Source organism: Opisthocomus hoazin, chromosome 7 (genome assembly GCF_030867145.1).
Source record: "Opisthocomus hoazin isolate bOpiHoa1 chromosome 7, bOpiHoa1.hap1, whole genome shotgun sequence".
Classification (NCBI taxonomy): domain Eukaryota; kingdom Metazoa; phylum Chordata; class Aves; order Opisthocomiformes; family Opisthocomidae; genus Opisthocomus; species Opisthocomus hoazin.
The window spans coordinates 47,873,966-47,994,320 of NC_134420.1; the positions used below are offsets into that span (position 1 = coordinate 47,873,966).

The 120,355-nt window shown below is 45.7% G+C and overlaps 5 protein-coding genes across 13 annotated transcripts in view; 3 read left to right on the forward strand and 2 right to left on the reverse strand.

Moving 5' to 3' along the window:
- Window positions 1–707: 707 nt before the first annotated feature.
- On the reverse strand, window positions 708–22,538 carry AREL1 (apoptosis resistant E3 ubiquitin protein ligase 1). 2 transcript variants are annotated; one of them, XM_075425565.1, is made up of 20 exons: window positions 22,456–22,538; window positions 18,070–18,330; window positions 16,833–16,892; window positions 15,978–16,174; window positions 14,365–14,602; window positions 13,402–13,571; window positions 13,146–13,323; window positions 12,151–12,398; window positions 10,351–10,428; window positions 9,702–9,843; window positions 9,173–9,294; window positions 7,352–7,427; window positions 6,927–7,036; window positions 6,226–6,405; window positions 5,943–6,068; window positions 5,617–5,746; window positions 5,472–5,530; window positions 5,192–5,281; window positions 4,046–4,221; window positions 708–3,857 (listed from the first exon to the last, which is right to left on the reverse strand). In XM_075425565.1, exons 3-20 carry the CDS (start codon window positions 16,846–16,848, stop codon window positions 3,755–3,757), a joined length of 2,439 nt encoding a protein of 812 aa, XP_075281680.1. In that variant the 5' UTR covers window positions 16,849–16,892; window positions 18,070–18,330; window positions 22,456–22,538; the 3' UTR covers window positions 708–3,754. The 2 variants fall into 2 exon arrangements, with proteins under 2 accessions (XP_075281680.1, XP_075281679.1); XM_075425564.1 differs by having other exon boundaries at window positions 15,948–16,174.
- On the forward strand, window positions 22,526–27,268 carry FCF1 (FCF1 rRNA-processing protein). The gene is made up of 8 exons (XM_075425566.1): window positions 22,526–22,630; window positions 22,726–22,793; window positions 22,905–22,976; window positions 23,183–23,331; window positions 23,770–23,842; window positions 24,666–24,753; window positions 25,186–25,280; window positions 26,633–27,268. Exons 1-8 carry the CDS (start codon window positions 22,628–22,630, stop codon window positions 26,679–26,681), a joined length of 597 nt encoding a protein of 198 aa, XP_075281681.1. The 5' UTR covers window positions 22,526–22,627; the 3' UTR covers window positions 26,682–27,268.
- A 4,289-nt stretch (window positions 27,269–31,557) lies between these two features.
- YLPM1 (YLP motif containing 1) lies at window positions 31,558–89,819 on the forward strand. 6 transcript variants are annotated; one of them, XM_075425567.1, is made up of 21 exons: window positions 31,558–32,643; window positions 38,201–38,443; window positions 39,329–39,523; window positions 40,811–41,553; window positions 47,225–49,618; window positions 55,977–56,082; window positions 57,929–58,409; window positions 59,580–59,672; window positions 60,076–60,250; window positions 60,399–60,544; window positions 60,900–61,087; window positions 61,740–61,802; window positions 62,090–62,209; window positions 62,494–62,670; window positions 62,882–62,965; window positions 63,231–63,314; window positions 64,799–64,885; window positions 67,909–67,960; window positions 73,161–73,291; window positions 76,594–76,773; window positions 77,110–77,610. In XM_075425567.1, the coding sequence occupies exons 1-20, from the start codon at window positions 31,603–31,605 to the stop codon at window positions 76,738–76,740; spliced, it is 6,750 nt and encodes a 2,249-aa protein (XP_075281682.1). In that variant the 5' UTR covers window positions 31,558–31,602; the 3' UTR covers window positions 76,741–76,773; window positions 77,110–77,610. The 6 variants fall into 6 exon arrangements, with proteins under 6 accessions (XP_075281682.1, XP_075281683.1, XP_075281684.1 ...); XM_075425568.1 differs by having other exon boundaries at window positions 58,166–58,409; window positions 77,110–77,538; XM_075425569.1 differs by having other exon boundaries at window positions 58,166–58,409; window positions 60,933–61,087; window positions 77,110–77,537.
- A 4,351-nt stretch (window positions 89,820–94,170) lies between these two features.
- Window positions 94,171–101,388, reverse strand: PROX2 (prospero homeobox 2). Of its 3 annotated transcripts, XM_075425575.1 has the most exons (4): window positions 97,268–99,120; window positions 96,657–96,764; window positions 96,011–96,205; window positions 94,171–95,901 (listed from the first exon to the last, which is right to left on the reverse strand). In XM_075425575.1, exons 1-4 carry the CDS (start codon window positions 98,987–98,989, stop codon window positions 95,716–95,718), a joined length of 2,211 nt encoding a protein of 736 aa, XP_075281690.1. In that variant the 5' UTR covers window positions 98,990–99,120; the 3' UTR covers window positions 94,171–95,715. The 3 variants fall into 3 exon arrangements, with proteins under 3 accessions (XP_075281690.1, XP_075281689.1, XP_075281688.1); XM_075425574.1 differs by lacking the exons at window positions 94,171–95,901; window positions 96,011–96,205; window positions 96,657–96,764 and adding exons at window positions 100,547–100,681; window positions 100,926–101,388 and having other exon boundaries at window positions 96,773–98,897; XM_075425573.1 differs by lacking the exons at window positions 94,171–95,901; window positions 96,011–96,205; window positions 96,657–96,764 and adding exons at window positions 100,547–100,681; window positions 100,926–101,388 and having other exon boundaries at window positions 96,773–100,464.
- Window positions 101,389–103,340: 1,952 nt separating this feature from the next.
- DLST (dihydrolipoamide S-succinyltransferase) overlaps window positions 103,341–120,355 on the forward strand; it is a 17,540-nt gene continuing 525 nt past the window's right edge. The window contains exons 1-15 of the mRNA XM_075425577.1: window positions 103,341–103,467; window positions 107,814–107,847; window positions 109,167–109,215; window positions 110,272–110,327; window positions 110,681–110,755; window positions 111,130–111,185; window positions 111,896–112,007; window positions 112,508–112,660; window positions 112,777–112,862; window positions 113,450–113,547; window positions 115,364–115,494; window positions 116,062–116,135; window positions 117,323–117,406; window positions 119,159–119,326; window positions 119,817–120,355. The exon at window positions 119,817–120,355 is cut by the window's right edge and continues 525 nt beyond it. Coding sequence (XP_075281692.1) covers window positions 103,399–103,467; window positions 107,814–107,847; window positions 109,167–109,215; window positions 110,272–110,327; window positions 110,681–110,755; window positions 111,130–111,185; window positions 111,896–112,007; window positions 112,508–112,660; window positions 112,777–112,862; window positions 113,450–113,547; window positions 115,364–115,494; window positions 116,062–116,135; window positions 117,323–117,406; window positions 119,159–119,326; window positions 119,817–119,951 — 1,380 coding nt within the window. The 5' untranslated portion in view covers window positions 103,341–103,398 and the 3' untranslated portion in view covers window positions 119,952–120,355. The remainder of the gene's footprint in view (window positions 103,468–107,813; window positions 107,848–109,166; window positions 109,216–110,271; window positions 110,328–110,680; window positions 110,756–111,129; window positions 111,186–111,895; window positions 112,008–112,507; window positions 112,661–112,776; window positions 112,863–113,449; window positions 113,548–115,363; window positions 115,495–116,061; window positions 116,136–117,322; window positions 117,407–119,158; window positions 119,327–119,816) is intronic.

Below are 120,355 nucleotides of genomic sequence, written 5' to 3' on the forward strand. Positions count from 1 at the left end.
GAGCCTTGTTGCAAAATCTTCTCAAGCGTTAAAGTTATTACTTTAATCCTTAAGCCACAAAAAAAAAAGTCCAAGGAAAACCAGTGATAATGTTTTTTGTCAGAGCTGTGAACAGCTCAAGCTCAGAGAATCACAGGAATTCGATGTTGCCCCTGGGGCAACAAGCTGTCAATTTACTAATTCCTCCTGGGTTTGTTAGCAGACACTTGCAGGTACATTGTTTCCTAACTGCAATCTGACAGTATTTTGTACAACTTAAAAAGATGCAAAGGAGTGAAACGACGACTCCAGGCTCCATCTAACCCTCCTGACAGTACAGTGAAGAACAACAAGTACAAACATCTGTAGCTCAGACTCAGGCAATACAGTTAGCTAACAAATAATTCCACCAAGTGCATTATTAATTTACATAAAAGATTCCTTAAAATACTTTCTGGCATTACCAGCTGCCTCAGCCCATTTCTCAGCCCACTGCAGAGAGGCCTCAGGGTAGCCTGTGAGCCCCATCTCGGAGTCCTGCCTGTTCCCAGCAGCTCACAGCTCCTGGGTTCAGCCGGGCATCCTGAAAGGCACAGAACCATCCTCTCCCCGCTGCAGCAGACCTCTGAGACACCCGGAGACCTGGAGAGACCCCTCCCCCACGGACAGCACTAACCAGTTCTATTCCCTCTGCACAGCCCCAAAAGAACGCTGAGCTGAGAAGGCAGCATTTTTAAAATATTTTATTTATTATACAAACTATTTACAAAATCAGCTACTACAACCACAGGCTTCCAAATGTTGGCTGAACTCTGCCAGAAATTCACCAGAGGGAACTAGGTTTTCACCTGCATCATCCACAGCTCCTGGTTTCTAAAAACATGCAACACAGCCTGCATGTGCAGGCTTAAGCCAGGCCCTCTGCACCTCAAAGCAGCTTCAGGAAACACAGAATCCATCTGAGATGATAGCAGGATCCTAAAGATTTCTACAGAAGGGCCTCTAAGGGGGAATAAATAAAGGGTGAAAAGAAAAGTAACGAGCCTCTGCCAAAAGTAACATACAGTATAGGTGGCCAAAGCACATCCCCATTGCCATTGTTAAGGGCAGCATAAAAAGTGACTGTACTGGGAAAGGGTATAAAGCTAGAGACAAGTTGAGAAACATTGCAATGGATCCCAAGAACATGCAACTGGCTAGGGGCCTGTGGAAACAATGGGGATGGGTCTAGCTGCCTGCAAGCACCCATCACAGTTCTGACTGCACTTGTGTTAAGAAGAAAGTCCTTGGCATCTGCACAGCTGTTGGGAAGCATGGCGTGCTGGCTGCAATGCAATGAGAAGCATTTAGGAGCTCCTTCCAGCAGAGCAAGACTACCCAATGTCCACCTACCTCATCCTCACAATAAAAAAGTCCAGCTCAAGAGAAGAAGGGAGAAGATACCTGAGGAAGATGTCATTGGCAGAGTTGGCCCACAGCTACAAGGCTGGAAACATCCTCACCAGGTGAGACTGCAAGACAAGGCTGCAGCGTGGGAACAGCACCAAGCTACACCTCCCAACAAACAGGAGTTAAGCCGAGCACCACCACCTCCTCTCGGTCCCCGGAGAAAGCAGTGAAGTGGTGACATGGAGAACACAGGAGCTGTAACTCTACTGACCAGGTAAGCCACCTGCAGTGTAAATAAAATGGTTCCGTACTCTCCACCCCCAGGAGGTCAGGACCTCGCAGGATGGAGACTGCACTAAAAAAGGCAGAACAGCCATGACTAAAGTGATCTGTCAGAGCGCAACGGTGGCAACTCTCAAGCTGGCAGCCTCCCAGCACCTTGGTGCCAGTGAGGGAATGAATTCACAAGGCAAAGAAATCCCCCTGAGTAGTCTCAATGCTCAGCTGACTGCATTTTGGCACCAAAATGGCTTTTTCTTTTCTGTACAGAAGTAACACACTGGGCCCAAGGTAGGCTAAGATGCTGTCTTAAAAACAGTTTCTAGATGTAGAATATTTCTCCCAGATTCCCAGTCAATTAATCTAAGCTATATTAGAAAAGCACACACAATTATCTTAAAATACCCACACTGTGCAGAAGTCTGCCCGGATCAGCTTGAGGACAGCAGAAAGCGACTGAAGAGGATGATGAGACTTTTCATCTAATACGGTGTTCTAAAATTAACTCAGGGATGCCAATCTGAGACTCCATTCTGGAAGAAATCCAGCAATTCCATAATCCAGTGAAAGCTTACATTGCAGATAGTAGCAACGCAGGTTTCTCACACTGACTCCTGCATGCCTTTGATCCTGACCTGAACTGTCTAAGGGACTGCTGAGAACTTAAAAGATCTTGAATTTTTCTTCACTGAAGAACTTGTCAAGGGTCCCCGATTCCCCTTCCCTTTAATTCCCTGGCAAGGGCTGAATGGACTGCCAGCAGCAACACACCCCAGTTGTGAGCTTACTCCTCACGCTGGTCTGCCCACTCCTCTCCCCACAAGCCAGACAACGGTGTGCAGTTTTAGTGAACATTTCGTGCTGGAAAGCCAGCAGCACTGAATGGTACGACACGAAAGCAGAGCTGAAGAAAGAAGGTAGGAAGATTGGGAGGACAAAGCCAGCTGCTCTCCAGATACTAGCACCCTCCTGGAAACCCTGCCTGAAATACAGTAGACAAAGAGAAGCCCCAGGCTGCTGCATGATAGAGGTAGAAGCCAAGACCCTGTGGGATGCTGGGGTGCAGGTACCACATTCTGCCCAGTACCAACACCCCAACACCAAACGCAAGCCCAGTGCACACTGTAGCTGCTTACTGATCTGTCGCTGTTACTACATAACATAAATACCCTGAAGGTGAATGTGGGACAGGCATTGGTGCTCAGCATTGAGGGATCCACTCATGCCCATACGCTCCCTCCTGAGGAGGCAAAAAGAGGGCAAGGGCATGGGACAGCTTCCCGTGCAACATCAACTGTCAGAAACATTCAGTGGAGGAGAAACTCCTCTTCCAGTTCATTTGCAAAGGCTCATTACCAGCCACTGCTGGAGAAGGACGCTTCTGCTGCTGGACCCTGGCGGAGGTAGCGCAGGATCACTGTCAGGGCCAGCACTTGTGCTCCCATGGGACTGTCCTCCCCTTTGGGTTACTCCCTCCAGTGGATGCTGCCCATTTTCTTCTGTGGCACAGGCGACAGCAGCATCCAGAGCAAGATGGAGGAGAACCAGAAACCCTTCTGGGTCAGGTGCTGAAAGGATGGACAACCCTACACTCTCCAGGAGTCACAGAGTTAGATGAGCTGTTGGGGAGCATCACTGGGGGAGTTGAGCCAAGACGTGGAAAGTTACTAAGGCTTCTCGTGAGCCAGGTTTCCAGCAGAGCTCCATGCTGGTCTTCCCTCTTCCTCCCAGACAGCTACGGTAAAGGCAGCTCAGCAGATCTCCTCACTGTAACTTCTGCTTACAAACTTCATCTTCTCACAAAAGGATGGGTGCACAGGGTGCAGGGAAATCAAGTGCGGTATCTCCTTGATGAACGCACCACAGTCCTTCTGCTGTTTCACATTGAACCAAAGGGAAAATGAGGGAAAGGGAAAAGATGAGCTCTTGATGACATATTTGGGATATGGAAAGGCCACATGACATCTTCTGGATGACAAATTCCTTTCCATGGAGTCCTTGTTCTGCCTCCATTGCCCATGTGAAGGGAAGGAGAACAAGCAGAGGACTGAACCTGGGTCTTGCCACGAAGAGCCAGGAGGCTACATGGTCTCCTGGAAAGAGGAAATCACAGCATGCCAAAGCCCTCACAACCCTCGCTGATAGCTAGCTGCAGCATCTTGTGCACTTCTTCATAGGAGTCATAAGTGGGGAGGCACAGCTGGTTAAAACTGTAAAACAAAAGAAAAAAATCCATTCAGACTAGATCTGAGAGGAGACCACCCCCATGAGCTGCTTTTAGATGGGTTGACACGCGTGTCACACACATTACACATTATACACTGCTTGCCCACCACAAATAGCTGGTGTCATTCCCAGAAGCACAATGCAGAAAGTCCTGTCACCCCAGGATACTTGCCAAGTGTGGGCTGTTGGCAAAGTACTGTGAGTTGGAGCCGCAATGATCTGGAAAGATGGACAGAGTGCAGCAAACCCTCCTGGGGGCAGCTGGGAGGAACCAGTTGTGAACTGCAAGAGCCTGGCCAGCTCTTCCTGTGTGAAACTGGAGACCACAGTCCAAAACCACCTCATGACCTGATTGAAAAGGTAAAGCCAAGTCAGCCAAGCATATCAAATAATCACATAAGCAAGTTGCAAGATCAGTCAACTGCCCTTGCAAGCAAGCACTCTAATAGATTTTTTTTGTTTTACCAGGGTGACACACAGAGGCAAGTATTATACAGATTCTTCTTATCAGTTAAAAGACGTCCCACACTACTACCTCCCACCACTCCTTCCCCTTAAAGCAGAAAGGCTTCTGCTCTCCTCACAGAGATTTTATTTTCAGAAATACCTGCATAGGCAATGAGGTAGACTGACAATGCAGAAGCTAATTTGCTTCTTGCACTATGCTAATCTTTTGCTTTTTCACATCTTCTGGTACTTTTGCAGAAAGGTGGAACCATCCCAGTGTTTACAGCTAGAAACTTGTCCTCCCAATCTCTTTTCATCTTGGGTGTTTTGGCAGCTTCCATTATTTTTCTAAATGAGGCTGCTACCATTCCCACACCCTCCCACTGGGAAAGACAGGGATGGATGGGAACGATTAGAGGTACAAGTTTAGGCGACCACATCAGTAGTCTTTACCACAGCACTGAATCCAAAACACTCGACATAGGCTGCAGTCACAATCTTCAAGCATCCCTTAGAGATAAGTATATCACCATGAACATCTTTCAGTAGCAATAATTCCCACCAATTCCTTCTCATTCGCTGCTGAACTGTTCTTAATTAGTGCTTTGTTGGATTTTCTTAAAGTGACCACTGCTGCTGATTCTTCCCTGCTGGCAACTCATTAAGCATCATCTCTAGTCAGGCAGGCTGAAGGATCTCTCTAGGAGGAAACATTATTTCCTGATGTGTGCAGTCCTACTCCTGAACCCCCAGTTTGTCCTTCCGGAAGCCTAATTTCCAACCAAGAAATCTGTTCCCAGTTTAAGTTGTCTTCTGCTGTAGTTGGTATAACCGGTTTCAGCTAGCAGGAGGGAGAAACCCTTTCACTTACCTTCTCACGGAAGTGCCAAGATCCTCCTACCACCACAGCATGTGCCTTGAAGTCACAGACACTGATATCTCCAGTACCACACATAAGCAACTGAAAGGCAAGAGATTGCAGTCAGAAAGTCAGGAGCCCAGGAAACAAGGCAACAGCCACTGTGCAAATTACAAAGGTTTAAAATGCTTAGAAAAGAAACATTCTGGCCTTATTCCAGATCCAGAAAGGGCTTCATTTGTCAGAGAGGAGGGGAAGTGAGAGTAGAGGTGCTTAGGGAGGCAGCAATTACCTCGAGCTCATTCTCATCAAAAATAGCCAGGAGGTTCTCGGGAACCAACTCGTTAAGACCTGGAAGAGAAGACGAAAGAAGAGCAGCGAGTGCTATCCCCTGGGACACAGAGGCAGAAAGGAGCAGGGAGCAGACAGTGTGTCACCTTTCAGGAAGTGATCCACCTCCTCTCTAACCTGACTGGCCAGCCTGTACTGTGCAAGCAGATTTAGATACAAGATTTTGTTTTCATTTGTCACTGGTACTTGAGCCCCTCCTGTCAGCAGTTCCACCACCTGAAAACAGAATACTTGACATGAGTGTGACCAGCAGCATTCCCAAAATGTGAACTCCCAACCAGAATAAACCCAAGCAAGGTGATACTGGCCAGAGTAAGCTCAATTTTCTGGGGCACACAGCAGAGTTCTTGGCCTCCCCTGCTACAGGCAGAAGGGGTTAAACTGTCCCACCTTCAGGAACTTCTTCCCCCACCTTCTCCAGCTGTCCTGTTTTGCTATACTTTTCTTCAGCAAAGACGAGATCCATCTCACTCACATCATTGTTCAGTATGAAACAAACTTTGGATTTATAGAATTCTGGGTCATCTGTTTCAAAATACTGTGTGAAAGAGAAAGAAGGTGGGGACACAGAGGAAAGAAAAAAAAAAACCAAAACTATACATTGTTAACCAGGACTCTGTATCTGCTTCTACTACACCAACATTCAGCCTCTTCCTAGACCAATTCAGGCTTCAGACAAGGCTGGGAAGCATTACCTTATAATGCATACGAAGTCCTATGATCTGAGCCAGGAAGGATCGGGTGAAGCGAGCTCGAACCAGTTGTCTGTAAGCACCTCCCAGAGATGACTCATAAAGACACTTTCCTACTAGGCGGCCTGCAAATTCATAGACTTTGAGTCGTAAGTACGTGGGACGCCCTGGATTTGGGTGCACCTGCAAAGAGGAAGCAAAATGAAATATCCAAGTACCAGACAAGACTAGCTCAAAAAGCAAGTATGAGACCAGTTCAAGTCACTGCGTCTCTCAGGCTGCCCCAGGAGCTTTAGTGTAACATCCTCAAAGCCAAGGAATAGAAATAAAATGCCTGAGCCTGCCTATGAAGAATACAAAATGTTTCACATATGCAGGCCAGAAGCTGTATGACAGCAGAAACAGATTCTGAAACATTCAGACCCAACGAAACCTGTATACACTCTGATGCCACCTCCTCTTGTGGAGCAATCCAGCCTTCCCTGCTGACTGGCCACCCTCTGCTGTTCATTCAGTCAGTTCTTTGACACCTCAATGGGTAAAGATCACTAAGCAAAGCCTTGAGAAGGGCGCTGGAAGTGACTGTCCAGGCAAGCTAAAGAATGGGTAAGGTTGCACACCACTTAGCAGCAGCAGCACTATTTAACCATCTGCATGTCAATGCACACATTCCTGTGCATTCAGCACAGGAACTGCAGACTCACCAAGGCCTGGTTGTTATCACTAAAGCGGGTAAAGAGTTGATTTGTAGTATCAAATAACGCCTTACAGATGAGCTCAAACCACTCTCTGCGTGGACCTCCCCAGTCCAGAGCTACAAGATAAAACAAGCTTGGTCATCCATGCGTCATCAATTCAAGAGTTTCATGCATGCTGCTCCGTTATTACCTGACACGAGAGCTCGTCGCAGCAAACAGCTCCATAGCAAAAATGCAGTAGACAGGGACTCCAGAACTCTTAGGTACTGCTCCCAAATCTAGTCCTAATATTTGTCATATTTGTGAGAAAGCAAAAGGGCTGGAAAGCCACAAAGGCTAGACATGCTACAAGAAACCAGAATTTCAGACTAAAACTACTCCATCATCATTCCTTTCACTTCCTCCTCAAATATATTCACAGCATAACTCACCTTCTTCATCCTGAAAAATCACTTCAAAGTTTTTGCTCCAGTCAGAAACAGAAAAATTTCGCGTTGCTTTAAAAGACTGAAAAAAAAATAAATAAAAAAAATAGTAGCAGCTGTTACTGCTGGGCACCCTGTAACCAATATGCACTCCTACACATGTGGATTGTCCATTTAAGCAACACAAAAACCAAGAAACAGTTTAGTACTCTGAAGTATAAAAGCGAGAATTAGGAACTCCTAAGGTCTAATTCTTATTTGTTTGAAGCCAATTCCTCATTTTCTATTATGAGACACATTACCCATATAAATGCAGCTCATCTTAAAACCAGCGTGAGGTCTTAGCACAGCACAGATGTATCCCGCTCAAGCTGCAGTACAGTATTGTTTGAAGTATTAAATGCCTGTGGGAAGGAGCCATTTCTGTAAAGCACTGTCAGCCCACGAGTTAGATTTAAAAAAGGAACATGCTTGGAGAGCATTAGAAAATAGCTTGAACGGTTCACCGAGTTCATACATAAAGCATGTCACGATGCAAAAAAAGTAACAAGATATTTCAAGTGTCTAGAACTTCCTGTGTCCCGATTCTGGATTTGAATTAAAGAAAATTTTCAAAGCTACACAGCAGTCCTCAGTCATACACGTAGCTTTGGCTTAGCTTATCTTCAAATAGGTTAATACATCACGCTAGTCACACCTCTGGGCTAAACACACTGGTCCCATTCATTGTGCCTGTCAGTCCTGGATACTAAAGCTTACATTTATTATCATGGCACTTAATTTACTATGTCTTACTAGGCTGTAACACCAGTGGCTCATGACAGTGCAGTACTTTCCAAAATAGCCGGAAAAAAATAGTCATGGAAATACTGTTTAGAAGTTAAGTCATTTTGTAGTACACTATTAAATGAAGCAATCTCACAAACACTGCAAGCTTGTACTCGCAGAAAATATTCCAAAACATAGATTATCTGAGCATAAATCAAGGGAAATCCCAGCCACTCCTGTTTTCTCCAGAAATGTTCTTTTCCGTCTTTATAACACTACTCTTGTGAGATACATGTGGAAACAAGAAGTCAGGATAGCTGCCTGCCGTGTGTACACAGTATTTAGACTGTCAGTTAAGAACTGTATTATACAAATGACTCTTCCTTAAGTTTGATTTAACAAACACATCAGCTCAGGTCACCATGGGTGAAGACTTAACTCAAGAACTCCACAGAATATTTCATATCACACTGAACCACTACTAGCAGCCTGTCGATGCAAGGCTTTCATGCATGCAGCGCAGTAACACCTGACTTGACAGCTTTTCTCACTGAACGACTCTGCACCAGAAAAACAGTAGATCAAAGACTCAGGAGCTCCAGGTTCTGCTCCCAAATCTGGGCCAGGTAAACAGTCTCTGGGCCTCAGGTTCCAATATAAAGTGGGCACAGAACAGCACTAGCAGATTCCCTGCTTTTACAGGCTATGCATGCATTTGCCCTAGACATCCCTCAGGGCTTGATTTACTCTGCAATAAGTTCCTTAAAAATTCAGAGCTGAAGTTTCCTAATTACTTAGAAACTGATCTGATCTTAGCAGCTGTAGAGAAGGAACACAGCCGTCTCACGCAGTACTAAACCTGAACACAGAGGAGCTACCTTGAGATTTTTTTTCTTTTTCCCATCTCAAGCTGCCTGCTGGCATCTGCCTTGAAACAGAATCATGAACCATTTTTAGCGTGGTTGCTCTAGCACATCAGTTTGTATTTCTTTGGGCACTGAGCAGAAGAAAAAGGATGGAGGAAGCATTGGGCTTTAGCAAAGTGACCTATACACTCACCGACTCCAGCAGACAGTGACGGCTGACCTTCAGCGTGACCTTCGAATGAGGTCTTTTCATATGCACCTGACGTAGCTCTCGCTGGAAGAAGTTCACTTTGTCCTGGAAGGTCTCCGAGCCTCCTGAGAATAGTGACAATTTTGGTCAGGCCTGAGCTGTCAACACCTCAAACATGCAGAAGGCATTCCTAAGACTAACTGCACAGGTCAGCCTTGCAGCCCAAGGATGAGTTTATTGCAGCAAGGTTTGGAGACAGAACTCCAGAGGCAGTTTGCAGTTAGTCTTGCTGACATTCAGATACTCACAGGTGCACTTTCAAAGTGCCTGACAGAAAAGCCAAACTGAAAAGGAACAGCTGGCATGATGAAATACATTCACTGGAAGCACCAACAGGAACAGAAGATGAGACTCCAGGAATCAGAGTTCTCATCAGAGGTCATTCAGTGCTGGCAATCTCCATTCCCCAGGGAAACTAGCAGACTCAAGTGCCAACTTCCTGACTACTGCACCCACCTCACCGCACCTTTACCTATGTTTTTATGCAGAGAGCGAATGAAAGTGGCTGCCAAGATGTTCCTCTCCTTGCAGCTGAGCTCCACAGGGGGTTGGATCCCATCATCCACCACCAGTGTCAGTAATTTGTGCACAGGATCAGGGCCAAGGTATGAAAACTAGCAGCAAAAAGATGCAAGAAAGCATAAACCCATCATGCAGAAGGTGCAGTATGTTCAGCAGACAGAGCAACACCACCTGTGCTCTAAGACTTTCTGCACTCACCCATGCAGATGCCGTTAACATGAACACTATTTCAAGCATCCAGACTCCAGTTCGGAGGCTGCTTCAAACTTCGCACCCTAGCCTAAGGGTTTCAGTGGACACAATCACAGCATTTTAGGAAAGTTATGAGGAAAATACACAAGAGAAATGCAGAAGGAATCAAGATTTTTGCCTGGCATTGGGACAAAAGGCAGGAAGGAGTGATACAACTGGCTCCTATTCATAAATACTAGCAGAATTTAGGCACCGAGAGGGAATTCCAGAGTTGAATTTTATGCAACAATATGTTGCTCTGTGGGTGGAAGCCCTTCTCTCCAACAGGAAAAATCAGACTGTCATTTACAAGGATCACAAGCTAACAACATGGAGGTGCAGTGACAGCTACTTGGAAAGAGGCTCACCTTTGTGCCAGGACATACTCTGAAGGTGAAAAGGCGCCATGGAATGATCTTCAGGTAAAATTCTTTCACCGAGAATTGCTGAGTAACCACAAGGAAAAGAAAATGTTAAATGTCACACATCTGTTCAGGGTTCTCCCCAAAACACAACTCACAGGACAGATCCATAAGGCCAGACCTCCCTCCAACCCTAGGGACAGGTTTCTGCAACATTTGGCGACATCTTCTTCTGGCACAATACATAAAAACCTTTAAAGCAGTACAGAGCAAAGTAAGCAACTTGTCAGCAAGACTTTACTGCGTGCATTTACGATGCATGTGGAATCCCAGCATGACAGATTTTACAGCCATAAGCCATTGTCTTCAGTTGAACATCACCAGTCTAATTGGAAGATAATGTTCAGTACACTTGAGAGGCTGCATTCAGGACAAGATTGTAATGCACTGACGAAAAGTTTTGGAAAAAGTCACAGTAACAGAACCATTGCTACTACTCCCTAATTTTTACAACTATTTCAAACAACTTTTAGAAAGTACTTGCAACTGCTAAATCCAGGAGATTTGTAGAAATTTCTTCTCAGCGTATTTCTGCCAGAACAAATAACTACTAACTGTGGAACTGTCACCTTCTGGAGAGCAAGCTAAGACAAAATTTTAGCATCTTCAGACAAAACACAAAACCATTTCCTGCACAAGCATGTTCTAGCTGCAACGACTGGAAAAAATGACAAGTAGCATTTCTCCAGAAACAAGGCAGATATGAACAGCAACCCCTTAACGAAATAACAGCATAGTAACACTTATCTACGGTACTGGACAGACGCTCTGGGGTATATTGAGAGATATCCAGGGATACAATTATGCAAGTATCAGAATTGCATTAACAACTTTGGCACATAAAGGGAACCAGCAACAGTACCCACTTCTGGTGATCTCCTTTACCAGGTAATGCAACAGAAAAAGAGTACAAAAGACCGGAACAACATCCCAAGGATAAAAGGATGCTGAGCTCACGAGGACCCAGCACTCATTCCCAAAGTCAGCTCTCAGAGCTACAAGCAGCAGAGATTTAGAAATCTCTAGCAACATCCTCTGACCTCTAAGTGTTTCACAGCCCTCTTTCTCTCTTTGTCAGGAAAGCAGTTCCTGGATTAGTCTTTCACTTTGATATTTATCCCTGCACTCAGATCGGTAGATTAACAAAGGAAATTTACATTTATTAGTAGGTTAGTGGAATTTTCTTTCTAGTTTCCCTGAATGTTCATAAGCAATAATAAGGGGTAATAGTCTCTGTTAACATATTCTTGCTATAAAAGAATCCTCAGTTTCTCTTGACTTGCTTGAATCCTGTTTCTTGTACTTCTACATTTACCGTTTGTCCTCTGACCATTTTCTTCCCTTTTCCCTGAAACATTGAAGAAACAGGACAAAGATGTAAAATCTGATAAGTGTCTTCCTCTAAGTTGCAATCTACAGGTATCAAACTGAGAAAGGGAATTGCAAGTCTGACCCGACCAGAGCAAAGGAAAGGCAAACAGAATATCTGTTGAACAATCAGTGAGAAAACTCCCAGTAGGCTTTGGATCAGACCTAGAAAGACACATGGAGTCCTAAAACTTCAAGGAGCATTTTAGCATTATTCTTGGTCATGAGCTCCACGTTTGCTGTTTAGCCTTAGGCAAATCCTTTTTAACCAAATCCGAGCCACCTAAATCTGGAGCGAAGATATAGGGCACAAGCAAACTCTTCAGTTGCAGTGTACTTTAAACATGCACTCAGGAGTGGTAACTTTGCAATATCTACCTTAGGTGACACATAGCAGTACACTTTTTTAGGTTTCTTCACTTTCTCGGGGGTTTGGCTGTCAGAGGGAGAATCTTCATCTTCATCCTCAGTTGCAGTAGAAGGACGGCGCTGGGAGGAGCTCAGGTGCGTTGGTGGAAGTTGCCACTGAGTGTTGGTATAACTAGGAGCATCGTAGAGGTATGCTTCAAAGTAAATACTGACACCTGAGGTGGACACATTGCGTTCTACAATGTTCTTTTCATTCTCTGAGGGAAATAAATACAGAAGAGTTGTGTAATTCTTTACGGAGACCAGAATCAAAAAGCAAAGAATCCACAGATCACCATCAAATTAGTTACAATGATTTCAAAGAAAAGGCTGCACATCCAAAGGAAAACCTGGTCAAGTGAAACTCTATCAAAGAGAACCCATGAGTGGGATGAAAAGATTTCAATACAGCAGTTTGTCTGTCCTGGCTTCAGACAGCTACTGGTTAAAAAAAAAAAAAAAAAAAGAGAGAAAAAGACATAGAGAGTCTCTGTCTCAGAGCGCCAGCCTGAAGGCATAGCCACATGACAGCCACATTGCAGACTGGTTCACTCCTGAAGAAACCAGGAATTATAAAATTGTGAAAAAAAAACACAGGTTACATGCAGCGTTCTTCATCCGTACAGCTTAACATACAATACATGACTGGGTCACTTACGGTTTGGCTCAGATGCCAAGTACTAGCAAGCCACAAAAATTGCCTAATTTCAGAGGTAAACCTCCTGAGACAGGTGAAAACACACATGCTTTTATCTGTTGATGGAACAGAGAGTATCAGCCTTGAGAGATCTCCCTTGTCAGCAGCAAATTCATTTACCTTAGCATTGTTAAACGAATAGGCATTTCTTGAGCAATTAAGCCCGACTAGCCTGCAGGGAAGCCACATTTAGCTCTGCTACACGAGTGTGCAAAGCATTTTGTAAGAGGACACCTGAAGAGTGAATACTGAGTAGCTCTCGACTCACCGCTCAGAACAATGATATCAAAATCTCCATTGCTTATGGGCTGGTTCTGGTAGGAGATGCAGGCATGGAAACACCCCCTACAGTGCAAGGTGAGTCGGAAGAACACTTCACAGGTCTGCCGGTTGGACACCACAGACTTCTCAAACACAACGTCAGAGGTCTCTTCTTGAGGACCCAGCTAAACAGAAAACAAATTAATAAAGGGGGATCTCTAGTTCACCTGAAGTCAAGCAACAGGGGATGAGGCTGCACTCACCTCATGTATGGAGAGGCTGTAATTGTGCTCATCTATCAGTGACACAGAATTGCTGGTGGGATTGTCATACTCATCCCTGGGAACTATCTGCAGAGTGTGCTGCTGCCCACAGGTCAGCACCAGAGTGGAAAAATGGCAGACAATTTTGGTTTTGGAGGGAACCACCATCCCTGAAGCAGACAACAACAGTTTAGAGTCAAACAAATTCCAGAGTGAAGCTATAAAGAGCAAAGGAAAAGCAGCTAGGGGCACAACACCCTTGAAAATTAATCGAATCTAACCACATTCTATGCCCCTGCATTCAAAAAACAAAGTATCTGAGCACTGAAATACATGATGTGGCGCACAGGGCTTGCGTTGGGTCAGAAACTTGATAAAGTAAACCCTGTTACTAGCCTTCTGAAAAATGTTTTTTTTCCACTATTCTAACCTTCAGCTCAAGAACTTGCTCCCACTGCACATACAAAGTACAAGTCAGCTGACATCCAAGGAAACCTGCAAATTCAGCTCACCAAACAAACTTTAGCCTGGAGGGTATCTTGAGTTAAATCTGAGCTTCCTCTTTCTGAAGGGGTATCTTAGTGAGCTTTGTGTCTGTTCACAATGCAGTGGAATAGAGGTACATTCAATGAAGATAACTTAATACTTTTACAAAAGGCATTCTCTGACTGCTAGATGGGTCATGAAGAAGTTACTACAAAACAGAGAACGTGATATAAGTAGTTAGGGAGTATGAGCAGCACTAATGACTTATTCTGTAAGGCAGTTTCTATTTTGCTATGTACTGCTAGTCACAAGTATGGTTTAGTCATGGGTCTGTTGCTGGGATCATGGCAGGAGGAAAATGGTGAAGGGTAACCCTTTCCCTGTCACCTACCTATTTTAGCTGGGAACACATTTACCTAACTGCCTCAAATAGCTCCAGATCTACTTTGAATTATTAGAGGGCCACTTAGACCTTACCTGGCTGGAACACCTTGTAGTAGGGGCTGTAAGCCACATTCAGGCCACCGAGTTTTACAGTGATCTCGTATCTCCCAGCCCTGCGCACAGTGAAGGCCACTTTCACCACATTGGAATTAGGCTCCTGAAGAACTTCCTGGGTTACAGGAATATCAATTGCTAGCTCCACATGGCAGATGTGAACTCGCAGCCCCACAGGCCGGTGAGCAGGGAAGGGTTGCCCATTTTTATAGAACAACTGCATGGGAAACGGAGAAGTCCAGGTCAGCAAAAATATGCAGTGCAAAGACAAAGAGAAAGCAAGTTGCCCTGGGAAAACAAGGGCAAGAACCCCAGCTCAGCAAAGAAAAAAAGATTAACAGCCAGCTCTGTCACACAGGCTGTGTTCTCCCAAGCGAACAGGGCACAAGTGGGCATTGAACAGCCTCATTCTCTTTTGTGCAGGGGTTCAAGTGAGTGCCCTGAAAAGAACATGCCTCTAGGTATTTATTCTCTGTTAGTGCAATATCAGAGCGGAAACCAAGAGAACCCACTACCAAAAGGAAAAAGGCAAAGACACATCCTCTCAGAGAAACAAGCAGTCAGCAAAACGTTACTATTATTTCCTGTTTCTAAATAAGGGAGGGCATAGGGCCTGCAGTAGTATGTATCTTGACTGTCAGTGAGAGAAACTAGTGCATGCAACAGCTATAGTTGATGAATAAAGGGCTAAGCAAATGGGAGACAAGCATGAAGTGGAAGGGCTTATTGTTGGAGCTGCCATGAGTGAGGGTCAGTAAGATGAAGTGAGTAATTTGAACAGCAGGAATATAACAAGTCCCTTTCCCTTCCGCCCTTTTTGACTGCCTGCCCTGGAGTCAGAACTCCTCACTCACCCTCAAACAGAAGGGTTTTCCTTGCCTTCCTGAGAGGGATGGGTGGCAACTAGCTGAACCTTTCTTTTTATTTTGATATCTGCATGGCAAATGTGGGGCAGAAGGGTGCGCACAAGCCCAGCAAAACCTGTTCAAACTTTCTCCACATAGCTCCAAATTCTCAGTGTTCAGGCCCCTCACCCGTCTTATTTGTATACTTGTCCCATTCCCCTAGACTGGGCCTTTTGGGATTGGAGGGAAACAAGAGTCTTTGGCAGGCTTTTCCAGGTCTGACAGAATAACACTCAATTTTGGAGGAACAGGGAGAGGCCATGAAGCTTTACAGCTCCTGGGTTGGTAAAATGCCTGCTCCCACGCTCCCAGTTTCAGCTGCACAACCAAAAGATAGCACCAAGTCTGCTGAAGGCAAAGCTCAGCCCACTCACTTCCCAGTAAAGGAAGCAGTAGATAGGACAAGCCTGGTCTCCTCAGGCTCTTCAGAGGATTCTAAAGAGAGGGAGATAAGATTTTAAAGAGTGCAAACCTTAGATATGCACTTAGAGAGCTCTGCAACACAGTTACAGGGGACAGAAGACATAAACAGACAGCTTTCCTACTCCTAAGTTACATCTAGCTTGGCCCCAACAAAAAACATCTGAAGAGCCCATCCCTAACTCAGACCTCTGTTCCTGTCCCCAAAGCTGCATGGAAACAGAAATATTCCCTTACATGCACTCGGAAGGCCATGCTATGGCCCACCTCATAGGGGTCCTTCCAATCCCAGGAGATTTTGCAGGACCGGGGATCCAGGTAGTTGCCTCGCACGTAGTCATAAATAGTTCGCTCCCCTCGGCGTTCCCGGTCCTCATGTTGAAGGAAGCTGACTATACGTGCGGCAAGCTCAAAGAGGAACTTAATGGTGAAGAAGAAAGCTACCACAGATACCGTAATCCCACCTGCAGCAAGAAGAGAACAGAGGATGGTTGCAGCAGCATGGCTGAGTCAGGCACCAAAATCCCCTCTGCAGCAGCCCAGGATGCCTTTTATTAATGACATTCTACTCAACTGCAAATTAGGTGTTTAAGGCAGAAGCTATTGTGTGAACATTTACGGTTTGCATTATGCTACAAGTAAGGTTAGAGAATAACAAGTCCCTTAAAACTCTGCAAACGACTGCAAACAGAGGAAATAAGTAAAGGTGGTACAGTCTAAGGTATGGCTAAGCAGACATCCCAACATAAGCATGGAATTCCCTTCGCGTTGCAAATTAGAACTACAGAGATTCCTTTAAGGGAAACATTCATACAACCACACAACCCCTGCACATCACATTAAGGCTGGATTAAGAAGTATCACGGAGGCAACAACCCTGCACTAGTTCTTGAAAGAAAAAGTAAGGGGATGGCTTAGGAATGAGGTCAATGGAAGGACTTTAGGAACAAGAAGAATGGTGGAGAGGCAAGTCTGCCAGGTGGAGGGCACAGTGCTGGGTGACAGTAACTTCATGTTTGTTAGGTAGACTCTGAGCTAACATGAAAGCAGAGGCTTTCAAGAAACCCTTCTAAAGCCTATGGACAGGTCAACAAATACAGTGGCAGCCTTTCCTTCACTTACCAATAATGTAAAACATCAGGTCCCTTCGGTGAGACACACAGCCGAGGATCACAGCTGCATCTAGAATACAAAATAGGCCAAGTCCAGTCCAATGACTCTTCCTCACACACACTGGCCTAAATTTAATCTATGATTCCTCAGACAAATACCTATTGAGCATCTGTCTTCCTCTCCAAGGACATCCCTAAAGCATTATTCCCTAAGACTGTGAAATACGCAAACAGCACAGCATGCTACAAGGAATATTTATTCCTCCATCACAGATTCCCATTCAGATTCAGAGATCTATAAGAAGGACCCTCAGTAAGCAGTGAGAGCAGGCTCCGGGTACTGCAAGAAGGAGCTACATTTGGCAGGATCACGAACTTTGACAGCAACGGCCAAAAGCCACTCATCCAAACTCTCACACCTCCTTGCTTCTGCAAGCCACAAAGTTAACTTCTAGTCTGCCACGAAAGCACATCACAGAGCCACCACCAAAATGGACAGAAGCTGTCCCTCAACCAGCAACCTCAGAATAAAAAGCTATGGAATAAAAGGGTTACAGACAAGACCATCCCCATTTGTTCAGAACAAACAAAACCCTTCTAGGGCAGAGCTGAAACCATTTTTTGCCCTGTAACTCTACTATGGAAAGCATGAATACAACTGGAAAACAGTCCATCTGTATTTTCCTACTCGCTTCTGCAAAATAGAGCCTCTCTGCTGAAACTCTCGCTGATCAATACACAAGCTAAAACCTTGGCTTTGTACACTATTAAGATTACAGCAATTTTTAGAGACACCAATCTAGAATCAAGTGCTCACTGAGGGGACTGCTAAACAAACATGTAGTAAAAAGACCACACCCAGAAGAACAACATGCTGTTTGGTTGGTAAGACATAGCCGACAGATGGAATAAGAGCAGCAACAAGGAACGTGTGCGACAATTAGACAAACAATTAGGCATACACTAATGCATACAATATAGCTCGCCATGTCACCATTCAGTTAGTGAGAAGCTACATTGTGATTCAAGCTGCTTTTTCTTTTTTTTTTTTTTCTTTTTTAAACAAACACAAAAGGGGAGTTATTCATCAGTCATCCCAACAGCAGCAGCGGGCATCAGCATGCAGAAAGCTTAAATGAAAATGAGGTATTTTCCCCAAACAATAGCCATGACTTTCCAGCCCAGCAAATCCCCTTTGCTGGCCTCCACAGATATTCCACCCCTCCAACCAAAGAGCAGTCACGTACCTTTACACAAGTGCCCATGTTCTAAAAGCCAGAAGAGGGGTACACATTCTTCAGCACCCTTTCTCTTTGTGCCCAACACTAGGGCAAATGTCAGCAAGAAGAGGCCATAGAGAAAATTATCACAGAAGGAGAAACTCCTGGAGCTTGCATCACAGAATCACTGCTGAAAAGTGAGGATTTGAGCACAGCAATTTCTTCCGTTTTGTGCAAAAGGGTTGTCCTGCAACGCTGCTCCCTGTAGCCTGTTCCTTGCTAGCTTCCCTGGAAAAAGGAAAGAAAGGAGAGAGAAAAGTTAGGTATCATTGTTGTGGACAAATCTAGCAAGTAGAAACACATGAGAGGTGTAAGATGCAAAAGTATCACTAGATGTCAAATCCATAGGAGAGGTGCTATAAAGGTATTGGTGTTGATGAGGTGCTAGGCTTCACCATACCCTCAGCCTCTACTTGTCACAATCTCATTCCATTCTATGACCCCCTGAAATTAGCAGATTCAAGATGAAACAAAACACATTCTGCCTCCACAGGTTTCACCGGGCTCTTGGGTTTCACAGAGCAGCTAAGAACCTGCATGCTAGTCATGAGGAGTGCTAAGAATCAGGTACCACTTCAAGACTTCACACCCCACAAAATGCCATGTACTATTCTCAGATTGATTTTGCCCAGATATAGACGGCTATTTCTAGTCAAGCCCAAAAAAACCACCAAAAAACCCAACAACTTTGAAAGTTCTTGGACCTCAAAGCAAACTAGATAAATGTTTTTGTCTGCTATTGTTTTAAGTATTCAGGAAACTGGTATCCTTATAAGGCATTTCAGTTTCAGCAGCACAATCCACTAAATAACAGTTTACTGTCAGGATTAAGATTAAAAAAAATAAAAATCTAACAGCAAGGACTGGCGCAGCCCACAAAAAGCAGGACATATGCCAGAAGAAAAGCCACAGAGCCTACACAGTCAGTATCTAGTCAGAACACAGATTACTAAAGGACTGAGAATGAAACGAACAGACCCAGGCTCACCACAGCAGCTGTCTGTGAAGACAGTCACCTCTTCTGGGGATGTAAGTGATGTGGCTCCTCCCGCCTGCCACACCATCGCCTCAGCTGCCACTTCCCTCCTACTCCCCCCTCATCTACCTTCCTCTTCGGATGTCTCTTATCTCCCTCCACCCCAGCAATCATACAGATCTGGCTGCCTTTGCACACTTTCACTAAGCTTTCGAACGCATCTGAAAACCAACAGGTAAGTCTGTGCAGAGCTCTTTGATTGTGCTGCAGAAGCAGCCAGACTCTTACAGTTTTATCCTCCCCCACCTCTCAGGGAAAATCCCACCCACTCAGCTACTTTCTTCTTTCCTCTGCTTGAGCAAACAGTGCTACAGTCCCCAGGGCATAAGCTCTCTTTCTCCTCCTAGATGAAGCTCCAGGTTTCTAAACTCACATCTCTGTGTATTAAGAATCACAGACCTAGCAATTTCCTTGATATTTTAGTTCTTTCACAGTACATATCCAAGATGAGCTACAAATGCCTGGTTGAAACTCTACTCCAGCTTGGCCTGGCTGTGGAAGGTGTGTGTGGCTCCTCACCACACAGATGAGGAATTTCACAGAAACTTATCAAGGTTTGGGAATCCATGACATCTCCCTCCAGCATCTTACAGAACCAGTCTCTTCATGCCACCAAATAAACATCAACACAGAACTGGCCCTGTGGGTTCATCTACCCAAGCTATTTCTGCCTCAGCCCACAACTCTCCCTCCTGTAAAGCTTACCACAAGTCACCCTGCCTCTCTCTCAAAAACATGAAAAGAAAGACCAATCATTTCAACCACATGGGTTTTTAAGTCAACTGAAGCCTGAGTCTCTCGATTTGGGTTGCAGAATTTCAGGTCTCTGGACATAGGAAATTAGTTATTTCCCTCAATCAGTACAGCAGCTTCCATTTTATCTCTACAAGAAGTGGTAAACAAGACACCCAAGTCAGGTTGCCACCAGAGATGCAGTGGCTATCACATAGTCAACTTCCCTCTAGCATACACACTGCCAGCACTGGGGTAAAGAATCCAGTTACAGTAGCTGGTATCCAAGATATGTTGCTACTCACTGATCAGAATGCATATCTAAATTAAAATAGTATCTGTGCTAAGAACTGCCAGCTAATGATCTGGGAAACGAATTCTGAAAATCAGCAATACAATATGCCATCGTAGCTAGGCTGGAAAAAAAATTGCTGAACTGTCCGACAGGTCGTAGTGATCTTGATCCAAGGACAGAGCAAGCAATGGTCTCCCGCCATCTGCAGGGAAAACGGGGATTTGGAAAGCTTCACCTTGGTTTGACTCAAGGAGAAGTACTGGCATAATCAAGACAGATAGCATAGAATCATGAAATAAACTATATTAGCACCATTGCTTCTCTCAAGTCAGCAAGGAAAGGAAGGCCAGTAACGGGAGTATGTTTTGTTCATATTACTGCTGCTGTGAAGCCAGAGGAACACAGTGCAAAGCTCCAGAAGGAAGCACAAGTGTAGCTGCACCTACAAACGGAACTCTAACACAGCAATGGCATATTCACGTGGCTACAGCTACAAAGCCAGCTGGGGGCATGCTGTACAGAACTGGTTTACTGAGGTCCTAGGAAATCTGTTGTGCCTTTGGGGTTGTTTTCGTGCACTGATAAATTTAACTTCCTTTCTTCTCTCCCTTGAAAAGTTCCAAAGCTAAGAAGAAAGATGGGTTTAAAACCTTTCTGCAGGTTGATACTATCTCATCCAGCCAAGATGGGAGAACCCTTCATCTGTGTGCAGAATGTACCCTTGATCCATGTGCACAAACGTCCGCCACCAATGGCATGTGCGTCTCACGCCATGCACAAAATGACAATTCTCTTTTGAGTGAAGAGGCACAGTATTTTCTCACAGTAAGTAAAGCATGCACAAACCAACAAACAGGAATGACCGTGGGAACCTCATTTTAAAATATACCCACAGAAGACTGAAGGGTCAGTGCAAAAGCCACTAAGCAGGCTCCAGTATCAACTGTCAAGGACAAAAGCCACATTAATGGCCAATGACAAAGCAGTCATTCTCTCATCAGGGCTGGAATTTGCCATACGCATTTACAGACAAGCCAAATAAAATAGTGGCAACAGGAAAAAAAAAAAAAGAATATGGAAGACTTTTGCCAGCTGTCTAAGTCCAATGATTTTTCATTCCAACTGAACCACAACCAGGGCCATCAGCTCCTCCCGTCCTCCTCTAACACAGCAAGCCAGCCAGACAGCAACTTCCAGGCCAGTCTCGTCTTGACACCAGATCTGCTTCCCAAGCCACAACATTCAGCCACCTGCCACCCTACGTGCCCGTGGGGAAGCAGGTCACCCCCTTCCTCCTCGATTACCTCCTTCACCCAAACTGCTTGGGTCGCTTATGCAGCATCGAGGGAGCTCCACCAACTGCGTTTCCTCAACCAACAATTAAGCCTGGTACGATCACCAAAGTGGAAAGCTCAGCTGCGGTTTCCCTAACGAACCCAGGTCTCCTTTCAGTTTAATTTTCTTCCGTGTTGTTGGAGCCTCAGTCACCGTTCACCTGAGGCCAGCACTTCAAGAAAACACTCCTGCATAGTACCTCACCGGCTGCACAGCTGCTTCTTCTGACCAGCACGCCAGACAAAACCGGTTGCGCCTGGAAGATACCAACAGCTACAAGTTCTCACTAATCCCAGGCGCTTGTGTGAGAAAGGTAACAGGGAGACCTCTCTCCCCCTCTTCCCGGCACACGGCACTGGAACCGAAGTGCCTGGGACGAGTCTGAGAACTGGGAGAGCGTTCCCTTATGTGTGCAGAAGAGATACGTCGGGCCAGACTACACCATCACGGCTGCAGAAAGCACAGCTGAAATTCTGCTCCTTTACTCGGGCTGCAGGCCACGACCATCGGCAGGACGCACGGTGCCGACACCCCATCGCCGTTCACGGAGCAGCCGGTGAGCCGGGGCGCGGCGACCCCCTGGAAGGGGCTGAAGACCCCGCAACCACCCGGCTCCGCAAACCAGAGGAGCAGGGGCCAAGGCGGGCGACCGGGGTGCTGCTCCCCGCCCCCCAACCCGCACCAGCCGTGCCTCGGCGGGGCCGCCGAACCCCGCGGCCTTCCCGCCGGCGCCACCGGCAGGCCGACAGCCCCGAGCGAAGGGCGCGGCTGAACCAGAGAAGGCCGGGGGCCGCCGCTCGTCCGGCCCCGCCCGCCCCGCCGCGGCAGCCGGCCAGGGGCCGCCCGCGCCCCTCCCGCTGCCGGCACCGCGGAGGGACACCCGAGCGCTGCGGAGCTGCGGGGGTGGCCCCCTCGCCCCGGAGGCCCCGCCACAGAGGGCGGGGAGCGCCGTTACCGAGGGCTCCGGCGGCGGCCGCGACGTCGGGCCCACTCCTGAGCGCGACCAGCGCGGATTCCCGCTACCCCGTGCCGGCGGCCGGAAATGACGCCACTCCCGCACCTCGCCGGCGGGGCGGGGCGCGGCGACGCGTCATGGCGGCACCGGAAGGAGCGGCGGCGGCAGGATCATGGTGAGGCGGGAGCGGGCCGAGGGTGCTGGGGTCGGGTCGGGGTCTCCCCCCGGGGTCTCTCCCCCCCGGCTGACCGCGTGCGCGTCTCCCGGCAGGGGAAGCAGAAGAAGGCGCGGAAGTACGCGGTGATGAAGCGCATGATCAGCCTCCGCGACCAGCGCATGTGAGTGTGGCCGCGGCTGGGCCCGGCCGTCCCCGGCCCCGCTGGGAGGGGGTCCCGGCCCAGGCCTGCCGCCCCCCCCCCCCCCCCCAGGAGTGCCGTGTTTCCTTGCAGTAACGAGAAGCAGCGGGCGAAGGCCGTCGTGAAGAAGAAGGAGGACCCGAGTGCCATCAAGGAGCGGGAGGTGTAAGTGCTGCCGGCCCTTCGACTTATGAACGGCGCCCCAAACCGAGGGTTGGGCTTGGGAGGCGGCGGGGGGCCTGAGAGCCCGCCATCCTACACTGCCTTGCTGTGTTCCTGCTCGTCACCCTTTCCCCATTCTGTGCAAGCTGTGGGGTTGGATCTGTTGTTAATTGCTATTAACTGATTTGAATTCTTTGTCTTCCCGGCAGCCCCCAGCATCCCTCTTGCTTGTTCTTCCAGTATAACACCCAGCTGGGCCCCCCTTATCACATCCTGGTTGACACTAACTTCATCAACTTCTCCATCAAGGCCAAGCTGGACCTAGTACAGTCGATGATGGACTGTCTCTATGCCAAGTGTGAGTTTCTGCATCACCCGCAGCGTCTCCTGGGCCACAGAGTGCCACGGTGTGCTCGTGGTGTGCTTCGACAGCCTCATACCACTAGCTGAGAGTAATAGAAATCTTGGAAAAAGGATACATGCTCTAGTCATTGAGTTCATTGTTCATAGCTATGGTAACCCTGGAACTGTCTCTGGTTTCAGTCAACCAACAGTCTTAAATGCTAATTGCAACAAAGGTAAAGCGTTAGTAACTTAAAAATCTAAAATTACCATGGTGTGGTCAAACTTAGTGGCTCTACATTTCATCACTTTGCAACCTTATCAGTTCTCATAAGTTCAAAACTGTAAGTAATATGTTATAGAGTTCCATGATAGTTCCTGGGTGTGTGGGCAATACGTAGGGGTCTGTGAAGACATACTGCTTGGTTTTAATATAGGCTTTTTTTGCACGTAGGTATTCCATGTATCACAGATTGTGTAATGGGCGAAATTGAGAAGTTGGGGCAGAAGTACCGTGTGGCGTTAAGGTAGGTTCAGGGTGTTCTTCTCCGTTTCTAGAACTGAATGTTTTAGTATAAATAAATGAAAAGCACTTTCCATGACGGTGCTCTTGCACCAGAGGGTAGTTAGGTTGTTGCAGAATCCCGAGCTTGGTTTTAGTTCTGCGGCTGTATGAGGTTGGTACAGTGGCTTGAGTTTTAGATTATTTCTTTAAAAACTAAATGCTAGCTATGAGTATAAAGAAAGAAGTGACCCAAGTCTTATGGAACCTTTCACTCATGCCTCATGTTATTTCTGTAGGAGTAGGTAGCATGCACTGCTAATTTAGAGCCAGGTTATTGTGTGATCTGTACAAAACTAGTCGGGTGTAGTTTGTGCTCTCTGGGTGTACCAGTCAGATATATTGTTCTTTACTTTTTATTTTGGCCTCTTGTGTTGTACAGTATCCGAGTGCATCCCCTAAACAGCTTTGATGTTCCACATCAGAGAGGAGGTGAAGTGTTCCTATACATGTGGTATAAACAATCAGATACCAGAAGTTCTAGTTCTTCCCACAGATAACTTGTTTCAAATGACTTTGTTAGGCAAGAGCCTAACATTGGAGGGAACTTGAATCCAACTAACAAATACTAAGAAACACTTAACCTATAATAATGAGACAGACAAACTGCATTCTGCTTTTGCTCCTCATTTCAGTGCACTGATGTGTACCATTTGCTCCATCCCTTCAGCCCTAGTTTTGAGAATAACGTGCTGCGTTCCACAGAAAAGGACGCTCCTGTTCCTCCATACCATGTTACTGTACGCTCTGGTCTGATTGCTGTGATGCTGCCTTACATGTCCCCACAGAATTGCCAAGGACCCTCGGTTTGAACGCTTGCCATGTATGCACAAAGGAACCTACGCAGATGACTGCTTGGTACAGAGGGTCACTCAGGTATTTCTGTTTGTGTAATGGGGGAAATTCCTGAACCCTCCTAGTTACTGATGACTTAAATTTCCCACAAAATCTCCAGTAAATCCCCAGTAAAATCTCACTAAGCTGCAGTTTCAGTCCCTAGCACAACTTTATTTGAAGTGAGGTATAGTCTTCCCTGAGCGTTCTTGTTGTATAGGACAGCATCTAGTATGGGAAAGCTGTCAGCTGAGAAGGCTGGACAGCCTTTGGATGTTTTTGCAAGTCCATTTTGATGAGCAGTAGGATGTTATTAGTCTGCTGTGGAATTCTGCGCAAGTCCTAGTAATGCGTCGGTGTGGACCCGTAGCCCTCCTGTGTTAAACGAGCTCACGGAACAGAAGCTGCTGCTTAGCTTTGTCTCCTTCCTGCGATTTTGCTGGTGTTGAACCTGACTGGCCTCTTTTTTTGCAGCACAAGTGTTACATTGTGGCCACAGTGGATAAAGAGCTCAAGCGGAGAATAAGAAAAATCCCAGGAGTGCCTATAATGTATATTTCCAGGCACAGGTAAGGGACTCCTGACAGGGAGATTCCTGCAGAATCCTCGTCTGACAGGGACTCTGTCACCACGTACTTCCCACCTGCATTGTCTCTAGTGCAGGTTGCAGTAAAGGGCCTAGTGTCTGCACAAAAACAGAACTACAGCTGCTGCTGCTGGGAAGAGGCTGGTTGCACAGTCACTTTTATTGCAGTCTGCGTGTTCACTTGCCTTTACCTGGAAAACTAGTTTCCTTGAGGCCAGTGTTTCCATAGATCAGTTTTGCTTACCAGCAGCAGCAACAGGACTACCAGGCAAACACCTGGCAAATTCAGTCTCTTAGCTGAGGGTACACAAAGCTACCAAATAGAACACGGAACCAGAATGATTCTTCTCCTCGAGGAAAAGAACCATTCTTGTAACATACTCTCTCTGGTAGCTTTGTGTACCCTCAGCTAAAAGACTGAATTTGCTTCTTAGCTAAAAAACAAACCAAGTTGGAAGGATGCTAGTACAGCAATTTCAATGCAACAGATTTTCCCAGTATGTGCAAGTACTTGCTCACTTTATGTATTTAAATTTTTATATGCAATAGGACCAGTGATCTGCTATAAAAACATTTGCTTAAATTCATTTCCTGTTCCTTCCAAAGCACTTATAAAGCCTAGATAAAGAAGACTTTACTCGCCTTTGTTTGTCACATCCAGTGTTTTAATATTTCTTCTACATAATGTACAGCCCAGAAGATTTATCTTGCTTAGAACCTATGCCAAATTGTTTCACAGTATAGTAGATAAGTTTGGTAGCAGGGTAAGGAGGGAGGTCAGGATGTGGAGAGAAAAGTTTTCAGATGGGAGAGATACTGGAAAGGAAGCAGTTGTGCTACCAGTGGAGACAAGGAGTCTAGTAATATGCAGATAGAGCAGTATGTCAGAAATGAGGAGGCTGATTGCTATAAATATGTAAAGTCTTAGCTGCTCTTTACTTCGAACGTGGATCAGAAGATTTTTATCTCAAAACATTTTTGTCCTTTATTCACTGTGGCCGTGAATCGTAAGTTGAATGGCCAAAGTTTTATTCTCCGTGGTGGTCTGCTCTTAAATCTTAAGTCAGATCTTAGAAAACCACCATCCTTTTCGTTCTCTGGAGATGGTAAGTTTTTGAGATGCCCTATTTCTGAATTTGAGTTGAAGGATAACAGCAACCTTATGAAGGCTTTTCACTTTCGGAAGTAATATTTTTCTTCTTGGGGATCTGAGCTGCAGATAGAAATGTAACAAAGCTTCTTGCTGTTAAGTCTGCCTGTAAGCCTGTTGCTGCATGGGGAGGGGAGCAATGTGGATTAGGTTGTCTTCATAAGTTTTTCCTCTTTCTTTCTCAGATACAATATTGAGAGGATGCCAGATGATTACGGAGCTCCTCGATTCTAACCTGTCCAGCCAAGCCATCCGTGCCAGGGCTGTAAGCCGGGATCAGGGTCCTTCTGGTTCCAACTCTCCTGCTTTCTTTTCTTGCTGGGACTCTGTGCGTAGGACTGTGGGTGACATCGGACTGACTTCATAGCCTTGATCTTCTAAGAAAAAGCTACTTGGAAGAACCTGTTTTTATTCATCCTTGTTCTGACTTGGCTTGATTACCTATAGCTGGGAGACATGGGAAAGAGAGGATGGCAGTGCCCAAAACATGCCTAACTCCCTCTTCACTGGGATCACTGGAAAAAGTGATTTTGGAATTCCAGATTAAATATTGATGGTGCAAGTCTGGCTGAGAATGAAACTACAGAAATTTTAGAAGTTTGTTATCGCTGTACCTGCAGCAGGATAAGTATTCCTCTGGGAAACTCCCTCACACCTGTCCCGTGAGCAAATCGGAATCTGTGTTGTAGACAAAAGCTGTCAAATCTGCACCAGTTGGTGTGCTTTCTCTGGACCAGTGGTCTCAAAGATTTTAACTTGGAATTGATGGGCTTTTATTCAACTGTACAATGAATGAAGTTGGGTTAAGCGTCCTGCTCAGATTCCTGTGTCTGTGCTGGGTTGGCTGGCAGCTCAGTCCTTTTGCTTCTGTGCAGTGATGGCGGGAGGGCAGGGTTGGGTGGGGACAGACCTTTGCTTCTTGTTTCTTGGCACCTATGCACCTCAACGTCTGATCTCCTGATCTCTTCCATTAGGTGTCAGGGAAGAGGAGGAAGGTATCGGACTTTTACAGGAAGGTGTCGAACTGTGAAAGGTATTAACATGGGCTGGGAGCTGAGTAGGTGAGGGGAATCAGAGCAGTGGCTGCAGTCTCACAGAGACCTGCAGCATTTACTGCAGGGAAGGAAGTGGTCAGAGGAGGGAGGAAAGAGAGATGGCTAAGCCACATGGAGAAGTGCAGTGGAAAAATATTTCAAAGCTGTAACTCTGCATTCTCCTATCTTCGTTACTCTTTAATTTTTAGCAATATAATTTGTTCTTCTGATCTCTGCTCTGCAATGAGAATTGTTTTAAGGTCTTAAGACTGCGAGGCAAGAGACAATATGAGGGTCACCAGGGGTCAATGTGTCATGGCATGCTTCCTGGCCAAAATGCTAGAGTTGGGGTATAGTAAAGGAGGAGACTGAAAATTTTTATTCTTGGTATAATTAAGAAAATTTCCAAACTTTAATAGAGATTTTATCCTGTGGTGCCTTACACTGGTCCAGGCTGCAGAGAAGAGCTGAACTCAGATGTCACTGGGCAGCATACAGTGAAGATAATACCTCTCCTCTGCTAATCATTTCCTGTCCTTGGGAAGTGCCCTGACGTGCTAATAACTTTCTTGCTAGCACCCTGCCTCTACAGATATTCCAGGAAACTTCAGGAACACATCAGTCTTACCCATCATACTATCTCTTTGCTTGCTGCACACTCACCTACTAAACTCATCCCTGAAATAACAGCAGACTGGCACTTTCAAAACATGGCCCCTTCCAAGCCATCACAATTGATCTTCTCCACCTCCATCCAGGAAGAGGGTAGCCAGCAACCCTGAGATTGACACTTGGTGTATAATTGTACGTTTCAAAAATAATATCCTTAGTTTTCTTCTCTCAATCCAAGTCACATTTCTTTAAGCTAAATGTTGAAGTAGTGTCATGAACACTTGAAGACCATGTTTAAACAAATGAGGACTGAGTTGCAGGATTAGATCTGTATAACTTAGTTTTCAGAATAATTCCAGTTTTGAAAGACTTCCAAGTACAGTGTTAACTAGAATCATTGCTGTGCAAATAACTTCACTTGAATTAACCTAAGTTGAAGGAGACTGGAGAACAAAGAAATGGATGCTCATGGTAGTGTTTAATAGAAGTCTTTCTGGTGCTGGAGAAGAGGTCAAAGGCACAGCAGCATTATGAATTTGGGGACTGTCTGCCTGCCAGCATGAACTGTGGGTAGCAATCAAAGCAAATGTGCCCATTTACCCAAGTCTTTTACTCCTTAATGTTCCTTGTAATCTGCCTTGCTTGTGTTAGTAACAGGAGGAGGAACCTTGGACAGGCATAAGGCAATTCCTAAAGAAGTATTAAGAGAGTTTGAGGATCAGCAGAAGTATTGGCAGTGAGCGAGCCCATCAGGAAATTTTCATAATTTGAGTATAATTTGCAAGACAGAAAAACTTGGTATTAATTCAAAGAGCCTGGTCAGAAGAAAAACACAGGACAGGAAAGGACCAGCTGAGTTATCCACTGCTTCCCTGCAGTCCCAGGGAACCTGTGTACCAGACACTTAGTTCACAGGGAAGTATTTACTCCATGTGCACCATGGCATCCCAGCCTCAGATCCAACTTACAGTATGTCAAAGGGGGAAAGATCGTTATCTGTATAACAGGAAAGAGTTTGGTAAGTGAGAATGCTTTGATGTTCCTACGAATGCAGAACTCTGCCAGTCCAAACCAGCAGAGAAATTCCTTCCTGACGCAACTCTGGCAATTGGCTTAAACCTGCACATGAGTTAGATATCAAACAGATGCCTGCAATGTTTCTCAGCAACTCTAGGGAATACAGCCTCCCCCCTAGCATTCTGTCTCTAGCTGTAGCTAGTTTCCATAGCCTCAGAAGACAGAGAAAACAATCAGAAAAGCCGCAGAAAGAAGGTCTGAAGTTATGTGAAGAACAGGAGAAAATAATTTCTGCTCCTTTCTGGGGGCCACCAGAAGGCCCAAGATCGCTGCAGCATTACCACCAGATGAAGTGAACAAACTTAAGCTGCTGATCCAAGATGTCACACTGGTTAATTGAGGGATAACTGAAATGTGGTAGGATAGCATTTAGAAGCAGGAAGAGCATGAGCTATTTAAAAAATTAACTAAAACCAGCATACATTAATGTTACAGGCCGTAAAAAAATAAGAGGCCATAATGTGGACTTAACAGGGTTGCTTTAGGACAAGGTAACGTTGGGTAAAACCAATGTATCTTGGCTGGCAGGAGTCAACTCTGCTGCTGCCCAAACCAGATTTGGGCATTGACAAAAGCATCTGTCATGTTGTTTGGAAGTTACTCTTTGGCCTTCTCGATGTAAGCTGGAAAACAACTGCTACTGAAAATGGTTGAGGACATTTATTTCTTCATACAGGAAGTAACAGGGTTTTTTACGATATTGAGTAACCACAACAAACAGCAACAATACTGGGAGAGATCTGCCTGAAGGAAATAGCCTTGAGTGAACTGATTACAAGAGAACTCACTTGGAGTGAATCAATCAGGAGGACAAATCAAAGTATGTTTGCCACAGGAATTCCCTATTTTGAAAGGACAGACTTTTCAAAGTTTACCCAGTGAGTAAACCAGCCCAAAGAGCTTGGGGATAGAAATGTTAAGTACCTCTACAAAGTGGAGCAGGTGGGAGCTAAAAGTGCAAATGCTATCTGGAAATCATACTCTCTGCCAGAGGAATCTTGCAGGAGCACCACCCTAGACAGAAAAGGATCAATAATCACCTCTAGATTAAAAGCAAGGGTACTAAATAAAAGACAGTTCTATGTGTATTAAATTAAGGTAGTTTTCTTAAAGATTTGCATCTCATAACTTGCATTCACACTCTACTTGAAGCTTTTCTTGTAGAGTCATGGTGTGTCACCTCTTGGACTCCTTGGAATTTAACAAGAAATGAACACAAAGTCCAGCTTTTCCAACAGAGAGGAAAAAGCCTTTTTTTTTTTTTTTCCACCTAACAATCTGGTTTTCCTGATTTTTGTCCTGATTGAAAAGACTCTCAACTTTTCCTCCAGCACCTGCCTTTCTCCACTGGCCAGGCATCCTTGATTCACCAGCCATGAACTGGAGATCGAACATGAGAAAAATTGCTCGGGTTTTCTGTATTTGGGAAGGCGGGCCAGCAGTGAGCCACCACGATGCTGGGGCACCGCTGACCGACACAGTAGCCGCTCGGCTTCGCTGTCCAGCCGCTAGAATTCACACCCACAAGCCCTCGTCGTCTTTTCTCTACAGTGGGGGTTCAGCACTTTGCACAAATCTTTGCTAACTGGCTACACAGCGTGTTCGTATGTTTAACTTCAGTGTGGGAAAAGAGAAACGCAGGAATAAAATCCTTTCCTGCTCCTCAGCGCGGTTCCTTCTGCCGTCGATGAGGCAGCTTTGCGCACCCGCCGCTCCAGCCCCGTTTTCGCCTCGCCCGCATCTTCACCGGGAACGACACAGCGGCCTTCGACACGGATCACCCAGCATGGCCCCCGCGGCCCAGCCTGGCTGGCTCTGCCGCCGCGCCTCGGGCCGCCGCCACGGTTAACGACCGCTGCCGCCGCACCTCGGGCCGCCGACACCGGGTGTGCCGCAGCCGCGTCGGGCTGAAGCGGCACGGCGACTCCCGCCGTGGGCCGAGCCGCCGCCAGCGGGAGGCAGCGGCGAGCGGCCGCGGAAACATGGCCGCCGCCGGCGGCCCGGGGTGAGCGCGGCCACCAGCGCCCCGCCCCGGCAGCACCGCGGCCTGCGGGATGCCGCCGGGGGCCGGGCCAGCCCTACGGTGGCTCTTGCTGGCCCGCGGCAGCGCCGGGCGGCACCTGCCCGCTCGCCGCCCCCCTACGCAAAATGGAGCCCCCGCCGCCCCTCTCCCGCCCGAGCGGAGCGGCGCTCCGGCCTCGCCCCGCCCCTCTCTGTGCGCCCCGCCGCGCGGTTCGCGTTCTCCCGCCCGCTAGGCGGCGCTCTGCCGGCGAGCACCACCCGTCGAGGGCCGCCGCTCGACGCTCTGTCGTCCCGCTCGCGCTCTACTGCCTGCGAGGGCGGCGCGCCTCCCCGCGCAGGCGCCGTGGGCTCCACGCGCAGCCGCCTCCGCGGCCTGTGGAAGCGCTCCGGTCCGCTGCCGCGGCCCCGCCATGTACCCGGCCTGGGGCTTGTACGGGGCGGCGGGGCACTACCCGCCGCCCCCCACCTCCATCCCGCCCCCGCCGCTGCCCATCCCTCCCCCCAGCGTGCCGCCTCCCACCGTCCCGCCGATGCCGCTGCCCAGCTACCCGCCGCCGGGCCCCGCGCCCGCCGCCCCGCCGCCGCCGCCGCCCGCCGGTACCTCGGGGTTCCTGAGCCTGCAAGAGCAGCACCTGGCACAGCTGCAGCAGCTCCAGCAGATGCACCAGAAGCAGCTCCAGTCCGTGCTGCTGGGGCCGCCGCCGCCGCCGGGGCCGCCCCCTCCGGGGCTGCCGCCGCCGCCGCTGCCCGGCTCCTTCACCGACTGGCAGCAGCAGCAGCCGCCGCCGCCCGTGCCGCCGCCGGTCCGCAGCTACCAGAAGCAGTTCGCCCACCGCGACCAGCCGACCCGCAAGCCACCCCTCGCCGCCCGGGAGCGCGACGGCCAGGAGCCGCTGGGCGGGCACGGCGACTGGGGCGAGCCGGTGCCCTCCTCGCCCGTGCCCATGGACATGGAGCTGTCCTCGCCGCCGCAGTCCCCGCAGCCCGCCGCCCAGGCCTACCCGCCCCCCGCCCAGGCCTTCCTGCCGCCCCCCCAGGCAGAGCCGTACCTGCCCCCGGCCCAGCCGCCCCCGGCCCAGTCCCCGCCGCTCCAGCCCTACCTGTCCCGGGCGCAGGCCTCCCAGCCGCCCCCCTCCTTCACCGAGCCCCCGCCCTCCTACCTGGAGCCCCCGCCGGCCACAGCCTCCCAGCCCTACCTGCCGCCTCCCGCCCAGGGCTACATGGCTCACCCCCAGCCCTACCTGCTCCCCTCCCAGGCCTCCCCTTCCCAGCCGGCTCAGCCCGGCCTGGCCCCCTCCGGCCCTCCCCCGGCCAAGCCGTCGCAGCCCCATTTCTCCCAGCCCCAGCCGTCCTTGCCCCTGCCCGCTGGTGCTCCGCCGGAGGCCGGGCAGGGTGCTGCCAAGGAGGCCGGGGCCACCGAGCAGCCGGACCCCTCCACCATGACTCCCCAGGTAAGGCAACAACACCTCCGTGGTCGCCCCTGCGGCCGGGGCGGCAATGGCAAGGAACTGCTGGCAGGTGCCGGGCGTCGCCGAGGTCGGCGGGTTAATGACCGCGCCGTATTCGTGTGTTACTTAAAGGGTTTGGACGCAACCCGTGGAAGTCCAGGAATGGCATGGCTCTGGCGAGGGTCCGTAAATGCTTCTTGATACAGTAGTGGTTGATGGGATGTAACAAACCGTCATTTTTCAAGAACACAGGAGTTGTTTAGGGATAAGTCTAACTCCCGACTGAGTTTAATTTTCTTGGGGGGGTTTGTTGGACTCTGGAAAATTGTCTTCCAAAGAACATCACGTGGGCAACCTGCACCAAACCTCTGTTGACTTCATCCGGCCTGTTGTGAGGTGCAACAGTCTGTTGGCTTATTGCACGTTGCAGGATGAGTGCCTCTTGTCTTCAGTGATTTCTTCGTTTAGTTTTCTCATGGGGTCGTGTTTCAGTTCTCTGTCTGATCGGTGTGGAAATGTGACTATTTTAATCTTACCACGCATAGTTAAAACTGCTAAAGTGTTCCTGTCATAGTACATAGGTGCCCTTTACTTAGACTTACATGTTTTGTGCTACGCTGTGATCTTCCAGTATAAAATTATATGGGCCATTGGAGGGAAGTGTTCTGAAATGTTTTTGAGGTGAAAAATATTCTTATTATTAATGCTGTGTGTATTTTATGTGTACACTACGGCCAAAATGCCTGCAAAGTATTTGCATGCTTCGCCTCCTAAACGTGAGCAGTTCCAGTGAACTTGATGTGACCACCATTCATATGCGTTAAGTTAGGGACAATCCAGTTGCTTAAGGTAAAGCATGCACAAAGAGACACGGGTGTTGAGGTCCTCAGCTGCGTATACAGGTCAGTCAGAGTCACCGAGGCTTTTGCTTGGTTTTAGGGTCAGCTTGTAGAGATCCAGCTGCAAGACCAAAGCTGAAGTGCACACTTTAAATTGACTTTATTTAAGTTTAAAAGACATCTGTTTTTGGCAAATTGATCTTAGGATTCTGATTTGAAGTGAAGTTTGCAAAAATCCTGTTGCATTGTATTGAAGTCACTGACACTTTAAATTTGTTAATCTTTGGAACACCTTTTTAATTGTATCCATTAAAATTTCATACCAATACCTGAATATGTTTGGGAATGTGTCATTTTTAAGTTTTCACCGTATAACTAATCACTGCCTAGATAAGTGATGCTTTCAGTTCATGAATTTAATTTTACAAAGGTCTTGGAGAGTACTAGTGGATCTCTTACAGTGATAGCAATGGGACTCATTAATTTTTTTATGACAGGACCAAAACCTTGAAAAATCAGGTGTAGAAAGTGATGTTAATTCGGTATTGAGGCTGCTGGCTGAGGACTTAAATTATTGAACTCGAGATCAAACAGTAAACTGTAATTCCTCCCCCCTTATATAGCCTGATATTTTATTAGTGTTATTTAATTGTTCCTCAACCACTCTCAGCTTTCCAGGAGAGTCGCAAGTAACGCATTGTTGTGGTGCACACATTGAAGAAGCGAAATAGTGCTGAAGTTTACGTTGTCTGTTTCACGAGTGTTTATACAAACAACTTCTGTCTTGAGTAGTTTGTTTATTCTCATGCACAATTCAGTGTTAATTCAAAAGGAATATGGTACTTTGCTAGTTATAAATTTGTTACAACAGGTTGATACGATTTTGGCTATCTTAGGCTGTAAAATGAGACTGGGTTTGAAGCAACAAGTCCTTACACAATAGGAATAGGAAAAACAAAGTGTAGTGATGCGTTCTTGCTAGTTATCTTAAAAGCCGACTAGAGAAATACTGTAATTTGTCATTTATAAGACCCTATTAAGCTTTTGTTTAAACTGGTAATTGAAAACAATTCTTTTCATTTCTCATCCCACAGCAACAGTGGCTGTAGCCAAATAGATCAGTGTTTTCTCTTAACATAGAAAATATTATGCAATTTGCCATGAGCTGGTGTTTTATTATTTCCCTTTCCTGTGTAAAAATAAGATACCGCCCTTGGCCTTGATGATATTGTGAGTTTAGCCTGGTTTCTTACATCAGTGTACAATTGGATTAAATTGCTGGACTCTTGTGTTTCTCTGTCATCGGATGCATCTTTTGTCAAGTGCTGTTAAAATACCTGTGGTATTTCATTAATGCTCAGTCTGATATTTGGCTAATGAACACTGCTATTTATTTACAGTAGTAAACAGATATGTATGGGTGCATCTGTACCCATAAATACGCATCTATCTACATCTGTTAAAGCTATCTTAGCTTTACCATGTCACCTTTCAGCAGACTCCTGCACTCTTTAAAGTCCCCCTTTGTTTTATATAGGGTGCTAAACCATTCCTTTTTTATCTTTACCAGAAAAAGACCGAGTGTCCCCAAAAATAGGCATTATGCTTCCGCCTGGGGTCACCTAAATTCATTTTGAAATAGTGTTTTGTGGTGCGGGCTCTGCGTTAAGATGTTGTTGGTGATATGTCCTGTGGTCAGGAGCTGATAGTGCTGGTTTCAGTGTTCCCTGTACAATGCAACAGGCGTAGTCTCTTGGTCAGCCGAAGATGGGAAAAGGCATATGTTGATGCTGGTGTGTTCACTGGGCTTAAGGATTGTAACTGGACTTGAAGAATGACAGTCGTCATGAGGAGATAAGCACTCGAGTAACTGAACTTTTTGCCATCAGGTATTTTCTACACTCGCACTTCTGTTTTGCTCAGACTAAGCTGTAGAAATCTACCTTTCCACTTTTCTCGTGCTTTTCAGATAAATCCTGCAATACATGTGTCAGTGACTTGAGCTACTGCAAAAAATAGGTGACAGGGTATTATAGCTCTTTGTATGAACCCCTGTTCATATTATGAGTTTTAGCCCTTTGTCCAACTGGTAGAATGTGGAGGAAATAAAATGGATCCGTGGAGACAACAATTTTGTGGCAATAGAACCAGGTGCTCACCAAGAACAGCATCCAGCGCTGTCATGGTAAATCACCGTATAATGCCTTTTGAGGGGGATAATTGAATCAGCTTTTGTATAGCTTAGGATGAAAAGCTGGACATGATCCGACAATGTGCAGTCACAGCTCAGAAAGCCAGCTGTATCTTGGGGTGCATCAAAAGCAGCATGGCCAGCAGGGCAACGGAGGTGATTCTGCCCCTCTACTCCACTCTGGTGAGACCCCACCTGGAGGCCTGCATCCAGCTCTGGAGCCCCCAGCACAGGAAAGACATGGACCTGTTGGAGCAGGTCCAGAGGAGGGCCACAAAAGTGATCCGAGGGCTGGAACACCTCTCCAACAAGGAAAGGCTGAGAGAGTTGGGGTTGTTCAGCCTGGAGAAGAGAAGGCTCTGGGGAGACCTTGTAGCTGCCTTCCAGTACTTAAAGGAGGCTTACAAGGAAGATGGGGACAAAGTTTTTATCAGGGCCTGTTGTGATAGGACAAGGGGTAATGGTTTTAAACTAAATGAGGGTAGGGTTAGACCAAATATGAGGAAGAGATCTTTTACAGTGAGGGTGGTAAAACACTGGCACAAATTTCCTGGAGAGGTGGTAGATGCCCCATCCCTGAAAACATTCAAGGTGAGGTTGGACGGGACTCCAAGCAACCTGATCTAGAAGATGATGTCCCTGCTCATTGCAGGGCTGTTGGACTAGATGACTTTTAAAGGTCCCTTCCAACCCAAACTGTTCGATGTGTGCTCTTCCCTGGTGTTGAAAGTTGCATTTATTACAGCATGTTATTGAAGGTTTCTGATAGAGTCCATGCTGGAGCGTGAATGTGCATCTTCCACCCAAAGCCATGACAGCTCTTCTGAGTCATATTCTTGTTAAAAAATTCTTGGCAGGAGTTATTGCAGGATCAACATAAAGTTCAAGAAGCATAGCCTGTCATTTCATTGACATCATCCCCAAGTTATTTTCACAGAACTATTTTTTTAAAAATACAGCTCCGTGTTTAATTGTGTCTGCTAGAATGCTACAAATAGCAAACATCATTCCTGATTTATTTGAGCACGAGGAAGGCTTTTGGATGAAGCTTGCACTTCTTTTAAACCTGTTTTAAGATAGGCAGAGTGGTTCAGTTTTGAGAAATCTCATCAGACAGCACCTACTACTTTGTTGTTGTCACACTTACATTTTAAAATACATGCATCATTTGGATTGTTTTCTGTATCCGAGTGGGATTCTTACAGGTGTCTTGTCTTAACTGTGCATGCTTGGATGGAAGAGAAGAACAGTTATGAGAGTTATGTAGAGGAGTGACAGATTCTCAGAGGTGGTGGAGTTGGCATGAAAGCACAAGAACGGTTGCACTAGGTCAGACCAAAAGTCAAGTATTTTATCATTCTGTCTTTGACAGTGAGTAAAAGCAGATGATAAAAAGAATAACTTAAAAATCAAGTGTATAGCAATATTTCTCTAAAATACAGGAGCTGCCTTAGCTGCAGCTGATGTCTTTATTTTTAAAATCTGTTTGTTGTTTTTTTTTTCTATGAGCTTATGGAGCTGTGTCTTGAATCCACAAAATCTTAGCCCTTGCAGTGGTCTCTGGCAGGGTCTTTGGTAGCACAAGGCCACATCAGGTGAAGAGCTACCTCTCACCTATTTTGAATGTGTCCTGTTAATCTGATTTGATGCCTGATACTTTTTGTGTCGGAAGAGATACCGAACTGTTGGTTCCTATTCAGGTCTCTTTAAGATGCACCACTACTGAAGTGTTGATATACTTATCTTTAGTCATTTGTTCTTTATGTTGGTGGCAGCTTACAGTGCTTTGAAGCTACTGTTATCTGCCCGGAGTACTCTGATTCTAGCCTGAAATACGTAAAACTGAAAGCTTGATCACTTCTTAAATGGAAAATTTTTGGGGTGCAACCATATCTGTTTACCTCTTCACCTGCTGAATGAGTCAGAATTAATGAGAATTCAGATCATAGATAATCCTCACTATATGCTGGTTCTGATCATTGTTTTTACTTTCCACAGCCTTTATTTGAACGTCTCCACCACAATTTCTCAGCTGTCATTTTCACTGTACTTGATGTCTGTGTTCTCTTGTTTGTCCTCTTCATCTTTTTTGTACGTTTCCTCCTTTTTCTTTTTACTGCTCCCTTACTCGTACTTGTTCTCCATTTTCCCTACATTTTAGCTGAGTCTCACAAGAAGTACCTATAGCTGTTAGGAATAAAAAGCACTAAAAATAATAAGTAATGGTACTTACCACATGTCTGTAGTAATTTGGCTTATTGACCATCTTTCTGCTTTTTGTTATTGTTCTCTTTAGTTGTAAGCTCTTTGAGGTAGGAAATAAATTCTGCTCTGGGTACTATGCCTCACAGTGGTTTCTGAATTTTGATTTGATCTTCTGACATCCATTGCAATACTGTTGATGAGGAAGTGAGTTTTCCCTCAAAACAGATTTTAAACTTTTCTAGAGTATGATTCTAGTGACTATCCTGAATTAATTTTCATGGTTTTTCCCATGAAAACTGTCTTAGAAAATTTCTGTCTATTGTAGGAACAGCAGCAATACTGGTACCAGCAGCACTTGCTTAGCCTGCAGCAAAGGGCAAAAGCCCATGCTCAGGGACAGCAGCAAATAAAAGGTCCAGTAGTGAAGGATGCATCTGAGCAGAGAGCAAAGTCTGAAGAAGGGAAAATGAGTGCTTCAGCTCAGCAGTCTGAACCTCCTCCACTTAATGAATCCCTGCCTCCAACTTCCAAAGAAGACGAGTCTTCTCTTACATCCACTGAAACTCAGGTAGGCTTTGTAAAGTGGTGCTACTCCGTTTGTTGTGCTAGATGGGACAAAGAAACAGGAAAATAATGCAGTTGAATGCTTGTGTGTACAGTGTAACAATAACTAAATATGGTAAAGCAATCTTAAAAGAAATTTGCTAAGGCTGCACCAATTGAATAAAAATACACTCCTTGTATATAGACTTACATAGTCACTCACACATGCACCAGGCGAGTCCAACCTTGACTGACTCACACCTTCCCCAATATTGTCATCTTTGACTACAAGAAATGCTTTGTGATACCTAAGTGCAAAATCAAGTACTTGGTAGATAAGGAATGCTGTCTTTAAGACACTGTTTCTTAATTCCTCTCTGGCAGTTTGTCAGTTCTGGCTCCCCTTATCTCTGCGTGTTATAGTTTGTCTGAAAGCCAGGAACTTTGCACAGAATATTTTTGTCAGCACGCTTAGTAACAGTTACTAGATAATGGACGGAGGTCATGATTGATGTTTGGACAGATAACTGTAGGGTAGTAGATTACTCTGCAGTGTGTGCTCCACTTTAACTTACATTGTGTGGGTTCCTACCAAGTGGCAAAAATAATGCACTTGGAGTTACTTTACCTCATTGTGAAAAAGCACTGTTGTCTCATTATGTTTGCTGTGAGCAACAGATAGCAGATCTGCATTAATCTCTCTCCTGTAGGTAGTTTCTGTGGATATGAATACCCTAATTGCTATCAGCCTAACCTTTAGATCAGACTACTCACGTTAAGAATAAATGAAATAAAAATCAGCCTTCCAGAAGCTGTGATACAGACTGAAATAGTCCAGATGTGACCAAGTGTGTTTTTCTTCGAACAGAAGGAGCTTTCTGTTATTGATAGTATTTGCCTTTTTCTCTAGCTCAATATTGAACCTCCCGATGACCCCGAGGAGGATTTGAGATTGCAGCAATTGCAAGCGGCGGCAGCTCAGTGGCAGCAGCATCCCCATCACCGGGTTGGATTTCAATATCAGAGAATAATGCAAAAGCATGCCCAGCTGCAGCAGATAGTACAGCAGTATCAACAGATCATGCAACAGCCTCCACACTTACAGGTGAAACTCTAAGGAGATGGTGTTTGATATACTTCCTGGGTGACCTAGCACTCATGGTCTGCTGAAAAACAAGTAGTTGAATAATTTGTCATGGTTGGCTCATTTGTCTAGCTACTTTTTCTGCTTGGGTAGAAGTCTATATCCCCTTTTCCTACTGTCGCTTGACTTCAGAATGAAAAAAGAATTGACAGATGGTGATGAAGCTTCAGCAGGATGAGAAATACAAGACTTTACACTCGTCATAAGATTTTTCAGACATACCTGGCTGATACAGGAGCAAAGCTGAATGCAGTATTGAATTTTCTAAGCTTTAACTGTTTAACTGTTTTTTCTAAGCTTTAACTGTTTTACTGCTGGAGAAACAGTTCAGAAGAAAGGTCAGGTAAACAGACGATTGCATGGAGTAATTTGGTAGCTGCTCATTTTTACAACATTGTGTAGTACAAAAATAAATATAAACAATGATGAAGTAAACATACATGCCAAAAATATGCAGTTAAAATAATTAAGAAATTCACTGTCACATTATTTTTGACAAAAATAACCAGTGAAATAAAATTAAAAGTTTTAATAACAAATTTGGATAATTATATCAGTGTTTCAACCTTTAAGCTTTTAAGTAGAAGTTGATTGCTGTGTTAGAGAGTTGAGTCAGCTTTTTCTGAGTTGGTGGAGTTTGTACGTTAAACGGTTCTTTGTAGCTTGGGCTGTGTACTGGTTTGAAAAAAAAATCTCTTAAGCCTGAACCCTAAAAATCTCGGACAAGATAAAGCCATGGATATTAGTACCTATATCTACACGTACTGAAAGACAATATCTCCTTGGAAGAAGCTTCATTGTGCAAATAAGAAGATCTGGCAAAGGCTTAGAGAAAAATAATTGCTTGACAGCTCAAGCAACTCTGTGCGAGTTAATAGCAGAAACCGAAACCTTCAGAAATAGCCATGTACTCTATATATTAAAAAAAGTGAAGATTGATTTGGGCTTTAGCCATTGTTAGCATCCAGTAATAGTACAGCTTGGAGCCCTGTAGCTTTCTTCATCTGTCCTGTTTAAAAAAAAAAAAAAAAGCCCCTCAAAAAAGCCTATTATACATTAATGTCCTCTAGTCATAAAACATGTAAATTGTCACAATGACATTAGACATCACTGTTGGTGTTTCAGTGTAGTTCTTCCTCAAGCTTCTGCCCAAGTCAGATATTGTGATATTACAAGTGATACTGAAGTATGTGGCACTGGAAATAATTAAGATGGTATTTGGAAGCTATTCTTGTGTTCTCATTGCAGACAATGTCGGTGGACATGCAGCTGCGACATTATGAGGCACAGCAGAAACAGTTCCAGCAGCTTCACAAAGATTGGGAGCGATCAATGAACCAACAGTGGCAGCATCAGCTTCAAACCTACCCTCACAAAGACCAGCTTCAAGAGTATGAGAAACAGTGGAAAGCGTGGGATGAACAGATGAAGGTCACTCAGTCTCATCTGCAGGAGAAAGTGAGCTCACTCCAAAATCTGAAGAACCAGTATCCTGCAAATGTTTCACTGCCACCTCCATTTGTTCCATATTCTCAAACCACTCAAAGTGGCATTCCTGTTATGCCTCCAACTTTACCTTCAACTACACCTCCACTGGTCCCTCCACCTCTCTCTTCTGTTTCTCAGTTATCTAATTCCTCTGTCCCTTCAGGATCCAGTTCTCAAAGCAGTCAATCTACTGAGACGCCAAGGCCAGCCCTGCTTCCCACCCCTGGTACCTATGCATCAAAAATAGCTAGTTCGACTGTCTATTCACCTTACCATTCTCAAGTAAGTTCATCCTTCGGCTCTTCAGACCACGGAAAGTCTCAAGTTCATCTTGGTAAACAAACTGTCTCTGTTTCATCTGAGCAAGGATGTGGGGAACTGAAAACCACTTCTGCAATGTCTTCAACACATGCACCTATCACACAGGATAAACCAGTGAGGTCAGGTGGATTGCTTCCAGATCCTCCCAGATCAGCACGTTTTGAAGGCCCCAGAGGCCCTAGGTAAGGATGTTTTTGTTGATTTATACATAGAATCATAGGATTGTAGAATCATTCAGGTTGGAAAAGACCTCTAAGATCCTCTAGTCCAACTGTCAAACCAACACCACCATGCCTGCTAAACCATGTCCTGAAATGCCATATTTACATGTTTTTTGAACACCTCCAGGGATGGTGAATCCACCTCTTCCCTGGGCAGCCTGTTCCACTGCTTGACCACTCTTTGCAGTAAAGAAATTTTTCCTGATATCCAGTCTTGAACCTCCCCTGGCACAACTTGAGGCCATTTCCTCTCATCCTATTGCTAGTTGCTTGGGAGAAGAGACCAACACCTGCCTCACTACAACCTCCTTTCAAGTAGTTGCAGAGAGCAAGAAGGTCTTCACTCAGCCTTCTCTTCTCCAGACTAAATAAGCCCGGTTCCCTCAGCCTCTCCTCATGTGACTTGTTCTCTAGACCCCTCACCAGCCTCGTTGCCCTTCTATGGACATGCTCCTGCAACTCAATGTCCTTCTTGTAGTGAGGGGCCCAAAACTGAACACAGTACTCCAGGTGCAGCCTCACCAGTGCCGAGTACAGGGGGTGATCACTTCCCTACTCCTGCTGGCCACACTATTCCTGACACAAGCCAGGATGCCGTTGGCCGCCTTGGCCACCTGGGCACACTGCTGGCTCGTGTTCAGTCGGCTGTCGACCAGTACCCCCAGGTCCTTTTCTGCTGGGCAGCTTTCCAGCCACTCCTCCCCAAGCCTGTAGCGTTGCGTGGGGTTGTTGTGACTCAAGTGCAGGACCCGGTACTTGGCGTTATCGAACCTCATACAATTGACCTCATACATGTTCCAGGCTACAAGACTTTCCGTGATATATTAAAATATGAAACCTACATCTTATGCTCAAATCTTCCTGAGGTCGTGTGAAGTGTGCTTCTTTGGTGAAGGTTTTGTTTTTAAAGTATGTACACCATGCTCTCTAATTATCTTATTAAAGCAAGAATAGGTAGATGCCTTTCACCTGAACGTTACCTAGAGTAGAATGCTTTTTTTCTAGTAAAATGCTTGGGCACACTGCACCCTTTTCATTCCCAGAGACGACATATCTCTTTTGTGAAAATAAGAAAGCTGTTTGTAAATATTTGATATGTCTTTGCTGTTCTTAGTTTCAAGATGATAACTCACACTTAAGTTGTCCTATATGAAAAAGGATCTAACTTCCCAGCATTTTGTCTGTGGTACTTGGAACACAGTTTAGGAAAATCTAAAGCAAAAATGTTGAAGGATTGTTTTTAAGGTGTTTCTATATATGGTAGCACTTTAATGTAGGCATTCTGAAAGGGGTTCAGGAAAGTATTCGGATAAATATTCAGTTGAATATACTAATGTAGCTAATTATGGGCAACTTAGATGCTATTTATTTTTTTAGAAACAATAAAAAGTACTCTCTGTAATCCAATATTTATTGCAGAAAGAAATGAAAATCCAAAGCTGTTCACCAGTACTTTTAACTTCCAGTGTGAGACAGCTTCTGCAGCATTATGGTTGTCCTATTCAGTGTACTTTTCAAAATGACTGTTTGTAAGAGAAGTAGTGCTTGTTTTAAGTACAGATCAATGGTTTTCTACACAAGTAGCATTACTTAGCATTCAAACAATTATAAACAAGAGAGAGAAGGAAAGAAATGAAGATTAGAGCCTTAGGATCCTAGCATTAGGATTCTTTGCCACTTCTTCTTTTGCATTACATCATGATGATGTTGGTTTAAAAGGTTGGTGTCTTTATCTTTTACCAAGATACAGTTTTGTTCAAATTTAATCTTCATTTTATCAGGTGGATGGTGTAAAGCTACTCTAAAAGGCAGTGTTCTGTGTCTTTTATGTGGTTTTATACCTGTTATATGGTTTAATCCAAGATCTTGTTTTTGGAATGCTTTTCTTTCATACTTGACGTGATATCAGATTGCAAAAACAACATATGTTCTTTCTGGTCATTAGTTCAAGGTTGATGTGATGCTTACTGAGACAAAGAACAGTGTTGTTCTGTTCAATTATTTCTATCCTTGTATACCCTGCTAGACTTTACAATCATGTCTTCATGTTTATTTCCCTTCTCTTTGCTTCCAAAGTGATAATTCATGAATAATAATTCATCCTAGCAATGTAAATGAATTTTTTATAACTTTGAATTTTTTTCTACCTCCTGATGGTTTTTAAAAGGTGTTCTTTCTGGTCCTAGGGATTTGTTGAATGTACAGTTCTGAACAGATGGTTTTCATGATTTGCTAGTGCATATCTTTTATGTGTGTTGGTTTAGAGCTTGGTGATGTGCGATGATAGGCTATGGATAAACAGAAATTTCCAGAATACAGATACAGGAGGTCTGGTTCTGAGCATACTTACAGCATATAATTAACATTGTAACCTTTGTGCATTCCTATATTGTGATTGCATGACCATTCTAGGGTGTTGTCAAAGCTTTCACAAAATTCTGTTTACTGTTCCTTCTCAATATAGTTATTAGGAAAGACAGTCCTAATAAATTTTTTAAATGAACTTGGAATAAATTAAAAATCTTTTGTGTTACCTGCTGCTATCCCAGCTAAAATGTCCTAGATAATGACTAGGCATGTAAAAAGACGCACACACCCTTCACATCTTTTCAGTAGTTAACTTTTCTCAAGAAACTCTAAAGAATGGACTTAAACTAATTTTCAGAATTTTGGGGATGAAGTGTGTCCTACAGTATCCAAACTTCAAGCTATACCTTCCATGTAAGAGTTGGTCCTTCAAATCTAAGTTATCTTGCCACTGCACTTTGTAATGTCTTCTTTTTTCTCTTCCTGTTCATCTTGACCTGCCCTACCCCAAAAAAAGGCAGTTTACTGTGTGAACTTACCAGGATTATTAAAATTCTTTCAGGTTGTATAAATGATCTTGTTGGGTAAATTGCTCACTGAAACAGTAAATTCTGCAACAAATCAACCGCTGTTGATAACTAGGAGGTAATGAATTAATATCCGTAGAATCATAGAATAGTTGGAGTTGGAAGGGACCTTTAAAAGTCATCTAGTACAACACCCCTGCAATGAATAGGGACGCCTTCAACTAGATCAGGTTGCTTGGAGTCCCGTCCAACCTCACCTTGAATGTTTCCAGGGATGGGGCATCTACCACTCCTCCGGGCAACCTGTTCCAGTGTTTTCACTACCCTCATTGTAAAAAATATCTTCTTTGTATCTAGTCTAAACCTACCCTTTTTTAGTTTAAAACCATTACCTCTTGTCCTGTTGCTACAGGCCTTACTAAAAAGTTTGTCCCCGTCTTTCTTCTGAGTCCTCTTTAAGTACTGGAAGCCCACAGTCAGGTCTCCCTTCTCTTCTCCAGGCTGAACAACCCCAACTCTCTCAGCCTGTCCTCACAGGGTAGGTGTTCCATCCCTTGGATCATTTTTGTGGCCCTCCTCTGGACCTGCTCCATCAGGTCCATGTCTTTCCTGTGCTGGGGGCTCCAGAGCTGGATGCAGGCCTCCAGATGGGGTCTCACCAGAGTGGAGTAGAGGGGCAGAATCACCTCCGTTGCCCTGCTGGCCATGCTGCTTTTGATGCACCCCAGGATACGGCTGGCTTTCTGAGCTGTGACCGCACATTGCCGGATCATATCCAGCTTTTCATCCACCAGAACCCCTAAGTCCTTCTCTGCAGGGCTGCTCTCAATCGCTTCATTCCCCAGCCTGTATTCATACCAGGAGGTGTTCCAGCCCGGGTGCGGGACCTTGCACTTGGCCTTGTTGAACCTCATGAGATTCACACAGGCCCACTTCTTGAGCTCTTCTGGTTCCCTCTGGATGGTATCCTGTCCTTCTGGCACGTCAACTGCACCGCTCGACTTGGTGTTGTCTGCAAAATTCCCGGGGGTGGACTCGATCCCACTGTCGGTGTCACTGATGAAGGTATTAAACAGTTCTGGTCCCAGTATGGACCCCTCAGGGACACCACTTGTCACCGATTTCCATCTGGACATTGAGCCATTGACCACTACCCTCTAGATGTGACCATCCAACCAATTCCTCATACCCTGAACAGTCATCCATCAAATCCATAGCTCTTTAAATTGGAGAGAAGGATGTTGTGGGGGGTCATGTGAAAGGGCTTACAGAAGTCCAGATAGGTGACATCTGTAACTCTTCGCTTGTCCACTGATCTAGTCACTCCATCGTACAATGCCACTAGATTGGTCAGGCAAGACTTCCCCTTGGTGAAGCCATGCTGACTGTCTCAAATCACCTCCCTGTCCTCCATGTGATTTAGCACAGCTTCTAGGAGGATCTGTTCCATGATCTTCCCAGGCACAGGTCAGGCTGACAAGTCAGTAGTTCCCAGGGTCCTCCTTTCTACCCTTTTTAAAAATGGGTGTAAGGTTTCCCTTCTTTCCAGTCACCAAGAACTTAACCTGACTGCCATGACTTTTAAAATATCATGGAGAGTGGCTTGGCAGCTACACCAGCCAGTTCCCTGAGGACTCTGGGATACATCTCGTCAGGTCCCATAGTCTTATGGATGTTCAGGTTCCTCAGGTGGTCATGAATTCTGATCTTCTCCTATAATGGGAGGGACTTTGCTTCCCCAGTCCCTGTTTTGTGGTCTGTGCACTTGAGAGGTATGGGCAGAGAGGTTGCTGGTGAAGACTGAGGCAAAAATGTTGAGTACTTCAGCCTTGTTAACAATCTATTGTTAACAATTTGCCAGTTGTGTTCATCGGAGGGGTACGCTTTCTTTGACCTTCCTTTTCTGGCTGGTGTACCTGTAGAAGCCCAAGCCCTTCTTAATGTTCTTTGTGTCACTTGCGAAGTTCAGCTCTAGCCATGTTTTGGCCTTCCTGACTCCATCCAGTGAGACACAAATGTGAATCCCAAACATCCAAGCAACTTGACTTCAGACATGAGTTCTCTATTTTGTGTAAAAAGAATTTGATTTGTTCTAGTATGTTATGTAAATCAATATTTGAGCATATGCTTAAGGATTGGAGTTTTTACTAGATCAGCATTGTTAAATATGATTGCATTAATTATTCTTCAATAGTTTGCCTTACCTGTCTCCTCATAGTGAAGCAATAGCAGTTGTAGGTGCTCTCAAAATGAATTTAAAAAATGATGCAATAAAAATGTATTTCTTTTAGACTTATTATCTTCCATAGAACTGGGTGATATCACAGTTTGTTGCACTTTCTGAAAAGATCTGTATTTCAGGATTTTTCTAGATGGCATTCATCACCATAGTTAAGTAGACTTGTTGCATACTATCAAAACTGAAGTTCAACAACAGTTGTTGGCTGCAACAAAACTTCTGTTAAACAAAAGTTGAAAGTTTTTTTCCAAATGCATTTGCCAGCTTACTTTGTCAGTCAGGTTTCAGTCCTGAGATATTTAAGGCATTTAAAATTTGAAGATATTTTAAATTTCCTTTTAGGGTTACATAATCTGCAGATGGCTTAAACTGGTCTTCAGTGGACAATATTGAATTGAAGAATATGTCTCTGCTTCTGCACTGGTTCAGTGGGGATTGATCCTAAGGCACACTAGGGTTCATCAGTTAGAAGTGACTATTGTGGTGAATGAAATTGTCTTTTAGAGGATTTTAATTTGACGTGTTCATTTGAATAAAATTATCATTATGTCATCTATAGATTTGATGGACCTCGAGGAAGAGGATATGACAAATTTGAAGGCTCAAGACAGAGAGGACCTCGGTTTGACTTCCAGCGCTCAGAAGGATACAGGTCACGTTTTGACCGACAGAACACAGATGGTCAGTCTTCAAGTAGATGGGGTACTATCCCACGAGGACCAGCAGCACAATTTTATACTTCGACAAGTGCATCACATGGACATGGTTCCCGACCTAGTGGTCCACGGTGGAGGGGGCCCAGGCCTCATCTGGGGCAGCAGCAGCAGCATTCACAGATAGACTCACAGTCAGAAAACAAAGAAGCTTTCACAGATATAGCTGGCAATCAGCAGACTGTAAGCAGAACACAGCCTACTCCTGATGCACAGAGTGCAGATCCCATTGAGCCAGATGAGGACCTGACAGACACTCAGCAGGAACCATCCAAACCTGAAGTCAAAGAAACTATTTCAGACCCTCCTAAAAAGTGGACATGGAGTTCACATGATCCTAACCAGCAAGTAGAAGAGTCCAAAGCACCTACTCCGCCTGTTCAGAACCAGAAATCAACATCCCTTTCTAGCAGCCCTGTAGCTTTGCAGTCAGGTATTGCAAGGACAGGCGGTGCAGTAACCCCTGTAACAGGCAATGAGGAGTTGGATTCCCCAGATAGCCAGTTGATCGCTTCAGATAGCACCCAGGGCCTACCTGGACCAGAAAGCAGAGGGAAAGGGCAATTTATGCATGAAGATAGAGGCAAGGGACCAGTAAGCAGAGGAAGGGGCCAGGGCAGACTGGATGATGGCCGCGGCAGAGGGCAGGGGGGTGGCCGTGGCTGGGGAATGGGCCGTGGCAGGGGGATGGGAAGGATGGATGGTGGCCGGGGAATGGGAAGGATGGATGGTGGTTGGGGAATGGGCAGGATGGACGATGGCCATGGCCGGGGAATGGGCAGGATGGACGACGGCCGTGGCCGTGGCATGGGCAGAATGGATGAAGGCCGTGGCCGAGGATATGTATACAGAGGCAGAGGGCAGGCTAGGCAGGCATCCATCCGTGGCAGGGGGATGTTCAGGAGAGCAGGTAGCAGGGAGAGGATGCCAGATAGGCGGTCAGGCAGCAGGGAGAGGATACCAGACGGACCGTCTGGCAGCCGAGAGAGGGGACTGGGCGGACGGTCAGATAGCCATGAGAGGATATTCTCTAGCCGAGACAGAGAGCTAGCTGGGCGGACAGGCAGCCGGGACAGGGGACGGGCAGGTAGCCGGGAGAGAGGCCCAGTCAGGCAGGCAGGTAGCCGGGAGAGGGAGCCCATGCGGCAGGCGGATAGCCGGGAGAGGGTCCCCATGAGGCAGGCAGGTAGCCGAGAGAGGGTCCCCATGAGGCGGGCAGGTAGCTGTGAGAGGGGCCCAGTCAGGCAGGCAGGTAGCCGCGAGAGGGGTCCTATCAGGAGGGCAGGTAGCCGCGAGAGGGAAGCAGGAAGATCTGAAACAGGCAATGTGGATAAATCCATTCACCTAGGAGATGACTCTGACAAATTGCCTCCATACCATCGAGATGAGACACTCGGGGGTTCTTGGGGTCGTGAAGATGATAGAATGCAGGAGGAATTTCCTTTAGATAGTCAAGATGACCCTTCTTTGGAGCATGAGCGATTGGATGACTGGGAAAGAGAACGATACTGGAGAGATCACAACTCTGATTATCAGGATGATTCTGTAGATGCGTATGACAGAGATGACAGGTTGCAATCCCACCATTCATTGCCTCCATTGTCTCCCCTACCACCACTACCTCCTTTGTCATCTGATCATGACAGGCGAGATTCATGGTGGGATGACTGGAAAAGGCCAAGAGAGAGGGAACTAGAGAGAGATCTAGATAGGACTGGAAGATCCTCGGATATTTATGATCAAGATTTAGACAGAGAATGGGATAGAGACTGGGACATGAGACCTATGGATGATAGAGAAATGGGGAATCGTGACCTGGACATTCCCCCTCTACCACCATTACCACCTCTTCCACCTCTGGACAGATACCGTGAAGACAGGTGGAGGGAGGATAGGAGCAGAGATCATTATGACAGAGACCTCCGAGACAGAGGGGAGCTGAGGATTCGAGAGTATCCAGAGAGATATGACACATGGCGTGAGAAGCAAGACTACCTTCCTGAAAGGACTGATTGGGAGAGGGAACGGTTGTCAGATAGATGGTATCCAGATGATGGAGACAGACTGCGGTCTTTGGATGATCATCCAGATTCATCCCTTCCTCCACCTTCACATTCCTCTGATATGCTGGGAGCAGATTCAAACCTGGACTCTGACCAGTCCTTGGGAGGAGTGATGGTCCTTAGTCAAAGGCAGCATGAGATAATTCTGAAGGCTGCCCAGGAGCTCAAAATGCTTCGGTGAGTTGCCTGGTTCTGTCACTTTTGGATGGGAGAGAAATTACTAGGTAGGCTTATTGGATTTTTTTCTTTATCCATTGCGGTAGTTACTGCATTTTTTTTTTCCTAGAATGATGAACTTCTGAGCTGGTGCACTTCACTGGTGCAGAAGACATCAATTTCCTTTCAGACATATTTGTGATAAATGTTTGTTATGATGCATTAGTATGTTGTGATGTGTTGACTCTTGTATTTCTGACCTGTCTTCCCCTTTCCTTCCAACACAGATTAAATATTCTGGGTTTGACCAGGAGTAGCTAAATTTTGACATCCCAAGCTTTCCTTGCGATTATGAATCACCCTTCAGTTTCAGCTGTTAAAGTGACAAGTCAGTTGTATTATATCTTTAAACAGCCATATGGGCAATTTGGATGTGAATGAAGTTTTCAAAACTTTGATCAAGAATGGGTTGAGATTCAGAGCATTTCTTCTGGATTATTGACTCCCTCCTCTCTGCATGCCTTTCTCATAGCACAAAGTATACATTTAGAAGTATTCTGTCACTTTATTATATTTCACATATAAGTAGTAGTGATTTTAAAAGTAATTTGCTATAAGGTATTTTGATTTTATATCAAAAGTTTTTGTTGAGACTATGACTTTTGATATGACACTAGGATCACACTTTATTAGTAGAATGAAGGACTGGAGTCAAACAAGTCACTTGTATTTGTGGTGGAAGGCTGCTTAGTCTGTTTCAAGTTCCAGGAGTTCGTTGTATCTCACTTACTCAGATACTTTTTCAAGCCTGAAAATAATGTTCACAGTCTTTTTGGAGGGAAAAATTGTTCTGATGTACTTTTGCAAAAGTACAGACCTTAGCAAGCTTTTGGAACCTCCTTTTTGGAGATGTATTCAGTAATGGAGTTGCAAGACAGGTGCCATAAGATTTTTTTTTTTCATGGTGGTGCTTATGCTTTTGCTCCTGAAGTATGTTCTGTTTCCCCCTGAGACTGTGCCACAGAATATTTAAAGTATAGCTATCAGAATAGTGCGGTGCTTCTGTGGAGATAGTGCTCCTTTCCTAATTCATTCCTTGATTTATGCAGTAATGGCTTTGTTACTTTTCGCCACAGCATGAGAGTAGGAGCTCATGTGGAACAACTTATTTGGAGTACCTCGATCACAGCTTTTGTAGATGGACTTTTTTTCTTAAATACATGGTTGTCCCTTTCCCCATGAATATGACATTCCTTGTTTGTTACTTTCCAGGAAGAGATCTGTCCACGTCACCTGGACAATCTTTTTGTTATCCTCAGATGAGGTTGTTGATGATTGCTTTTCAATCTTTTAGTGTCGGATGAGTTTGTTGATAGTTGCTTCTTAATACTTACCTGTCAAGTTCTACATTAATGTGGTTCTTAATTCACACAATGGGACCTATTTAATGGGACTTACTTTTTCATTAAAGCATATGTGGTTTTTTTTCTTTTTACAATGCTCCCACAGTTGAAATCCATCATCGTCAGTGAATAATTTTGTCAAGTTTGGCTGATCTTAGTTCTGACAATCAGCATAACAGCAGTGATAACAATCAGGAGGATAAGAATGGAAGAGTTCATCAAGACCACATTTTAGAAAGCAGCTATGAAACTCCCTAAGGCTTTAATAGGTGTTTGTTTCAAAATAGGTAAAAGAAACTCCTCTTAAACATCAGAAATGTCCTAAGGCTCAGTAAATTTAGTAATGTAAGAATGAATAGAGCACATACCATCTATCCAAATGTTTTTCTTATGAGTTGGTGTGTGGGTTTAGGTGCATTGAATGTATTTAAAAAAAACAACAACAACAACAACAAAAAACCCAGAAATATTAGTTTCTTTTACAGTTTTCAGAGAGTGAGATCTTTCTGTAAAGAGGAGGCATCTTAGAGACAGAGGTTCATGTGGTTCGTCCTATTGACAAATTACTGAGAGACAGCTGAGAATTGGTACCTAGTAAAGACGGGGTTTGAATTTCATAAACAAGATATTATGCTAAAATAATGGGCAATTGAAATTAATGTTTGGTTATCGTTATTACATTTATGTTAAATAGTGTTGAAAGATACAGAGACATTTTACACTTTTCTTGCAGCTGTCTTGTATTCAGATTCGTAAGATTACTAAGCATGTGTCCCATATGGAAGGCCTTAGTTGCACGCCAAAATGCAAGAAAAATAATTTTTAAAAGGGAAGGGAGTACTTTTATTCTGAAGAAGTTAATTTTTCACTGCAATTAGATGAATTCAACAGGTGTTAGTAACTGTGAAATCTGTGTTATAAAGCAAGACTTTCCAGAAGTTTTGGAGCAACAGATCCTTTTCAGCTTCATGACTTTCTTGTTGCCTCAGGTTGCCAGGCATATGCTTTGCTATTTACTCTGACCAGCTGCAAGCTGGGGGACTTAATCTAAGGAACATAGTTTGGGAATTGCTGACTAAGTGAATAATTTATTAGGGCTGAAATATTTAGACATAGAAACTAACATGTTTTATGTGAGAAAGTACGTACATATATCTCTTTTGAAGCCAGTAAAAAGGGGAAATGAAAACATGATACTGCTGATACTGATTTTTAATTTAATGTGAGGTTATTCTTAAAATCAATTACACTAGTACTTCTCATCAGGTTCTTATAAGCATGTGACTCCAATCTGAACACTAGGAACAACTTTAAGGAGACTGCTTATGATTTTTTTGGAGCCAAGAGTTATGCTAGTAGTGTAGTGTGTAACTGCTTTCATCTCCAAAGGTAAAGCCTACATCTGACTTTGCTTTTATTGTGTATAAAACAGCATACTCTGAGCTGTGTGCTGTTCTGTATTTGTCATCTGGTGTATTTTTCCTAAGCCAGGTGTAAAGACGACATTTTAAGTGCTAGTAGTTGCTCAATTTACTCCTTGTACCAAAGATCCCTTTCTGTGAGCAAAGTTCCCCTTGCACTGGACACTGAACAGAGTTGTTCTTTGGGCACTACTTTAATACACGTAATTAATATGAACAAAGAGTTATTAGTATATACTAGTTTCAGCTGGGATGGAGTTAATTTTTTTCTCAGTAGCTGCTGCGTCTTGGACTTCGTGCGAGAAGAATGTTGATAACACTGATAGTTGTTGCTGTGAAACTAAGGACTTTGTCCAGTTTCTCACATTCAGCTAATGAGTAGGCACGCAGGAGCTGGGAGGGAGCACAGCCAGACAGATAGCCAAGCTGGCCAATGGAAATATTGCATACCATAGACATCATGCTGAGTTTATGAAAGGTGGTTGGCTGGGGGGCAGGGATCTTCCTTTCTCGTTTCCGTGAGTTCGGATCCTCTCTTGTCCATGAGTTCGAACTTCTTTGGGAAGTTAGGGAAATTCACAGTTTCTGGGTTTCCACAATTGCTGCTCAGGAACTGGCGGTGAATCAGTTGTCAGGTGGTGGGAAGAATTATATTGTATATAGTTTGCTTGCCATATTCATTAATAGTAGTAGTATTAGTATTTACTTCGTTGTCTTATTAAACTGTCTTTATCTCAACCCAGAAGTTTCCCCTTTTGTCCATTTCTCCTCCCCATCCCACTGTGGGGGAAGGCGAGGGGGCGAGTGAGTGGCTGTATAGGGCATAGTTGCCAGCTTCCAGGTTAAACTAGTCCTGTTTGGCACCCAACATGGGGCTTTGAGGGTTGAAGTAATGGCAGATCTGACCAGAGCATATTAAAGGATTTATATCTGATAACAGTTTCAGGTCACAATATTGATTCATTGTGCTCTCATTTTTGCTGTGCGTGTCAAAGATTGGTTTTGGCTTTTGCAAGTTGCTGTGCTCTGCAATGACTAGTAATGTGGTGTCTGCAGGATTTGTTACCAGAGCACTGACCTTGGCCATAATCTGGTATTTGTGCTTTGCACTGAATCTGTTACCGATACTCAGGTACCACCTGGTGGAGATAATTAGCAGTTATACTTTTTCTTCTGAGAGGTTTTTTATGGAGGAAGTGCAGAATGGCACCTTCACTACCCTCTTCCATGATATTTTGTCCCCCATTAGAATAACTGTTTTAGTACCTTGAACATCCTTGGCTAGTTAAAATACTTCTGTTGGTATTTCTTGCAAATAGTGTTTTTGTTTTGTCTTTGAGTACCAAGGATGGGGTAACCCATGCATGCAACACGAACCCGTTCCTTGATAATGGCTACTATGGCCAGAGCTGGAGGAGCCCTGTCTCCAGCCAGGTGAAGGAAAAGGGCAACCAGGTTTACTGGACTGTGTGGATTTGATGGCCTGGCACATCAGACCCCCAGGAGTATAAAGCTCTGGTAGACACTGATACACAGTGTACCCTAATGTCATCAAGCTATAAAGGGGCAGAACCCATTTCTATTTCTGGAGTGACAAGGAGATCCCAACAGCTAACTGTGTTCGAGGCTAAAATAAGACTAAGTGGGAATGACCATTGTGACTGGCCCTGAGGCTCCGTGCATCCTTGGCATAGACTATCTCAGGAGAGGGTATTTCAAGGACCCAGAAGGGTACCGGTGGGCATTTGGTATAGCTGCTGTGCAGACAGAGGAAATTGAACAGCTGTCCACCTTGCCTGGTCTCATGGAGGACCCTTCTGTTGTGAGGTTGCTGAGGATCAAAGAACAACAGGTGCCAGTCGCTACCACAGCAGTGCACGGGCAGCAGTATCGCACCAACCAGGACTTCCTGATCCCTACTCATAAGCTGACTCGTCAACTGGAGAGCCAAGGAGTGATCAGCAGGGCTCGCTCACCCTTTAACGGTCCCATGTGACCAGTGCGAAAGTCCAATGGAGAGTGGAGACTGACAGTAGACTATTGTAGCCTGAATAACGTCACCACACCACGGAGCATTGCCGTGCTGGCCATGCTAGAACTTCATGAACTGGAGTCTAAGGCAGCTAAGTGGTATGCCACCATTGATATCGCTGATGCGTTCTTCTCAATCCCTTTGGCAGCAGAGTGCAGGCCACAGTTTGCTTTCACCTGGAGGGGCGTCCAGTACACCTGGAATCGACTGCCCCAGGGGTGGAAACACAGTCCCACCATTTGCCATGGACTGATCCAGACTGCACTGGAACAGGATGCAGCTCCAGAACATTCACAGGCTAATGTCCTGATTTCGACTGGGATGGAGTTAATTTTCTTCTCAGTAGCTGCTGTGTTTTGGATTTTGTAGAAGAAGAATGTTGATAACACTGATGGTTTTAGTTGTTGCTATGAAATCAAGGACTTTGTCCAGTTTCTCACATTCAGCTAATGAGCAGGAGCTGGGAGGGAGCACAGCCAGATAGATAGCCCAAGCTAGCTGATGGAAATATTCCATACCATAGACATCATGCTGAGTTTATGAAAGGGAGTTGGCTGGGGGGCAGGGATCTTTCTTTCTCTTTTCCGGGAGTTTGGTCTTTTTCAGGAGTTTTGTGAAATTCACAAAAATCTGTGAATTCGGGGTTGCGCAGTCGCTGCTTGGGGAACTGACTATGAATCAGTCATTGAGTGGTGAGAGATTTGTATTGTGTATAGTCTGGTTTGCATATTCATTGTTAGTAGTAGTAGTAGTATTTCCTTTGTTGTCTTACTAAACTGTTTTTATCTCAGCCCGTGAGTTTCCCCTTTTGTCCATTTCTCCTCCCCATCCCACTGGGGGGAAAGAGAGTGGTGAGCAAGCGGCTATCAGACCCTAGTTGTCAGCTGCTGGGTTAAACCTCAACATAGCAGTAAAAGAAAATAACTAGATAAAAAGATGCAAACGAAAACTGAAGGGAAATCATATTGAGTAGATAGATCTTCGTAATCCAGTGGCTGTAGTATTCACTGCTGGTCCTGGTCTCTACTCCATATAGTAAAACAAGAAAACAGAAGCTAACATTGCCGCTTTGTTTTTAAATGTGGGAGTCTCTGTTGTGCTTTGTGTTGGCCTCAGTCCTGCCAGTGTGCAACCCAGAGCAAGTCACTGAGAGCGCCTAGGCACGCATCTCCACTGGGCTTCTGGTTTACAGAAGGAGTTGTCAGAAGCTGAAGTCTAGCTTTGCTCTTTACTGTCAAAGTGGAGTGGTTCTGCCCAAGCACAAAAGCATAACTGCATGTTGCAGAGGAAATTTGTCATCAGAAAAGGAGGCAGCTAATATATTAAATACCTCTGTGGGTAGGTGGATGTGAAACAGGGATTTCTGAGTCGGCACTGACTGTGTAAAGCCTGCTGTGTCCTTTTCTTCTTTGGACTTGGCCTCTGGTGCTAGTGTAATACATGGTTTTCACTGTAAGCGCTGATTTCTTTAATTTTTCATTTAAGCTACAGACTGATAACATTTTCTTGTGATTCATGTGCAGAGAGCAAAAAGAACAGCTACAGAAGCTGAAAGAGTTTAAACCTGACCTTTCCACACAGGACTCTCCTAGATCACAGAACACAAGCACAAGGCCGGGTGCCTTCCAGGTAAAGTCATCTTGTGTTAATAACGTGCTGGTAGCAATTACTATTAATGTGTATGTCAGATCAGTTCTGCGGTGTGATGCTCAAACTTCTCTGTGGAATGCCTCCCCAGCAGCCCTTACAACCTCATCAATCTTCTGTTGAGGCAACGCAACATCTTAGTTTCTTTAGATTTTACAAAGCCTTTTCTACTCATTCAGTCTGCTGTGTCTTCTGAGCATAACCCACTGGTGACAATAGCACAAGAGGATCAACAGCCTAGACTGCTGTGGGATGATGTGCAGGAAGAGGTGAGCTCTTCCAAAACAGGTGCATAAGGCCCATGAGAAGCCTCTCCTGTTCCTTGCCTAAGTTCTGACATCTTGCTCTGCTTTTCTTACTTTAAGAGCTCTGTCCTCTTTGAAGTTAGAGAATCTTGAGGGTAGGTCCATCAGAAACTGAGAAATTTTGGTGCAGAATGGGCATTAGCTTTCTGTTTGCTGTCTTTGTTAGGAATTCTCATTACTCCCTGGAATATCATAAAGTTCATGGAAGCTCACATTTGTGTACCTCCATGACTTCATCTCCCGTTGTGATGCAGGTTGTTCCTCTGCTGCTTAATCTCCTGATTGGTTCTGGGAATTCTTCTCAGCTGCTTATATTTGTTTTTTTTAAAATTCATACCTGGTCAGAAACCAACTAACTTCTTCAGTCATGTTAACTCCAGTTTATAAATCCTTCCTAGAATGAATAAACAATTTTATTGAATGTATATTGGAGGAGATACGTGAGTTGATGCACAGTCTTTATTCTTCATCACATCTGAACCCCAAAGTTACTGGTAGCAATAAATTTAGCTGTTCTGGCCTGTGGGTCTGACATTAGCCAGACCAAGCTTTGTTTGTCCCTCTCTCCAGAGAAGTGTTATGCAGTGAATGAGGCGCTGCAAGTTTTCTTTTTGCCTAGTTGACGTCTTCCTTATTTACAGTGTCTATAAAATCGAATAACAGAACAGATTTGCTACCAAGAACTGCAGGTATGTTGATGCCTTTAGGAGGTTAGTTTACTCAGCTTTGATATTTTCTATCTCGGACTACTTCACCTATCTGTCTAGAGGTATTCAGACAACTGTTGTCTTTCTTAGGGTTTCTGCCTTCAGACTTCCGCTGTGACTTTGAACTGTTATTACAAAGTTCAGCTTTGTATTTACAACCATTCTGCAAATTTTGTTGCATGTTGCTACTGAGGCTGCCTGAAACTTGACATCTGCTGTGATGCTGAAAAGACTCTCGTGACATAGCACGTGGGGTTCCATGGGGATGTCTAGTTCATGAAGGGGTGTTGTTTTGATGGTTTTTTTTTCCACTGGGCAAGACCTCCCCATTTCTTATGATGATCTGATATTGATTTCATTAAGGGGTTTCCAGGTGATTCTGCTCTCTGGGAATGTTTCCAATGACTTCCAGAAAGAAGCTGGCCTTATCAATCATTTTGTGCGTCATCAAACTGCCCTACTTTCAGACTTTTTCATCTTCCTCACAGACAGCAGGAATCTTTACAGACAGCAGGAGTCTTTGGGAATAAAACCGTAGACACTTTTGAACTGAGATAGGCCTACTGGAGCTTAAATTGGTAAGGTTATTTTGAAGGAGAAAATAAATAGTATTTAAACATCCAAGTAGTGAACAAACACCAAATTAATTCAGGCCACCAGTTCTTGAAATACTGTCCTCCTACATGTAGCACCTTGATGGAGGGTACTAGAAAGTGCTTATGATTTGGTTACCAGTTGCCACTGTGCTTACTGACTTACAGAGGATGAGAGAGGGTTAGTTTACAGTTCTACATTAAAAGTGCTTTCTGCATCTAGGTCTCTTCTCAGCTATCTTCAGTGGCACCAGTAGAAGCCCAAGCTATTAAAGCTTCTCCTGCTGTTATTATAAAGCCTCCCGTGTTGTTCAGACAGCCTACCCCTGTGACAAGACCAAGTGCCCCACTGACAAGGCCTACTACACCTATGACAAGGCCACATGCTCCAGTTTCTACTCCAACTACAACCCCAAGTCATGGTCAGTCTTTAAAACCATCACCTTCTGCTGTGGAACAGGAACGCTGGGATGAGGATTCTTTCCACGGACTCTGGGACACAAATGAGGATAAAGGAGCAAATATGGAGTACGAGTTGTGTAAATCGGAGTCAATGATGCCTCCACCCATCTCCTCGCCTGTGAAAGTACCTGCCATTCACACCTCTGTTCCATCAGCTGTACCAGTGTCCCTCCCTCCAGTTATTCCACCAGTTCCTAAAGCACCTGTAATTCAGCAAACTGTGGATTATGGCCATGGGCGAGGTAGGTATCACAGTGTATTTGTTTGATCTGTAACAGATTGCTAATTAGTCCTCCTAGCTTCTTTCTAAAGGAGTGTGCCACACAGCATGCCGTAGATGTTCTGCAGCTGACCTGTAGGCTGCATACATTGCAATCTAATTCTAAGCAATGTAGTTTTAAGGAGTCTGTAACCTCCAGCCTTGGCTTTAATGTTTTCCGCAGTGCTGTGATAATGAGCTATTTCATGTGAACTGAATGGTGTATAGCCACGTCTGTTTCTAATAAACACGAAATGATGTGGTCACATCGATGTGTTATATTTAGATTGATATTGATACTTTCCCTTAATCCCTTTGTAGCTGAGTGTGAAAATAACTGTGCTAGAAAGTACTTGGGATTGTTAGAGTACTTAGGTGTCGCTCAGTAACTTAAAGCAGAATGTGACTGGTGTTTGCGTTATTTATATACTGCTTATTGAGTGTGAGAGACCCTCTAGACAGAGAGAGAGACAGAGTCCTAGTTCTGAAGGACATATGCCGTAAACAGGCATTTAACACAAACAGTGAAGGGCTCTGATTTTTAGTATTGAGCTTATCAAAGATAAAATAAGCACTGTTTTTTTAATAAGATTCATTTCCCTCATTCTTAGTTTTTGACAGGAGTGAAATCATGTCATAAAGAAGTTTTTTAATTGTGCATTGTTGTTTAAAGAGCATTTTTTTCCTCTCTAAGGTGCCATAATGTGAATTGAAGCCATATCAATTCCATTAAGTAGATGTTTTACTGAAAGCTGAAAAAGTGTCACTGTTAGGCATCTAAAGTGAGAGTTTCAGTTAATATTCTTGACATTATGGTAGTTCCATGAGTAACTGAAACTTTCAGAGCGTTTTAAATATTTATAATCTTCTGACCATGCATGCTACCTGAACTCATCTGAAAAGGCAGAAGTCCCATGCTTAAGATAAAGTGGTACGCATACTTACACATACATGCAAACGCACTTCAGACTTTCAAAACCATGGTGTTGTGTATTTATGCATAGCTTTTTTTGCATTATCCGTAAAAAGAAATTTTGGTAAGTTATTCCAGTCACTGTTAATGGCATTGACTAATTGCTTTTCATGACAGAGGAAAGGAAATGGAGGAGACATATTTTAAGACCTTAATTATTTTTTTATTATTTTCAACCAGACATAACCACCAGTAAAGTGGAACAGATTCCATATGGAGAGAGGGTAACCCTGCGTCCGGAACCTCTACCAGAGAGGCAAACATTTCAAAAAGGTAGGGAGGGCTTGGCTAGCTCTCAGACAGTTAGTTAGCTCTTAAGAATAAGTTGTAAGGCACTAAAAGTGTATTTAAAACTAAGTAACTCTTGTTTAAGCTAGAACCATTTAATTCAGAGGCCTGTAAGATTAACAGTTTGTATTGTCAAGAAGAGTAATGCAGTCAATGACCTAGCCACTTCAAAAATTCGCTTTTGTAGCTTTAAGTAGGATTTCATGATATGATTGTCTGTTACAGTTTGGAAAAGAGATTCAGTGGCTGCTTAAATCCATTCTAGCCCTGACATCATATGTTTCCATCTACTTTTCTTGCATTCTTGTGTGTTGGTTTTCCTTCAGAAATAATAAAAACTTCAGAGTGTGTTTTAGTAGTTTGGATTTCCATTGGTTTCTCTTTTCAGAACACCCTGGTCGTTACAACAGAGAAAGAGATCGTGAGCCTTATTTTGAGCGTCAAGGTAATTCCAACACAGATCATCGGGATTTCAAGAGAGAGCGGGAATTACACAGAGACCGTAGTTCTGTGGACTATGAACGAGAGAGATTTGAAAAAGAGCGGCATCCCCGAGATGATAGGTACGTGGTTTCAGAACGCTATTGAAATCAATACAATTCAGGCTGTATTGGGTATCAGGCTGTCCATTTTACCTGTGAGGTACATGTTCATTTCTCTCTGGAATACCTAGTAGAAATTCTAGAAATACGCTAAATACTCTTTTGGCAGGGTTCTTCCTACTACACCTTCAAGGACTCAGTCTTACCGTGATAAGAAAGACCATCCCTCCTCCAGGCGGGGTGGTTTTGAAAGATCACCATATGAGCGAAAGACAGATCGTCCAGCATATGATCATGGGCCTTCCATGTTTGGAGGTACAGTTTCTCAATCCTGAAGCCATGCTAGAATATTATGAAAAATATGGACGCGCAGAGGTGAAGATTAATTGGAAGAAGATTCATTGATTTGCAGTGTTTCTTTGTTCAGAATATGCATTTCAGGAAAGTTTATTTGGATGGTGTCATGTAGTTTTGTTTCTCAGTGGTAATAAGATCAGGAACGCAACAGTTATGCTCTGCTAAAAATGTCTTTGATTGCAATAGGTTCAAGATTAGAAATTTTAATTATTTTGGGGTCAAATCTGTGAATTTATCCTAAAATAATGAAGGTCTGTTTAAATCAGCTCAGCTAAGTGTGAACGTCTTAATTTTTTTATTTTACTGAACTAAGAAAATTCTTCTGTCCAAACACTGGAATTTGAAGGTGATCGTAGAAATTACTCTGAGGAAAGGATTCCTATTTCTGCTCCATCAATGCCCCGTCAGCCACCACCTGCTCCACGAGTGGAACGGAAGCCAGAATCTAAAAATGTAGATGATATTTTGAAGCCACCAGGACGGGATAGCAGGCCGGAGAGGGTGAGTATGCACTCTGAAAGCAACAGTTGGTTTCTGCAAGGTCTGTATTCAGATAAAATGCTCGTGAGTGTAGTATGTTGGGAACAAGCCTACATCTGAGGAAGCTCTGGAAATCCTCATGATTCCTTTGCAAATGCCTAGAGTGTTGTAACATGGCTATTAGGAGCCCACAGGAGATGTAAACTTCCTGGCAATGCTAAGATGAAATTCCTATTAGTAGGTAGTGTTAATGTATTTTAGACTCTTCTGAGATCTTCACTTGGGTTTTTGATGTATCAGAGGAAAGACTTGGCTATACACAGACTCAGAGATGTGTCAATGCACCACGTAAAATAAGAAAGAACAAGATTCAGGCTATAAAACATTTAGACAAATTTCATTTGGTTAATTTTATCTGAACCAGATCTATAATATCTTATGCAGTATAAGCTGCTAAGATGATTAATGTCCTAATACTCTTATTCTGTGGAACTACTACCATTCATCACAACTTGGTTTGTAAAATAGGCAGTGAGGCATGGTACTGGCTTTGCTTGATGATATGCAAAAGTGTGAGCCCAGAGCATGTAATTCTCTAGAAGAAAATTTTTGCCACAGAGATTCTCTTAAATGTAGTACTGTGTCTTATCTTCTTACACAATCTTTGTTTCAGATTGTAATTATAATGAGAGGGTTGCCTGGCAGTGGAAAGACACATGTAGCAAAACTCATCAGGGTACGTAAACAATTGCTCACTGTGTAGTGCTGCTTGTCTTTTACGTGTGCTTCCTCTCATGTTTTCTTTCTGTTTGTCTGGGATTTCAGCCTGTTATTTCATGTTCCGTGTCTTCATATGGCATGTGAATCCCCTCCACTATTAGCAAGCATGAGGGATAGTGCTCTCTTCTCATTTTGAATATAGAGCAGGGAACTGCTGTTTGCCAAAAGAGTTTTGAAGAGCCTCTGTAGCAAAATAGAATTTTTGCAGCAGAAGTATATGTTTTGTTTTTGCTTTCTTGCCAGGATAAGGAAGTAGAGTGTGGAGGACCTGCACCAAGAGTGCTCAGCCTGGATGACTATTTTATCACAGAAGTGGAAAAAGAAGAGAGAGACCCAGATACAGGGAAAAAAGTGAAAAAGAAGGTACTTTTAACTCAGTTGCTTGTCTTGACAAAGAACAAGACATTCTGGAACAGCACAGTGTCAATCAGAATTTCAGTCTGTGGCTTTGGAAGAGTGCAGAGGTCTGTGGGCTGTTTTTCCACACAAGTCAATATGACTTAAGGGCAGAATGGACAAATTGTTAAAAATTGACCTGGAAGATGTTTTTCTCATGCCAGTTTACTTCATGGTCATGACATGCAGCAGTTGAATATTAGAAGTTTAATAGGTGCCGTCTTGCTTAAATGCTTTTGTCCTTGATAAAGGTGATGGAGTATGAATATGAAGCTGAGATGGAAGAGACCTACCGTACCAGCATGTTTAAAACTTTCAAAAAGACCTTGGATGATGGCTTCTTCCCCTTCATTATCCTTGATGCTATCAATGATAGAGTGCGACATTTTGAACAGTTTTGGAGTGCTGCAAAAACCAAAGGTTTTGAGGTAATGGAGCCTAAAAAGCATCTGAACTTAGTAGCACCTGTATGCTGGTATTTCTGAACTTTTGAATGCAAACTCCCTCTCACATTCAGGAAAAATGCTGTGGTCTGCAGTTACAAATTTACCTTTCTTATAATGTATGACTGCAGAGTGTATCACTAACTAGAAAAAGAGCTCTATAAATGGATCAACAATATTGTCTTTCTCTTTCTAGGTGTACTTAGCTGAAATGAGTGCAGATAACCAGACATGTTCCAAGAGGAATATTCATGGACGCAAGCTAAAGGAAATCAGCAGGGTAACTGTATACATCTGGAGTCATAGGATTAATTATGGGTTTCATTGTGCTTTCAACCCTGCTGTTGTTGGAAAACTATTGACCTCTTTTAGACTACTTAATGCTTACACTTTTCCTCGAAAAAGAGCTAGTAGTTATTTCATGGGATTGATTGAAATTGCTTAAGTACAGATACATCTTGTTCATGGTCAGAAACCCAATTTTCCATCGAATCTGTTGAATCCATTTTTAGAGGTGCTTCATTTTTGTTTGATTTTTTTGTTAGATGTCTGATCACTGGGAGGCAGCACCACGTCACATGATGCGCCTGGACATTCGTTCTCTATTGCAGGATGCTGCTATCGAAGAGGTGAGAATCTCTGTGCTTGTTAAAATTACACATTACATAGATGTCACTATACTGAAAATACAAAGCAGAGAAAGCTATGATCACAACAGGGCAGTTGTACTTGGTACTGTAGAAAGCCAGAATCGCGGTGTCAGACAAGTATATTCCATTATTCTTATCTCACCCAAACATGAAGGTACGTGTTAATTTTTATCACCTTTTTGGAGCCCAGACTTATGCATCTTTGAGGAAGAGTTGAAGCCACTTTGCCTCTAGCAACTGTGGAGTACCAGTTGAAGAGGATCTTTGCTCTCTCTGATGAAACTCAGCACCTTTTCAGGTTACTGGATTAGCTGGATTCTAATTTGAGAAAGTAGTTTGATAAAATAAGCAAATAAACAAATTTGAAGTCCTCTCAGTGTCTGCTTTGAGAAATACAGACCTGTAGCAGAGAATTAAGAAATAAATAACATGTAGCAGAAGATTACACTTGCTGTAGAAGTATGCTACCTTTTTATTCCATCTGCAGTCTGCTGTGACGTGCATCTTTGGTGTGTCAGCTTTCTGTATGGTTGCATTCCTCTTTGGCAGATGTTTCAGGAGGTCTGGGAATAAATTAGTATGTTAATTGTGTGTGTGGTTATCGTGAATGTACCATAGCTGCATGTTGCTGTCAGAACAGTTCTTGCCATGGCCATAGAAACTGGTGAACTGCTGAAGTAGAAAGAGTTTATTCTTTGCAGTTTGTCATGAGGTCAGCAGGTAATTTTTGAATCTACAAGTTCTTTGTATCGGACAATAGTAATCTTCAAGAGGACAGCAAAGGCTCAGCTATCAAGTAGACTCAGGCAAGGGCAGATTTGGGATTTACTCTGTGTGCATCAAGGTTTTATTAATGGTATGATGAACTGTACCTACTTGGAGAGTTTTAGGTATTCCACAGTATACACATGAATCCCCATTAGAGCTGTGGACCCCAGAAAGTATTCCATTAGATGGGCAGGATTAGGTGATGTCTTAAAGCATCCATTTTCTTTATTATGTTAATTTCTGTGGTTATTATTCTCACTGTGATATTTAAATATATAAAAGATAAAGGCTTGATAGAGATGTTCTGTGCAGAGGGACCCATTGCAGTGATGTGTAAAAGGCAAATTTAAGATCTTTTTCTGAGATTTCAAGTTTTGAAATGTGATTGTGTGGGAAGTAAGGGAAGTGTCTAACTGTTACAGATACTGGTAGCACAAAGAATGCATGTGAAGGAAGAGAATAAACGATTGCTGCTTTCCCACACAGTTTATCACTCAGTAGCTAGGAGGGAACCTCCTTCTGAGGGAAGCCAAAATGGAGGCAGTATTCATATATATTGCATCATCATACTCTCCAAGATTAATCCTTTCTTTCCCGTTCTATTTGTACTTGGAATCTTCTACTTACTCTGCTAAAAAGATAATACTTAGAAGTCAGGCAGTGCCTTGTAAGTCTGTGCTTGTGCTTTGGAACAGGTGGAGATGGAAGATTTTGATGCAAATATTGAAGACCAGAAAGAAGAAGTCAAGAAGGATACGACAGAGGAGGAAGAAAGTGAACTGGTAGGAGACACATCAGCCATCTCTAACAAAATGTTTTTTCATGTGTCTGAGGGAGAATCTCAGTCTTATAAATGCCAACCCATTGCCATTCTTAGCAGCGCGATCTTAATACACATATTTCTAGTTGGTTGTTCCTTAAACATTTCTAGGAGAACTTTAATATTAAAGCATACTATTCCTAACTGAATTTTTTTAAGGGTCTGTGAGTATATGCCACAAGCAGCAGTATCAGTGAAGCATGGCAACATGCCTCTTACAGACATTTATGAATTGCAGTACACTGTAGCACTGTCTTCCAGATTATCTAAGAATTACGCAAAGTGGAGGGATGGGAGAATGAGCAAAGTTGATTTTAGCTTATTTCCTTTCACATGTCTAAAGAACTCTTCTTGACTGTCACAGTATATGACAACAGTTATGAAGAAGAATGCTTTCTCTGCCAAGGCTCACTGACTTTGTCAGTAGGTATTTCCAAGGTGAGGGATTAGGTCTCTTGGATAAATGAAGGTTAGAGGGGTTGGTGGTTTTAGGTATGTATTTAAAAGGCTACGGAAGGCTTCCTAATGTAACTTCTTGGTGTGTGTTGGAGCTACAGCTGATCAGTGCTTGATGAGTTGAATGTGTCAAACCCTGGTTCCCACAACCAAGCAGTTAAAGTCCAATAAACAGGAAGTTACCAAAAATGTCTGAGATGAGCAAAGTCCTTTTTCTTGATGGAAATTTATTCTTCCTCAAGAGTGGCAGTTTAGAAGGCAGTTGAAATACAGAATAAAGAGATACAAAGCTTAGGAAGGGTGGATTTTAATAAACATCTGTTTTTTGCAACATGACTCATTTATTCTCTTTACTAAATTACTCTTTGGCACAGAGTATGGGGCTGAATAAAGTGTGGTTAGAACATTTCAAAGATGCATCCATGTTTACAAGAATATGGCTGCTAGTCTCATTTCTTGGAAATAAGCTATATCTAGAAGAGAAAGTTGTCTTTAGTTTTTGAGACGTCTGTGGATACGTGTGTGTGTATGTGTGTTTGTGGTCTCTGGGGAGTATCTTAATGTACAAGCACATATAACAATAAGCCTTTTCTTTATGAGACAAGAAGAAAGCTTGGTGGTGAAAACTGCAAATTATTAATAACTAAAAGTAATCCACATGCAAGAATGTTTTCTGTTCAGATTCACAAGAGATGAAAAATAGCAAAGAATTATCTGCTGTATGTAATCTCTGCTATTCAGTCACATGGCTAATCTCAGAGAGAGGTATGTCAGACAGAAGGGTGGAACAGTACACTGTATTTGGTATCTGTTGCCTTCTTGAGAGCAGTTGGTAAGGGTTCTTTCATTCATTTTCCTGCATTTATCCTGAGGAAAAAGAGAAGTCTGAAGCTTCTGCCATCTGGCAGATGTCCTTGAAATATCCAACTGTCTTGTACCAAAGGATGAAGTCTGAATCTTTTCTTATCCTATCTGAGAATGGGGATATTGTACAGATTCAGCACACAATAGGCCATTTCAAACCATCAAAGTCACTCTTTTGTTGATATTATCAACTCCCGTTGTAGCATTCAGACAATTCTTGCTTTTCTGTGCTTGATGGTATGAATTATTGATGCATTTAACTTAGTGTTCTCACCAGTGTATCACACATCACTTTGTTCAATACAGGCTTCTAGCTGTGGTGTAAGCTTTCTGAGCAAATTTTAATGTGCAACTTGGTTTAAAAGTATAAATATACATATATACATGACGTTTATTGCTACAAGGACATATTGCAGCACAAACTGTCTTAGTTTGTATTAATTACAGACTTGATTAAAAACAATAAAATACAGAGATCTAATAATCTCAAGTCACTGATACATGCTTGATAGAAAAAAAGGTCTTTCAAGGATTTTGGAAGAGCAATGCTGCTAATCAAATGCAGTGTAGCTTTCTGGACTAGTGCGCTCTGATTTAGTAACCTTAGCATTAACCAATACAAGGATATGTTTACCACAGTGGAGGCGACCTATAAATAGAGCAGGAAAGAAGTTAGTGTAATAAAACAGGTCTGTGGATTGTTTGCTTTCTTGTTGAAATATTCTAGATTAGTTCCTTTCCCTCTCTATTAAAAATCATTCTTAAAATAATTAAATTCTCACAGAGGTTCCATTTTGCTACATTGAGCTTTTTATGTGTGCAGAGAAACAGAAGTAGTTTTGTACCAAATCTGAACAGCTGAAATGAGTTGTAAGGGGTTGCTTAGTAAGGATTTGTTTGTCTAAGAGTATAAAATGAAAAGATAACAAGAAGATACCTAAAATAACTTATCTTTTTTGTGAAATTTAATATTATTATGCTCATTTACAAGCAATAAACTGGCTGAAGATCTTTACATGTAAAATGTGTGATGACATTATTTGTAAGGAAAAAGCTTTTTAAAAGAATCATTGAACTAGGAGGGTTATTTTAAAATGAAAAATAATGCTTAAATCTTAGTGATTCCACAGATACTATTATTTAAACTAAAGAAAGAATTTTGTTTAGTTGTGGACTAACCACTCATACAAGAATTTAGTATGTCCCTTCAAAAGGATTATGAAGTGAAGCTTGTGTGTAGTAAATCTGGGAATATATTCTTATAAGTTTATGACTGCGGTACCTTTTTCATTTGTATTTGTCAAGTTTTGAATATTCTTTATGCCTGATAAGTTGTGTTGCAGTAACTTTGCCACCTGGGATAATATAATACAGTAACTGTGCACACAGCACCATCGCTATCTGTTAGACTTATTCTGGAGTTCTGTGTTTGCAGAGAGCAGCACTCTTGTAATGATTTGCAAGGGCTGCTAAAATCACTGAAGGGGAAGTGGATGCAGAAGTTCTGAAATACTGAGTAATTTGTTTCCTTCATCTGATAACAAGAATTGTGCCTTACAAAAAGAAATACCTTAAGCTCCCATTATAATGCTGTTTCCAGTTCAAAAGTGATATGCATGTGTGTCTCTCTCTAATCCTCCGAGCTTCTCTCTGTGTATGATTTAGGGTTACATTCCGAAAAGCAAATGGGAGATGGACACTTCTGAGGCAAAGCTAGGTGGGTATTTATTTTTTCCTGTTTCTTATAGTTGGTATCTGATGATGTTTGCAAAGCCTGAATTTTCATTTTTACTGTCTCCTTACCAAAGACAAATAAATGTATTGATCTCATACACGTGTCTGAAACTGCAAAAGCGTCTATACAGAAAAGGAATTTGTCTTCTGCCAGAGGCAAGGGACTTACGACTTTCTAACCATCGCTGTTTTAAATATTCATTAGTTGTTATTCCATCTGTTCAAGGAAAGTACTTTGTCTTAAAACTTTAAAAAAGCAGTATTTCTATTCTTTATTACTCTCCTCTGTATTATGAAAAGCAAAGAGTCAACTTACATTGCACTGCATTCTTGTTCGTACTGCATACCTGTTTTCCAACCCCAAATGTCGTCAGTAACTTCTTACTTTATTGGAGACATGCCTGTTAGCAAACTGTCAAAGATCTTTCTCACTCTCCAAAATTGACGTGTGTGAGGACAAAGTAGAGCCGTCTTTTGAAGCTGGTTCTGAATGATTACGCCTCGGTGTATCTTTTCAACAGCTTAAGTAATGAAAAGTTAAAGTTTGTTAAGCCTTTCTATTCCAGGAGAGTACTAGAATTGTTGATAGTAGGGTGCAAAATGGACTTTCCAGGAGCACAAGGGCACTATTTTTGCTGCACTTTTTGTTCTGATTAGCGCTGCTGGTTGCATTAGATGTAAGTGCTAATATTAGGATTCTGTCAAAGTCAAAAGCAACTTTTAGCCTGAAATGCATGCACCACGGCTGTGATGAAAGTTGTACTTGTGGAAAGGGGTTTCTACCTGTTCTGATCAGTTTTGTGGGCTTTTTACTGAACAGTAATGGTTCTAAGTGAATATTTTATCAATGCAGTCAGCATAAAACTGCTATTTTCTGTCAAGTCTGAGAAGTAACAAATATCTGAATGGGACATAGGATGTCTTAACATTTTGAGGTTTGCTTCTGCGTGTGTGGTACAGCCCTGTGTATCATTACTTTCCAGTAACCAAAATCACCATTGCACCATAGAAATAGCATTAGAGGTTCTGGCTTACGTAAAGCAGCCTTTCATCTTTTGCTCTTAACTGCTTAGCTGCACCATCTCTTCTGGTGCTGTGCTATATTTTAAGTCATTTAAATATTTGTGAAATATATAGATTTTGTGGCACCTGCAGTACAACTCTACTTGTACTCAATGATTCTGGCATATCAAACAGCTAGGCAGTTAGACAGAATTACTTTGGGATTGCTCAGCATTTTTCTTGTAAGAGTTGATTGATTTAATAGCTAAAGTTCATTTCTTAAGTTTATAATTATTTTTTTTCCCCAGTTATGTATGAAATCATAGTACTGAAAAACTGCATTGTTGAAGAATGTTCTGGTACACTGTGTTGTATTTCAAATAATATCGACTTTTAAATACAGAGTAGTAGGAACAGATGCGTTGCGCTGCATACGGTTAATCATAAGTTATCCCATGCGTTTTACAAATGTCACAGGAGTCCAAAGTGTGTTCTAAAAATATTTAAGTCTCATGTGTAGTTTCTAGCAATGTGGAGACTCTGACTGCAGCAGAAATTTATGAATAGCTTGCAAAAGTTACCTCGCTTGTGATCAAATACTGCTAACAAACAGAAACAAAGAACTGTGGTGCATTCCTTTGCATATGAAAACTCCATAATATAAAACACAGGATTTTTTTTATGGTCTCCCCTTAAATGAAAAATGGGGAGCAAGCAACAGAGTCAATTTTATACTAAAGTAAGTTAGTTGCAAAGCTGTTGCAATAATCCTGTAACAATCAAACTCCATTGACAAACTGGATGTTAGCATGCTGTAACACATAGACAGAGGTGCTGAGGTCATCTTTCTATTAAATCTGCCTTCATGATATTACTTCTGTAACTACCCTCTAGATTCATTTTTATAAATGTAAAGAACTATAGATTAAAAGTAAATTCTGACAGAACATACATTTTTAAGAAATGCCAGGCATTCCTATATAAGTGAATGCTGTTTCTTTGAAAAATCGCTCTGCAAGGGCGGACAACTTTTAGCTCAGGGTATGCATTATAAGCACTTGCAGTCTGTGAGTAAGAATTACTGTATTTAATTCACAGTAAGACTTTGTTGTAGGTGACCAACTAAAATTATTTTCTGAAAAGCATGTAAACTGTGGTATGCATTTGTTATTCCAAAGTTGAGTTATTTCCTGGGAGCTGGCCTGCCCATTAGGTTTATTGCGTTAGTCCCAGAGGGCACACATTTGCAGAAGTGATAGAAGTGCAGACTCCAAAAACAACGTTGTAGGTCTTGTTTTGCTTTTTTCTGTTCTTTCTGAGTAGATGGTGTTACAGGACAGCACATTAAGATCTTGCGGATTGTAATAAGCCTCAGAAGAGGTCTGAAAGGTTTGAGTTCTTTAGCTGCAACCCTGACTTGTGACAGTAGCCATACTGTATGCACCAGAGCTCTTGCTGTAGTTGAGATTTATTTTGGCAAGAGTAATGCATTCCCAAGTATGTGTGTGGTATATCATTTCCTTATGTGTTGTGAGTGCACAGCCATATTTTTATTCTAAAGTCTAATCACTGGTCTGTCTCCGCGCATAATGCACACAGGTTCTTGTATTTAATTTAACAGAAATGGGCTTGCATTTTTCAAATTTTACTATATTACTATATTACTATATTATCGCAATGCTTTGTTTCAAAGTGCGGCTTAGTGGTGAGTTCTACAAACTTTCAGGAAAGGAGAAATGAGCTCTGGCATAGCTGAACTTTTGATACCGTTGTAAAATTTGGTCTAGAACGCAGATAACATTTCAGATAAAACTTTGGAGCTTTTATATAAGAAGAGCAAAAATTTAGCTGATTGATTCATTTAGTTTTTGAAGAAGCTAATTAAGTCAGGTATTTTCAGATGCTTCATTATTAAAATTCTAAAGGTGAGTTTTCAAGTTCTGCGGGTTTTCCGAAATGCTGCTGCTTCATTGTTTTTAAAATTGAAATGGTAAAATGATGTTTGATAGTTTAACACTAAATAATCATCTGCCATAAGTATTCACGAGCACCATTGTTACAGAATGACACCTTGTCTCATTTTCAGAAAAGAATGTTCTGAAATAATGCCTTGTGGTAGGCTTTTGAAGTTTCTGTACTGTGTGTCTACTGCATGGCACATGCACCTTGAACCACGATAGTATGGATGGAAGCAGATCCCTCTGGAAAAGCAATCGAACTTCAAACATGGAAGGAGATAACACGTTTTAAAATAAATTCTGTGTAGCAGTAACAAAAAGATACAGAGGGGAACCTCATACTCCGAATGCCTCCTGAACTTCTCTGTTGATGTTTGAGAGTTACACGTTTCTTGGCGATGTTTTCAATTGGTCTGTGTGCAGCAGGGAGTGGGAGATGGAACTCTTTCTTTCACACTGGTAATTAGATGAGCTCGCATGGTAGCATGTTGCCTTCCAGCAGGAATATGTCTGTGTACAGAAACTTGCCAACAGAGAGCTCCTGAATTTTTAGTTCTTCATATTCCGAAACACTCCTCAATGCATTTGTTGCACTCGTTTTCAATGTCATTTTTTTCTGGAAACACTTATGCTACAAATGATCTGCATTGATTAATCTGAGAGTAACACTGAGGAATAGTGCAAGTACATTATGTGCCAGAGTAACAGAGGAATATTGTATAAATCAGTTTTGTCTTCTCGAGGGGGTGCCGCCTTTCTGTGGAGATTGGGCTTCAAATATGGCAGATTTAACTTAGAGCAAAAGAAGAAACTTAACTGAATTGTGTAACAAGATATCATGTAACAAATACCAATATTCTGTACAGTTTTCTTACATGATGGCTTTTTGAAAGGCAGAGGGGGATTAAAATGTTTTCTTAGAAGAAATTCTGTATCTGTTCCAGGGAAATGCGGCAAAGGTGGAGTCTTAGAGTTCTACTTCATTAAGTTATGGCATTTGAATTACACTAGCATGTCTACGTAACCATTGCCTCACATTATCTCCATTGCTGCTCTTTTCTCTCCCATATTAAGTAAAAAACCTCATCTCTAAACAGAGCTTTTAATGCACACCTTTAAACATTCTCTTCTGCTATCCAGAAAATAAGTGGCCTTGTATTTGGCTTGTTTCTGAGGCCTTTTGTGGGTGAATTATATCAGTGACTTCTGAAACAATGTTACTGACATAAGTGGAAATGGCTTACAGAATATAACTGCCAAGCTTCATTCTTTCTGCATATACTTGGATTGTTGGCTTATAAAATGGTAGCATACATCGACAGAAGTACTAGGATTTCCTTTGACTTGTAAAGCTGTTTTTCATTTTTATGCTTTGTTGTTCGTAATCGTACAATGAATACTTCATCTCCTTTCCAAAAGCAGTTTGCCACATATATTTGAGAAGGTGGTGTTTTTTCACTGAAAATAAGTGTCCAAAGAGGAACAAAATTTTAAGACCTAGGAATGGAATTGTTTCTCCTCATGCCTTTTCAGTTCAATAAGAAAAAGAAGAAAATTATGACTGTTGGACAAACGTACTGCTCAAAAATTCATGACTGACCTCCTACAACATGAAACAAAAGATTCTGAGAATTTTTTTTTCCAATCCTGGAGGATTTTTTGAGTGTGTTTTCCTTGTGGGGAGAGAAAAAGAAAGGGGGGATCAGGGTTTCCACGGAGCTTTTTGTTTAGCAGAAATAGTATCTCAAAAACTTGTCTTTGATGCATTAAATTATATGATCATCACTTGTTCCCTGATATTGCGTGTGTGCCATGTTTGACACATATTAAACACCAAATTTGGGATAAATGCTACAGCTTTGGTATTGTGTTCAGATACAGAACAGGTGGGTCTGTGGTTCCTAGCTATTGGTGGCTATATTGTACCTGTAAGGACAGACTCCATATAGTATGAATATCCAGAAGAGCAAGCTTTGCTCCCTCGTGCAAATAACAAGACTGAGTGTTATTGCCACACAGTTAATGTGAAACATCAATAAAACTTGAAAATTATGTTGAGTCTTCTCTAGTTTATTTCGACTCTCATCATTCCGCCTGCCAAGACAAACTGGATGTACAAGTTCTGCTGCTCATTCTTTTGAAAATTTTTCCACTCTCATCTTATTTGTGTGAACAATAGAAAAAAAATCTCCTTTAACTCTGAGGCTCTGTGTTTGTTCTCAGACAAGCTGGATGGTTTGCGGACTGGCACTAAAAGGAAGCGTGACTGGGAGGCAATTGCCAGCAGAATGGAAGATTATCTGCAGCTTCCAGATGACTATGATACACGTGCTTCTGAACCTGGAAAGAAAAGGGTAATAAATTTTCAAATGACTTACTGTCTGTATATGACCATTTAACGGTCTCTGTGAAACAGTTTGTATCAAGTTGTTCAGGATCTATGGGTATGGCAATTTCACTGACTCACTTTTCATTTTGCTATTCCGTTAGATTCTGTACGAGAATATTCTTGAGAGTAAGGTCTTCCAGAGGTAAACGGATTAATTATAAGGAAGTGAGGAATTGTAGATTAACTATGCATGGCGTGGCTTTTGAGGTTGAGAAGAGAATCATGTCCCATTTTTTACTGGGGGAGATGATGCACTTTGCTTCAGAGATATCTGTAGAGTCCTTTTCTTATGCTGTATGTTTTGTGATGAGATAGTGTGATATACAGTGCAAGTTCTAAGACAAGATGATGATTTTATTAAGCTATTTTATTGTTAGGTTTTATAAGAAGTAGGCAGAAAAACAGTACACTGTTCTTATGTTCAAAAAGATTCAGCTGAGGAAAGTATCAGCTATGTAGGTTTTATATCAATCAAGTCTTGTAGACATTACATCCTGCATAAAGCTTGGGAGATGGTGTATAAGTTGGCTTCAACCACTTTATATGTAATTTTGTTCTGAACATAAAATGGTACATCTTCAAATACCATTGTGGAAAAAGGCAAAAAATCATAAAGGAAGATGAAAGAGAGGTAATAGGAAGAGGTAATAAAGAGGTAATACTCTTTTTTTCCCCCTCTCCAAAATAGAAAGACTAGATTTTGCCACTAAAAGTAATTGGAGTTAACGGTCAGTGTTTGGACTTTGTTTTGTTCTGTAATGTCAAACAGAAAACGTGTAGTACTGGACAGCGTGTGTGTCAGAGAAATGCCAATACTAAGGCATTGACAGAGGAAGTGATGGTGGAAGAAAGCAGGCGTTACTTATCAGCAGGAATGACCCACTTGCTGAGCCACTCTCCATCATCTTTGAAAGGTCCTGGAGGACAGGAGAGGTGCCCGAGGACTGGAGGAAAGCCAATGTCACTCCAGTCTTCAAAAAGGGCAAGAAGGAGGACCCAAGGAACTACAGGCTGGTCAGCCTCACTTCCATCCCAGGAAAGGTGATGGAGCAACTCATTTTGGAGATCATCATCAAGCAAGTGGAGGAAAAGAAGGTTATCAGGGATAGTCAGCATGGATTCACCAAGGGGAGATCATGCTTGACCGATCTGATAGCTTTCTACGATGGCATGACTGGCTGGGTAGATGAGGGGAGAGCCGTGGATGTTGTCTGCCTAGACTTCAGCAAGGCTTTTGACACTGTCTCCCATAACATCCTCATTGGGAAGCTCAGGAAGTGTGGGCTGGATGAGTGGTCGGTGAGGTGGATTGAGAACTGGCTGAATGGCAGAACTCAAGAGGCTTGTCATCAGCGGCGCTGAGTGTAGTTGGAGGCTTGTAAGTAGTGGTGTCCCTCAGGGGTCAGTACTGGGCCCAGTCTCATTCAACTTCTTCATCAATGACCTGGATGAAGGGACAGAGTGTACCCTCAGCAAGTTTGCTGATGACACCAAACTGGGAGGAGTGGTAGATACACCAGAAGGCTGTGCTGCCATTCAGCGAGACCTGGACAGGCTGGAGAGCTGAGAGCAGAGGAATCTGATGAAGTTCAACAAGAGCAAGTGCAGGGTGCTGCACCTGGGGAGGAACAACCCCATGCACCAGAACATGCCAGGAGCTGACCTGCTGGAAAGCAGCTCTGTGGAGAGGGACCTGGGAGTGCTGGTGGATGACAAGTTGACCATGAGCCAGCAGTGTGCCCTGGTTGCCAGGAAGGCCAATGGCATTCTGGGGTGCATTAGGAGGAGTGTGGCCAGCAGGTCGAGGGAGGTTCTCCTTCCCCTCTACACTGCCCTAGTGAGGCCCCATCTGGAGTACTGTGTCCAGTTCTGGGCTCCCCAGTTCAAGAAAGATGAGGAGCTACTGGAGAGAGTCCAGCGGAGGGTTGCGAGGATGGTGAGGGGACTGGAGCATCTCTCCTATGAAGAAAGGCTGAGGGAGCTGGGCTTGTTCAGCCTGAAGAAGAGAAGGCTGAGAGGGGACCTTATAAATGCTTATAAATATCTGAAGGGTGGGTGTCAGGAGGATGGGGCCAGACTCTTTTCAGTGGTGCCCAGCAACAGGACAAGGGGCAATGGGCACAAACTGAAGCAGAGGAGGTTCCAGCTGAACATGAGGAAGAACTTCTTCCTTCTGAGGGTGACGGAGCACTGGAACAGGCTGCCCAGGGAGGTTGTGGAGTCTCCTTCTCTGGAGATATTCAAGACCCGCCTGTATGAGGTCCTGTGTAGCCTGCTGTAGGTGACCCTGCTTCGGCAGGGGGGTTGGACTAGATGACCCACAGAGGTCCCTTCCAACCCCTACCGTTCTGTGATTCTGTGAATGTCTGGGGAAGTCCAGGCAGAATGTGGAATAGGGAGGTGCTGGCAGAAAGGTGGTAAGGCTACATCCCCAGGTAAGAAGTCAGCCAGAATGTGACTAGTCAGTTAGGATGTCAAGGAAGAGCTCCTTCAGTTACTGTTTTTTCTTGTCCTGCAACATTGTGTTCCAGCTGCCTTTCTGGACTGTAGACCTTCATCATCACTTCCCTCACTCCCTCCTCCCTGTTGCGCTCCCTCCCACTGGTGTCTGGGTTTGTGGGCGAGGGAGTGACTGTATATGTTTGAGCAGGATGAATGCAGATGATCTGCATGACCATGAAGAGCCACAGAGAAGATGACTACAGCTGTAGAGATGGGAGATAACATGCATGAGGGAGTTATTTAGTGTAAAGAAATAGTTGAAAGATTTAAATAGAAAGGTATCACAGAAGGTAGAGAAGAAAACTGTCCCTCATCCATTGCTGAGCTGCTCTTTAACAGTGTCTTTCTGGAGTTTCATAGTCACCTTCTAGATTTTTCCATTGTGCAATTGAAAGACAGGTTGTACAGAAAATGAAGGCACTAAATGAATGAATCTTTGGTAATTCTTCCTGCAGAAAGCGTGGCTTTGAACAGAGAAATAATTGTAGTAATTACACTTCAGCTCTCAGAATTATAGCATTGAAACTGATAAGGCTAATCATCTGTACCTTTCTTCTACTCCATGGAACACCTGGGATATTCAATTAAAAATAACATAGCTGGTGTAATTTCCATCTTTACCCATCGGAAAACAAATTAGTACTTACCTGTTTGAATGAAAATGAGTACAAATTAGAATTCTTGTACTTTTATCTGCAGTGGAAATCGTAGACTTGTCTCAGGATTTCTGAAGAGATTGTCCTACTGATAGTATGTTCTCCATAGGTGCGGTGGGCAGATCTAGAAGAAAAAAAAGATGCAGACAGGAAAAGGGCCATTGGGTTTGTTGTTGGACAAACAGATTGGGAGAAGATAACAGATGAAAGCGGCCATCTTGCTGAGAGAGCCCTAAACCGCACCAAGTATATATGAAAAAGTGGTTAAATGGAATTTTATGCCTCTAAGGTAAGTGTTTGGACTTCCTGCATGCTTTTAGCCTTGATGGTTTTTTAGGTTGAGTTGGGCTTGCAGTTCATGTCGTTGTTAGTGTTCTTCCAGACATTTGATTTGGAGCCTTGTGTAATAGGTATCAGTACCTGTACAGCATCTAAAAATAAAAGAAGAAGGATTGTCAGCTATGAATCTCCAAACCTTATTAACAGGAAGATTATGTTTTCATTAAAAGAGTAGTTCAGCTGTGTGTCTAGTCCTGTCTAGTTCAGATTTTGCGTACCATACCTTAACTCTTACCATGTTAATTGCAGTTTTACTTGGTGTAACAAACTTTTCCTTTCTTTACAGGCCATTTGCTCTGAGGAGAAGTGAACCAAGGTGTCATGAGCATCTTGCATGGGTCATGTCACTCCCACCTTCACAGTTTTTTTGTTACTTTAGTTTCAGCAATTTTCTTGAGAAACTGACAGATAACCAGTGTCCTCAAAAAAAAAACAACGAATCCCACTGCTCCTAAGTGAGAGAGACAGTTTACTACTTAATATTTTTGGAGGGGAGGGAGGGGGAGGGCTAGTAGTTTTAGCTGCTGTTTGTGGGATGAAGTGGAAGGATTAGACAGATGTTACCTCCACTGTACTGTCACAGAATGTTTATCACCTTTGCTTTGTGGCTGTTCTCGTTTTATACTGTATGTACCTTGTAGCTTATTGTATTAGGAAGCAGAACAATAAATTTCACTATAAACTCGATGTTCTTGGTGGACCATATAGCATGGTTTTTGTTTGACATTTTAAATGTGGTCTGTGTTCACATGTTGACAGTGCTCAGAACCATACTTACCTGGAAGAGGTGCTGTGCTCATATTCTGGAATGAGTCCTGTCTTCTAGGTTTATCACCTACTCCTCATAAACAACTCCCATTAAGGCTCCAAGTTTTGCTGGGCTTTAAGAGTCATACCGTTCTCATTCTTCCTGGAGAGCAGGAATGATCGTTATTTTTTGGATCCTAGTTTCTCAGTTATGTCAAATTACTGTTTAATTACTGAATATAAATTCTGTTGTATGGCTCTGAAATACTCAAGATAGTAATGTATGAAAAACATTTCTTTGATGCCTAACCTGAAAACAGGTACTACGGAGTTCTCTGGAAGCCAGCCTAGTTAATTCATTTTGGTCTTACTGTATCTTCTGGTTAACACTGATCCCTGTCAGGGTATTTCATTCCGTTCATAAGTCTGCTATCTCGTAGGGAAACATCATTATCAGAAGCGACAAAAACCAGAAGTTATGCCCTTCTATTCATTTAATAAATGTGTTTAGCTTGCTAAGAAAGATAAAAGAATAGCAGTCCACACTATTAAGAGTGGTACTAATTCTTCACAGGTGCTGGTATATCGCTTCTGCACAGCATTAGGTTTGCTGATGAAAACTTTCTTTTGTTCTCTTAGGTTTTGAAGCAGGTGCCTGATGTTAACAATGTTGTAACTAGGCGAGGTGTTTAAGTCCGAAAATAGTTGCTATTTTACTGGTGAATTTATTTTTTTTTCTCCTGATCTTTCTGAGGGAAGAAAATGAAGTCCTGAATTTCCTTCTCTGCTATTCTTTGTTGTTCTGCTGAGTGATTACATTGCGGTTTGCGTCTAGGTTGATAAATCAACTAGTTCTGGTGTGCTGGTAGTTCATGCTGTTAAAGGAGAGCTGTGGTGCTAATAGATGATTCTGTTTGCCGTTCTGATATTTTTGTTTATTGGATGTTCTCAGCCTTGTCTGTGGTGCATCATTGAAAGCTCTTCGGTAAACGAGGGGAATAGCTGAACTTGTGTTATGCCCTGAATGTGTTTAATACAAGAAAATCAAGCTCCCTGAATGCAGCATTTTTACAATGGAAGGTGATAAATGTGCATTTTCTGTGTACACATACTATTATGTAGCATGTATACTTTCTTTTTTCAATGTTGCTAAGTACTCTCTGAATTCTGACTGAGAATTGTTGACAAAGGGAAACTGATAGTTAACAAGAAATCAGTATTGTCTATTGCTGTGGAAATCAGGCAAGCTTCGCATCGGAGAAGTTACTCTATCAGATACCTGTAAAATGGGTTTCAGTCTATCCTCAGTTGTCCAGAACAAGACTGGAGTTCTCATGGCACGGCATTGTTATGAGCTGACGCTGTTTCCTGACTTTTAAGAACTGGTAATGGTTTTGTCTGTATATTTGATAACACACTTGAGCCAGATCCTTTTCTAACATTTTCCTTTCCAGGCTAAATAATATTTCTGGAGCATGCAAATGGATAGTGTGTGACAGAACTGATCGTATAGTTTACTGGTTTTAACAGTTTTGAAAATTATTTTAGTAGATAACACCCAGAGGGGTCACGTCACACTGTTTATTCTTCAAGTTTAGGGCAAAATTTCAGTTATGGAAACATACTGTTGCAGACTGTCAGACTGTTCAACCAGAACAGGCTGAAGAGCTTGGCTATTTTGTTGGTTTTGTTATCCTGGTTCCCGGAAGTTTTGAACTTTCCCATTTCTGTAGTACAGAAATATCATTATGTGATCTTTGTTATTTTGTTTCAGCTGGTTTGTATGTTGAGCAGGTCAGTCTTCATCCACTTGATGGCAAGTGGCTCTCAAAGAACAGAATTTACACCAGAACTACAACCTTTAACAGGTTCTACATACTCTAGTCCTTCAGTGAATGCAGAAATTGAGCAAAGAGGAAAAATTGATCATTGCTGCTGGCAGAACTGAGAATAGCTAGGCAGTCCCATGCTTGTCTCGTAGTCAGAGGTTAGCAATTAGTGATTTCACTTTTGTCTGGAAAATCATTTGCTACAGATTCCAGTAAGTTTTCATCCTGATTTAGTTCTTACTCCTCATCTGCTTGCTGATACCGTCAATATAATCTTTCACAGTGATGAACAAAAAGAATACCCACTTTCATTGATGGCTAAATGGGAAAATATGCATCCTGCGCGCTCAGATAATGATCCATCTTTGATCGTGCATGCAGTTGTGTTGAGTTTAAGTTGGACTGTTTCCGTGCAGTGCATCACATTTAAAAATACAACTCTGAAAAAATCATCAGCTGCTGCAGAATGGATCTGCTACCAGTGGTAGAAGTACATGTACTTTTTGCAAGGAAGTGTACAACCAAAGGCATGCTGCTGCTATGTGAATAGAGCTTAGTTGTAATCTTCAGTCACCTTGTCTTTTACTGTAGGATTGCTCGTTAAGCATGATGGTCTGACTATGGTATGAAAGAGTGAAAATATAGCATAGAATATTATATCAGTTCTGGAAATGTCATGGTTTTCTTTTTCTTAAATGTTTGCATCAACATAGATAAACAACTTACCTTGCATTATTAGTTCCCAATCCTTAGAAGGGAAGAATTGATGTTGGTACAAGTTTGTGTTTCACTTTTCACCTATCAGGTTGGGTTTGGTATTTTTTGTACTTGCTGCAGTCATCTGTGGGAATCCTGTCCATTAATTGTTCCTTGCCTGTCTGTTGGTAAACAAAATACATCGCTGGTATTGTCTGTTTGTGAGGTGTTGTTTTAACTATTTGCTGAGGCATTTAAATCTCTGAACAACCATTTAGATACCATGGAGGTCCTGAGTAGGATTTCAGTAGTGGCTTTTATGAAAGGATTGAATTGGAAAAGCACAGTTGTAAGATTACACTGAAATAAATATATTAACCTGTCCCCAAAAAGCCTGCATCTAATCCAGTTGAATAGTTCAAAATTATGAAGAATCATGATTTGCGAGTCACATTAGAAAGTATACTTCCTGCAGAAGAATAGTCTGTCATTAGTGTGCTTTTAAATCAGAGAGAAGAACATGACCTTGCCAGCCCAAATCAGTTCTTCCTAATTTGAGATTTCAACATCCTTGGAACATTCTGAGAATCCTTTTCAAAGGAATGAAGTAATTCAGCCTGTGGGACAGCTTGTTGCCACCTAAACAAATTTATTGTTACCAGAAGAAAAAATATTCTTTCTCCGTTTATTTAATGCAACTGTCATGGTGAATCGTTTCAGGCCCTTCAGACACAATTTCCCTTAGCAGATTGTGCCATTTTATGATCAATATTTCTGCCGTGAAATTTTGGAAACCCGCACGATATTGGACAGACCTCGGGACTTGAAGAAAATGTGGTTGATCTGTGTTGGAGGCAGATTGTGCTTTTTGCTGTGAAGTTGCTGATGTCTCTGCCAGCCTGCAGCTAGCTAACTGTGAGTTGACTGAACTGAAACCCAGGAACTCTCTTGGAGTGTTGTAACTCAGGGTACGTGGACTGGAAAGGGGAAGCAGTACTGAGTTTTCTTTGCCTGTGGAACATTCCCATGGTCTGCATCCTCAGGAAGCCAAATACTGATGGGTACATGGTTTTTTCTTATTATGCCTTTCTTCATTATTTGATGTTTCCAAGATTACTTCTGGGAAATGAGGTCACAATACTGAACTTGAGGTCCGCTGGCACTCAAACTGCGCCAGGGCAGCCTGCATACTATGAGATAATGTGTTTGAGGAGAAGAGGTGGCCATCTCAGTTGTGATTTGCACCCTGCAGCATGAACTGTAAGTGGGTAAAAGAAATTCAAGTTCTTACAACATGGTAGTGTAAGACTGATTATAGTTAGTTTTGTTATGATAGTAGAAATGAGAAGAGAAAGAACAGAAATTTCCTAGAGTTTAAAATGTGAATGGCACAAATCTCTATTTTGAGTCTCTAGGGCAATCATCTTTATTCTGTCCTAAAACTTGAATCAAAGTTGTTCTGTCTTCTGCTGCTCATACGTTCCTACAGGTGCGAGTCAGGATCCTTCAACCAACTAAAGGAACACCGAGTAACTCTTCAGATTACTGCTCAAGAATAGTCCTTTTTTTCTTCATGGTGAAACTGTTTTGTTTCCTTCTTACCAATGGAATGTTCCAGCAATTACAATATCTCTTTCTGCTACTTCCAAATTTACACAGTACTGGATCTGCAGCCTGGAGCCTTAAATCTTCCTTATATGTGTAGGTTGGAAAATCAGTAATGACAATATTTCATTCAGGTGGATTATCACGTCCTAGCTGATGGATATTGTTTGGAAGCAGAATGTGCTCTTTCATTCATGGCTTTCCTTAAACCAGGTAAACGCAAGTACTGTTGCCAAACAAAAAGTACAGGAAGTTACTGGAAATGGAGAGACTGAAGTGTTTTGAAGTCACTTATGTTTTCCATTCTGTGTTAGGTTTCTAGTCAGGAGGCTCTGGTCTCTCTGAATTGTAGGATTTAAGATTTGAACATGCAAAACTGTAAAGCTGCCTGAGTGGAAATGGCAGTTTCATTTTTTTTTCCTGATGTTTTTCTGACACGTGGAACTCTTAGATGGAATCTCTTTGGGTGGGGAGGCCTTTCCCTAGGGCTTGTGTTCTGGAGTGTCTGTCATTCAACTATTTCTCCATATGCTTCCCTTCTATGTGCATACAGGAACAAAGTTTGTTTCCTCAACTGATCAAGATACATGTGTATGAATGGACATTCAGCTTTACACAAGAAATTTCTCATGCTTTTTATTAGGATGACATCTGAACTGTCTGCTGTGACCAGTATATTCATATATGAAGTTGCTATGTTTGAACAGTTAGTACCCTCAGGGGAATGCGTGAAGACTGCAAGGTTGTTATCGCTTCAGTTCCCGTGGTGTTGCTGTCTTTGGAGAGAAATTATAACTGCAATGCTCCAACACAAACCTGATAAGTGAAAACTATCCGTTTAAATGAAGAAAAAAACAAAATTTAAAAAAAAAAAAGAAAAATGGGAATTCAGTTAGCCTTACTCTAATTATCTGAGCTGGAATCTGTTTTGCATGACTAGAATGTGCTGGCAGCTCCACTGTCTGAGGTGTCTGCTTTAGCAACTGGCTGCGTATGTATTTGTGGAGGAGAATCTGAAATTAATCCCTACCATTTTTTGTCTGCAGGTCAAAAGTATAGTTGAGCAACCTGATGTAGAAAGCAGCTTGTCTTGAAAAAAACTGTGAAGTGTGATTTGAAGGTACTTTTTAATTCTCTTTAAAAGCACAAGCCGTTAACAGATTACATGTAAACTGAACCATTGCCCCAGAAAAATAGAAGCATCTTTTAAAAACTAAAGGTTTCTTCCATTTAAATTTTGTAGGATGTTTCTTTTCTTCTCTGGAGATTAGCACAGAAAGGGAACAGAGCTGCAGTTCCTACTTGCTTCAGAGTGTAAATGGCCTTAAACTGCAAAAACCTAAGTATTTGTTTTGACAGGTAGGTGATGCAGACAATGATTTTAGTTTGGCACTACACCATATCTGGATGACAAAGTATCTTGATCAATGTTTAAAAAATATCTTTTTATTCTGTTTTGGTAAGTCTGATGCAGATGGTAATAAAAGTCTTGTTTGACCTCTGTTGCTGATCCAGACATTAGCCTTTGTACATGTAGCTTCTGGTTTTTCAGAATACGGTATCACTGTTTGAAGCACAGAAAACACAGCTTTACTGACAAACACCTATACTGTTTCAAGTTACTCATCTGTGGATGCTCGGAACTCTTGTGCAAGCAATGAATCTTTACTGCTATTCTTTGAGGTGTTTGTTTTTCCATTTCCTTTGAACTGAAGTTGCCAAATTCTTTTCTTTGAAGAAGATGTGGACAGATTAACTTGTCTGGTAGCAGATCTCATTGTACTCTTCAATTAGAGTCACACAAAAATCAAGATTTTTCAGGTAATGACAACCAGATGGCACTAAAGCTTTGATTTCATGTGAGGATTAAATTGTAGAAAAAACAAAAGCTTGAAATTGTTTCCACTATAACTAAATTTTTGTGGTTTCATATTGCCTAATACAGTCTTAAACCATTAACTTCTACTTCATGAAAGAAAAGGTCACCACTTTTCTATGGAAAAAAATTCAGTAGATTAACATTGTGGAATTGTGTGGAGTATCACTTGCAGTCCACAGTCAAGATTTTGCGCACCACTGAACTTATGCGCTGCATAAACATGGAACAAGATCTTCCTTCTACCTTAAGGAGAGGCATCAAAATTAAATGGTCTTTTTACATCCTGCTAAAAAGCTTGACTGCTGTGGACATCTGATGGAAAACAGGATTTAACTTGCTAGTAGCTGCTTTGGGATTGTAGAGTCTTTAAAAATATTGTAGCAAGAAATAATTCTTCTGAAGCCTTCCAAGGTTTCTTATTGAATCTTTTGCTTTTTTCATCTTGGAATGAGTTAAAATAAGGATAAATACCCAAATCAAAGCACTAAAGACAATTCTGATAGAAGAACCTTCTAACTTCACTCTGGTTAAGAAATCTCAGAACTTCAGCTTGATCAGAGATGCTGCCAAGCTCTCTCACAAAGAAAGAGAAGCTTTAACGTGGATGGTTCAAACAGGTTTGCGCAATGTATGATGTGATTACTGCATGTTTTACAGTAGGTACTTTATGGTTAAGGAGGAATGTGAATACCCTTTTCCAGTGAGTTTACAATCTACATATTCCTTTATTAGGAATAGAACGAGTTTTATCTCCTTTCCCTTCTCCCAGTAGGCAGAGAGAATGTCTAAGGCTGAAGGGATGGCTCTGAAGTAAACTTCGGTGTAAACTTCCTCACTTTTCTTAAAAGTCTGCCTGTTTTAGCCTCATAGCTGTATTTACGTTTTGGATGTAGCTTTACAAGAACATTCAGATACGCTTTAAGCGATTTACCTACAAATCTGTTGGGGAGAGACACTAACATGGTGAGTATGCTGCATTGCTAGTAATATGCTAACGGTGCACCTCTGCCTCCTACTTGAAAATGAACTTGGAGCAGAATAAAAATATGACTGAAAAGCTAGATTTACCTCAGTAAAACCACAAGTGACTGTTTGGCTTTGGGTCAGTTTGGGGAGCTCATGAAACCTGTGACCTTCAGTGATAAATATTTCTCCATCACCTCCTTTGCCAGTTGTGTCCAGTACTGGTTTGTAGAAGATTGTCTCAGTCCTGAGGATTTCCATCCTTCCTTTGTTTCTAAGCTAGACTTACAGTGTGCTACGTTGAAGGCAAGAACTACCTAGAAGTTAAGACTGGCATGATTTATGTTTTGCTAAATGCAAAAATGCTGACCATATCATGTTGTCGCTTTGCACACTGCTTTGATAGTTCCTTGGATTCTGCATCTATATCATAGTCTTGAATTTCGTTTGAAAAGCCATAGTTGTCTAGAGAGTTTCTCTCTCAAAGGCCGTTCTCCACTACATACTCTGGCGCAGCAGCATCCAGTGCAGTCAGAGTTTTGGAGATGAGTTCCTCAACAGTGTCTGTTACAGCTGAGCAATCTCCTGGAGACTGTGTTTCTCAAGGCGTGTTGCAAAATTTCTCTCTCTTCATTCAGACATTTCTTCTCAGCGTCAGACCTTTTTGGTGCTAAATTCTGTAAACAGAAAATACGGGTGTTGTGTTCTTGTTCCTGGACAGTTGTTTACCATTCCTGGTGAAACAGAACTTCAGAAATACATTTTACTTCTAAATCTGCACAGCTGATGTGAGGTCCAGGATTGGTGATGAGGTGACTACATTTTTGCAGGAGTGCAATTTATGTATGTTCTTCATCTGGGTGTTTTCATTCAGAGAGATTGATTTCAAATGTCATTGCCTTGGAAAATACTCTTTCTGCAGCAGTTCCATATCAGTCTGTTATTTAGATGAATGCTTTAGGTTGAGACTTTGGTGTATTAGTTTTTCCAGTTTAGGATACTTACCTTTCTAAGATAAAGAGCTTATCTCTTGTAGTACGCATTTATTTTCCTTTTCTGGACTATCGTGGCATTTTCTTTTACCTTAATTTGTCCTTGGCTACATGCATCAAAATGAGGGAAATCTGTTTTCAACAATGGAAACTACTTGTTTCAGTAGTTCAAACTAACAGGAGAGACAAATAACGTAATTCTCTCCTCATTATAATTAACCTAATTGGGCATCTTTGTTTCTGCATTTTCTAGCACAGTTCATAAACAAATGTGCAATGCACCTCATTATATTATATGAAACTTAAATAATGTGTGAAGGTGAAATCGTTTTCCTTTACATTCAGTTCTCCAGCTGGATTAGTCCAGTCCAGCAGGGATTTAAAACCTGCATATGGCGTCTAGAGCCTTCAGCTCTGCTGTTTTTCAAGTTTCAGTCTTTGCTGTGATTATTTTTTTTTCCTCTGTGTTTGTGTCGAGTTATATAGACCCGGTGAGTACAGCATTCAGTACAGCTGAATGTACTGATGGAATCTGTGTATTGTAGAAACATTGTTAACTTTCTGCAATATGTAGGTTGCTTGCTTTTTTTTTTTTTTTTTTTTTTTTTGTATTACTGGTTTTGTTGTTTCCTACCTTAGATATACTAGCTGTGGAGAAGGAAACTCTGGAAATAATGGTGCTAAAATTGCATTGTGTTTAAAGTAATTAATGTTATTAAAATATTTTACAAATATGTACCTGGTCAGCATCTTCCCTGGAAAAGAGGATACAAATTAGCAGCAAATTCTGGACAGTAGAGTCCAAAAGTCTGGACAGTATTCTAGGGAATTTTGGAAAGTATAGAAGACTTACTTTGCAAATAAGTAAGAATTAGAATTCAGCATTTGGTGTCAGATTCTGTGTTTTTTGCTGACTTTCTGCGATAAAAGTTTTGAAAATAGGATAATATGTAAAGTGCTGCTTTGGGTGATCTCGGGGAGAAGAATGCTCAGCAGTAATTAGGCACCATTTTTTGACTTAACAGTGTTATCAGCTGGGATTTTTTTGTTTGGCTTTTATTTTTGCTGATGTCATTGTCACGGAGTTTGGTTTGTTTGAAGAGCAGTTTTGCCTTTGGAAGCAGCAGCCTACCTCCAGCAGCGTCACTGACATGTTGCCCTTGAACCCTATGCACACAGGGATTCCGTCCTGCACCCGGGATGCGTCCAAGCCAAGCTCTGAACAGTTAATGTGGAGCAGATAAGCCCTGTTACCAGAGAGGGAATGGCACAAAGATGCATGTCTTCAGTGATGCTTCTCAGAAATCACCTTATAACGTCTCACAGACTTGGTTTTTATCTAAGGATTTACCCTTGTGAGCCAGTCCTCTTCCATTTTGCAGATGGGCTGGGGGGATGCTGCATCTTAGTGTGGGGTGGTGGATGAGTCGCATGTGACTTTGGACTGTATGGTGTGGATTCATGTGCTGGGCACACTGAATGTCCGAAGCTACGGTACCGTCATATGTATTGATGACATACCCATGTGCTAAATCTTAACAGTGCAGAACTGAGTTGTCATGGCAGGGGATTTTCCCAATGCTACAGTTCTGTTTAAATGTCTTATGGGGAAACAGACATTGTAGACTCATATGCATAAAACCTTCCTCCCTGTTAATCTCAGTGCTCCTTTATTTGTACCAGGATTTAGGGCAATTGTGTGTAGGTCTTTCACGTATAGGGCCTGATTTGGTTTTTTTTTGTAACGCCATGTTTACCTTGTCATTACTCCATTACTTTTACGGATTTCTGTTTTACGCCTGCATGATCAGAGTTACATCTACAATACTTGCATTTATCTATCCTCTTTGCCTTTCTCTCCCCCAGCTCTCTTAATTGCTATTTTGTATGTCTGAGAATCCTTTCTCAACTTTAGCTTCCAGCACACATTGTTGTGTTTTGGGCATGGGGATCTTAACTCCAGGGGCTCTTTCCAGTGGAAAAATGCCACTGAATGCTTGCAGACACATGGCCATTCAATAATATACTGAATAAAGACAGTTGAACTGGTACCAGAGGGATTATAGGAGGAGCTCTGCGAGATGGTGAACTGTTTTGCAAAGTGCTGAACTAGCAAGATCCTTGGATCACTGGAGCATGTCACAGGGATGATGCAAGTGCCAGTAATTTTTTTTGAAAAGACTTTTGTGACGTTACACGCTGCTTTCAGGTGATGTCATGCCGTGCTCCGGAGGAACACCTTCCCCACTGGTTCCAGGATCATTTGCAAAGAGAGGAGCTGCTCTGCAAAGGGTCGCTACTGCCGCTCACTGCCAGAGAACAGCTTCTGTGGAAAGAACGGCTGGGTGGCTCTCAGGCTGATGGTTGGCTGTGAGCGACAAAAGTAGTATTAAGAGAGGTAACATCTTCTGGTGGTCACTGCCAGTCTACTGACTGACTGAGGTCTTAATACTCGTTATTTGTTAAGAAGCAGATCTTGAGAATTGAAGTTAGGGTATTCCACATAAATGTTGGCCTGTGATTAATGACACAGTCAAAAGCTAAACTTGCTTTTGCGTAACCAGTAAATCAGGGGGAAGATGGTCACAGATGGTGATGGGGTGATCTGAGTAAATCAACACCATGAGGAAATGGTGGGCTTCACTGTGAGTATTGATGCAGAGAGACCGTAGGCTGTTAGTAGGGAACAGGATGGCCACTGGTGTTCCCAAGAGTGTGAAGGAAAGAAATTGCTGTATTTTTGCTTGAAGTACACAGTATAGTTTTACAGAAACAAGCTTACAACAACTTTGGAGAAAGAGGATTCTGTAGTTTTGTCTCAGCTATTTGAGAGTCCACAAGGCAACAATTTGTTTGGCACCAAACGGATGCTCTGTGCTATTGCAGTCTTCTCCACAGTATCTGCTCCAGAAACACTAGTCCAAAGAAAATTCCTTCCAGCATGAGGTGGCCCCTTCTAAAAAACAAAACGCAATCATCTTTATGAGGAAGCCCAGGATCTCTAAGGATTTTGTTTCCCTGATTGGTGGGACTGTTCAAATTCATGAAGCATTGCCACCAGCATCCTGGTTACAGTGCAAGTTTGGGAGATGCTTACACAAGCAAATCAAAAAGTATAGTGTTAATGGACACATCTCCAGTTAAGTGCTAACATATGGGTGAGTGTAGTATTGTCACTCCTTTACATTTCAATAAATAATCAAAGCTCCATGAAGTTCTGGAAACAGAACATTTGTCACCAGATCAAACACTCCTGCCTTGGCTTGTTACCGCCTTCGGAAGCCAAGACCCTGTGCCATAAATACAGAAACCTTCACTGACTGAACCATTACTCAGATGCTGCTTCCAGCTTCCAGATACTGCCAGTTCCTGTAAAGATTGCTCTGGTTTTTGGATACCGTTGCTCATTGAAAGGCCAGTCAGAAACAGGGGTGAGATGGCTTTGAATCTCAGGGGTTAGAAATAGCTGCAGAATAAATGGTTGGTTTGAAGTCGTGGCGTGATGAAGAAAAACACTATGAAGGGCTTTACCTGAGCTCGGACAGTAGCAGTGGTTCCAGATGCTGCGCAGGGGCTTGCACTCTACCCAGAGTTTATTTGAAGAGTACGCTGCCGAGTAAAAAGCCCCAGATGTTCTATGCTCACTTGGAAATGCCATGCTGTGGGCATGGCCTTCCACAAATTAAGCCACAAAGGGAAAAATCTCTGGGCCAGCAGCTGTCAGAGCTGAGAAGATACGGCTTTGCTGCTGCTGGGCATAGCGCTCACAGCTGCAGCCTGGGACATTTCTAACCGTGGATAGAGGATATTCTGCTTTATAATGATTGCTCAAGAGAAGAGAGCACTGTGGCTTTTAAAAATACGGTTTCTACAGCATTATCTTTTTGTAACTGTAGCTACTATTCCTGAAGTGTTTTATTTAAAAACAGCCTTTGTGATGGGTTTTATTTGAACAGAGGTGGTGCTGCCGGTCATGGGGACTTGGCAGATGCAGAGATGCGTAGGGTTGGCCTCACTTTTTTCCCTTGAGAATGAAGTCATGGTGTTTTCAAAAGTTGTCCGTATTTCTACTGTTTCTTACTCACAGGCCTGGAAATTAGAAATAAAAAACAGTTACTTAAGCTGTTGAATATTCTGTGCTCGCTCTTCTCGCTCTTTGAGAACCAAGTGAGGATGGGTTTTATATAGAGATTGTGTAGATATGTATATACAGATATATGTTGTCAGGTATTTTGCTTAGTTTTTAAAAATAATACAAAGTATTCCTTTTTATAATTTCTGTTCTTTGTGTAAAGCTATGGATGAGTTATACATGTTTTGTGAAATCCAGTAAAATATTTTCCTTGAAGTTTCAGGGTTTTTTCTTCTATCTTATATTTTTCATACTCCTAGCTTTTCACTTCACCACTTGCTTTTCGCTGCTTATTTCCCATGATTGCGATAAGACAAAAAGATTGATCCTGTTGGGTACAGGCTGGTACTTCTGAGAACAGTCCTTGTTAATCTAGTAGAACAACTAGTGAATAATAATAAAAGCCTGAGCAATAAGCACCAGCAGGGAAGCTGCCACGTTTGGCTCATGCCAATTGGACTTCATGCTGCGTCATTAAGAGTTGCTTAGCAGGTAATGAGAAATAGCCACAGAAAGTGTCCATAGTGCCTGTTTTATTGGAATAGTAAATCCAAGAACAGTGTTTGACCCTAATACACAAAATTAAAATTACCCTGTGAACTTCTAATCAAAAGCCTAGTGCTAAAAAACAGATTACTAAATTTGGGAAGCCTATAGAAATACTGCAGAGGCTGACAGTAGGTGTGGCTGTTTACTGTAAATATGCTGAAAGCTACCTCAAAAGGAGAAAATGTGAAGTTTCTTAAATTTTAGGTCTTTGTAATGTTTGTGTGTTACCAAAAAATAGTCGATCATGCATGTGACTTCATAACATGGGACTTCACCTGCCACTTGGCAGCCTGTACAGTTAGCGGAGAAGGAATTAGTACATGGATATGGACTGTATCCCCACATGTGTTGAGTGTTGACCTAAATCTGCTTTTCCTTGTGGTTCATGGCACACCTCTCACTGGCTTTACTTGAAGAGTTGATCTCAAGCATTCTAGACCAGGCCTGCTTTTAAAAATGGATTTACTAGTTTGGTGTTTATTTCTGCACAGACACATGTGCTTGTTCTCTGGCAGCCTGCCTCCCATCTTCTCCCACCCCAGCTGCTGCCTCCCCTCCAAGACGAGCACTGCCCCCAGCCAGCCCTGCTGGGTTTGGGTGGTGGAGGCAAGTCTGTGCTCAGCTTCCAGCAGAGGCTGACCGTCCTACCCTTGCTTGGAGTAAACACCTCCCTCGAAAGCCCCTGGGCTACACCGTGGCCTCCCTGTTGCAGTGCCCAGTCTGGGCAGAGCTCCCTGTGAGGCATCTCCCTTCTCTACCCTGCTCATCTCTGCTTCTGAGCTTTAGTGCTTGCACCCCAGCTGCTGCAGGCAGGCCGATGGGCCGGGGCACCCCAGAAGCACAGGTGCAGCCCTGTTTATGGGGCTCCACTGCCACTGTCTCACCAAAACGGGGCTTTTCATTGCAGAAGTCAAGGGAGAACAGCCCAACTAGCTGCTGCTGGGAACTGGCACCTGGGACAGCCCCGCTCCCCAGTTCCCACCCACTGGTCCATGGCTCACGATAATACGATATTTCATGGTGTGCAAAAAAGAAAAAGATTTTGCTACCAGCTAGAGACATCGGTCTGTTCTGGGGAACCCCACAGGGTGTTTAGTCCTTGAGACTGATCTCCACAGTCCCTCCATGTGTCGCTTGACCTTCCCCTGGAGTGGTGCCAGGTCTGCGGCACACAGCAGCTCTGCATACTGGAGGCAGAAGAAAGGGTATCTTCTCCACCTGAAAAGTAATGTCAGATCTCCCAGATGTGGTATTTGTGCTGTAACCTGGATTAATCTGTCCTTCCAGTGCATATAATGGGACAGCAAATGTCGCTGAGATTTCATGCGCATGGGCTACCACGTCACCAGGGGATGCTTACCTGGAGAGAGCTGCCCTGGTGCCAGATATGCATCTGAGATGTGTGTTTGAGGGAAGGTCCCTTTCAAGAGCTGGGAACCTCTAGGGCTGGTTCAGTCACTGCAGACAGGTCCAAGTCATTAGCAGGAGTAAAGAGAAAACAGAGGTGTTTTATTGCTTGTCAGAGCTTCCCCCAAAGCTATTTTGGCAAACAGGATGAACATTCACTAGGAACTTCTTCAAGCTCTAATTAGCTGTATATGAGTAATAAGTGCTCGGATGGTAAGTAATAGCATAGATGAGTGCGTAAGGGCTCTCGGGGCCTCGCCGGCTTAGTCAATGTGGTCACATCTCCCTTTTTCGGCTGCTGCAGGACCCCAGCAGCCTGGAGGCCTGAAGCCGTGATTTTTAGTGCTTGGCGATCTTTGTCGCTGTTTGGCTGTGCAGAGTGGGTACGGTGCTGTGGATGGGTTATGAGTGCAGTTGGAAATGTAAAAGGATAGCCCCAAGGAATTGTTCCTGGGGGAGGCAGTTACGGGTGGCTGTGGGCTTTTTGCATATACCACAGGAATTTGTGTAGAGGGAAGGAAAGAATTTTGGGGTTTTTTTAAAGATGGAACTAAGCCAGCAGGAGGTGATTGCGCTACCCCCATTGCTTCCTCAGGTAATTGGTGGGAAATGGTGAAGCAAGAGCCCACCGAAGCCTGAGGGTCCCAGCCAGCAGCTCTCCCTTCTGCCCCCAGCCCTCCGAGCAGACACGTGTTGCCAGTAGAAATCTCCCTGCAACAGGCACCCATTAGTCTCTGTTTGAAAACACAAAAACTGCTATAATTTGACCTAGAATGTAAATGAAATTACACACCATACCCTGCACAGCACAACCAGTGAAACCCTGGTTTCTTAAGAATTCATTATGCTTTGGGCTCCGTCGCCCCTAGAGTAACCCCGGCCTCCCCACGTCCCAGCAGACATGCTGCCTGCTCTGTCGGTGCTCCTGTGACTTCGCCGGAGGGGAGGCAGCGTGCAGCCCCCTCCCTCTCCCCCAGCCGGCTGCTGCTTTCCAAGGCTCTCGCAGGGGCGCAGGGCTCTGGCATCACACCGCAGAGCTGAGCCTGCCTGGGTGCAACTCCCTTGCTCCGGGCAGACGAGCACCCATGGAGGAGGCAGCTGCAGCCCGTGCTCCCCAGATGGGAGCTCTGCTTGCAGAGGGAGTGTGAGGTGGCTAAAGGTGGATAGGTCCTCCCTCTGCATCCCTGACACCTCTGTACTCTCTGTCATGCTTGGCTGAAGGGGGACAGGGGGTTGAAAAGCTGCTGGGGAGGCTGCCAGGTAGACAAGTGCCCTGTGCTCTTACATCCTTTGCAGAGTCTCTGTAGCCCTGCTTTTTTCCCTTTTTCTGTTGGATGGAAAATCTGCTTGGGGCAGAATTCACTCCATGGATGCAAGTGGCAAGGCCTCATCACAGACGAAGGACAACTGTTGGGGGATGCTCTTGGTTGTGGCCATGCAGGTCCATGTTCAGCAAAAGCCAGTGTAAAACACAGCTCTCCAATTCCCGCCTCTTTGTAGTTATCATAGAATCATTAAGGTTGGAAAAGACCTCTAAGGCCATCAAGTCCAACTGTCAACCCAACACTACCATGCCTGCTAAACCATGTCCTGAAGTGACATATCTGCACGTTTTTTGAACACCTCCAGGGATGGTGACTCCACCACTTCCCTGGGCAGCCTGTTCCAATGCTTCACAGCACTTCTGTTTTATGGCAAAGACTGGAGCAGCAATACTACTCCAAACACTGGGTCCAATCCTGTTCATCAGCTTTGTTAATGATAGATCCGTGGAGTCTCCCTCCTAGGAGATAATTCAAAGCCATCTGGACATGGTCCTGGGCAACCGGCTCTCGGTGGCCCTGCTCAAGCAGGAGCTGGACCAGGTGATCTCCAGAGGTCCCTTCCAACCTCAGCCATTCCGCGATGCTGTGATTTGGAGCATTGCCTTGCCCTCAGCCCCCCACCTGCCAGTTTACTGACACCCACAAACATGTATGTTAGCAGAGGGAACAAGAAACTGTCACCCGGGGACTCTCTGTAAACGGACTTTGTTCCAGCAGAATGTCTTCAGTAAACCTGTATCTTATGTCCCCTAATTCTTTAGCTACAGTCAAAAGAATGTATTAACCCTTTCCCTGGGCCAGGCCACCATTTCCTTTTCCAGCAGCATTGGTTTTGCCTACCCAGCGCGTTACTTACGCTCCGAGGTAGTTATTGCCTGCAGGAACAGCACCGTGCTGTCCTTCATGGTGCCACCAGCAGCACTTCTCAGATGCTGCACGTTTGAGTCCGGCACCCGTGAGCTTTGGGATGTGTCTCCCCATGATCCTCCCGACGGCTGCTACACTTGCTTTGAGCTGTGCTTCAGAGTGAACCGACCCAAGGCATCGGGGTGAGGGTGCAGGTTTTAGCGAGGACGCTGGTTACTGGGGGCTGCTCGGCCCCGCAGGGACACCGGCAGCAGGAGTAAGCCCTTTTGCTGTAGTGTTATTCTTTTCCCAACAAAAGGCAAGAAATTCCAGGGTAACACACTAGAGCAGAAGTTACCAAATAGCTTTCTAGGGGTGTAAAGCGGCAACATAAAACTATGCGTTTATTTAAAAATTGATCAAGTAAATTCGGTGGTGGGGTTGTAAAATATACAAACGTCAAGAAATGAATGCACAAACAGAAGCAGGAAATCTGGGCAGCCACATCACGATGGGGGGGAACCACTGTGAAACTGCCTGTGTTTCGGAGCGCCCATCCTGCCCCGATGTTCTCACGTGCTTCCTCACCCCTGCAGCCACGCTGCCTGCAGGTCACCCCATGCACTCCTCTGACGCTGGAGCTGGGATTCTCCTCTCCCATGACGCTTGCTGTGCTCTGGTACCCAGCTGGCACCTTGCAGCACATCCAGCACCACCTTCACCTCCTCCCAATCCTCTTCTCCTCAAGTGTTTTGCACAGGGATGTCGTTGCTCATCCGTAGCTAGACACTGCTGCCCTCCCCTGCCTCTCCCAGGACCTCCCTCCTCTCCACAGCCTTTCCCTCCCCGCTGCTGCCTCTGCCAGGAGGAGAGAGCCCTTAACACAGAACGCTTCGCCATGATCCGTCGGTGGAAAAGTGGCCGCCGAGTCCTGGTCACAGGGAGAAGAAACCTCCTTGGGTTTACACCCCTACAGAAATGGGGCTGCAGACCTCAGGGCCCAGCACCTCACCGGCTTGTGTTAAAACCCACAGGGACTGGCAGGCCCCAGATAACGTGCTCCTCTTCCACCATGGGCAGGCTGCGGAGCCAAGGTGCTTGGGGCAGTTTTGCCAGCAGCAGCAGGGTGTAAGGGGACGCGAGGGGGTGTCTGACATGGCGCTTTCCCCCAAGGTGAGGGGCTGGTGGGGCCAGTTGCGCACCCTGCTCTCCTCCAGCATCATGGGTAGCACTGCCGGGGAGTGGTCGCTCCTGGGATGCTCCCACCAGTACACACTCATCTGCTTGGCCACAGCTCGCCGCTGCGCGGGGGGCTCTTGCCAAACAGCATAGGGGAAGGCGGGGGGGGGGGGAGTGTTGTTCATGCTGGCTACAACAAACACTGTTTTTACATCTCCCAGACAGGGTTAGCTATCCCCATGGGGTGCCTGAAATGCTGGCATTCACTAACTGTTTTCTTTGGCCACTGGCATGTTGCATCCGGACAGAAACGGAGGCGTGCTGTTGGACTGGGCACGTCCACCGGTCTGCTGCGCCAAGAAAACTTTGCCCGCTGCTAGGACCTCTGCCTGCTTTATAAACAGAAAGGCTGTTTGCCCTGAGCTGTGGCCCTCTGGAGAAGAGAAGGAAGGCGGCTCACCCAGGGTAATCAGAGAGCTGGGGCAGGGAGATTTCCCAGGCTCCAACCTGATGGCTTCACCTCCATCCCTCCCCTCAAGGGTCTCCGGCAGGACTGCACCGGTTTTGAGCAGGGGAATAAAACACACAGCATAAAATCCCAGCACCTGAGGCAAGTGATAGACCTCACCTGCTGTCTTACAGGCCAAAGAGAAAATATTCAGAGGAATGGATACCGTACAGAGTGCCCAGGTGCTCAGCACACGGTGGCTGCACACAGCACCCGGGGCTGCTCTCACAGAGACTCAGCTGCGGAGCCGTTCCTGGCAGCAGCCGGCGGCTTTGAACCCTTCCGGGATGTCGCTGTCCAGTTTGGAAATGATTTTGTAAATGGGTTTCTTCCAGGAGGGGTCGGCGTCCTTGCCCGCCCTGACAGCGCTGAAGAACTCCCGCAGCGTCAGGCTGGCCACCTCCAGGAACCGCCCCGGCACCTGCGGCGAGATGGGCATCAGCCCACGGCACCGCCGGGTCCCCAGCTCCCCCTCGCCCCGGCAAACCCCATCGCCCCGCCGCCCCTGCCCCCCGGCTCCCCCTCCTCACCTCAAAGTCGTTCCCCTTGTTATAGTGCGTGTTGAGGGCGCGGAACAGCTCCGACTCCCGGGAGACCCGGAGGGTGCCAGCGTCCACGACGCCCTCCAGCAGGGCCTGCCGGGCAAACTTCTCCACCTGGATGTAGTAAAACTCGCGGAAGTTGCTGAACCACTTGATGAGCTGGGAGGTGATGCAGCGGCTGAACTGCCGGGGGAAGAGCCCGAGGACGGGCGTTACGCCGGCGTGGAGCCTCCCGACCCGTGAGCCCCCGCCAGCCCAGCCACGCACCGCTGGCCTGGCCCCAAACCCAGCCCTGCCCCGGGGGTGCCGAAGCACCAGCCAGGACCGTGACGCTGGGGTGTCTGCAGTGCCTCTCCCTGCGGAGGCTCGGATCCCAGCCGCCCTGCCGGGGGGAGGCACGTTCGTGATGTTCTTTAATCCCAGCACCTCGACTGCGCAGAGCGAAGACCTGGCAGCCCGGGTCTGCCATGGCCCTGAGCACCCTCTCCGGGGCAGCCCCTGCTGAAGCAGGTGCCATCCCTCCACTCCCGCCAGCGAGGTGGGGGGACACGAGAGCGTCCCCTTCCCTGCAGCTCCCCCAGCAAGGCGGGCTGGGTACCCTGCCTGGCACTGGCGCCGGGAGCTGCCGTTTCACCTGCACGTCGAGGAAGTATGTCTTCAGCAGAGAGGAGCTGGGGTAGCGGGTGAAGAAAAACATCAGCTTGGCCTTCTTTAGGTGGCCGGGGGTCAGCGCCTCCTGCATCTGCCTCAGTGTCAAGGAAAGCCTGCACGCAGCAGCCCCCCCGGCATGCACACGCCTGGTGCCCACGTAACCCGTCCCCCCTGCCCGGCCGTGGGGCAGAGGGGATTCATCCCTGGCTGGGCAGCCACGGGCTTTTCCCTTTGGAATCCCCAGGGAAGTTTCCCAGGCTGGTGGGAACACGGGTTTCCACAAGACACCTGTTCCCGGTGCAGGATGACGGGACCGCCAGGATGTCCTCAGAGCAGGCTTGGGAGCTCCTGACTTCTACCCCCAGCTATGCTACGGCATCTTACCAGCCCTGGGGACCAGCAGTGCCCCTCCGCAGCTCCAGACCCCTTTCCTGCCCACCCCTTCTTAGCCCCCTGCAGAGCAGGGCCCTGGGGAGACTGGCAGGGGCTGTGCCGGGCTGTGGCTCCAGGAGACAAGGGTAGCACGGACAAGCCCAGGGACCCCTCTAGCTCCAGCCAAGCCCAGAGACCTCGCCAGCTGCCCCCAAAGGATATATGGGTGGAGACCAAAGGCACCCCGTCCATCGCAGCCTGCAGCTCCCCGCCGCCATCCCTGCCAGCCGGCAGCAGCGCCAGGCTCTCCACATCAGTAGGGCCCAGGGGCAGGGGATGCTGCTGCTGCTGCTGTCTCACAACCGACGACCTCAGTTTGACAGTTCCCCAGTGCAGGCTGAGGGGCTCCAGAGGACCTCTCTCTGGATCAGAGGGTCTCCCGCGAGAGCTGCTGCCCCAGAGGCTGTGCTGGCCACAGCCCAGCAGCTGGCTCAGCAGCTGGCTATCCTGGACAGGGGTGGCTGAGCCCAGCAAATAACCCATGCTGGGGACCTGAGGGGGTTTTCTGACCCTCTTTGAGCTGAAGGACCCAGCATGAGAGCCCAGGCTCTTCCCCGAAACTCCTGACAGAGCCTCAGCCTGGGTTGAGCCCAGCAAGCCTGGTGCGTTCATAGGAGATGGCTTAGCAAGCGGCTTTCGAAATTTCCCAGCAGCAAAATGCTCTCTCCTGTCATCCGGCCCCAGCACCGGGAGGCTGTGCTGCTGCTGCAGCAGGTGGCTGGGTGCCTTCGGCCAGACGGTCTTCAGGACAGAGTCCACCACCCTGGATGTTACCCCAGCCAGCTCATGTTTCAGTGCCTGCGAGAGGACCCTTGCTGCCAAGGGCAGGTCACCTGTGTTGCCTCTGTCCTCGTCATCCTCTGGCCCATGCACCTCCAGGACGCTCCTCCAGAGAGGCACTTTGCACAGGTCACTGGTGGCCATGGCACTGTCCTTGTCCGTTCTGCCTCCAGGCTTTCCAGGCAGCGGATGCACTTTCTCGGCACTTTCCTGGGTCTGTGCAGCGTCCCCAGAGTCGCAGACTTGGGAGAACTTCTCCTGAAGCCGCCTCAGCTGCTGCTCTAAAAAGCAGAGCTGCTCCTTGAGCTGCTGGCAGCCCTCGGCATGGGGGCTGCCCCCCATGGGAGCTGCTTGCCCGGCCACCCCCACGCCCTGCTGGGGCACCCTCGGCTTCCTCTTGCTCTCCCGGGGCATCTCGCCACTCCTCTCCCTCTCGTGCCCAAAAGCTGCCTGCAAGCTGGGGCCAAATGCCTGGGGGGTTGGTGGGAGGCTCATGCCTTGGATGATGCTCTCCACCCTGGCCCTCTTGGCTCGTAGGTGCTGGTCGGAGAGCTGGTCTCGTAGGTGCTGGTCAGAGAGCTGGTCCCTGTTGCCAGCACAGGGCACGGGAGCCAGGGCACAGGTCCTGGGGAAAGCCAGGGCTTGAGCTTCTTCCCCAGGAGATGCACCATGCTCGTAGTCCTGAGGCAGGGCCACTGCCTGAGAGGGAGGGAAAAGGGTGGTGGGATCCAGGCTCCTGCCAACCGTCGGGTGGCTGAGGAGCTGTGATATCAGGGACGCACTGGGGGAAGGCAAGAGAGACTTGGTCTGGAAACAGGGCTCCAACTTCAGCCCCTGGCCATGCCCTGAAGCGGCACAGCCTCTGTCCTGCTCAGAGCCAGCCCTGCCATCCATGGTCTCTTCTTCCTGCCTGGACACCAGAGAGCTGACCCTCAGCTGGCTGGGTATCATTTCCAGCGACCGACTGGCAGGCTTCCCAGGTGTTTGGTTTCTGCCTGCTGGCAGCACGGTGCTGGAGAAAGAGCAAGAAACATCAGTGAGCAGGACCCCATGCAGCAGCTCGCACACGGCCAGAGATTTTTTCCTCCCAGATTTCCAGGGCATCCCTGCTCCCCTGCAAAATCTCTTCCACCAGGGAATGACCCAGGCAGAAACCTCCAGACACGGCAAAACCTGTGAGCAGGCTGTGGGTTGTTGCACAACAGCAGCAGTGCCCGGGGTGCTGTCACAGCTCCCACCTGCCAGCCAGGTGTTCATCGTGCCCGGAGCACATTTCACGTGGTTTCGGCCCTGGATGTGCCCGGCAGCGCGGACTTCCCACGCCGCCAGCCGTGCCCACAACGGAGACGCTTGGGGAAACTCCCCTCTGGGCTTGTGGACTCCAGTACACGGGTGGTGAGCACCAGACAGAGCCCTCTGTTACGTGTGCCTGGGAAAAGGGGGTTTGGGTGCTCCTGGGCACTGGCAGGGCACGGGGACAGCAGCTACACCCCTGCCAAAGGCGTTCACGGCGCAGTGCTTCTGCCGGCACCCAGCACCCACCACCACAGCCCCGATGATGGGCGGCCGTGCTGGGGGGCCGGGGCGGCACAAACAGGCTGGTGGGAAGGGGCACAGCGAGGGTGAAAGTGTGACGTGACCTGCTGTGAGCGGGACACACTGGGACGTTCAGGCTAACGCAGCACAGTGCTCCTAAGTCCTTGTTAAAACACAGAATAAAAGGAATGGGGATGGGGACGGGGATTACCGGAGAAGAGAAAAACTACTGAGCCAGCAGCCCCCAGCTTAAAATTGTCATGCTGACTCCAAGCAGGAATGCACCCCCTCCGCTTGCTCATTCGCTTGGACAGCTTTGCAAAAGAAGGCGCAAAAGCTCGTATCCTGGGCAATTACGGAGTAACCCTCCCTCTGGGATCCTTGCTCCTCATCCACATTAATGAGCAGTAGCTTTGCATCCCTGAAGTAGGACGGTTTATGTCTTTTTCAGACACCTTTAAAGTGTCTGACGTTCTTTTGCTATACTTGGAAACGTCTGATCATTTTCAACACCATCAGTCTCTTGTCCCCACGACTGTCTGCCCCGCGATGAGTCCCTCAGGCTAATAAGCAGTGTGGAAATCGGGTTTCTACTCACTGGTTTTTAGCAGGTTGCGTTTCTTCAAACAGCCTTTTATTGCAGGCAGGTATCTGGGAGAGCTTTACCTTTTGCAGAGCTCTAGCCTTGACAAACAAAGTACTTTCTGGGCTGTCCTACACCACTGGTTGCTTTCTGTGTTGTCTCCCCACCCCTCCCAACCATTAGGATTCCATTTTTCTAACAGTCTGTCGTGAGGGACATTAAAACTGCTTGGTTTACCCGTGGCCAGCACGAGGCCAGGGTGCCAGCAGCTCCCAGCATCACCTCCCACCCTTGTATAAGGAGCTTCACTGTTGCCTGTGGCTGCCTCTTAGCCTGCCTGCTGCTTCCAGCAAAGCCACGCAGCAGATGCAAGGCAGCCGTAGATTTCGTCCACCCTTCAGCCTTTCTGCACGGCATGGGCACAAGACAGCTGGTCCTGCAGCCTCACTTTTGCATGCATCTGTTACAGAAACACCTTCTTTTGGTGCTTGGTCACAATTCCTCACCTCCTCTGTGTTCAACAGCAAGGTCAGGCAGCTTACCCATCCCCGACGCTGAGGCTTCCCAGCCCCGGACGCCCAGGGCAATCCACCCCTCGTAAGCAGGTCGACTCAGAGCTGGCAAGAAGTCCTCCACTTGCCTAAGGCTTCCAGCACCACCTTCTTTCTGCCAGAGATCTGGAGAGCGGGAGTAGAGCCTGCGGTCCCAGGCCACAGCAGCCCGCCGCGGGTGGGCTCAGCTCCCCCCCGCAGCCTCCCCAGCGCCGCGGGACCAGGAGGTCCTGCCCCAAGCAAACGGCTCCCTCCCGCTGATGCAGCCCTTTCCCTGCTGAGTTAGCAGATGCGTACTTCGGTTCCTTTCTACCAGCCTTCACCGGTGCCACCTTCCAAACCACTAAAAAGCAGCCAAGGCTTCTCTTACCTGAAGGAAAAGACTGAGGAATGAAACGAAGATGCTCAGAAGGCAAGCGTGTCCTCTCCAAAGCAGGAGCCACCCAACGCGGGGTCCCCAGGTGCTGCTCAGTGGGAGAGCCGAGCACGGAGTAGCCGGCTGCCCCTCCAGCACTGCGAATATCCCCGCAGAGCCTTCCCCAGCCACCGCACCCCTCCGCCTTCAGTGAGCGGTGCCCGACCGCAGCCGCTCGCACCGCTCCGTCCCGCTCACCCGGCTCCGGGTTGCAGGGAGCGCAGCACCCGAGGGCCGGCGGCCGGGGGCTGCGGGGTGCCGGGAGGCAGCACCGCGTCCTCTCGCTGCGCTCAGGTCCTTTAAAGAGGGAGTGGGGAGGCCGGAGGCAGCCAACCGGCGGGGAACGACTTCTGAATATGCAGATGGACGCCCAGGAGGTCATGTCCAGCGTCGGGGTCCGGCCACCTTCCCCGCCGCTCGGCCGTCTCCCCGGCTCGTAGACCCTGGGGTCGGGCGGGTGAGCGCTGGTGCCAAAGTGCAGGCTGCCCTGCTGGGCAGAGGGCCAGAGGAGCAACTCCCCCCTACAATTTGGCCTGGAAACCCCATCCAGCACCCAGGATGGTGAACCGTTCGTGAGATGAGGCAAATACACTCGCCTAGAGGCAAGCAGTGCCACAGGCAGGGAAAGAGCCGGCCCAGAGCTCCGGGTGCTGCCCAGCTCCCACGGAAAGCACCCAGGCACTTCCAGCATCCCCCGCCATGGGGACACGCAGGCGTTTCAGCTGGGCTGGAGGTCTGCGGTGTAGGGCATGGCCGGGAAACGGAACACAGCAAAAGCAGCAACACTGGGTCCCTTGCTTATGGCAGGGTGCTTTAGAGACACTGCCGCAGAGCCGGCACCGCTCTCAGCTGAGCACGCCCCGGCCCCACACCCACCCGCCCCAGGGGCACGCGTGGCTGGGAGACGCTTCGTGCTGGGGCAGCCGTGGGGTGGGTGGACAAAGCCTAGCCACACGCACAGCTCCTGGGGCGTCGCCTGCTTTGCCTCCACGCACCCACTGAACATGGTGATGTTTGGTGAGTTCATGTGGTAGGCAGGAGGCTGTGGTTAAAAGCAGCTGACATCGGGCAGTCTCGTTCGAGGATATTAGCCCTCGAAAGACAGATTGTGGAGAAATCCCTGGCAGAGGGCCTTTCTGGCTCGGCTGCCTTTTACTAAAGCAGTCAGCACATCCTCAAAGCCTCAGAGACTCTGCCCTGTTGATTTTTATTCAGCCTCTTTTCTTTGAAAATGATCCCAAGGATGTTTGGTGGGAATTTATATTAGGAGACTATTTTGAAGGTTGCAGTTTACCATTCATACATTATTCAGCAGTGGCTAAATTAAGGATGGGTGCCTGACCTGGACTTGGCTCCTTGAGAGTTGCCTGGCTGCCAGACAGCCTTTTATGACTATCTCAAGTTAATTCTCAGATTCTGCAAATGGGTTCCTCGGGTTTTCTTCCAGTGGTTCCCTGCCTGGAACCAGGCAGAAACCAGAAGATGCCTGAGGGATTCTCAAATGTTTTCAACATACAGACCACATCTGAGGAACAGGGCTTACTTGTGGACTCATTTGCCTGTTTGCTGTGGTGAGATGACCTCCTTGCCCACTCCTAACCATGCAACATCCCACTGGCTGACGCTTGCGGCAGTTATCACCCTACATGAGCCCGACCCTGTGATGTGTCAGGGTGAGCAGAAGGCCACCAGCACAGCTGTCCTGCAGCAATCCAGAGTTGGTTCAGTGAAGAGCGTCATGAAACGGCACCCTTAGGTAACACTTAGGTCCCTTTACGCACCAGGAATCGTAGGTAACATAATTTGTAGGTAACGTAACTCATCATGTGAAAGGCCCTGTGTATGCCCATGCCGGGGGCAGTACAGCCCGTGGACAAGCAGGGCTGCACAAAGCTACCGACCACCAGCAGACCGGGCACAGCCGCACCATCTGCCTGCCACCCAGCCCTGCCTGGGGCTGCCAAAGACATCTTGGGTACGGCTCAACAGCTGGCTCTGTAGGTACCATGGCCCCATCCCCACCCCTGTCCCTGCCCCGAAGCCCTGTCCCCAGCCTGTCCTCACCCCACAGCCCCATCCCCGGCCTGTCCTCACCCCACAGCCCCTGCCTTGGGCCTGCGCCCACCCCACAGCCCCTTCCCCAGCCTGTCCCCACCCCACAGCCCCGTCCCTGGCCTGTCCTCACCCCACAGCCCCTGCCTTGGGCCTGCGCCCACCCCACAGCCCCTGCCTTGGGCCTATACCCACCCCACAGCCCCGTCCCCAGCCTGTGTGTGTGTGTGTCCCCCCCCCCCCGCGATGGTGCCGCCCCTCCAGCCACGCTTCCCCCGTTCCGGAGAGGTTGGTCCGGCCCTGCGCGCTTCCGGCTCGCGCCGGGCCTGCTTCCGGTGTCCGCCCTCCGGCTCCTCCCGCCGCCGCCGCCGCCGCGATGCTGTTGCTGTGGCGGTCCCGCTGCCTGGGCCGGGCGCTGGGCCGCTCGCTGCGGGCCCTCCGGCAGGTACTGCCCGCCGCGGGCCCCGGCCGCGGGAAGGGAGGAGGGAGGGCGGGCGGGCGGGCAGTGGTTGAGCGGGCGGGGACGGCACCGCCAAGGGCATCGGGACGCGTCCGCTCTTCCTCGGCGCGAGGCTCCCCCGCGGCGGGCGGTGAGGGCAGGGCGGGGCTGCCCCCCCCCCCCCCCCCCCCCCATGCCCCCCGCCCCCATGTCCCCCGCCCCCGGGCCTGGCGTGCCGCTGCCCCCGGGCCGCCCCGCCCTGCCGGGCCCGCCGCTCCCTCCCGCCCCCCGAGAGGGGAGGCGGCTCCCTGCGGCACCGGGCAGCGCCGGCCGGCGGGAACAGCTTCCGAGAGCCGCCGCGCTCGGGCCCCGCCGGCCGAAGGGCCCTGCTCGCTGTCAGCAGCCGCGGGGTCCGCCGGCTGAGACCTTCCCCGGGGGCCGCGGCCCTCCGCGGGCGGGCCCGGCAGGTCGGCCTGCGGGAGAGGAAGGATCCGTTCTCCTCCAGCTGGAGCCTCAGAGATTTGGTTTCGGTCGTCGCGGGAATGTGGGCCAGCGAGTGTTGGCAGCTGGTCCTAACGCGGGACGTTTAGTTATGCCGTGCTTCCCCGCAGGGCTGCTGCGTGTTACCTGCTTGTCTCCGGTGCTGCAAACAGATCTGTGTGTATAAACACGCATGCCTCTCTATAAAACTGCACTGTAAGCAATTTATAACTAACTATAGATTTAGATTTAGTCATGCATGTATGGATATATAGATACAAATCGATTATAGTGCAGCTTAAGCTTATTTAAGTGGCATTTTAGCAGTGTTTAAGCTTTGTCAGCTCTCGGTGATGCTGTGTATTTATATAGAGCAGAGGGGAAGGCCAGATGGAGTAGTCAAACCTTTTACTGAACTAGCCTGCAAATCAGGAGGTGACAGGAGGCTATAGCGGGGTACTGGGAAGCGGAGATCATTTTAGTTAACCTGTTAGATGTACTAGAAAAGTTGAGAAGTCAAGATGGTGGTAGTTGATTTCCGTTTGAGGGGGAACATGGGAAGTAAGTTGTGGTGAAGGGGATAATACAAGCTTTTTCAAGAGATGGAAAGAAACGCCAGAACTTGGTAAACTTCTGATGGGAGAAGTGAAAACAGTAGACACATACAAAATCCAGAATGTAGGGTTAAACAGGAGAACAGTAGAGTCAGCAAGAAACAGTGAGGGTAGGGAAGGGTTGGCTGGATTTTAATTATCTTGTAAAAGAGAGAAAGGTCCCGGATTCATATATCAAGTAAAAATCGTGAGTGTGCATTAGTAGCCTGCATCCGAGCGTGTAGGACTCAGTGGGGTGGCAGGAGCAGCTCTTGAAGGATGACCTGAAAAAGTCCACAGAAGAGCTAGTCTGAAAAAGGATGGCTTGATCAGGAGCTGTGTTCAGTGCTTTCAGAATCAAGTCCTCTTGCTTATCTGGGCAGGAGTTTGTAAAGAACTTTCTCTTCCCTGTTTGATCCTCCCCACATGCTGGAGGAGTTCTCAGCCTGTTGTCTTAGTAACAGCATCCTTTCCCGCTCAGCATTGTTATCTCCATCCCGTCTTAGCATCTGCCCTGCCAGGCTATATATAATTGTGTTAAAATCCCCGAAAGACGTGCAGTGGGGTTTTTGTGTGTAGCTCATCCTTCTTGTTAAAGCAGCAGCTTCTTTGCTTAGAAGAAGCCGGGGCTGGAGAACTGATTGCTGCTTTGCCTGTCGTCAGAGCTGCCCGGCACTGGGCTGCTGTTTTGCCTCTGTGGAAATTAACTGTGCCCTCCTGTTCAGTTAGTGTCCTTACCTGAGCTGGTCCCTGCTCCCACTGCTGGAGAAGAGATCTGTAGGTGTACGGGCTGTCGCTTTAGCTGAGCTATTCCGTAATTTATTTCAGCTTGTAGTGACCTACTGCAAGGTGAAAGGTGTGGCCTGGGACGCTGTGTGCCAGGGTCATGCTGACATAGTAACAGTTATAAAAGCAATTCTGAGAAGTCATGTGAAACGTGGGGGGAAAATTAATCACTTGGTACGTGAGTCACTAGCTAATTAGACCAAGACTTATTCCTCCGAGTGCAGGCTGTCTCTTTAGAGTGACCCAAAGGGCTAATGCCGGCTAGCAAAACCTGAAAGCTTCTGTTTTCACCAAAGAAGCTCCAAGATGAAGCAGAGGGCAGATTTAGCCAGGTGATACCAGGAGCAGGTGCTATCACGGTGATTCCTTCAGGGAAGAGGAAACAGGAAAGAGCCCTATCAAGCACAACGCAAGACATAGGAATCTCAGTATCTTTTGTAAGTGGCTTCCTCCTCGCGTTAGAGCTTTGTCCCCTCATTTCTTAACCTAAAAGACAGAAGCATGGAATGATACCAATTTTTTTTTCCTTAATTTTGCAGCAGTTGTGGAACATGGACTTGGCACCTATCATGGAAGAAAGCTGCAGATGTGTTTTCTCACAATAATTTATTTTAGGACAGGCCTTCTAAACTTTTTTTTTTAACTTTACAGTAAACTAGTCCTGAGCAAATAGAATTGTGTGTTTATGCTTCACTCTGAGGCTGTTCCTCTTTCTTAGCAAGTTATTGTCTGGGATGCTAGGAATACCTTTAATCACTTTTTTAGAAAGCACCCAGGAAAATAATTAATGGGCAGAGAGGAGCTCGGATCACTTGATGTTTTATTTGTAATTGACTTTGTATTACCTGGGACACTATGGAATGTGGGGAGAATTTGATCAATGCGGGAGCTAACGTATGTGGTGAGGATTGTGGTCCTTGACCAAGTGGAGACAGCTGAAGCTTGTCTTCCTGATCCCAGCTTAGGGCTGGTGCTACACAAACCAGATCTGAGTTAGCAGGGGGCTGGTGCCGCACCAAGATTAAGTGTTGTAGCATTCACGATGACTCTGCAAAGTCTGCACAGGGCTCCCTGCTTTCCCTTCCCCTGGCAGGCCGGGGACAGGGGCTCCAGCGGGCCCTGCCAGAAGCCGGTTTTGCAGGACTGCCGGTCCAGGATGGTTGGTCCCTGCAGTGGACTGGCAAGCAGGTTAGCTGCATGGCGCTGCGCTGGAGCTCCTGAGCTCTGCCAGACCCAGGCTGGCTTTGCTGCAAGTCAGCTGGGCAGCACATGTCCTCGGCGCAGCTGATCGTAACCCTCTTGAACTGCCCATTGATCACTGAGTTGACTGTGCGCTAGTAAGCGAGAAGCCAAATCTGTCAGAAAGTCTGGATAATTAAACTGCCAAGGGGTCGATTCCCCAGGCCTGTTAGTAGTTTTGATTATATGAAGTGTTCACTGAACGTATTTTTGCATGCTACAGCCCTCAGTCCTGTAGACAGTGTGACAAGCTTAAGTATCTCTTCCGTCCTTGATCTCTATATCATCTTGTCATACACAGCTCCACAAATTATTTTGATAATTAAGATCAGTTATATCCCATTCTGCTTGCTCTTGTGAAGCTGAGATCAGGGCTTATACACAAACTTCCCTTCAGATACTGAAGGTGTGAATGAAAAGTAATTTTTACCTCTTACCTTAGCTGCTGGATGAGGATGTTTTGAGCTGTTGAGGAGCTGTTGTTCCAAACCACTCAACTGCATTTTAGTCAAGGTTACTGTGATATTTTCCTGTAGCTTTTAAAGAGTTCTTATGTTCTCCCAGTCTGCGGGTTCAATGCTAGAGAAATGTCTAATAGCAACAGGGAAAGTAACTGGAATATCTTGAAGTGTCTTTTACTTTTGAGGGATATTACACTGAACTTGGAATGCAGTCAATGATTACATGGGTATGAAATGAAACATCACCAGAAGGTGGAATTCCTGGCTCACTGAAGGCAGTAGAAATTTTGCCATTGAGGGAAATTCTGGCCCTCTGGAGTTCAAAGGCTCCGTTGCCTTAAAACCAGAAAACAAAAACCCCAGATGATACATTCATAACTGTATGAATGTACATGGGATCATGGGATGTTTTCTCATCATGTCCAGTAGCTGCCCTTGACCTTCTCATTCAGAGCAAATTTTAGTGAATGAGTCTTTAGAAATCTGCTCCTTCTTAAAGAGAAAAGCGTGCATGAGAAGTTCAAAACAACTGGAGCCACAACTGAAAACCAAGTGCATCAGATGTAACGTCACTCCACAGGAAAGCATCCTGGAAGGAGGCAAAGCAAAGAGAAGGGTGTAGATGCTCTCGCCATCTGCCGCTCTTGCACACCATGGGAAAGTAGCATGACTGCAGTCTGGAGCATGGGAGTGGTGGATCCCATCTCTGATCCAGGTCTTGTGGGAAAACCAGAGTCGTCCTAGGATGGGTCTGTCTTTTTGCAATACTGATAGCTCCTCTTCTCTCTGACAGGGGAACTGTACTCTGGCAAGATGCTCTCTGTCTGGTGAGTCTTATGCTTTTATTTCATTTCAAACTACCTAGACAGAACAGAGCTGATGATGGAAATTTGTAATAGGTTTGATTAGGGTTTATTTCTGCCAGTCATGTAATGAAGCAGCAGTTGGTGAAATGAGCTGTGTTTCCATGCGGGTGCCTCACTTGCCTAATGTACATGCTGCCAGCCCCATTCAGCTCTGTTGAAGATTTCACAGCAGCAGCAGCACAGTGCATTTGAAGCATTGCAGTGCTTGAAACACATGCTGTTGCAGAGCCTAGCTCTGTAATGAACTCCTTTGAAAATGGTGGGTGAAAGTTAAGTGACATGTCTACTATGCCCGTGAACTCCTCTTTGGTGCTTAACCTGGATTTTCCCAGAGCTCTGTTTTTTTTATCTGTACTGTGTTTATATAGCATTACATCATGCACTTCTGATTCCACTTTGAGAAACCAGTTAAATCTGCTTACCTTTTCTGGTTGCTAGAGTTCCAACATCAGCTCTTTAGTAGGGGATGGTGTTTTAATTGTATTGCTTTTTTTAAAACTCAAATGGGGAAATGGTTCTTCCCTCTGGAGTTGTGTAATTGAGATAATTATGTTCTCCAGTTGCTACACTGACTCTCTTTAAGATCAGTCTGGAAAACTGCCCAGTGCCCTGAAAGAGACAAAGGACAGGAGTTCAGTTCGTAATAAAAATTGCGGTGTCAGGGCACATGAGCAGTGTGGAAAGGGGACAGTGGGGCATGTGAAACTGAGAAGCTATGCAAGTACTTCCCTGCTGTGAGTTTTGGAAGTGTTCTGCGGACAGAGAAGAGGAATGATGGTGGCTTGCTACTCTGCCCTACACCCTGTTTTCATTCTCTTTTTCCTCCTTGTCCATTCAGCTGTGAGGCTTCCTGGGGGTGCCTCTTAGGGGACTGATGCCTTGTTCCTATTAGAAACCCCTTTCTGTTGGTGAGGTTAACTCAGCCGGCAGCTGAGGTTTCAGCAGACATGGAGGTGTCCCTCATAGCTGTTTCCTGGTTTTGTTGTGCCTGGGGTAGCTGCTGCTTTGTTTGCCCTTTGCAGAGTTGTCCTTATTAGCTTTGAGGTCAAGGTATAACTGTTCTTCCCATTGCTGTAAATCTAGATGAAGACAAGACCACTGTTCTTAGCAAGCTCTGGGCAGGTTTGGTGGCACTGAAGTGCCTCTATATAGCTATATTCCCCACTTAGTCCCAAGCTTCTTTCAGGGTGGACAGTGGTGTCTTCTGCACCTGACAGGCACAGCTGAGGGCTGGATGGCTGCATAACGTTCCCGTGGGGTAACACCATTCTCATTCACAGGTGTGGCTGGGAGCCAGGGACTGGCTTACACCAACAGCAGGAAGCTTGTGTAAGTATCCCAGGAAAGCTGTGATGTGGAGAGGCTGGGGCTGCTCTAGCCCTGGTAAGATTTGGGGGCTGATAGGCAGGATGTGGTTGGCTGTCACAAAATCCCTGTGCACATCTTAGGAGCATGGAGCTAGCCCTAACAAAATCTAGGTTTTGCAGGTCAGAAACCGTGGCATGCCTAAAGAAAATAAGCGTTGTTTGGAACCAGATACCGAGGCAGGGAAGGCACGGGAATGAGGAGATTGGTGATAAATGGATCTCTAACCTTTGATTATCTGGCTAGAACTCTTGTTTGCTCTGTGGTGGCCTCCTGGTAGCGTTTCTGTCAGGAGAAGTGGGGTGGTTCAGGGAGCTATTGTTCATCTGGCATTATTTGCATTGCTGAGGTGGTCTTGTAAAAATGTATTTGAGGACATAACCTTAAGAGCGCATCCATAAAAGCCTGAAATGCTGGTCTGTGCACACGGAGTAGCCTGTGTTAAAGGAATGCTAAAGCAAGTTTGCTTCAGGTTTCCAAATGTGGTGTCAGTAGGTATAAAACAACATCCTTTGGAACGCTTGGGATTGCCAGCTCCCTATGAAGGGACATGGTGGAGAGAAATAGCTGTCTCTTGGATGTGTTGCCATAGGCGATTTATGGCGCTTTCTGGTTTTTTGAAGCAACCGAGCAACTTCTGTAGAGATGGCGGTCGTGATCTGGAGGTAAAAAATAGTTACTGCACTGATCTTGGACGTAGGGTGGGCTGGCTAGGTCAGGCTTTTATCAGTATTTAAACCACAGAGGTTCTGTTGGGGTGTCTCCCTAAATTAAAATTCCATAGACATCAGTTCTCACTGAGTTTCTGAGAGCATTAGTGATGGTAAGCTGTGATGTTTCCTTTCTTAGTGGGATTGCTGCAGCTTCAGCAGTAAGTAGGAGTCCCTTGGAACAAATGCATCAGAACAGCTGAGCAGCCTTTCAGATCAGTTAAGCAAATGTAATTTCTGTGCTTGAGCTTGGTGCCGGCAGCCTGCAGAGGAATGTACTGCTGTGTTCATATCTTTCTCTCTTTCGCAGAGTAAATAGCTCCAGTGTCTTCGCTGTCCGTTGCTTCAGAACCACTGCAGTACACAGTAAGTAAGAAGTCAGGAATCAGCAGGATGGCTCTTGTGCTACCTGTTGCTGCTGAAGCTACCTCTTCCATCCTTGGTCTAGGCCCACTGCTGTCCCACCTCATGAATGGCTGAGGATTTATGTCCCGGGACCCTACAGATTTTGTCTGGCGTTCCTGTCATAATGTGACTTTCAGTCAGATGGCACTTTCTCTTGCGTTGAAATGTTAATCAGTATTGAAGCAAGGAGAAGGGCAACATTTGATGTCTGTTGACCTACCCCCTCTAGTAGAGTCCTGATGACAAGAATGAAGCAATGCATGCCGTAAGTTTTGAGCTCTGAATGTGTTCAAGTCTGTCTGTCTCTCTCACAGGGGATGACGTGGTTACAGTGAACACACCAGCCTTTGCAGAGTCAGTCACAGAAGGAGATGTCAGGTGGGAGAAAGGTAAGCAGTTGCCTATTCCCTGAAATTCTCAGCACTGTTGCTGCTGCCCTGAATAGCCTGGGATAGATTGTAGTTCACTGGCTGACAGCCTACTCCGTGCCTTTCAGTCTGTGACAAATGAGGCAATTAATTGCAGTTCTAAGGGGTAAGGATTGCAGTTACTGCCTTGGCACTTCTGTTGTGGGTGCTGTTGGGTGAAGGGTGATGTCTAAACTGCAGTCAGATTCTGATTGCTTGTTTGAGCTAGACTTTTCTTTAGAAGTTGTGAACTGGGGTGAGAAGATTCTGGGCTAGCGGGGGAGACTGCTGTGGGTTAAGAGGGGAGGCCGGAGCACACCTCCCTTCTCACAGTGGTCTTCATATCTATCATTCAGCTGTTGGAGACACAGTGGCGGAAGATGAAGTGGTGTGTGAGATTGAAACAGACAAGGTAGGAGTTTTCTGGACCAAAACTTTTTCTAGTTCTGTAGCGGGTATGCTGTATGGCTCCTGTCCCACTAAGAGCTCCTAGAGCCTGCAGGCCCAGCGTGTGTCTTCTGCTCCCTTCATGGAGATAAGCTTTTCTCACCTAGTATGAAAGATGACTGGGCCTGAAGTAAGAATTCTCTGATAACTCTTCCTCCCTCATACAAGTGATTAAGCGTCAATGGTGCTGATGTTTGTTGGAGCTGCAGTTCCACTCCTCCTTCCAGTTTTGGTGCTCTAAGCTTTGAAACCTGTTTGTGTTTAAACAGAGGAGAAATCTGCAGAGCCATAGGATGTCTTCAGAATGTGTTAAATTTCACCTTTAAGTTTAATCACTCCTTAAAGGACTCTTAAGCTTTGGAGTTCTTGCTAAAACTCCCTGCCAAGTTCTGCTTCCAGTCTTGCTGTCAGGAAGGTACTGGCAGTGAGTCAATTCTTGAGTGTACCCTGGAGCAGAAAGATCAGGCAATGCGTTACACTGCCAGTGTCTCCTGAAACTCCTAAGTATTGGCACAAAATCCCAGTGGAGGGTGTGAAAACTGGTGCAAATGGTGTGAGACAGAGTCGCTGTCTCTGCCAAATTACAATGTGTATTTCAACATATTGGCATCTTCTGTTGGGCATTTGTTCTCCATCTGATGTTTAGAGGAATTTCACTGATTTTACTTTTTGCAGACATCAGTGCAAGTTCCAGCCCCAGCAGCTGGTGTGATTGAAGCCCTTCTGGTACCCGATGGTGGCAAGGTGGAAGGGGGGACACCTCTGTTCAAACTCAGGAAAACTGGAGGTAACTCAGACATGTGTAACTTGCACAGGCCTTCCTGTTTCCACCAGTCTTTTTCTGAAGATGGAAGCGAGGCATTTAGAGGGATCCTGAGAGGTTAAATGTTTCCTCCACCTGCATCTGTAGCTGGAAGAAAATATTCCTGTTCTGTTGTCCATTAGAAAAGCATAATGTTAGTTCTTCTGAAGGGAGAACTTTCCTTTTGCTCCCTCTGGAGGAGACTGCAGCTCTAAGCTATAATTAGTAGGGAATTCCCCTGATATAACTGCCTTCTCCGCCCTCTTTAGCGTTCATTCTCCTGCACAGTGAAGAGGTGTAGGGTCTGGATGAGTAAAACACTTCCGCCATGGGATCCACTTGTAGTGGCCCCTATCAGTTCAGTAGTGCTCGGAACATGAAGGCACTGTGCCGGAGGGTTAACTTTTATCAGGTTGGTTGGACTCAGAGATCCCCTGTGGTGGAAACTGTAGTTCTCCTTACCATGACTCTTCCTTATCTTTCAGCTGCTCCTGCCAAGGCCAAACCAGCAGCAGCCCCTCCTCCTCCAGCCCCTGAACCTGTAGCTGCAGCTGCTCCTCCCCCTGCTGCAGCACCAATTCCCACTACAATGCCACCAGTGCCACCTGTGTCCACTCAGCCCATCGACAGCAAACCAGGTGAGGCAGCAGCCGTTTTCTCATATTGTCAAGCCTCTCCTCCCTGGGGAGAGTGTATAAGTTAAGGGTTGCTAAGGGTTGCTTCCCTTTTTGACTGATGTGTTCTTTACCCTCAGTGTCTGCGGTGAAGCCAGCTGCAGCCCCAGCGGCAGCCCCTCCTGGGGAGGCAGTGCCCAGCAAAGGTGCCAGATCAGAACATAGGGTAAGCTGTGGGAATAGGGGCCTTGCCAGCACTTCTGTGCTGGGTGACAACTTGTTCTGACATAAGCCTTGAGCTTGCCAGATGTGTCCACCTGTTCACACCCACCTCGTGGGGCTGTGAGAGATGGGGAAATGCTCCACATGAGGGCACTGCTTAGGGGTGGCGTGGAAGAAGAGCCAGGTCAGAACAGAAACAGGTCTTTTCTAGGCAAAAGTCTTGAACTCACCTGACAGAGCACAGGAGGCTCAGTGTGATCTGCTTGGTCTGTCTGCAAGCCCTCAGCAAAGGACTGGCCACCTGCCTTGTGCATTCTTAAGAGAACGTGGTTGAGCAGTCTGCTTTCTCAGCAGTCTCACTCTGCTCACATTAGCCTCATGCTGGAAACTGTGTATTGAGCTGGGCAGCTCCTTAGTGAAATCAACTCCTCAGCCTGTCGTGCTCCTCAGGGAGACCTGGAGTGAAAACCTTGGCCCTAGGCATCCATTACTAGTCAACCAGATGACAAGAAGGGCCTTTTGAGTTTCTTCTGCGTTTTGCCCCTTGAATGGACTTGAGGCAGCTTCTGCTTATGGCTTTTTAATTTTCAGGTCAAAATGAATAGGATGCGTCAGCGTATTGCTCAGCGGCTGAAGGAGGCTCAGAATACTTGTGCCATGCTGACCACTTTCAATGAGATCGATATGAGGTGAGGAGCAGACCTGTTCTTCCCTTTACAAGTAGAAATAGATGCAGGCAGTCATCTTTAAATAACAGCCAAGACCTTGCTGATTCCCTCTGGAGACATTGGCAACACATCTTTTGGGACCTCTTTCTTAGGTGTGTACCACCATCTGCGCAGCTTCATTAGGGCCATGTTGACGCTGGGTGAGGGGTACATAGCTTCCTAACAGCCTGTCATTCCTCAGGAGTGATCTGCTGCTTGTAGGAGGGACAGCCTCATTCCTTATCTGTGTGGTTCTTGTTTGAGGGCTGGTAGATGTTGAGCAGGAGTGACTAGTGTCACTTGTATGGTGGCTATTAGGAGACACCAAGATGGAGCATCTGCTTTCTGCCACCCCACCAGGTTACTGCTGTCGGATGAGGTGGTTCCCCAGGGCTCATCAGCCTTCCAGGTGAGCAGTACATAGGTCTGAGGCCCTTGCTGTTGGTGCAGCTTTCCCGAGACAGACTGGCATCCTTCCCCATCCCCTCCAGGCAGGTGGGGGTCTCCTGACTCAAGTGCTTGCACAGACTGAGCGCACTAATGGCTTTGGAGGGTGGGCAGCTTATGTTACAGTGCATTAGGGGGAAATTGTGCCCAAATCAAATTGCCTTGTGAAATCCTATTCTGCTCCTTAAGACAAAACATGTAAATATTTGGGTCTCAGAACAATAAGGTTGGCAAAATAGTCTTGATTGGAGGGGAAGTGCTGCAGCTTTATCTCCTCTCAGAGGCTCATTGAGGTGTCGCTTTACGCTGGCCTCGGGCTCTTGTTGCATCTGGTAATCTGGTTTGGATTGATTGCTGTGAGGTTGACTTGTGAGGGCCTGTGCTGGGGCCTCCTGCTTCCCGCGGGGGGTCAGCGTCTGAAAGGAGGAAACCATAATGAGCCAGTTTCATAGCAAACCTCGTCCTCATCGCCGCGGTCCTTGTGTCTTGGGAGGCACTAATGTCTTTGGGCGGTAATCCTAGCCCTAAACAAGGTTAGGTGCAGGAAAACAAACACTCTAAACCGTGGAGACCCATGCCACTTGCTGAAACTGTCTCTTCAAAGACTCAGGGTGTCTAGAGGGGGGAGGGAATGGACCCTGCAATTCCACAGCATTTGGTATTAGCCTGGAAAAGGCAGAGCTTGTAGCCACAACTTGGTTGACTTTTTTAAAATGACCTCAGTACTGATAAATAGAAGCAGTGGGGAAAAGCGATTAGTCTGGTTGAGGGCTGTGGGTGGGCTGGCACCGACTACCGTAGCAACTGGGAAGAGTTCTTTCATGCTCACGTAACTCCCAAAGCCAAAGAGCTGGGTACGGAGGCATCGTCGTGCTGGCTAGTGCTGGACTGGCACAGTGGTTGAAGTCTATTGCCTCAATCACCATGTGCATCTTTTCTGCTCTTGGCATTTCCTGATTTTTCACCCTGCCAGGGTTGGCCCCTGGAGCTGTTGTCTGCAGCGCTGCACCGGTATTGGCAGTGGTGTCTCCAGAGACATCAGGCCTAAGCAGGAAATATGTCGTGCCCTGTCTTGCTTTCGTGGTGGACAGTGTGGGCCAAGCAGATTAACTTTGTCCTGTTGAGTTGATGGTCCAGGACCAGTTCCTGTTAGATGCATTGGCGAGGTCCTTAGAGCCACCCTCAGCCCATTTCACCTGTGACATTTGAAGGATTTTTCAGCAGACTGAGGGTTTTCCAGCTGGTGGTGCAGGTTTGCAGTCCTTGGGGCTGGCACTGACATCTGTTGTAGAGTGAGGGAACAGTGTTTTCTTGGGCTTCGTGCTGACCAGCGTTACGGTGTGTTTTGCAGCAACATCCGAGAGATGAGAGCTATGCACAAGGATCCCTTCCTGAAAAAGCACAACCTGAAGCTAGGTTTCATGTCAGCTTTTGTGAAAGCTGCAGCTTTTGCTCTGCAGGACCAGCCCGTTGTGAATGCAGGTGGGTGGTGACCCTTGCTGGTGGGTTGCACATCTCACCAGTGAGTGTGGCAGAGTTGGGGAAGGCAGGTGACCAAGTCCATGGCAGGGCTGATAGCTTGGGCAAGCAAGTCAAATATGCAGGAAAAAGGGGGTGCTGCAGCTGATTTCACTAATGCCGCTTATGTAGGTAGAGGACAGCTCTCCAAGGTGGGCTCTGTTAGGAAGGGGTTGCCAGGACTGGGGCTGGGGCCACGCGTACGCAGCCCGCAGAGGGAAGAGGCTGCTTGTTGGTGTAGAGATAGCTGCTGTAGGTGTGATGCAGTTCCTGCAGGCATGTCAGAGGTGCTTGCTCAAACCCAGAAGAGGAGAATAACCAAGGGGATGTCTGAGGGAGACTGACCTGTGTGGACTGTGTTTCCTTTCCGTCTGTCCTGATGCCTCAGTGACAGTGAGCAGTGAGGGCTCATTCTTCTCTGGAGTTTAAGCTAGAGATGAGCAAGTTGTTATGATTTTGTGGCTACTTCTGGCTTACTGAGCCCTTGATCTTGGGTACTGCATGTGTAACACGGCTTTTTTCTCCTTCTAGTGATTGATGACACAACCAAAGAGATTGTGTACAGGGACTATGTGGACATCAGTGTTGCTGTAGCAACTCCCCGGGTAGGTACCTTGGAGGCTTTGGCCATGGCTCCTTGCAGCCTTGAGTCTGGGATGGTCATGTACTTTGAGCCAACTCAGCTTTGACCTCCTCTGCAGCAGAAACTTACTGATGAGACCGATCTTCTAAATGAGACATCTGATACATTGTGGACTGCTGAGATTGATTTTGGGAGAGGATGGAGGACGAAGAATATTCTGCCACTGTACTAGGAGATGTAGTAACAGGGTCAGCATGGATCTCAGTCGTTAATGAGTAGGGCCAAGTTAGGGAAACCCTTTTTTTCGTGGATCCATGAGGATATGGCATAGACAGTAAAAGCTTTGCATGTCCTGTCTGTTGGCTAACCCTGCTACGCTGTCCCACCATTTCTGTAAATCGCATTGCTGCTTCAAAGAGATGTTTCTGTCCAGGCAGAGAGTGGGATGGAGATACAGATGTTGAATTAGTCTATTCTGTTGTGAGACGGAGGTTTGGCCAGGACTGAAGTTCTGTCACTGCTCCCAAAGTCATGGGAAGGTCCAGCACAAAGGGACTCTTCTCTTCTCACCTAGAAAGAGGTGACAGCTGAACTCTGCCCAGTGCCTCACCTGCTTTTATGGATGTGGAGCTGGATCCAGACAGGCTTTGTTGATACTTTTTTTTTTTTTTTTGGACAGGACAAGGAGTAATGGTTTTAAACTAAAAGAGGGTAGATTCAGACTAGTTATAAGAAAGAAATTTTTTACAGTGAGGGTGATGAAACACTGGAACGGGTTGCCCAGGGAGATAGTGGAGGCCCCACCCCTAGAAACTTTCAAGGTCAGTGGAGGCCCCACCCCTAGAAACTTTCAAGGTCAGGTTGGACGGGGCTCTGAGCAAGCTGATCTAGTTGAAGGTGTCCTTGCTCACTGTAGGGGATTGGGCTAGATGACCTCTAAAGGTCCCTTCCAACTGAAAGCATTCTATGATTTTATGAGATGGGCTTACAGAGGCAAACAAGATGTCTGATTTACGGTGTCAGCCCTTGGTGTGTGTCATGCCACGTTTCCCGGCAGGCTGCCAGGGTGTGAGGCGACTCTGCCAACCACCTGCTGTGGGCTGAGGAGGAGGCAGGAGCTCTGCTGGGCTGAGGCCAGGCTCCTGCCCAATAAGTTACCTGTGTGTTGCTGCGGTGAATTTGCTGATCATGGACTTTGCTTCTCCGTAGGGTCTTGTGGTCCCTGTCGTTAGGAATGTAGAAAACATGAACTTTGCTGACATAGAGCGTGCTATCTACGAGTTGGGGGAGAAGGTAAGGAAAGTTGGAGGTTTTCCTGAAAAGGGTTGGGAGGAATCATGCCTGACCAATCTGATAGCTTTCTACGATGACGTGACTGGCTGGGTAGACGAAGGGAGAGCCGTGGATGTTGTCTACCTCAACTTCAGCAAGGCTTTCGACACAGTCTCCCATGATATCTTCCTAGGGAAGCTCAGGAAGTGTGGGCTGGATGAGTGGTCAGTGAAGTGGATTGAGAACTGGCTGAATGGCAGAACTCAGAGGGTCGTCATCAGCGGCGCTGAGTCTAGTTGGAGGCTGGTAACTAGTGGTGTCCCTCAGGGGCCAGCACTGGGCCCAGCCTTGTTTAACTTCATCAACGACCTGGATGAAGAGTTAGAATGTACCCTCAGCAAGTTTGCTGATGACACCAAACTGGGAGGTGTGGTAGATACACCGGAAGGCTGTGCTGCCATTCAGTGTGACCTGGATAGGCTGGAAAGTTGGGCAGAGAGGAACCTGATGAGGTTCAACAAAGGCAAATGCAGGATCCTGCACCTGGGGAGGAACAACCCCAAGCATCAGTACAGGCTTGGGGTGGACCTGCTGGAGAGCAGCTCTGCGGAGAGGGACCTGGGTGTCCTGGTGGACAACAGGTTAACCATGAGCCAGCAGTGTGCCCTGGCTGCCAAGAAGGCCAGTGGGCTCCTGGGGTGCATCAAGAAGAGTGTGGCCAGCAGGACGAGGGAGGTTCTCCTTCTCCTCTACACTGCCCTGGTGAGGCCTCATCTGGAGTCCTGTGTCCAGTTCTGGGCTCCCCAGTTCAAGAAAGATGAGGAGCTACTGGAGAGAGTCCAGCGGAGGGCTACGAGGATGATGAGGGGACTGGAACATCTCTCCTACGAGGAGAGGCTGAGGGAGCTGGGCTTGTTCAGCCTGAAGAAGAGAAGGCTGCGAGGGGACCTAATAAATGCTTATAAATATCTGAAGGGTGGGTGTCAGGAGGATGGGGCCAAGCTCTTTTCAGTGGTGCCCAGTGACAGGACAAGGGGCAATGGGCACAAACTGAAGCACAGGAAGTTCCGTCTGAGCATGAGGAAGAACTTCTTCCCTCTGAGGGTGACAGAGCACTGGAACAGGCTGCCCAGGGAGGTTGTGGAGTCTCCTTCTCTGGAGATATTCAAGACCCACCTGGACAAGGTCCTGTGCAGCCTGCTGTAGGCATCCCTGCTTCGGCAGGAGGGTTGGACTAGATGACCCACAGAGGTTCCTTCCAACCCCTACCATTCTGTGATTCTGTGAATGGGAAAGATTGGAGGTGCTGAATAGGCATGAATTGATTCAGTTTCTCTCTGTCATCATCTCTAACCTCTAACACACTGAGCTGTGGTGTGGGGAGTGATCCAGTTACAGCTGTAGCTGTGCCCGTGCCTTACGGGACAGGCCTATCTGCTCATTGCCCTTCCAGAAGACCGCAAACTATGCATTAGTGACTTCGTCTTTAGAGGCCAAGGCTGAACTGCCCTGGGGTAGAAGTCATTGTGTCTCTGTCCTGCAAAAGCCAGAGTTGGAAGCAAAGGCAAGAGAATCATTCCCCAAAGCCAGCAGATGTTCAGATCTAAAGACAGGGTGCATTTTCAAGTAATTCATGCTGGTTTTCAGCTGAACAGATTAATAAGTGAAGCTCTTGCCATCAGTGTTTGGTCTTGGAGAGGGTGAACGTCCAAACCCTTGTCCTTTGCCTTCTGTGATCCATGTGGCTTTCTAAGACCTTGCTTTTACTTCTAGGCACGGAAAAATGAACTGGCCATTGAAGACATGGATGGTGGCACTTTCACAATCAGCAACGGAGGGGTTTTTGGGTCACTCTTTGGGACACCTATCATTAACCCACCCCAGTCTGCCATCTTGGGCATGCATGCCATCTTCGACAGGCCTGTGGCTGTGGGAGGCAAGGTAGGTGGAGCTGCACAGGAGGTTTCAGTGAACAGAGGGGAGAGCTCAGTGGGATGAGGACCATAGCCCGTATGCTTTTTCTAGGGGCTTGGCGTCAACTTCTGAAAGGCTTTACTGTGCAGGAGGAGCAGACACTACTGGGCGTAGGGCAGCTTTGCTGGCACTGGTACTTGCCTGAGCTGCGCAGGGGGCCTTGTCCTGTCTGTGAGGGCAAGAACTGGGTGATCTGCTTAGGTGTGGAGAGGAGGAGGCTGTAGTCTTTGTGATACAGAACAGCTCCAGAAAGGGATCCAGTCTTGTGTGGGGTGGACCTAGCCTGGGTAGTTGTCAGTGCCTGGGTGGGTAATCCTGCCAGGCAGGACACATCCAGGAGGGCCTGAGCCATGGATCCAGGACAGGAAGAAGCCAGGTCTTCCCTGAATTCACGGGAGGGAATCGTGCAGGCGGAAGGGCTGAGCTCACTAATGCCTGTCTTATTCCTCCCCTTCAGATCGAGGTGCGGCCCATGATGTACGTGGCGCTGACGTATGATCACCGGCTGATTGACGGCAGAGAGGCAGTGACTTTCCTGCGCAAGATCAAGGCAGCGGTGGAGGATCCCCGTGTGCTGCTGCTCGACCTGTAGAGCAGCCACCCCCCATGCAACCCACCGAGGGGAGGGCCGCAGCACCAGCAGGAGCGATGTCGGGCATTCAGGAACTGGCAGGGGTCATTCCAGTCTCCCTCCCTCCGCTGTGATCAGAGCTGTCCCGGAGGGAATTGCGGGGATAGCTCCTACCTCCTTTTCCTGTTCTGTTTAACAAAAGTTCAGTTTCTCAAGAGGATTGCTATGCAGTGGGCTGACCACTGAATGGCACTGCCTTTCCAGAGCTGTCTGTATGGCATCCTCTCCCTCGCAGCACCAAAGTCTCACCTCTAGCTTGTCCTATACCAGTAGAAACTGCTTGCTGCTGCTGTGTTAGGGTACCCTTCCCTGCCGCTCCAAGGCGGGTTCAGCTTTATTTCCTAGCACTGAGGTTCCTGGGAGGG

Bases quoted from the DNA above. Each gene is read 5' to 3' on its own strand.
- AREL1 (XM_075425564.1), bottom strand. The intron at 13,572-14,364 runs GTAAGGTCTAAG...TGTCTGCTTCAG, and splicing joins CTACAAGGTGTTCCAGCCAG to GGATGGTGGTTCCCTCCAAA. The intron at 5,747-5,942 runs GTGGGGGAAGAA...TTCTGTTTTCAG, and splicing joins AAACAGGACAGCTGGAGAAG to GTGGTGGAACTGCTGACAGG.
- PROX2 (XM_075425575.1), bottom strand. From the start codon at position 98,989: ATGCCCTGGAAATCTGGGAGGAAAAAATCTCTGGCCGTGTGCGAGCTG. The intron at 96,206-96,656 runs GTGAAACGGCAG...TTCCCCCGGCAG, and splicing joins CATACTTCCTCGACGTGCAG to TTCAGCCGCTGCATCACCTC. The intron at 95,902-96,010 runs GTGAGGAGGGGG...ATCTCGCCGCAG, and splicing joins ACAAGGGGAACGACTTTGAG to GTGCCGGGGCGGTTCCTGGA.
- FCF1 (XM_075425566.1), top strand. The intron at 22,977-23,182 runs GTAAGTGCTGCC...TCTTCCCGGCAG, and splicing joins GCCATCAAGGAGCGGGAGGT to CCCCCAGCATCCCTCTTGCT. The intron at 23,332-23,769 runs GTGAGTTTCTGC...TTTTGCACGTAG, and splicing joins GGACTGTCTCTATGCCAAGT to GTATTCCATGTATCACAGAT.
- YLPM1 (XM_075425567.1), top strand. From the start codon at position 31,603: ATGTACCCGGCCTGGGGCTTGTACGGGGCGGCGGGGCACTACCCGCCG. The intron at 49,619-55,976 runs GTGAGTTGCCTG...ATTCATGTGCAG, and splicing joins CAGGAGCTCAAAATGCTTCG to AGAGCAAAAAGAACAGCTAC. The intron at 60,545-60,899 runs GTACAGTTTCTC...TACTGAACTAAG, and splicing joins TGGGCCTTCCATGTTTGGAG to AAAATTCTTCTGTCCAAACA.